Source organism: Amphiprion ocellaris, chromosome 16 (assembly GCF_022539595.1).
Source record: "Amphiprion ocellaris isolate individual 3 ecotype Okinawa chromosome 16, ASM2253959v1, whole genome shotgun sequence".
NCBI lineage: Eukaryota > Metazoa > Chordata > Actinopteri > Pomacentridae > Amphiprion > Amphiprion ocellaris.
In genome coordinates this window covers 19,660,235-19,790,943 of record NC_072781.1, presented here as the reverse complement: position 1 = coordinate 19,790,943, position 130,709 = coordinate 19,660,235, and the positions used below count along the sequence as shown (strand labels likewise).

General features: G+C 40.3%; 2 protein-coding genes and 1 long non-coding RNA gene across 13 annotated transcripts in view; all 3 read left to right on the top strand.

The window, feature by feature from the left end:
- Nucleotides 1–30,249: 30,249 nt before the first annotated feature.
- fgf8a (fibroblast growth factor 8a) lies at nt 30,250–37,824 on the top strand. The gene is given in 6 exon segments (XM_023276285.3): nt 30,250–31,124; nt 31,217–31,253; nt 32,109–32,289; nt 34,669–34,775; nt 36,689–36,886; nt 36,888–37,824. Coding segments are annotated over 6 exon segments (681 nt in total). The 5' UTR covers nt 30,250–31,101; the 3' UTR covers nt 37,023–37,824.
- Nucleotides 37,825–58,369: 20,545 nt separating this feature from the next.
- fbxw4 (F-box and WD repeat domain containing 4) lies at nt 58,370–114,939 on the top strand. Of its 10 annotated transcripts, none has more exons than XM_055018794.1 (10): nt 58,370–58,695; nt 60,861–60,956; nt 62,616–62,801; nt 64,326–64,458; nt 64,696–64,781; nt 96,578–96,643; nt 105,890–106,030; nt 106,896–106,976; nt 113,433–113,538; nt 113,987–114,939. In XM_055018794.1, exons 1-10 carry the CDS (start codon nt 58,511–58,513, stop codon nt 114,119–114,121), a joined length of 1,215 nt encoding a protein of 404 aa, XP_054874769.1. In that variant the 5' UTR covers nt 58,370–58,510; the 3' UTR covers nt 114,122–114,939. The 10 variants fall into 10 exon arrangements, with proteins under 10 accessions (XP_054874769.1, XP_035806882.1, XP_054874771.1 ...); XM_035950989.2 differs by having other exon boundaries at nt 58,371–58,695; nt 113,433–113,577; XM_055018796.1 differs by lacking the exon at nt 106,896–106,976 and having other exon boundaries at nt 58,371–58,695; nt 113,436–113,538.
- A 15,677-nt stretch (nt 114,940–130,616) lies between these two features.
- Nucleotides 130,617–130,709, top strand: part of LOC129350797 (uncharacterized) — a 2,655-nt gene continuing 2,562 nt past the window's right edge. For both annotated transcript variants that reach the window (XR_008604316.1, XR_008604315.1), the window contains exon 1: nt 130,617–130,709. This exon is cut by the window's right edge and continues 597 nt beyond it. This is a non-coding gene — a long non-coding RNA (uncharacterized LOC129350797).

The window sequence follows — 130,709 nt, the reverse complement described above, 5'->3', positions numbered from 1 at the left end:
AAGTTGTGAACTTTAACAATTAACCCTTTAACCACAGGCTGCTACTATGGACACGTCAAACAGAGATCATTTCAATTTTAATTTAATTTTAGCTGCAATATGTCTCAGGGGTGTGTGTGTGTTTTAAATTATATTCTTTTTTCCTTCTGTTTTATTGAATTCCTAGAGAAAGCCCCCTCCTTTTGCCTGCACTATGGTTGGATGTACACCTAAATGACAATAAAGTTTGATTTGATTTGATTTGGATTGTTGTTGCAAGTGTTGGAGCTGTTAAATATTGTTTAAAACTTTCTAATCTTGGCAGCGTGGAAAAGCGTTGACCCAACATTTAGCGCATAACAGATAGATTAATACTCTCCATATCATGAACAATTAGACTAGTGAAGATCAGGTTTGAGCTTGTTAGGTGTGTTTTAGCAAAGGCTAAATAGTATTATTACTGACAGACTGTCTATTGCACATATCAGTGTTGAGTACATTTGTCTTGCAAAAGTAAGGTAGGCTTGTACATACACTCAATCTGCAATTTCTGATTCCTCTGAATGTAAAACACCTTAAGAGTCCTTGAAGAACAACCTGTGACAATATTTTTGCTACAGTTGTACTTGATTTTACTTGCAAAGAATACCTTGGAAAGTTGACACATGATTCTATGTGTTTCATGAGAAATAAACCTAAAAAGATGCTCTTAAAAACATTTTTCTCTCCTGCAATATGGTTCTGCCTCTGCAGTGCACAGAGAAGCTTCTGATTCTGGCACCAGCAGGAACGATGGTCACAGATTTGTTGAAAATTCAGCTCACTGCATTGTATGTCTTCTTTTATGTTTGCAAGTTAGCTATCTCCCATCTTTCTCTCATAGTGTTTTTCAGGTCAGTTCAATTCAGTTTTATTTTTATAGCATGAATTCACAACATATGTCGTCTCATAGCACTTAACATATTAGGGTAAAGACCTTACGAATTTTGAACAGAGCAGAGAACTGTGATGTATCTATAAAGGTTAGCTATTTTTTATTTAATTCAATTTAATATTTGACCTTTATGTTACTAGGTAAATGTATTTGAGAACCAGTTCTCATTTGCAGACATGACCTGGCCAAGAGTTACCAGTAGGAACAAACACACATGTAAACCACAGACACAAATAGACATATAATCATAACATAGAATAAAAGTTAACAGGTCAACAAGAAACAAGCATGGGAGCATAAGCATGTGAGTTAAAAAAATTTTCCTGAAGTGTAGGAAAGTGTGTGTATATATAAGTATGCGTGTAAGTAAAGTCTGAAGTGATCAGTAGAACAACAGTCAACTACAATCTGTTGGAGTTTAAGCTTGATGAATGAAGTCAAAGTTGCACGTTTGAGGGTGTTTTGTAAGGTGTTCCAGTCGTTAGCTGCTGCAAAGCGAAAGGAATTACGGCCAAAAATAGTAGAAGCTTTGGGGATGATGAGCTTGATGTATTCACTAGACCTAATGAGATATGAATTATGGGCGAGGTAAATGGTAAATGGTCTGTATTTATATAGCGCTTCACTATACCGGAAATAATACCCAAAGCGCTTTACATTATACATCACATTCACCCATTTACTAGGGTTGCCACCTTTCAGAAATAAAAATAAAGGACGCCCATCACGGCTCCTCTGGGCCACAGTTCAGTAAAGTTTGAAAGATATTCACAGATTGAGATTTCCGGCATCAATAACTCGTTAGAAATAGGTTATCAAAACATAACAATAACATAACAAAACATTGGTGTCAACAGGAGCCAGTTGAATGCTGCAGTGATTTTGGTGACACTACAGTACAAAAGAGTGAAGTTATTGAATATGTGTGTCTCTCTTTGCTGTTGCAGTGGTTTTGCAGTTTGCAGACCGTACCTGTTCATTCCATAGACACCAATGTTATTCCTGCAGCTTGAAAGACAGCTACTTTTGATAATACTGGCCTTGTAGCACATTGTTTACCTTAAAACGATGGGAAAGAGGCATCGGTTACGTTTTGATAACCTATATCTAATAAGTTATTGATGCTGGAAGTCTGAATCTGTGAATATCTTTCCAACTTTACTGAACTCGGGACCACTACCACCCAAGGAGTGATATGTTTAATTTGGGAAAAAGCATTTAGCCATACGTAATGCTTTAAGTGCTTTATTAAGATGGAACTAAGAGTTTTGTATTGTTTTATGATCACAGGTTCTGTCCGAAAAGAAGTAGCATCATTTTAAACAGTGAAACCAAACTAATGAAATGTCATGACCAACCAGTGTGCAATAGAATTAGAATTAGAATGGTTTTATTGTCATCATACATGGCATGACAAAAATATAAATAGCTTCCACTGGACGGTGCACAACAACAAGCAATAATTAATAAAATATCAACATTAAATAAAAAAATCAAATGTACATATATAACAAAACAATATTAAAAATGCCAACATGTGCAAAGGAGGCCAGATATTTACAATATGGGAGGTAGATGAAATGGAATAAGAACCAATACTGGATTCTGAAAAACATAAACAACTGAATGGAGAATACTGGACAAAGAAATTTCCTACAGACATTATTTTAAATCTAAATCTATATCTTATCTTAACACAATTAATGTATTAACTTATTTATGTGTGTGCATGTATTTACTGATTTATTTAGTGCTGTTAGCATATCAGAGTTCTGAGTTTTTCTTCAGATAGGCAAAGGCCATTTATTGATTACATATAGGATATTAAATAAATGTTTATTAAAAACTAAAAAGCATAAAAAAAAATAAACAATTTAGGCATTTATTGAGTCACTAAAATACTGTAGAGTCTGTGACCACATCAGCATGATTATAAGCATCCTCTGGTAAATTCACAACCAGATACTGATGTCCCTTACCATAAGGACTTCAGGAGATGATTAGATGATGATAAACTGTGACCTGCTGGTTGGGTTCTCTCTGTTGTCATGGTTCTTATATGTTGATGCTGTCTTACTTCATGCCAGTCCATTAGCAACAGAAAACACAGTTTGTACCCACTGCCAGGGGTTCCAGTCTTCTCACTCATGTCTGTACATTTGCAGATGTTTTTGCTTCTTTGTACGTGGTGGAGTTTCGCTTGCAGACATTTTTAAATGCGTGGGAGCAACAGCGTCTGTAACCAGGCAATCAGAGACAGGACCGTAGGACCGGGTAGGACCGGGTAGGACCGGGTAGGACTGGGCACGCAGAGAAGGTCTATCCTCTGGACCTCGTATCGGGTCCTCGCTACATAGACATGAATAAGGAATGAATAGGTCCTACGAAGATGAAATTGGCTGCCCTTAATATTTGCTGTGTTTTATTTTGTTCATTACAGTTTGGATGAGTGTGTGACAGACTTGTCTGGGACATTTATGAAAATACGGAACAATTTGCATCCCATAGTCATTCACTACGGGACGCAACAATTAATTGTCAAATAAAGGACGATTCCGTATTTTAAGGGACGGGTGGCAACCCTACCATTCACACACACATTCACACACTGATGGTGGAAGCTGCCATGCAAGGCGCTAACCACAACCCATCAGGAGCAGTTAGGGGTTCGGTGTCTTGCTCAGGGACACCTTGACATGAGCTCACCAGGCGAGGACCAAACCGGCAACCTTCCAGTTACAAGACGGCCACTCTATCCACTGAGCCATGCCGCCCCAATAGGTGAAGAGGTGAAGAAGAGAAGACAGGTAGGGAGGTGTCTTGCCCAGAATTGACTTACAAACAAAATGAAACCAGTGGTGAAGCTGTCGGGTATGAAGGGAGGGCCACCTCACCAATTTATAGAGATCGCAATGGTGAGTGTGGAAGGCTGCGTTAGTGGCAAAGCGGATAGCTGAGTGATAAAGAGCGTCCGATAATTTGAGCACGGTACTTGCTCTTCTTAACCCAGTCACTCACTAAGACATCTGCTCTACTCTATGTTCTCCTCACAGCGCAAGTCAATTTCTCGCCAATGGCCATTATTTCTTCACATCTTAATCTGTTGCTGATGACACCCAGCAGGCTCGTAATTATTAAGTTGTGGTCCATCATATGTGGGATAACATACATTTTTGACCTCTTTAATGTCAAAGCTACTGTTAGGGTCCTTATTGTTAAATTGGACCTAGCTTGACTATTGGCTCGCTTTTGTGATGTCGTAACTAGGTTGTGTATTTTAAGGCAGGCAAAAAATTACTTGAGATGTTGTTGTAGAAAATGTAAGTGTATTTTTTTCAAAATGGTTTGAAAATATTTTCGAATGGTGGTTTGTTTTATCCTTTCTATTTCCTTACACTTTAGTTTCCTGGAGTTGCCAACCAGCACACTGCTCTTCAACGGACAAATACAGTCACACTGTGTTTCCAGAGCCAACAGTGGATACAAGTAAAAGCCACAGGTACAGTTACAGTAAAGTTTTTCATTACTGATGTGCTACAATTGTTAGATTGTCCATTTATGTTCCAAATCAGAGACAAAGAAATAGTTTAGTGCAAATGCATATTTGCACTAAGCACTGCACACTTGTGTCAAAAACGCACTTCATTGTCAAAATCTGAACTTTGTTTTCAAAATTAAGACACACAAAGCAAAACTAGGACATTGCACTGCTAAATACAAAACACTCTTCTCTCACTGTGTTTTCACATGAAGTGTAAAAAATGATACAGCCCTCAAAAATGGCAACTTAAACACAAATGCATCCTATAAATGAATCAGAGAGGACCATTGCAGTGCCTGACTGTACATTTCAAAATAAAAATAATGTTAGACAAAAAATACAGCACTGTATTGTACACAGTACAGTATGCAAATATTTACACCATGTCTGCATCAATTCTTTCAGCCTGGTCAGGCCATAGGACCTCATCAACATCTCAAGCTATGTTTTCTCTGGAAAGAAAGACCTAGTGTGTCTGATCCAGCCTGACATGCATCAGCAGAAGCATCACCACATGCCAAGACCATTGATTGCAAGAGATTCTCCCAAAGTATGACTGCTGCTCATATACCTTCCACCTCCATGTACAGAAGAATTCTTCTATAGGATTCAGAAAGGGAGAATGTGGTGGCAGAAAAACCACAATAACTTCAGGGTTCATACTGAAATATTCCCGAATAAATAGTCCTCTATGAAAACTAACATTGTCCCAAACAACAATAAAAACCATGTCTTCTTGCCAAACGCCCTGCTGCACCCGTGTCAGTAGGCCCTCACCAAGTCCATCTAGGAAAGTCAACAAATGCTGGGTGTTGTATGGGTCCAGAACTGCATGATGGTGAATTACTCCAAGATTGCTTATTGCAGCACAGAGGGTTATGTTGCCTCCATGCTGACCTGGGACGTTGACTATAGCCCTTTGTCCAATGATGTTTCTCCCTCTTCTCCTCCTCTTGACCAGGCTGAAACCAGCCTCATCCACATAGATGTATTCATGTATTCAGAATCCAACTGAAAATCTCTCTGGAGCAAATGCACACCAAACACAGAAAAAGTCAGTCATCTACACTTTCTGTAATTTTACTAGCGCTTGTGAACCAGAATTATGTATTAGATTTTTTTTTTACAGTATTCTCAGAACATTTCTGACTGCTTGTATTGTTACAATATAAAGTGGTCCAGAATCAGGGCAGGTCCAGGTTCTGGTTCTGGTTCTGGCTGTGGTCTGGGTCGTCCACATCCTCTTCTTCCAACATGACCCCTTGCTCCTCTGACATTCATTCTGAAGAGCTAATTCTGCTTCCCAGCAGGTTTTATAGTGTGCAATTCATTGGCAAATGTGTTTTCAGTTTTGACCTGTTGTGTCTTAATTATGACAGCAGTGTTGGAACAGTGTCCCAATTCTACTTCCTAGTGTTCACTTTTTGAAAAATGTGTGCTATGAGTGAACAGGTTTGTTCAAATCAGCAAAAAACGTGTTCAGTCTTTTGCAAAAAGAGTGCAAGAGTTTTGGAAACTGTGTGCAAACCATGAATCGTGTTCAAAATTTTGACAGCTGAGTCCTTTTTTTGAGAAATGTGTGCAGTCAGTTGGTGGCTGTGTGCAGTGAATGGAATTTAGTATCTTATCAATTGAGAAAAACTGTAAGAGAGGACTAATAAACTTTTTTTTCCTTTGTGCTCGGTATCTCAGGTGTCTCTCGTCATATTTGTTGTTAAGATAAAATAGTTTCTCACCACTGCAACATGGCTTTATTGCATTTCCACACAGTGTGGGCAGAAGTTGCCTGAAGCTAAAAACAAGAGGACACAATTATGGCAGGCACAGAGGGACGCTGTCCCATCCCACAGTCATTTGCATCATTCTCCATGTTGGGAACAGAGAGAGAGCTGACAGCTGTGTAGATAACAGGTCCCTGGTTGCTGTGGTAGGGGATTTGATTGGCAGCTAGGGGGAGGGTTGATTGATCAGGACTCCCCTGCTATTTCTGTGACAGCTCCTGTCAGAGAGTCAGCTCGTCTCACATCAGATGTATCAACTGATACAGGCAGCTTCCCACCCCCAACATGCACAAACAGACACACACAAGGAGAGAGAGAGAGAGAGAGAGAGAGAGAGAGAGGGAGAGAGGAGAGAGAGGGAGAGAGAAAACAGAACATTTAGTTACCCAACCCCTTACTCCTGCCGATAACTTCAATGTCAAAATTCATACACTACTGTTCAAAAGTTTGGGGTCATGAAGACAATTTCATGTTTTCCATGAAAACTCACACTTTGATTCATGTGCTAACATAATTGCTCAAGAGTTTTCTAATCATCAGTTAGCCTTTCAACACCATTAGCTAACACAATGTAGCATTAGAACACAGGAATGATGATTGCTGGAAATGTTCCTCTGTACTCCTATGTAGATATTCCATTAAAAATCAGCCGTTTCCAGCTAGAATAGTCATTTACCACATTACCAAAGTCTAGACTGTATTTCTCATTCATTTAATGTTGTCTTTATTGAAAATAACAGTTTTCTTTCAAAAATTTTGACATTTCTAAGTGACCCCAAACTTTTGAAAGGTAGTATATCCGTTAATGAACAACATAGTAGACTAAGGACTGTAGCTACTTTTCTGCTTCAACAAACAAATGTACGCATGGACATCAATAATGCAATGCTGTTAAGATGATCGTTCACCAATTCATGAATTATAATCTGCAGTGACTGTTCTATAAAGCTGAAACTGAACTGGGGCATAACTTGTTTTTCCTTTTTGCAATCCATCAAACTGTCTAAATGTTGGGGGGTATTGTTAAGCTCATCTTGTTGGTCTTGTATGTATGAAATTTCTTCTCCGGTATTGATCTTACTGATATTTCCTTGAAAAATAAAGCTTACTGTAACATATTTAGTTTAATTCGGCTGTTCAATAGCAGGTGACCCGCTGAGAAAAGCTCTGATGCACAGTTAAATTAAGATGTGAAAATGTGCATCAGATGATTTGTTTGCTGAAGTGAATTTAGCACAAGGACTTAGTTTAGTCATATAGTGGTGCATGATACTGACTAATACCCAACTAAAATCCTAACATCCAGCAGTCCAGTTTCTCAGTCTCCAGTCTACACTAACTGCTTAGTCAGACAGCCAAGGCGTCAGACTGAGCTCCTAGTAACTATTTCAGTTTGCTGATAAGCACGAGCACATTCAGTGAGTCCTTCAGTATGTTATAGGAAGGTGATGAAGGTTCACTATCCAAATTAGAACAAATGAGCTGAGTGCAAACCGACTCAAGCACTGTTCATCATTCTAAATCAAGTTAGAATCTTTCTGTTGGCCCTCTGTTTAACTATGAAGATCAATACGAGAAATATCTTCATGTATCCAATACAGAGATTTGACCAGTATATGTTTATTTTAACTTAGTAAAACTTAGCAAGACAAATAAATATTTTTGAAAATACTGTTCTTTTGCTTGTGGAAGCATCACTATAAAATTTCAATAAAGCATATAAAATTCCGTGGCATTGTGCTAGTGATCGTGGACACACAGCCACCTGTATTATAATTTATGCTCCAAGTGAAAGTCTAGATAAAAGTTGTTTTTGGGGTTTTTTTTGTTTAATGGAGCTTGTAGGATATTATGTGACTGTTTCAATGTGTTAATATCGAACATGCACTTTGGTTTTTAATAGAAACTGTAGAATATTTAATCAAAATGTCAGGTTCTGGCTACACAAATTATGTTTCTCTGGTTGCAAAATTTAACGAGTTGATTTCTTGTACATAATTATGACCAAACAATGTGCAACATCATTCCTGTACCAGCTTGAGATGAAACGCGTAACATACCCTCAATTGCATCTCTCCACCAACAGGGGCACACAGAAAGTCATCAAGATATCATACCAGTTGTACCAGACTCAGAATGGAATCATACAAGTCTTCAGTCATGCAAGCGTCTGTACAAGGCTGGACTTGAACACAGCCTCACATGGAATAAATTCTCTCTCTCTAAAGTCGAGTAGCATAAGTAAATGTTGGTGTGGTTTGAATGAGAGAGTGCCATCATCTATGGTCAGCCACAGCTCTAGTAGCCTCCGCACTTCCAGTTCCTGTGATCTCTTTGATGTCATCAAGCCAACTTCCTGCAGGTCTAAATCTCTTTCTCTTTCCATTAACCATCTCTTGAATGGTTGTTTTCTCAGGCAGTGATGTCTGGTAACATGACCAAAGTAGCCAGATTTCCTTGCGATGATGCTAGCCCGCAGTGTTTTTTTGACTCCTAGCTCCTTGAGTACGGATGCATTTGTTCTCATGTCTGTCCATGGTATCCTCAGGGTCCTGCGGTAGCACCACATTTCAAAAGAATCCAATCTCATTTTATCTGCTGACTTCATCGTCCAGGATTTGGAGCCATATGATGCCACTGCAAAGGCTATTGATCTCAGTAGTCTGACCCTGAGGGATGAAGGAAGTTTACTTTTCCATAGTTTGGTCATGTTTTGCACTATGCTTCAGGCCATTGCTAGTCTTCTCCTGATCTCTTGGGTGCAGTTTCCTTTTGCGTTGATGACCGAACCCAGGAACTCAAAGCTTGCCATGTCTTCTATGACATCATCGTCCAGAGAAAAGATTCTATCTGTATCACTGTGGCTATCGTCAGCAACCATAATTTTGGTCTTTTTCGTGTTCATCAACAATCCCCTTTCTTCGCTTGCGGTTTTCACTGCTCTCAGCAGGTCCATCAGTTCCTTGCTACTATTCCAGACCAGGGTGGTGTCGTCAGCATAAAATAAATTGTATGCTGGGATTCATTTTGGTATTAAATCTTGTTAATGCCCACAAGGAAACATCACACTCAAATCAGCTGGGACCTACAACCCTCCACCCCAGAGGGTAGTTAGGTGCTGTGGTGAAAGTGGAGCTTTTGAAATCTGCCAGCAGCAGTAGCAATAAACAGCAGCATAGCTTTTGTGTCAGTGATGTGGAAGTAGGCATGAGACAGACAAATGAGTTGAGTTCTAATGACCTAAGTACATTTAGGTTGATTTTAAAGGGTGTGTTTAATATGTATTCTAGTGAAAGGAGTGTGTCAAATGAGTGTATGCGTAGCTGTGTTTACCTACCTGATCTAGCCCTAGTCTAGTTCACTGGTACACTGAGCCATTTGCTAATGATCACAAGACACAAAATAGGCTGATGGGACTTTCATTAGTTTTACAGGAATTATGTCATTAACCAATGTACTGATTAAACTGAACTTTTGACCGGATGATGGATGAAAAGCCAGAGGATCATCAGAGTTTTTGCAGTTAATTTTGAGGGAAACATACATATATGTACCAAAATACATAGCATAGATAATCTAAATAAATACGACTTGACAAATACACACTCAACGTCAATTCAAAACAAATGTTATTTCAGTAAACCAAACCGTTAATGCTCCATTGCATCCAAATCCTCTGGGGACAGTTTATCAGCCTGAACTGTGAATTTCAAGTGACTGCAGATTTTTTAAAGCACACTGTGGCACACTTAGCCCCCTCTTCACTCAGCACATTTTAAAACATACACTCAGTCTGGCAGAGCAGTAGTTTTTCAGTCCCTCTGTCATCAGCAGGCAGCCTTTCAGCGTGCTATACATCTACAGTTCACCCAGAATGCCATGCTGGAGCTGCTCGTTTAGCCCAATCCTTCGTACAGTCCGCTCCCGGCAGCTCCAGTCCTGCAGGTACTGTGCAGCACTGTGCTCCATCTCTAACCCCTAGAGCAGCGTATGGTAAAGCCATCAGAGCTACAGTCCCTTTGAAGAGTGGAACCGAAAGAAACACAACAGCTCTGAACACGATGCCGTGTCTCTCTTTTCCACCAGCCCCCTTTTTTTTCTTTTCCTCTTTGAAAAAATTCCTGCAAGACCCTAGTAATATCTGCTTTTTCAATTTATTTCCCCTTTTGGACACTGCCTGATCTCTCCCTACTGCTCTGTCATTCAAGTTAACAGTAACCTCTCTCTTGATTTTGTTTTCAGTTTCGGTTATAGAAAACTGCAACACTGACACTAAAAAAAAAAAAAAAAAAAAAAACGGATTCTGAATCTTGTGTTTTAACACAATCACTTTTAATGTAAACAGACAAAGAACATTTTACAATTGGCCACTTTTCCCTGTTTCTGCTTGTTACCAGGACATAAATGAGAATTTAGCTGAAGCAGGCATTACTTCCTGTTTTCTACCATAACTAAAATATCCAATTGAAGCTGCTGTTATTTCAAAATACAAACACATTTCAAATAATTTGACAAGCAGACATTCATGGCTTGTCATATCATAGGCTTACATGGATACATCACAGGTTTTGGAGTCGTGAACTGGACTGGTTATGAACTTTTAAACATTTCACTTAAGGTTTTCAGAAAAGTCACATCAGTACTGTGGGACTGCTCAGATGAATTCTATCTTAGGACCACAATGTGGGTCCCAATGCCGGGGCATGGAGGAACAGATTTAGACAATCACTGAACAGGAAAACAGAATACAGTTTTTCTCAATTGATACAGTTTTTCTCTATTGATAAGACACTGTTCCTGAAAAATACCACACACTTCCCAACACACTGCACACTATTTTTTTTATTTGAACACAATTCACAAAGGACTGCACACTTGTGTCAAAAGCACACTTTATTGTCAAAATTTGAACTTTTTTTTCAAAATTAAGACACACAAAGCAAAAGTAGGACAATGCACTGCTAAATACAAAGCACTCCTCTCTCACTTTGTTTTCACATGAAGTGTAAAAAAATGATACAGCCCTCAAAAATGACAACTTAAACACAAATGCATCCTATAAATGAATAAGAGGGGGCCGTTGCAGTGCCTGACTGTACATTTCAAAATAAAAGTAATGTTAGACAAAAAAATACAGCATTGTATTGTACACAGAACAGTATGCAAATATTTACGCCACGCCTGCATCAATTCTTTCATCCTGGACAGGCCACAGGACCTCATCAACATCACAGGCTATGTTTTATCTCCATGTAGAGAAGAATTATTCTATAAGATTCAGAAAGGGAGAATATCGCAGCAAAAAAACACAATAATTTGAGGGTTCATACTGAACCATTCCCAAATCAATAGTCCTCTATGAAAACTAGCATTGTCCCAGACAACAACAAAAAGCGTGTATTCTTGCCAAACGCCCTGCTGCACCCGTGTCAGTAGGCCCTCACCAAGTCCATCTAGGAAAGTCAACAAATGCTGGGTGTTTTCTGGGTCCAGAACTGCATGACGGTGAATTACTCCAAGATTTCTTATTGCAGCACAGAAGGTTACGTTGCCCCACGCTGACCTGGGATGTGGGCTATAGCCCGTTGGTCCAATGATGTTTCTCCCTCTTCTCCTCCTCTTGACCAGGCTGAAACCAGCCTCATCCACATAGATGTATTCATGTGTACCATCAGAATCCAACTGAAAAACTCTCTGGAACAAATGCACATGAAACAGAGAAAAAGTCAGTTACGTACACTTTCTGTAATTTTACTAGCACTTGTGAACCAGAATTATGCATTAGATTTTTATAGTATTCTCAGAACATTTCTGACTGCTTGTGTTGTAACAGTATAGACATGTCACTGAAGTGACACACAACATTTACATACAATGTAAAGTGGTCCAGGACCAGGTGCATGGGCAGGTCCAGGTTCTGGTTCTGGTTCTGGCCGTGGTCTAGGTCGTCCATGTCCTCTTCTTCCAACATGACCTCTTGCTCCTCTGATATCAATTGAGAAAAACTGTAAACTCTTGTACTCTTTTTGCAAAAGACTCAACACGTTTTTTGCTGATTTGAACACACTTTTTTATTCATAGCACACATTTTTCAAAAAGTGAACACAAGGAAGCAGAATTGGGACACTGTTCCAACACTGCTGTCATAATTAAGACACAACAGGTCAAAACTGAAAACACTTGTGCCAACGAACTGCACACTATAAAACCTGCTGGGAAGCAGAATTAGCTCTTCAGAATGGATGTCAGAGGAGCAAGAGGTCATGTTGGAAGAAGAGGACGTGGACCATGGTCAGAACCAGAACCTGGTCCTGGACCACTTTAAATGGTATGTAAATGTTGTTTGTCACTTCAATGACATGTCTATACTGTAACAATACAAGCAGTCAGAAATGTTCTGAGAATACTGTAAAAATCTAATGCATAATTCTGGTTCACAAGTGCTAGTAAAATTACAGAAAGTGTACGTGACTGACTTTTTCTCTGTTTTGTGTGTGTTTGTTCCAGAGAGTTTTTCAGTTGGATTCTGATGATACACATGAATACATCTATGTGGATGAGGCTGGTTTCAACCTGGCCAAGAGGGGGAGACAAGGGAGAAACATCATTGGACAACGGGCTAAAGTCAAGCATCTTGGAATAATTCGCCCTCATGCAGTTCTGGACCCATACAACACCCAGCATTTGTTGACTTTCCTAGATGGACTTGGTGAGGGCCTACTGCCCAGGGCATTGTGCAGCAGGGCGTTTGGCAAGAAGACACAGTTTTTGTTGTTGTCTGGGACAATGTTAGTTTTCATAGAGGACTATTGATTCAGGAGTAGTTCAATATGAACCCTCAAGTTATTGTGGTTTTTCTGCCGCCACATTCTGCCTTTCTGAATCCTATAGAAGAATTCTTCTCTACATGGAGGTGGAAGGTGACTCTGCAGCAGCCATACTTTGGGAAAATCTCTTGCAATCAGTGGTCTTGGCATGTGGTGATGTTTCTGTTGGTGCATGTCAGGGCTGGATCAGACATACCAGGTCTTTCTTTCCAGAGAAAACATAGCTTGTGATGTTGATGAGGTCCTGTGGCCTGACCAGGCTGAATGAACTGATGCAGACGTGGTGTAAATATGTGCATACTGTACTGTGTACAATACAGTGCTGTATTTTTTATCTAACATTATTTTTATTTTGAAATATACAGTCAGGCACTGCAATGGTCCTCTCTGATTCATTTATAGGATGCCTTTGTGTTTAAGTTGTCATTTTTGAGGACTGCATCATTTTTTTACACTTCATGTGAAAACACAGAGAGAGAGGAGTGTTTTGTATTTAGCAGTGCAGTGTCCTACTTTTGCTTCGTGTGTCTTAATTTCGAAAACAAAGTTCAAATTTTGACAATAAAGTGTGCTTTTGACACAAGTGTGCAGTGCTTTGTGAATTGTGTTCAAATAAAGAAAATAGTGTGCAGCGTGTTGGGAAATGTGTGCTATTTTTCAGGAACAGTGTCTTATCAATTGAGAAAAACTGTAATACAAGTTGAGAGTCAAGCCAACTTAAAGAATGTGGTAAATATGTGTAAATGTGTACGTGTGTGTGTGTGTGTGTGTGTGTGTGTGTGTGTGTGTGTGTGTGTGTGTGTGTGTGTGTGTGTGTGTGTGTGTGTGCGTGTCGTGCATCTGTCAGAGATGTCACACATGCTGCTTCACTCAATATCAGGCCCATTTGGTGGTTGTCCTCTCAGGAATGCAAAGACTGCAGTCACCTGAGGTTGTTCTGTGTGTTCACTCTAATGTCATTGTCATGGCACGTTGCTGTAGTCAATTACACTTATTTCTCTCTCTAAGTAGAAAACAAGTTAAAAATGCTGCTGATTACTTGTAGTTTTCTGCTCATATTAAAATTGCTAAAGGGTCCGGCCCCCCAGGTGAGACATTTCATTGAAGCCAGAGCAGTAGATGATTACAAAAATACGGTTATGATGCATTTAAAGTTTGTTTTTTGTGAAATATCAGTTACTGAATGAGTGTAGATGTCTGACACAGGCCAGATAATACCTGCAAACAATGTTTTCTCTGTTAGCTCATAAAGAAATTGCTACTGCTCATCCAGACATTTATGTGTCAATATCTAGTTTGACCTTTATGTAGTAAAGTAAAGGTATTGAGCTTGGAGTGACAGATGGAGTAAGTAGTATATAGTACTTTCAGTCAAGCACAAGGTTGCCTCCCATCTACCTCAGATATTTCTTTCTTTGTTTTTTAACCAAACCTTTACAACCCTGGTGTTTCTAGCTATAGATTTTGTTGACAAAAGAAAAAAAATAGTGGCAATGATCATTAAAAGCACCAACTAGATGTACACTGCTGTTCAAAAATTTGAGGTCACTTAGAAATGTCCTTTTTTTTTGAAAGAAAAGCTTTTTTTTCAATGAAGATAACATTAAATTAATCCGAAATTCAATGTAGACATTGTTCATGTGGTAAATGACTATCCTAGCTGGAAACGACTGATTTTTAATGGAATATCTACATAGGGGTATAGAGGAACATTTCCTGAAACCATCATTGCTGTGTTCTAATGGCACATTGTGTTAGCTAATGGCGTTGAAAGGCTAATTGATGATTAGAAAACCTTTGTGCAATTTTATTAGCACATGAATAAAAGTGTGAGTTTTCATGGAAAACATGAAATCTTCTGGGTGACCCCAAACTTTTGAACGATAGTGTATATATCACATCATCAGACTAAATCAGGTGTAAAAATGTCCAATAGAGATTATATTTCATAGAATCATTAGATTAGTGCATGAATTTTCGTGAGGGAATGCAAGGCTGTTATTGGAGTACAATACTAACAACATATCACTATCCAATGTTCTCAAGGATGCCTGCCAAATGGAGTCCCCCAAATGTTGGTGAAACTTTTCAGTTTGTGCACCAGATGAACTCTCATTACAATGGATGTGCTACCAATTTTAGAGTGCATAATACATCAAGCTAAGATCTTTGTGCAAAACCACACAAAAAAAGCAAGAAAGTATAGCTCAATAAGACTGACCACTCCATGCTGGTTCACAGGTGTAGGACATCTTTGTGTCAGCTCTCAAATATTGAGTGTGCTGCACGTCTTTCTTTTAATGCCAGAGCCTTACACCATAACAGTGAACTTATGGATCAGTTTCAGTGTTAGCTTGTACTTTGTATGTATCATCTAGCTTATCATGCATGTATTCAATTGTGTGTTACATGTTCCTTGTTCTCTTGTTTCTACATCCAAACCATCAACATGTCTTTTAGATCCTATCCCAACTAGACTGTTCAAGGAGGCTTTACCTTTAATTAATTCCTCAATGTTAGATCTGATTAATCTCTCTCTAGTAACAGGTTATGTACCACAGGCTTTTAAGGTTGCTGTAATCAAACCTTTACTTAAAAAGCCCACTCTAGATCCAGATGTTTTAGCCAACTATAGACCAATTTCCAACCTCCCATTTCTCTCTAAAATTCTGGAAAGAACAGTTGCAAATCAATTATATGAACATTTACAAAGGAATAGCCTGTTTGAAGAGTTTCAGTCAGGCTTCAGAGTTCATCATAGCACAGAAACAGCTCTGGTGAAAGTTACTAATGACCTTCTCATAGCGTCAGATAATGGACTGGTCTCTATACTTATTCTGTTGGACCTTAGTGCAGCATTCGATACAATCGACCACAAACTTTTATTACAGCGACTAGAACATTCTATTGGCATTAAAGGGACAGCACTGGACTGGTTTAAATCCTACTTATCAGACAGGTTCCAGTTTGTGCATGTCAACAATGACTCTTCTGAGCATACTAGGGTTAATCATGGAGTTCCTCAGGGTTCTTTCTTAGGACCAATACTGTTCACATTATACATGCTTCCCTTAGGCAACATTATTAGGAAGCACTGTATTAATTTCCATTGTTATGCTGACGACACTCAATTGTATTTATCTATGAAGCCAAATGAAACTAATCAGCTAGCTAGACTGCAAGATTGTCTTAAGGACATAAAGACCTGGATGACCTATAATTTCTTACTACTAAATTCAGACAAGACTGAAGTCATTGTATTTGGCCCCAAACATCTTAGAGAATTGCTTTCAAAGCATATAGTTACTCTGGATGGCATTACATTGGCCTCCAGTACTACTGTGAGGAACCTCGGTGTTATCTTTGACCAGGACATGTCCTTTAACTCGCACATAAAACAAATCTGTAGGACTTCCTTTTTCCACCTGAGAAATATTGTGAAAATCAGGAACATCCTGTCTCAGAGTGATGCAGAAAAACTAGTCCATGCATTTGTTACTTCTAGGCTTGACTACTGTAATTCCTTATTATCAGGTTGTCCCAATAGCTCTCTGAAACATCTACAGCTGATCCAAAACGCTGCAGCCAGAGTACTGACGGGAGTTAGCAAGAGAGATCATATTTCTCCTATATTGGTTTCTCTTCATTGGCTCCCTGTTAAATCTAGAATAGAATTCAAAATCCTTCTTCTGACATATAAAGCTCTTAACAACCAATCTCCATCATATCTTAAAGATCTGATAGTACCATATTACCCTAGCAGAACTCTTCGCTCTCAGACTGCAGGCTTACTTGTTGTTCCTAGAATCTCTAAAAGTAGAATGGGAGGCAGAGCCTTCAGTTATCAGGCACCTCTCCTGTGGAACCAGCTCCCAGTTTGGGTTCGGGAGGCGGACACCCTCTCTATTTTTAAGACCAGGCTTAAAACCTTCCTTTTCGACAAAGCTTATAGTTAGGGCTGACTGGGTGACCCTGACGGGGTGAGCTGGTGTTTTCATTTGCACAACTGACTTCCCCTCTTGACGTCCCTTTAGTTTGCCCCTAGTTATGCTGCTATAGGCCTAGGCTGCTGGGGAACCTCTCTGGATGCACTGAGCCCTTCTCTAACTACCTATGTATTTACTATATATACCATTATTGCATTACATTCACTCTGTTTCTTTCTGTGTCCTTTCTCCGAGTGTCCCTGGTCCCAGAGCTGGATGCTGGATGCTTCAGATGTGTGGCTGTGTTTTATGGTCCTTGTGTCCCACCCCCCCACCTCTCTATCTCTACCCCTCTATCTGTATCCCTCTATCTCTATCTCTACCCCTCTATCTCTACCTCTCTACCTCTTCTGTCCCTCTCAACCCGCCCGGCCAGCAGGCAGATGGGTCCCCCCACATTAGAGCCGGGTTCTGCTCGAGGTTTTTTTCCCTGTTAAAAGGGTGTTTTCCTTGCCACTGTCGCCTTTTGGCTTGCTCTGGGGGTCAGGCATATGGGTTCTGTAAAGCGTCTCGAGACAATTTGACTGTAATTGGCGCTATATAAATAAAATTGAATTGAATTGAATTGAATTGAATTGAATTGAATTCTCTACCCTCCTCTTCTCCCATTTCTACCATTCCCCCTCCATCCCCCTTCCCTCTCCCCCTCTACCTCTCTACCTCTGTACCTCTTCTGTCCCTCTCAACCCGCCAGCCAGCAGGCAAATAGGAGCCGGGTTCTGCTCAAGTTTTCTTCCCATTTTAAGGGAGTTGTTTCTTGCCACTGTCGCCTTAGGGCCTGCTCTGGGGGTTCAGGCATTCGGGTTCTGTAAAGCGTCTTGAGACATTTTGACCTGTAATTGGCACTATATAAATAAAATTGAATTGAATTGAATTGAATTGAATTGAATTGAATTGAATTGAATTGAATTGAATTGAATTGAATTGAATTGAATTAATCCACCTCGTCACTGATAAAATGTGTTCTCTAAGATTCTCAACGGTGGTCTCTGATGTTGTAAGTTAGAGTTCAAATGATAACTTTTGTCTGTGTTACTTTAGATGTGGTCAACTTTCACATATACACAGGGAGCCCACCACCATCTGTCAGTCCCATAATATGTCTGTCAGTGATGTCACAGACATACTGGTGTGTGTGTGTGTATTTTCTTAACGACATCACCCACCATGAAATGTTAACTCTCTGCTAGATACACTTTAATCTGATTTCATACACTGAAGACAAGCAGTGAGGTGTTGTAACCAACAAAATGAATCAGAAACAAAATGAACAATGTTCTCTTCCTACAAAGATTCACTGGATCAGTTGACTTACAGACATGTGTGCTGTAAAGAAGGACCGAGGCTAAGATATGTTTCTGATCGATACACATCTGTTAGTCAAAATGATCCAGTGAATCCAGTGGTTATACACATTTGTGTAGAGCTGGCAAATTTAGGACCAGTTGGAATTCAAATCAAATCTGCAGAAACCCCCCCCTTACACACACGCACGCACGCACGCACGCACGCACGCACACACACACACACACACACACACACACCATGAGCCCATCATCATGAACCAAGTAACTTCCGCCTTAAACCCACACCACTCCGCTCGCCAACTGTGGGAACAGTTTCCCACGCTGGTTTAGACTCATCTACCTCACTGCCTCGCCCACGCCTGCATGTGTGTCTGTGTGTGTATGTGTGGGTTTGCTTTGTACAACCTGTGTGTATTCAAGTTTTTTAGATATTTGTGTTGTTGTATTTCTATTAAACACATTGTGTGCAAACCTAATGGCTATTTCCTTTTTTTTGTGCATACAAATTGTTTTCAAAATGTGTATTTGGATTGGATGTTTTGTATTGGAGCTGGTGTACTTGAATTTGCTCTAACACATGTACATTTTTACTTGTATATGGTTGTGTGCATGAGTGTGCCAGACGCATGTGTGAGGGTGAATATGCCCACAGTCTGGCTGCTGCACTGTACTCAGACGTTCACTCACCAGAAGTTACTTCTCAGCAGCGGCAGTTTGCCAGCTATTTTTACTGCCTTACCTTTGTGCGTGTGTGTGTCATGAACGTGTTAGCAGAACATGAATGTGAAAAGCAGGCTAGCGATGTCCAGATGACTGACATAAAGGCAGATAACCTGGCAAAGCCTGGAGCAGATCCAGAAGTTGCCCGCTTACCCAGAGCTGTGACAAAGGGGTGCAAGGCCCTGCATGAACTTGGAAGTTTTATTCATACGAAGCACACGGCTCTTACATCAGAGACTGATAGATGATGATTTTGGTTAAATGTAAATAAATGCATTGCGTCTCAAGCCAGTATATACTTTACTATATTAAAAAAGGCCACAGTCTTTTCCTAACTTTCACCAAAATCTGTGATTCAGTGCAGGATAAAAAATTTAAAATTGATGCTGTATAGACGTCAATGTTCATGGATCACCTGTTTGAGCAACGGAGTGATTCCTATTCATGACGGTAATGTGTCATTCCCCTCTCCTCCCTTTTCAGTCACCAGTCACCTGTTCCTTAAATAAAAATTGGAAAATGCAACAAACATAATCTTAAAACAAAACAAATGGATACTGTGCTGCAAGACTGTTTTGGTCTTTGGACATTTTGGTGTAAAAAAATCCCATCCATCCATTATTTATATACCACTTAATCCTCATTAGAGTCGTGGGGGGTACTGGAGTCTATCCCAGCTGACGTAGGTTGAAGGCAGGGGCCACCCTGGACAGGTCACCAATCTATCACAGGGCTACATAAAGAGAAAAAAAAGCACATTCACAGCTATGGACAATTTAAAATCACCAATTAATCTCAGCATGTTTTTGGACTGTGGGAGGAAGCTGTAGCACAGGGAGAACATGCAAACTCCATGCAGAATGATCACAAGCCAGAATGCAAACCAGGGATCTTCTAGCTGCAAGGCGACAGTGCTAACCAAGCCACTGTGCAGACCGTGTAAAAATATAGTGTTGTAAATATCTTACTGATATGTTTAGTATAATAATACTTGCAACTTATCAAATATATAAATTAAAACCTTTAAACTGCATTGCAAATACTCAACAGAATTATTTACAGTAGCCACATTTCATCACTTTTATTTAGATCCATGTACTCCATCAATCCAGTTAATCAACTCTTAAAATGATGATGATCATTTTAATATCAAGTTGGGTAACTTTAAGGAGTTAATGTACTGTGTTACAGTCTGGTAAACAATCACTGAGATCATCTGCTACACTTGTGAACTCTCAGTAACAGCTCAATTCATGTAACACATGTGAAGTTCTTTGTAGAGACTATTCACTGACTTCTGCATCAACATGACCCTTCGTCACCAGGTCATAGTCACAGTCCAACTCTGTTAAACTATACGTGTGTGAAAGGACAGCACCCATTTGGGGCCAGTGTGCAGGTCTGTGTGTGCAATTAGATCAGTATGTGTGTCAAAGAGTCACTCAGGTGGTCTGTAGCCTTCCTGTCAAGAACTACATGACACCCATTGGCTGGAAGAGCACCACAAACACTTCAACATCCATTTTTCATTAATAAGTGGCCAGTTTCATGATTACTGTAGCAAATTTCGAATCAATGGAATAAATAAGTCATTAAGTCTTTGAGCTTTATTAGTTTCACTTTCAACTATTGCACTCGGCGGCTATCTTTTCTATCTTCCTTCCAAATATTTTTTGTCTCATATTGTTTGTACAGTTTCAATTTTATATTTTCATATGCATGTCTTCCTTTTTATATTATCTCTGCCATGGCTTGACATGTTTCATTTTGATTTCAGACTCAGACACATCTTTATTTATGACATTTTAACAAAATCTGTATTTTAAAAGAAAACTATATTTTACTATGCCAGACAACAAACAATGGAAATCATGATTTCCTTTTGTGTTGTTGTTTTCTTGACTGTAGCGTTGTGAATGTGTTGTTTTATGTGTAGGTATTTTTTAATTAACCTTGGCTATTAGGATCAAATCATTAGGCTGCATGTTTAATTTATAAAAAAATCTCTTGCTGATTTATACTTCATTTTTGAATGAATTAATTAGCGTACATTTATTTTAAATATGGCTGTCTAGTTGCATCAAGACCAATACATTCTATTAAATATATCACGTCACCTTTTTATCACCTTTGCTCATACTGTTATGTGCTACTATGCTATGCCCAGGTCTGAACCCTTAGGATGATGAAGATGCTTTGCAGAATCATCTCTTGAAGACATGAACAGAGGAAAATAGAAGCTGCTGCTGAAGCCTCTGTGCTAAGTGGGCATACAGAATGGGTATTACTAGCGTGTGTTCCTTAAACCCAGCGGGGTAATCAAAAACACCTTGGAACTATCTACAAGTTCATAGATGCCAGGCTTTCTCTCTGCCTCCCTCTCTCCATCCAGATAGATAAAAAGTTGAAGAAACATACATCTAATAATTGGGAGTTGAGAAAGTGACTGGAAAACCATGGAATTAGTTGAGACTTCTGCCTCAGCTCTGTCTGATAACGGGTTGTAATTATTGTTGGGGCAAAGTAGGCCAACAAAACATTCTTTAGCACAATTAACCAATGAAGTGAGCCGACAGCAACAGTGTATCCTTGTTGAAACACACTCACCTACAGAAATATACAAAAAGTTAGATGGCAACAATGCTGTTTTGACTAGATGGCCTGAAACTGATTCTGCAAGACTAGGTACTGCTGGGATACATTTGGACTGGATCAAAAGCTTATTTACCTTAGTAAATACTGTTTATTACATTTATTTTTTTGGTGTCACCATCAATAAAAGTGCAGAATATGACATGAATGTATTAATTTTTGCTTATACATATAAAAGATATAAAGATTCCTGCTTACTCTGATTTGTTATTAAAGAAGTACCTGAAATCCTCAGTAAACAGCACCTGTCAGAATCCTGAATTGTTCAAGAATTACTTAATAACTACTCAATTCGAAGCATCATGAGGGGACAAATAACTAAGGAACTAAGTCTCACAGATATATGATGCATGGATGAGCCACTGCTCATTGGTCCTTCCTTCCACTGTGTCATCTGTGTGTTACCATTTTCTTTTCTACATGAAAAAACAACAAACTCCAAGCAGCAACCTACTACACTAAAAAAACTCAAGTTTTTGCTGAGGATGTGGATTGGATATTAAGAGAGCCCTGTTTGCTTTTTGCAATGAATTATCAATTTTAATGCCCATGCTTGTCTCCCTCCATAGTATCTGCAATACAATACAATACAATAACTTTTTTAATCCCAGAAGGGAAATTCAATTGTCTTGGGTCTCATCTGTTTACTTTAGAATTAAATAGTGTAATTGTGAAAATGTGCCCCCAAAACAGTTCTACCCATCACTGTTATGAAGGAATACTGAAGCTACATCCTTCGCTTAGCCCCATCCATCCCAACCAATATGTTCTAGAGAATGGTATGGCAAAGTGGTAGTAATGTTTTAGTAATGGGTGGTCCTCATTTGTGCCCTTCAGTACCTTATTGTTCTCAGTAAGTAAAAACACACTCCCTGTAGACCCCCTGTGTTGGATGATTGCTTAAATTAGTTCTTTTCAACCCACATTCAGCCCTAAATAATGCCAGTGACACAACAAGACTAATAAAAGCAATGAGCATAGCAGAATTTTGAAAAAAAGGGAGCATCTTGGTGGAGATATAGATCCATATGTTTATCAAACCCAGTAAAAGTTCATAGTTCATGGATCCCCTATACCATTCATTTTAATCTTATTCAAATGATCAATTTGGTTAGTTCATTATAAACATACACATACTGTTCCAGACATGCTCTCTGTTCCATTACTCTGGTGGCAACTAAACAGGTTGGCTGCATGTCTAAACACACATCCTAGTTACTCGTTTGAAAAAGTCATGGTGGCAAGCTTACTAGGTCGGACGTAGTAACATTTCTGTATCACTTTCAACACGACACCAATCTGAACTGAGCCATTGCATTAACAGATAGACCCGCACAAGCAGCAATACTTTAAGTTGTGTGATGTGATTTAGGGAAGGATTTTTTCACATCTCAGCAATAATATTCATGCAAATACATCATATTGATGTTTAAAACAGTTTGTGTGCCAAATTTACAGCACACCTTTTTCATGCACTTTGCTCTACAATTTCAAATCTATTAGACAACGAAATTTCCATCCATCCATCCAATATCTATACACTGCTCAACCCTCATGAGGGTCGCAGGGGGTGCTGGAGTCTATCCCAGCTGACTTGGGGCGAAGGCAGGGGACACTCTGGACAGGTCGCCAGTCTGTCGCAGGGCTACATATACAGACAAACAATCACACTCACATTCACACCTATGGGCAATTTAGAATAATCAATTAACCTCAGCATATTTTTGGACTGTGGGAGGAAACCGGAGTACCCGGAGAAAATTCACGCATGCACAGGGAGAACATGCACACTCCATGCAGAAAGATTCCGGAAAGGCCAAGGACGTGAACCGGGGATCTTCTAGCTGCAAGGCCAAAGTGCTAACCACCACGCCACTGTACAAGGAAATGGCATGTCTATATTAATAAAATAAAACCTTGCTGTGGTGAAAACAGACACTAACTGTCATGCCCTCCACCTCCAGCTCTAGTTAGTTGGCAGCCTTTCCTTCCCCTTCCTTTCCTTCTTTCCTGCTGTGGGCGTGAGTGTGGCTGTGTGTGTGTGGAATGTGAACAGGTGCAGGCCATTGGTTGATTACGTGAGTGTGCACAACTGCGGTGGGGAGTGGTCAACCTATCAGCTCTTCACCCTTGCACCATTAAAGCTAGGCTCGACCACAACATGACGCTAGACCATTGAATAACTATCAGTTAGTTGAAACCCTTTGAATTTTGGTTTTGCTTTGTTTTTGCCTCTAACCATGATTCTCTTTGTCCAGTCTGTGACCACCTCTGCCTGCTCTGCTTTCCTTCTTTGCTTGCCAGACCTGCCGGCCTGCCAGCCACCTGGATCATTTACAAGTGTCACCCACCTTGGTTCTGCTAGAACACAATGCTTAAACCCACACCTGGCCTGCACCAGGTGATGATGTCATTCCAGCTGCGATGCCATGTTTGCCACTCCACACTTCATCCACATTCCCTCAGTAGCTCCCCCTCTTGTAGGTGGTCCTCGCTTGTATATTACGGTCTACGAGTAGATAAATTTACCCTCCATATTAATTTCACTGTTACTGCATTAGTTATTGTTCATGTCGATGCTCCATGTGCGATTGTCCCGTCTGGCTTGGAAGGTTTAGTCTGTCTGCTTGTGTATAGTATTGTTGGATTTCTGTGTATTCTGGTATCTTGTAATCTAGCATCCCACCAGTAGTCATCGTCTCAGTCAAGAACTGTCTATCTTTCCGCCCTCTAGTTATAATCCCTTCCCTTTGACCTGTAGTTATTCGCCTGTGTACATTTTGTAAATGTTATTCTGTAATGGGTTAGGGTGACTCAAAGAGAATCAAAGAGTCTTTTCTTTTAGCAGAGATTAGGTACACACAAAATCAGTCCACTAATCTGACAGAGCAGTACAAACACACAAGTTTAGGGCAGAGTGAAAAAATACAAGAAGCAAGGTCTAATTACCACAAGGAATGTATAAGTGGAAACGACTGGAATGTTAGACACAAAAGTCCTGAAATGAACCAGCACAACGAGACAAGAGCACAAAGACTGAATGTAGAAGAAAAGGAGGATGATTGGTTATATGTGGAACTGAATAAGGCAGGGCCGGTGATCATTTGACACACACAGGAAGGCAGAAAGTAACTGACAAGAGGGGTGTATATTCAAAACAAAAGCGTAAAAAAAAGACAAAGACCTTCAACCAAGAAGAACATAACCTTAATCAACAAACAAACAAGGATGTCACAGTACTATTGATGGAAGTCCTGAATGAGGTCAGGATCTATGATGTTGCACGTCAATACCTAAGACCTGTCATCAGGACCATAGCCCTTTCAGTCAGTACAGGTACCCATGGCTAGGCAGCAGACAACTGAGAACCATCTAACAGGGGATTGAAGGGGGAATTCTTCCTGACAGATTTTACTCAAGCCATATGAAAGGGTACAGTCCTTGGGTTTATCATCTTATGGGCAAGAAAGGGACACAATGGGTAAGGAGTCAACTTACAGGATTCCACGTGGACAATCACATTTTCCAATTGACACTGTAGCGTTTGAGAGGATTTACCGGCAATCTGCCATTTTCATGTGACTTGTTGAACTCCTGAGAAGCACCAGCGGCATACCAATTGAGGAGCAAGTGAATGTATAGCGACCACCTAGATGAGAGTGTTACCTTCAGGAAGTCAGGTTTTCTGAGACACCAGGTTGTTCTGTTTCAGTTGAGAGTAGGGCAGAACTAGGGCAGAAACTAAGAGTGGCACCAAGCAGAGGGTAGAAATCCCTTTAGAAATGGGAGAAAAACTGGGGTGTGTATGGTGGTGTTATCTTTGAATGGGAGCAGACCCATAGCAAAATTCAGTGTCTTACACAAAGACACTTCGGCATGCAGAGGAGCCAGGGATCGAACCGCCAACCTTGCGATTAGTGGAAATTCTACTCTGCTACTTGAGCCCAGGAAGAAAATAAAGATATCATCCAAGTAGAAGAATGCGAACTGGCTGAACATGGCATGGAGGATGATATTAATCAAGGCTTGAACGACAGCTTAAAGCATTTGTGAGTCCCAAGTAATAATGCTCACTAGGAGTGGTGTAAAAGCAGTTTTGGAATAAACCTCTGACAGGTGGAAATCACAGATCACTTTGCTGATTCAAAACTCTTTGTTTCATTTCAGTACAGAATTCATATTCACTGACTGACAAGAACAGATGTGAAACAAAGTCATTGACATTTATCAGTCTGAAAAGGGTGCCAAAGCCATTTCTGAGGCTTTGGGACTCCAGAGAACCACAATGAGAGACACTATCCACAAATGGAGAAACATGGAACAGTGGTGAACCTTCCCAGGAGTGGTCAGCCTACCAACATTTCTCCAAGAACACATCAACATCTCATCCAGAAGGTCACAAAAGAAACCAGACGAAGATTAGAAGAGCTGCAGGCCTCACTGGTCAGTGTACATGATTCCACACTAAGGAAGACACTGGGCAAAAATGGCATCCACAGGACAGTTGCAAGGCGCAAACCACGACTGACCAAAAAGAACATAAAGGTTGATCTGACATTTGCAAAAAAATATCTGACTGAGCCCTAAGACTTTTAGGATTACATTCTGTGGACTGATGAGTCAAAGGTGGAACTTTTTAAAAGACATAGATCCCGTTACATTTGGCATGAAGCTAATACCACAAGAAGAACATGATACCAACAGTGAAACATGGTGGTGGTTGAGTGATGGTTTGGTGCTGCCTTGCTTCCACAGGACCTGGACGACTTGTCACAATTGATGGAGTCATGAATTCTGCTATCTATCAGAAAATCCTCCTGGAGAATATAAACCCATCAGTGCATGACCTAAAGCTCAGTTACAAATAGTTTATGCAATATGACAATGACCCTAAGCACACAAGCAAGTCCACTTCTGAGTGGCTCAAAAAGAACGAAATTAAGGTTTTGGAGTAGCTGAGTCGAAGTCCAAACTTGAATCCAATTGAGATGCTGTAGCAAGACCTGAAAAGAGCAGTTCATGCTCAAAAACTATCTAATGTGGCTGAATTAAAACTATTCTGCAGAGAAGAGTGGGCTAAAATTCCTCCATGGTGATGTAAAAGATTGATCCCAAGTTATGTCAAATGTCTAACTGCAGCTGTTGCTGCCAAGTGTGGACCAACCACTTAGTAGGTTTAGGGGGACAATTACTTTTTCACAGGGGTGATAGAGGTTTAACTTAATCTTCAATAAATCATCATTAGAAACTGCATTTTATGTTTTGTAGTTTATCTCTGTCTAGTATCAAATGAATATACATATTACTTTCATTATCTGGAACATCTAAATCTGTGAAATATGCAAAAATTGCACTGTATAAGAGCGTCAAGGGGACTCAGTGGTTAGCACTGTTGCTTCACAGCGGAAGGTTAAGTGGTGATTCCAAATTGTGTGAATGTGAGTGCAAGCTTGGTTGTCTGTCTCTGTGTGGCCCTGCCAGAGACTGGCAACCGCTATGTATGTATGTATGTATGTATGTATGTATGTATGTATGTATGTATATATATATATATGTATGTATGTATGTATGTATGTATATATATATATATATATATATATATATATATATATATGTATAAAAATAAATAAATATACATACATACATACATACCGGTTGCCAGTCTCTGGCAGGGCCACACAGAGACAGACAACCAAGCTTGCACTCACATTCACACTGCATAGCAGTGCTGCAGCCAGTGGTGTGTGAAATGTGTGTAGAAAAGCTCTATATAATTGCGCAGCATTCTCCATTTACATACCCGCTTGAGCCCAAGTTTAGATACTCAGAAGGACTTATGCCAACTAACATTTCTGAGTTTTTTCTTATTGTCAATAATATGTTTTAAATATGCTACAGAACAGCATTGTTAGTTTATCCTTACTTCAACATTATTTAACCAAGCCAAATTATGCCCTAATTATTTTCAGTGGAATGCAATCACTTTACCTGTCTGTGGGCAGCATTCAACAATGAAGGTCAAAACACTCATGCCTTTTGTTTGTGCATTCATCTGTTTTCTTCTGCTTATCAGGGTCAGGTCGTGGAGGCAGCAGGTGAAGCAGGTTATTCCAGACTTCCATCTTCCCAGCAATGTTTATCCAATCTTCCCCAGGGGAGTCTAATTCCCAAGCTAGGTGAGATATGTAATCCCTTTTCCTCCCAGTTGGACAGGTCAGAAAAAACCTTGAAAGGAAGTCGCCCTGGAGGTATTTTAAGTGGGTGAACCACCTAACATGGTTCCTTTCAATGAGACGGTGCAGCAACTCTGCCTCTGGCAGTGTGAAGAAGCCAGGATGAGAGTCACTACCTCCAAGTTTGAAGCCATGGTCCCCCAACTCAGAGGGAGCCGCTACCCTAAGGAGGTAAAGTATCTCATGAACTTATTCTGAAGGAAACTGGAGAGTGAGATGGAGCAGCATTACTAGGATGTTGTACTGAATTTTTATGGGGAAGACACAATTTACCAGTTGATGCACAGTACATTTGTTTCTTTGGCCATTGCATCTCAACTACTAGACCTTGACTTCCACATCTGTGTATATGACAGAAGATATTCAGTGGGTGCTGCAGGCATCCAGTAAAAGACATCAAATGTCACAACAGTGCACAATTCAGATAGTATAAGTTTGATTAGAAGGACAAAGTTCCACTGCCAGAATTTCTGAAGTACAACCAAAAGGAGTGGTCAAAGGACGAAAAGTTGGCAAAAAGGAGAACCAAAGGACAGAAGATATCATGCACTTTAACATTATGGAGTTGAACTTAATAATTTATTCTCATTCTGCTCTACAGGGTGAATAATACTCTGTTGTCAGGGCATGGGGCACTGTCTTGTTCTTTCGACTTTTGCAAGGTTAGAAAGCCTTCAAGAAGAGATGGTCCTGAAGTTTACACTGCTGTCTTCATTTATTGGAGCAAAGCATTGAGACTAAAAGGACACACAGAGACAGGGAGTTGTTATAGAAAGATATTGTTATTGATATTTGTGCCAACAAATAAACATAAAAATATGAAGCTTTTTACATAAATACTGTCACTTCATTTATTTTCAGCGTAAAAATATGTCTTTCATTATACCACTGGTGGATCTGTGATCATCAGTGTAGAAACAGAGAAGCAAGAAGGAGAGTAGAAGCAGAGGGGGAAGGGTATTTGCCCCCTGCAGGGCTGCTGATGGATGCAGGGCTCCTGGGGTTAAGGGAAGGGCAGCCAGGCACTAAGCCAAGGTACTGAATGGCAGCTACCTACTGCTTATCATACACTCACACCCTTATAAGTTTCAGTACAGTTTTTAGTAAAGCACAAGCACTTTTACTGACAATGGTCTCACATTGAATGACCCATTTCATGTATAACATGTAGGTTACATGTTTAATTTGTATCCTCATACACTTCATCACACATATGCACACCCACAGAGCAGAGCATGCTAATGGGAGGGAGGGAAGGAAACAGAAAAACAAACCATCTGACAACATGAAGCCTGTCAGCGGAGCAGATAACAGGTGAAATGACTCCAGCATGTAATCTATTCAAAGCTCCACACTGTCATTATTACTGTCAAATAATGCCATCAAGGACACGTTGAGCAACTAGTTTTGCTAACATCTAATCATCTCCACTGGAGTGCCTACTGGTGGCTCAGGCCTGAATGACAGGCTTACATTGAAACCGCCCTATGGAAGTAGGGAGGCTGTGAGTTGTTGGAATATGGTGCCTCCAAAAGGACTTGACAAAATGTATCATAGTGAACATTAACATTGCTTCCACATTATTCTGGAGCCTTTCAAGTCAAATTAGTCATCATACAGCAGAAGGAACTTCTTTTACACAACAGAAAGTCACTTGAAATTGTGTGTACTAATCAGGCTGTGTTGAGTTTCTTGGCCATGGCTGTGACCCATACAGAAACATGTAATTAATGGTCAGATCAATAAAGTCTAATTAATGATGGTGGCTTTTGACTGTTGTTCTGTAATTAGGCTTAAAGGCCGCGGCTAGCTGACAATTAATCAGGCGCATCTTTAGTGTCAAAAACAGAATGAGACTATTTATTGTGACTGACCAGGCTGTGAGGTGTGAATATCTCATACCCTAACTCTGTCTGATCCGTCTTAATGAATCGCTGTTTCGCTCGGTCCTCAGCAGCTTTGCTCTCCAGAATTGCATGCAACCCCTTACTTCAGACTAGCCCATGAATAAATCTTTAAAAGCCTGTTTGTCTCTACAGTTAGGTTAAGCCTTTAAAGCAAGAAGAGGCCACTCTCCTTTCTCAAATGAAAGGAGGGGTGTTTTTAAAACGCTAATCGCCTGTAATCCTTTTAATATGTCTCACACTTTTCCTTGTCAATACACAAAGCTGAGCAGATCCAGCTTCATTGAGCCCAGAGCTGGAAGAGCAGAGTATTAGACACGAGACCAGAAGACAGATGAGCAGCAGGGTCTTAAAGTTGCTGCCTTTTCTTTGGACAGTCATTGAATGCAGATAAAACTGTCTTCTTAAAGAAAGCTGCTTATTTTGTCGCCTCTTACTGAGTTGTGGCGGTTTTTACGCACAGGCTCCTCCTTGTCCATTTCTCCCAATAACGTGCGTGGATCGCTCCTCAGGTAAAGTGTTCTTTTTTTTTTTTTTTAATCAAGGGGGGAGGCGAGACTGGGGCTGGGGGTCCGCTTTTGTTCTGTAAAAAAGGGGGCTTGTTCTTAGCCGATCAGCCTGCCATTTTAACACGGGGTGTGTGAGCGCCGGCCGAGAGGTTTGACAGAGGAGCGGTGTGGGATGGGAGCGGAGAGAGGAGAGACAGAGCGTCCAGCGTGAAGTCCGTCCACAGCCGAGCGGAGCCGCAGCATCGACACACTGTGCGAGAAGCCGGTCGGTCGGCAGGGTTTACACACACCTGAAGGCCGCAGACCCAGAGGATTACAACCCAGGAGGAATAACCTGACAAGTTTGTCTCTTTCAAAAAAAAAAGAGGGAGAGAGGACGCGCGTAAAAATTGGACACAGGTTAGTTTCTGCAAGTGCACTTAGATTTTGTCTGACAGAAGCGGATAGTTTTACTTTAATGTTAGCCTAAACTATCACCAAGAGCCGCATTTTCGGCCGAGCAGGGCTTTCTTTGACTGTGCGGACCCTGAATTGATGAAGAATGTATTGGCTGTGCGCGTACGAGCCTCTCTGTCAGCACCTCTGACCTTTTTTGTGGATTCCGGAGAAATCTTTGGACTTGGCGGCTTGATTTAAAGACCACCGAAGTCAGCTGGGGAATTTTTTTGCAGGTCTGAGCGCGGATCCTGATCAGGAATTACTGAAAGATCTTTTCACCTTCATCCAACATGCGATCCATCCCGTCCAGACTGTAAGTACTCTCCTCCTTCCCTTTCACCTTTTACTCACCGTTAATGCTTCTGAATGAAATCCATTAACGCGTGTTACTTTTGGTCTTTGCAGGTTTCTCCACCTAGTTGCACTTTGCTACTATGCTCAGGTAGGTCACTGCTTTGATTTCTTTTCAAATATATCTATTTTAATATTTACATATATTTATATACATTGACCGTTTAAATGAGGATTGGCTTCAACAGCCTTAAAACATATGGCAGTAGAAAGCTTGCGACGGACAGCGCAATAACAGCGAGGGGAGGAAAGGTGAGGGATCATCGTAACGTTATGTGATACAACAGTATCGGATGGCTCCTACCGTGCGCCGTGCAGCGGGACGCGCGGCCTGCTGGCAGGTTGCTGATGAACATACCGGCCCTGGCACAGGACGGTCGGGCACAGACGGATCATCGGGGCAGGAGAACTGCTTGCGAGTCTTGTGAAAATGTCGGGGGTTTAACATAGCCGAGGTCCAACGTTTTCCTTTCATTCCATCACAGCGGAGCGCGGCGGATCTAGAAAGCGAAGTAAACGAAAAATACAAATTTAGATTTAAAAAAAAAAAAATTTAATTGTTTACACCGTGAAGAAGCAGAACATTTGTCTCGTTCATGCGTTTTTTTTCTGTGCACTGTGGCGCACATCCTCCTGTACGCACAACCAGTAATCACACCGTGCGTCTTTTTGGAAGCTGTTAATTTGATTTGGCAGCAGCTCTCCTGGAACTTGTTACACTCGTCTCAAGAGGACAAAACAACAACAAGCTGTTCTTGCTTTAGAGTATATTTTCCCTAAGTTAGAAAGCGCTTTACCGAAGCGCACAACTGACTGCATTTTCTGCAGCAATATTATTCCTCTCCTTTGCGCGGGGTTGTCAGGTTAGATTTTACAGCTACAATAAATAAGTCAATAAATTAATAACACGCTCTGATGATTGTGATGCCATCTTAATTTCTGACAGGTAACCAATCAGTCCCCGCCTAATTTCACGCAGCATGTAAGCGAGCAGAGCAAAGTGACGGACCGAGTGAGCCGCAGGTTGATCCGGACCTACCAGCTGTACAGTCGGACCAGCGGCAAGCACGTTCAGGTCCTGCCCAACCAGAAGATCAACGCCATGGCCGAGGATGGAGACGTGCACGGTAAGAAGCCCAGCAATAATTACATCGACTCCTGTAGTAACAACTCCCAGATTTCGCCTAAAACCCGCCGATCTGCCTCTGGAAAAATGTCTTAGTTTGATTTATTTTTTTTAATCTATTTTGTAGATTTTTTTTTACATTTCTCTTTCTTTCGTTCAGCAAATTAACATTTCCAGTCGGTCGATTTAAAATTAAATTTACATTTCACTCTGCAGATGAAAAACCTGGCCTTTTCGGTCTAGACCTGCAAATTTTATTCAGACAAATTCAGACATTTATTTAAAGAAGTTTTACTGTGAAGACGAACTTTCCATTCTAAATTATTTTTTTGTTTATGAAATTGTCAAACATCTTAATAACACGGCTCAAACCTAATATTCTAACGTCCTTTAAAATAATGCAATATATCGGAGATATGCAAATTAGGCCAACATTGAACCTACCTTAAAATATAATATTTGATTGATGTTCTTATTTTTTCACAATAAAGTTTAAATCAGCAAGTACAATGCGTGCAGGGTAGAATGCATGTCTAACCCTGCAAATCCACATGTACAATTTGTTAAATTAAATCCCACTCAGTCAAACATTTGCAAATTTCTGTCGTTTTTCATGACTGTTAAACTTCCAAACCAAAGTGAACCCTTATTTGCTGAAGGGTTTACCTCATAACCAAGCATTTAACTGGTGGATGTGGTCATTCTTTGCACCATTTGTGAATCCCAGTCTGTGCTTTTGGAAGGGAAGAGGTTTAGATCTCAGAGAAACTGTCTTGTGGGTTGTAGATGGTGCCAGAGGTGATCCTCCAGAGATCTTGCAGTTCTGGAGGATCCATTAAAAATCATTCTACTTCCGTCTCTCGAACATTTTCTGCATTCTCCTGCCCACCCAATCCCCTGCCCCCACCTTCAAACCCAATCCATCCAGCCTCAGAACCAAATGGGCCTAATTGAGCTTTGCAGCAACTCTTTGGTGTATTTTAAGTATTGAATTCTATAAAAAAAAAAAACATCTATTCATGATGAGTAAGTCAGTGGGTAATAATGCGCTCACTGCTGCTGTCTGTACAGATGTCTCAGATGTACGGTAGTTGCTGTTGTATGTGGATGTGTGCATTTATCTGTGGCCTCAAAAGGAGTCTGCAAGCTATTCAGGTCACCTGAAATATTTTACTACAAAATGAGAGAAAAATGTGTGAGCAAAAATGTCTGTGTGTGTGTGTTTCCCACATTATTCTTTGGCTCAGCCTCTGTCCATTACTCAGTTCAGCTGCAACTGCAGGTTCGAACCACAACTGTAACTCTCTAATATGTTGAGGTTTGTTTGACCCCAGTAACCTTTGGCCAATGCCATGTAGCTACTTTTATGAGACAATGCAGATTTAAAAAATGTCTACACTACCGTTCAAAAGTTTGAGGTCACTTAGAAATGTCTTTATTTTTGAAAGAAAAGTATTTTTTTCAATGAAGCTTACATTAAATTATTAAATGGCTAATTTTTAATGAAATATCTACATAGAGGTACAGAGGAACATTTCCAGCAACCATCACTCCTGTGTTCTAATGCTACATTGTGTTAGCTAATGGTGTTGAAAGGCTAATTGCTGATTAGAAAACCCTTGTACAGTTATGTTAGCACATAAATAAAAGTGTGAGTTTTCATGGAAAACATGAAATCTTCTGGATGACTCCAAACTTTTGAACCGCATTGTATACATTAAGGTCATTAAGAAAGTTAGAAAATGACAGAATTCATGGACACTGTTTTATTGTCATTGTTGAAAAGCAACATTAAAAAATGCATCAAGTTCCATAAACTTATGCTCTGGACATTGTCCGTATTTCCAATGTCTTTCAGTACTTCTCAGGATATAGAGATAAATGTGGAGTTTTATACGTGAGGTCATTGCAGATTTATTTGAAAAGGAATTCTTCATGGGCCTGTCAGGATCGCCCCTTTAGCTTTTAAAGAATCAAGAGACACGTGGTTTTATCATTTAACAAGAATTTCAGCCTGGGAATGGTCCCATAGGTTCTGTCTCTCTCTTTCATTCTCTCTTTCTTTCTCTCTTTCTTTCTCTCTCTTTCTCTCTCTCTCCCTCTTTCTGTGTGTGTGTGTGTGTGTGTGTGTGTGTGTGTGTGTGTGTGTGTGTGTGTGTGTGTGTGTGTCCGTGAGTGTGCATGCTTGGAAACACACTTAAGCATATCAGCGTGTATTGTTTATGCTTTTTGGTCCATACACATATGTGGACTGTTAAGTCATTCATAAAGTTTGAAAGAATTTTTCAGACAGGCAAAGAAAAAGATGTTTCACTAAAATCATGGAAATCTGCTGTGTTGTAGATCCTAACAGAATTCCTTTTGTTTGATTTTTTCTTAGCTAAACTCATTGTGGAAACTGACACATTTGGGAGCCGAGTGCGCATCAAAGGAGCTGAGACAGGCTTCTACATCTGCATGAACAAGAGGGGGAAACTCATCGGCAAGGTTAGGACAAAAGCTGATCTTAACCGGCTGAAGCAGAGTCAAAAGGCTGACTACCTTGTTGTAGCTAAGGTCAAAATGTCAACGGTTGTAGCAGCACAGCTCAAGGACTTAGAGGAGGATGTAGTGTTTGTCTCATTGACTTACGGGGAGTAAAGAAAAGCTTCAGGGCAAATTGTTCAGAGGCCAAAGTTAAATTGTTCAAACAAAAGAAATCAAAATTATCCATCAATCTTTGGTGAGTTGTTAATCTAAAGATCTTAAACTATATTTTATATGACATGAAAAGATCAGACATTGTAGGTGGTCTTCTCTCCTTGTGGCCATGTGACTCAAAATAGGTAGATGATAAGAGGCTGTGTACAGATATCAGTGCAAACAAAGCATGATTTTTCACCACTAAAAGTATAAATAACAACCATCTATACTGGACTTTTGTATGTTTGATACTTTATAAAAGATAAAGTTTATAATATTCTGTATATTTTAGTGTCAGGAAATCCCCTTCAAAAACCAAAAGCAACGATGTATTGATCCTACTAGCAAGTGTAGCCAAACTCTGATTTAGCTGATTCTTTTTACCAATTGTTTATTAGTCCATGGATGAAAAGTATTCCACAATAAATGCTCTTGCTCTTCTTCCTCCTGTTTAAACAACATTTTTCTTCTTCTTCAAAAAAAGAAAAAATCCTTGCAAGTTGTTTCTATTTTCAGTAAGAACCAATATCCTTGAAGGTAGGGAGTAGGGAAGTCAGAAAGCATTAGGAGACAAACTTGTGACATGCGATGAGCTACATTGTGTATGATGTTTATTTCCTACGGTGTTTAGAAGCTAATATTAGGTACATGAGCAAACGTGAGCTACAGTTTTTAAGTGACACTATATGAGGCTTCAGGTTAGGGTGCAATTATGTGTCTGAAATGTGTTAGAGGCTGAGGCTATGTCAGTGCCCCACTCTCACTGTGATGTGAACAGAGCACCCCACCACCACACACACACACACACACACACACACACACACACACACACACACACACACACACACACACACCTCCACCACCCAGTCCCCTGCTTAGAAGACCATCTGCCTCAAGCTACTGGTCCAGTCACAGCCTACCTCGGCCCCAGTGTGTGTGTGTGTGTGTGTGTGTGTGTGTGTGTGTGTGTGTGTGTGTGTGTGTGTGTGTGTGTGTGTGTGTGTGTGTGTGTGTGTGTGTGTGTGTGTGTGTGTGTGTGTGTGTGTGCGTGTTTTGAAAAGAAAAAGAATGAACAGACCTTCTTTTGGATGCATGTGTGCATCATGACTATTTTTAACACGCTCTTTTGTCCAAAAACGTGGGAGCTAGTTACAGTAGGCCAGCACTGTGTGCTCAGTTATTGCTGCTTCAGATGACCTTACTGTACGTTTTAGAAATTGTAGAATGGTTGTTTTCTCACCGTGTCACTTCCTATCTGCAATGTTACCGACAACCTCATCCAAAGGTAGTTAAACTAAAAATGGCAGACAACACTGGATGAATGATTGTTAATCTATTTAAGCAGACACATTGGGTAAAGTTAACTGTAAACACAGCAGGAGATCTAACATGAAAGGAGAACAACACATAAGAGCTGTTCAAGGTTAAATGGCAAGAGGCTGTAGAAAGTTTACTAGAGAAGGAGAAGACTCATTGCTTACTGTCATGCCCTTTCTCTGATCTGTAATGACTGGAGCATATGCTGTAGGTGTGTGGGGAGGGCTGTGTGTGTGTGTGTGTGTGTGTGTGTGTGCGTGCGTGCGTGCGTGCGTGTGCGTGTGCGTGTGTGTGTGACAGGCTGCACAGGGAAGTCTTTATACATCTGATATTTCCCATCTGCAAGGAGACTTCTCTCAACATTTTCTACTGACTGTTTTCATGTGTGTGTCTTTCTGCAGAAAAATGGACAAGGTCGGGACTGTATCTTCACTGAAATTGTTCTGGAGAACAACTACACGGCATTGAGGAACGCCCGTTACGAAGGCTGGTACATGGCTTTCACCCGCCGTGGGCGACCCCGGAAAGGTTCACGGACACGCCAGCACCAGCGTGAAGTTCATTTCATGAAGAGGCTACCTAAGGGGCAGCAGATTACCCACACAAGCCACCACCGACCTTTTGACTTCATCCAATACCCTTTCAGTCAAAGGACTAAACGTACTCGATACTCCTTACAGCGCTGAGGAGCAGCAGGAAAATAGAAAAGACAGAGAGAGAAAGAGGAGGAACTGAGAGATCGGCTGAATCACCAGCAGCCAACACAGAGACTTTTTTATGCTGAGCATTGTTGTATCTTAATAAGTAGTTTGTTCTCTATTTTTCTTGAAGTTAAAAAAAACTGTACATAGATTGCAAAAACAAAACGTGAGAAATCTATTTTTGTACTCTAGACTTTTAGTTGTGACTTGTATAAAAAAACTAAAAAGAAAAAATATTAGATGCACCTGACTCATTGTCTGACTTACCTGGACATCTTAGTAGAGTGTGTTGTGTTGTTTAATGTATGTCATTTTAACCAGTAGAGTCATTTTTTGGACTCTTGCCTGCTGCTCAAGGAGACTTGAAGGGCCCTGATTGACCGCACTGCCAAGGAATGCTACATTCAGAGCCACAAATTGTCACACACTGCGTTGTAGAGTGCAGGACCACGTGGTGTTAACACACTGCAATGTTTAAGCAATTTGCTAGACACTGCATCCAGATTGGAATCATCCAGCATCTTTCTCACACAGTTCAAACAAACAGAGCATAAACAGCATCTGATGGAACAATGTGGCAGCTATATTTGAGAATCACAGTTTTCCTGTTCTGACTGACTGATGTATAGAAAATGCATTGATGTGTAAGGAATCCCTTGACACACCCACTGACCCTCACCCTTTGTGTTCCTGGTACCCTCTGAATGTCTGTTTTTATACATATATAAATATATTTTTTATTTGATGATGTGTAAAATAATTTTAAGGATGGAATATTTATTTAAAATGTATAATAAATGTACATTAGAATACTGATATTAAACTCTTGTTTGGTACATACTTGCTTGGGACCCATCTGTGAAACACTGAAAAGTCACATAAAAGCTTGCTAACTCGCCCTATTCTCTATACTTATGTACTTAGCTGTGTATACATACATATGAGCTTAGTGTTAGTCTCACAGCAGCTGTGTCAAACCCGTAAGATGTCCTCAGACCTCTGTATTTGCTGGTCTAGTTGCTGATGTTTTTCAGTATATTCATTTTAATTAAAAATTTCTGAAGCAGTGACTTGAGTTAGGAAATTACCAATGACAATGGAAAGCGCATTTTATTGTAGTTATTTTACACCTTAAGGATTTTTTGACCATTGCTTGATGACCAACAACTATCCAGACATCAATTTAATGTCACCAGCAGCACTGGTTGCCAGATGTTTGGTTTCTGTTTAGGACCAAGTCTGAAAAGTCGGTGTGATGTCAGTGACAAGATGGTCCTTGCACTCTGCTGTTGTTAGACAAATAAAACAGTTCCAGCCAGTATCTCCCCTTATAACCACATATTGTGAATTTTACATCTCTGTGTATGTACAGATTAATTAAACAAGATACTACATATTAATTAAGTGAGGTAGGTGCATTTTTCAACAATATGCAGACAACATACAGACATGAGATCGACTTTCTTTCTTATCTTATTCTTTATAAGAAACAAAAATGTGATTTCCAAAATGTTGAACTATTGCCGTCAATAAATTATGGCATGGGATGGGTAAAGACAAACTACAAGGGGTGTATTAGATACTAACTAAAATTATTTTATTATGCAGTCAAGACAATTGTAAAATCAAAGTACAACATCATTAGTCAGTAATTCTGTTTAAATGAATAGATATTGTGAGACCGTTTAGCATTTGCCAGTTTCTAGATGCCCTCCCGAAATACCAAAAAGATGTGTTACATGTGGTTTATACCCAAATGTAGACAACATGAAAAATGCTGTGCCATCAACAGTTTGTTTCAAAATACCATCTTGAACATTTTTGCCTCCTAAAGGTCTCAAGACATTTGTGTACAGGTGAATACTAAGCTAATAATTATGCTGGCTATGCTCCCCTCAGCCACTAAATAATCGCCGCTGTGCTCCAGTTGTTTGTTAAACTTTTTCTTTTTGTCTGCTTATTTTTAAAGAACTGTGTCTGATCAGCTATCCATTACTGACTTTTTGTCATTCCTGCAGAAGTGACAGTCGACAGCAGCACGAGCAGTTTATGGAAAAAATAAAAGGTCTTTCAAGGATCTCTAATAGGATGGAAGAGTAAGTGTTATAATGCATCATTAATCCACAAGGTGGCCACAAACTGTGAGTGGAGAAACAGATTCAACGGTAGGTGCAGAGTATTGGTTTTAGCTGTTTCCTTGCTTTGCGTGCAGATTTTACTTGGACTTCCAATGGGTATGTGTACACTGTACCTCAGTGCATTTAAGTGTAGAGAGTAAGGAAGTCGAGACAGCCAACAGAAATACAAACCAAACATGAACATACCAGCAACCAGCTAGTGGGCCAAAGCCCTTCCTCCAATCAGACTGAAGCCTGATGCAACATCCATCCACCCATCCATACACCACTGTATCCTCTGTAGGCTTGCAGGAGGGCTGGAGCCTGTCCTAGCTGATCTAGGGCATTGGCAGTCAGTGACAAACCATGTCTCCTATAAATTAACAAAATTTCAGCTGCAGATATGTTTTGAAGAAAAGATAATTTACTTCTTAAATCAATTGATTCAATACATTTTCTATGCATGAGGACATGTTAGCCAAAGGTCAGCTTCATTACCTATATGGAGTTCACATTCTGGGACAAAGATACAACGCTCAAGACAATGACTGTTGGATAGGTTTAATGAGTGTGGTTTTGGGGCTGGCATGTGCTGCCATGTGCTGTTTGGTGGCTTCTCCTCACAGCACTGGGTGAAAACCCTGGTGAGGCCTACAAGACTGAAAATAGCAGTTCTGGTACCATGACTAAGTGACTGGACTTAATTTATAACTGAATGACTGTAGAAGTGGGTATGTGGCATTGTTTTAAGAATATATAAATTTAAAAGTTTGAGATGACTCACATCTCTTTCATCATCTTAGGTGTTCAAGCCAAAAGAGTCCCCATGGACTGGCACATGTTCATAAAGGTTCCGGAAGGAACCAAGTACAGGTGAGGAGAGGGTGAGTAGTAATCTCTTCAGGTAATAAATACATTGCTTGATGAGGATGTCGGTAATTGTTTTTAAGAAATAGTTACTCAGTTGTAATGTTTGTTATTATAGTTAAAATTAAAGATATATTGTATTTTTGCAAATTTCTTGTGTTTTATTATTTTTGGTTAACCCTTATGTGGGTAGGCCTGAGGGGCTGATTTGGGGCTGGCCTATAAAGGGCTGGCAGGAGGTGCCCCTATAGCTCAATGGGTTAAGCGGGTGACCCATGTACAGGGGCTGGTCCCAGATGCAGCGTTCTGGGTTCGATTCCTGCTTGCGGCCCTCTGCTGCATGTCTTCTTCCTCTTTTCCTGTCCGTCTCCACTACACCTATCAAATAAAGTCGTAAAAGGCCGAAAATAACTTTAAAAAAAAAAAGGCTGGCAGTTAAGTGAGAGTGAGGACAGAGGAAAGAGGTGACACAACCAGAGGTGGGTAGTGAGTTACATTTACTTGAGTAACTTGTCAAAACAAAATGTTCTTCTGAGAGTAGTTTTACTCTGCCATACTTTTTACTTTTACTTGAGTACATCTGTGAAGAAGAAACGCTACTCTTACTCCGTTACACTGGGCTACAATCGACTCCTTACTTTTTTATTTACCACATTAGATATGCTTTATTTTGCCGGAGAGATGCCCCCAGTGGATCTAGCACATGACTGTGTTTCACCAATCAGACGAAGCAATAATAATCATGTGACTCCGTTTCACCAGACATCGCCCTGCAGTCACATGACCACATACGAACTGTAGGCGGCATAGCGGCACAAACTCTTCACACATAGAAGACAAGGAATGAAAAGAACGGGCATTTTCGAGAAATTTGATGTTGCTTCGGAGTCCAACAACATTAGCATAGCATTAGCTAAAAAAAAAAAAAAAGCATAGCATTAGCATGGATATCGCTGTCTTCGACTTTTGTTAGAAGACAAAAGCCAAAGACGGCTGCTAACATGTGCGAAGTGAAGTGTGACGTCAGGCTGGTAGGTCCACGTGATACAGCGGGGGGGTGGGGGCACAACCACTGAATATTCGGAAATTGGGGTCCAGCCCAAGTTGTCTATCTACTGAGCCTGTGCCATTTGGAGGGAAGTGAAATACAGTATATTTTGCCACTGGAAGTAGTTTGCACTGTACAAGCATACAAACGTTACCTTACTTCAGGTATTTCTTTCAAAAGCTTTATGTTGTGAAACATTGACATTTGGAAATTTGTGTTTCTTGTGCCTTAACTTGTCATTTTGTAAAGATGTTATTTATGTTGGCTATTTTTTATTTTATTATTTGGAAATACCAGAATTTGCACATTATTTTTCATTTTTGTCTGTCTGATCACATCATTTCTTAAAAAAAAAACAAAAAAAACATAAATAAATCAGACAGTACAAACAAACAGTTACTCAGTACTTGAGTAGTCTTTTCACCAAATACTTTTTTACTTTTACTTGAGTAATTTTTTGGATGGCTACTTTTTACTTCTACTTGAGTGATATTATTTTGAAATAACGTTACTCTTACTTGAGTACAAATTTTGGATACTCTACCCACCTCTGGACACAACACACCAGTTAACTGCCTTTGCGGTTTTGTGTGCTTTCATTGTGAATGTTGGTGAATAAATGCCAGGTTGTTTTGCTCCTTATCTCACCTCAAGCCTCCTGCTTTATCCAACCACAAAACGGTCATCCTAACAATGTTGATACCAAATATCAGTAAAATTCTTACATAAAAACATATTTTCTGACAAAATATACTGCAGCATAATATCCACGTATAATAACTACATCATTTTTAAGCTTATTTATGGTTTTCTTTAGACACTATCTAATACAGGAAAGCCCATGGTGACCAGACACCCAGTGTTTATTGACATTAAACCAAAAACACAATTTTCCCCCAAACCTTACCCAAATGACTTTTGTTGCCCAGCTGTAGTGAGTCTGAATGTGACAGCCAAGTGCTCTGTAAACACAGTAATGAGTTGATGTTCAACACTTGTTCATCTGCTTTTTCCCTTGCACAACCTTCCGTCTGTCTTCACCAGGTTAAGGCATAGCTTCTGTCTTTTGGTGTGGCAGTTTCCATGCAGATTATGGATTTTTATTTGTTTAGTAAAGGTAATTTGTAGTGCTTACAGGAGCGATGTGTGACAAAAATGTATAAAATGTAATCCATTTAATCTATCCATCAGAGAATTAAAGCAAGATAAGTATTATGCTTCCTTTAATAGGGAAGACAAACTACACTGAACAAACATACATACGCAGCATGTATTATTTTCTAAAACTCTGTTCATTCTTTTTAACAGAAGTGTTTGCTGTTCAGACACACAGCATCTTCACACCAATGGCTGTCATGAAACAACCAAGTGTGACAATATTAGAAATTATGAATGGCAGATGCTGAGTGAGATCATACACCAGAAATTACAAGTAAGTAACTAGTTACACATCTGGCAGGGAAATAATGAGGTTGTTGATGTTGCTTGTGGTATGTTGTCCCACTCCTCCTGAAGGCCATGGCAAAGTTAGCAGACATTTTGGGAAGCAGCATCATGTAATGTCACATTCATAAAGATATCAACCCAGAGCATCTTTTGCCAGGTTGTCTGCGGTACCAGTACCATGGAGGTTGAAACAATTTATCAGATGACAAATGGTGGAGGTGGATGTCCATGTATCTGGGTATGACTCTAGTGAACATTCGAGCATTCAGCATATCAACAGCCCATTCTCATCTTTCTTTTGTCATCTGAAGGATTGTGTCACTTTAATAAAGATACATCTTGAGGTGGCCTTTTATGATCACTGGTCAAACCAGTGTCTGTCTACTGGTCATACTATTTGATCATTGTCCATTAAAGTCACACCTGCAGCTCAAATAATTTTTGTGCACAATTGACTAAACTGAACCTTTTTCTAAACAGAACAATAGAAATTAGATTTTCTCTATGTCAGAAAAGAAGGCCGTCTGCATGCTGCATTTACATTTATGTTCAGTATAGTTGCAGAGTGAAATATCTGGGGTACACAGTGTGTAGTTTACATTAAAAACTTGGTCTTAATTGATACTTTCTGTACATTTGCTCTACAGTTGAACAAATGTCTGTGTTTTAAAACAGTGGCATTTATATATTTACTTATGTCTGTGAGAACACAAAAAACTATGAGAAAGTCTGCAGTGAACTTGTCCACAAATGTTTATTGAAGCAGAAGCTCAGTAGCCAGCAAAACTGACAGTGGGCCAAATGAAAATGGAAATTTGTTGTAATTAGCCTCAAGGTGGAATAGATGCCACTAAAGTCAGACTTCATATCTCAAGCAAAACTTTGCACTTTTAATTGGACCATTGTTAATGTTCCTTTTTAAAGCTGTATTTTCTTATGGTGGTTTCTTGGAAAATGTATACTAACCAAACAAACAAACAAACAAACAAACAAACAAACAAACAAACAAACACACACACACACACACATACACATATACACACATACATACATATTTTTTTCTGTAGTGTTGGTATGAACCTTTCCTCACCAGCACCTGCCTTAGCTGAACAGAAAGGAAACACTGTACCCTTTGGTTTCTCCCCACATGAAACCTGACCAGGGAAAGCCAATGGAGCGGGTATTCTTAATCTGATCCCAACAGGAATAACAAGGTCATTTGAAGTCCCTGCCAACCCCCACCCACCTACTACCACCACCATCTCCACCTTTTTAGCAGATAGTAGTATGTCAGTGTCAAAGTGGGGATGACAATGTGTTTGTTTTTAAGGCTTTGGTCTCGTTTATGTTCTGTAACTCTCAGCATGTCTGCTGTTATCATGTAATCTGATTGGACAATCCCAGCATGCAGTAGTGTATGATTTGGCAGATATATGTGTGAAAGAAAGTTAGATGACTACATTGATTTGACAGTGTATGGGTATGATATTATCAGACTTTGACATGATGGTTTATTGCTCATTTTGTGTGATTGATCAAACTGTTTTAATATACTTTAGCTTAAAATAAACAACAGCCAGTCAAAGAAACACTAGTCCTGTTGAGGACTTCTGCTAAGTCCTGGTGTGACATATAAGTTGTTTAGTCTTTCTGTGTGTGTGTTTGCTTGCCAGCAGGAGAGCGAATAGTTGCATCACTGCTGACTGGAACTGGCAACAAAAGAGGACATTTGTGTCATTCACTCTTCTTTCTTACACTGTCTTTGCATCTCTTTGCAGTTTGCATGTTCTCCCTGTGCATGCATGGGCTTCTTCCTCTCACAGTCCAAAAACATGCTCACATTAATTGGTGATTCTAAATTGTCCGTAGGTGTGAATGTGAGAGTGCTTGTTTGTCTGTATGTCTAGCCCTGTGATAGACTGGTGACCTGTCTAGAGTGTCCCCTGCCTTCAGCCTAAGTCAGTCTGGGATAGACTCCAGCCCCCCACGACCCTAATGAGGATTAAGCGGTGTATAGGTATTGGATGGATGGATTTATTTTTGAGTATTTTCCAAAGAGCTAGCACTGTTGCCTCACAGCTAAAAGGTCCTGGGTTTGAATCTTGGCCTGGGTCTTTCTGTGTGGAATTTGTATGCTCTCCCTTTTCAAACACATGCTGAGGTTAATTGGCGATTCTAAATTGTTCATAGGTGTGAATGTGAGTGTGTTTGGTTTTCTGTCTCTCTGTGTGGCCCCGTGATAGACTAGTGCCGTGAGAAAGAGAAAATGGATGGATGGATGGATGGATGGATGGATGGATGGATTTCCCACAGAACTCAATTATACCAGAATCATCAATTGAAGCTGGTGCTTTGTGACAATTATGTAACCTTACAGCAAAAGAAAATTACTGATAAAATACAATTTGATGGCTTTAAAGAGTGAATGTGGTTTTGCAGGGCAATCAATGGGTTTATGATGTTGTTTTGGAAATTCAACAATTTCAGACTTCCTGGAAGACAAGTAGACTATAATAAAACTGATTGAATTAGGTCCCTTCTCTGTCACAACCATTAAAGCCTCTACTACTGCCTCTAGTGTGTGTAATGTTAGAGTGGACCTCAGAGAAGGACTGGATTGTGGGAAAAATCACACCTTCTATAATGCTGCCATGCAAATGTGGAGCAATCCAGTGCAAAAAAACGGGGGTAAGATGGCTTTCATCCTTTCTTAAGCATCATCCTTAACCCCAGATAAACAAACAAAGCTACCTTTTTCCTTTGCGTAGGGAGCAATTTAACCCCTGCCTTGACCTCCCCTGTGGAGACCGTAGAGTAGTAGAGGTAACCAGAGAGCCACAACACTATCTTCCTAAGCAGCCTTGAATGCCACAAACCTTCACAGAAGTTGTCACTGTCAAAAACAGGCTGTAATGATTCCAATATTAACAGAAACTGAACATGTAGTTGTTGTATATGATTACTAACAAATACTTATTCTTCAAATTAAAATACAATTCAGCATAATTTCTCTTTTATGAATTGTACAACAGACAGAACAAAGCCTAAGGGCAGAGGAGATTCTTTGCTGATCCCAGATTTTTAAAAGTAAAATTTTGGTGTATATCAATCTAATTTCTTAAATTTTGTGACATGAATATGTTTTGAAAATTGAGTAAGCTTTTATCTGAATTTGTGAAAAAAAATCTAAATTAAAAATCACAGTGAGTAGTTTAATCCAAATGAATCCAAAGAAATGCCTCTAAGTTAAATATTAGATTTTTATGAGCTTAGTAGTATGCCTACCACAGTTTGGGTTTTTATATGCATTGGATGCACTTTGCATTCTGGCATTTACTGTTTTACTGCTTATTGTATACATTTTGTGTGTCAGAATTAAAGATTTCTCTATGTGTTCATTTCTCGCAATATTTACTTTGCATGTAAATTGCTTGATCTTAACAAAAAAAAAGTCACGTGTACTCTCAGATGTATTCAGAGGTTTCTCGTGCAGTACAGTGGATGTGCAGTGTTCCCATTAGCAGCCAAAAAGCCAAATAGAATAGAATAGAATAGAATAGAATAGAATTGAATTGAATAGACTAGAATAGCCATTTTATTGTCAATCAAACATACATTAGTTGGTGCACGTATGAATTACATTTCAGTGCATTTGCAATTCATGGTTTCCGCATCCATGTGCGCAGGTCAACGGATGGACTGATGTGGCTCCAGGTTGTGTTTTCCCTCCACACGGACTGTCCACACTACAAGCATCCAGCTGCAAATGTTCCAGAAAAACAAATGGTGCTTAAAACAAACAGCCGGTATGAATGGAGACTGTACAATGAGATTCTTGGTCATCATCACTTTTATAATTCATCATTAAAAAAAGAGAAAGTAGTTGCTGCTGGACTTCAGAGGAGGTTTGTTTGTATATGCTTTCATCGACGGAGCTCAAACACAGTATGCAGTCCTCATTTCTCCAGAAATCCTATGCCATGTTCACACACTGTGTCCTGCACACCTCAGGAATAATCACTGAAACGGTGCTACAGCCTAATCTGTAAGCAGCTGCTGTTTCCTCATGTCCAATATGGGGACAGCTACCACGGAGCATGTGTCCCACAGTGCCCACATCCCAGGACTGCTTACTGGCATGCGGACACAGACACAAAAAACATGAATTAGCCTTAAATGTATTTTTTATTCATTTTTTGTCACAATAGTTGAGTTTCAGTACAATAGCCTCCGATACCTTTGTTCAAAAACAAAAACATTAAAGTTATTTCTTCTACGTCTTTCTTTAGAATTTCATGGCTTAGCAACCTGAGGGGATTTTACAATTGCACATGAATTACAAAAACGGTTTTTGACTGAAAATATAAGATAAAGGGAAGCAGTCTAGAAAAGGTTTTGAAAGTATAACTAGGGTATTATTTGTAATATTACTACTCAGCAGACTAATCACAGCTGTTGTAGCTAGATTTCTGGGGAGAAGCACATGAGGCTGCTTTGTGGGCTATGCTGTTCATTACTGAAGTAATCAACCTTAAATAATAAATCAGATACCTAGCCCTAGTGTTTAGAAGCAACAGTTGCCAGAAATTATGCAGATATATTGTTCATGAAGGATAGTCTTTGAGGTTTATGATCAAGATCAAAATCACACATATATTTCTAAGACAGTGCAATTAAATTATAATACTGTTTACTCCGCAATGATTAAACAAATTTCAACCAACATTTAAACTGGAAAATGAAGAGAATAAATCAGATTTTCAAATACTTTAACAGTGGATTTTCAAAATGACACTTTGTATTTATTATTAGGTCATTCCAGGGTCACAGAGAAATTTTATACAGTTTTATATCTGAAATGTAATGAAATTTTGTATCAGATAAGTATTACATGCGTTAATGTCTGATTAACTATTGTCTGTGAAAAATCAGAAGTACTGAAGACAGAAGCAGCAAGATGGATGGATTCTCTATCAAAAATGACCCCTTATATACAAGGCCCCATTCAGTAGTGTTAACAAAACCCACCAGTTAGACCAAACTGAATAATTGAAACGCAAACAACTGATCAAACTGAAGCTCCAGATCGACAGTTTCATTGTTTATGTACGGGTCTTAGCCAAGACCTGTTGACTTCTCCAATTGGGGCTAGAAACTTTTGTTTGTCCATGCATTTCCAAGACTGATTGTCAGTCTGATCTGAACAATTATCAGCTAAATGTGTTTGCCAGCTCAAGCACAGCCCCCCTCCCTCTTTGCTGCCCTAAAAAGATCAAAAGGGAAGGACCCCCCGCACCCCCCGTAGCCCCCTTGAAACACCCCCTCCGGAACCCCCAAACACTCCCCTTATTCCTCCTCCCAACCTCTTCATTTCCTTTTAGGCATGACAGTACAGCTGGATAGCCAACCATAAATGATTTTTTTCGACGGCCCAGTGTTTGGGACATGGCCTTTAGAGTGCACAGCTTTCAGCAAGGGGACGCATCTTTTACAAGAAAAAAGAAAGAAAGAAAAACGATCTGCATATTTTAATCATGTGCTGTTTTGCTCAGCTGATCAAAGAGCCTGAGGGATGCCACTTGTAGCTGAAGGCTTGAGGGCCCTCATGATGTGAATGAGCACAAATTGATGCTACTGATGCTAAACGGTTAAGCGTCTCACAAAATGTCATAAGGTCAATAAACTTTTGGTAGTCATTTGACCGTGACACAACCCTATCAGTTTTAGTGGCTAAACAGGCCTCAGTGCTCTGCTGCACAATGTCTGTAAAAATCACCATTTCAGATGTGGAAGGAAAACTGATGTTTGCTGATAAAGACATTTTGATTAATGAGCTATTTTTGATTAAAATTAACCTACTAGTCCAATCTCAAAAAGATTTATTATGCACTGTAAAACATACCAAATTTTAGGTTTGGGGTTGAAAAATGTAATTGTTTTAATTGCTGTATAGAGACAAGGTTTAATGTTGATTTATGGAGAGTCCATTTGTAACTTCAGCACATATGAATTTGATCATTTAAAGGTCTGTCTATTCCTGCAGCTTTCAACCACAACTCATGGCCCTCTCAGAGGATGCAGTTTTGAGATACAATTAACAGATATTGAAGTTGTTGGTTGATTGTTGTTGAATGCCTACTACTACTATCTACTACTATGACACCATAAAAATAATACTATTAATGTCACAGCTGATGTTTGAACCCAGTGTGAAAACTGCAGCAGGCAGACACAAGCAGGTTACTCAAACAAAGGTTTATTTAACAAGAAAGTACACACAAACCAATTCAGAATGGGGAAACTAAGCTGATGTTAAAACAGAACAGGAGCAAACCAAACTGAATTGAAATAAAGGATCAAAACTACAAAAACCCAGGAAAAGTGTAACAACAGAGGAGGCATCAAATGAATACAAATCTGGATAAACCAAAGCTACACTAGCAAAACGGGGATACTCATGGGATGAGGGAACTAAACTAAAGGGCAGGCAGCCTTGGGGAATCCAGGATCTGGTAAGATGAGCTGGACCTGGTGAAGGCTGGGGAAATGTTGGAGTGGTGCCAGCAGCAGGCACAGGCTGGCTGTGGGCAGGATCAGGGCGATCAGTGTGTCACCAATGCAGGGCAGTCAGGTGGCAGTGGTTTGAGGAAGACTGGCAAGAGACAGGTCGAGGATTGGCAGGAATACAACATCTCTGGTCTGGCAGGGGTGGTGGATTGAGATTTGCATACTGACTGGGAAGATATATACAGAGAGAGTGAAGGTAAGCAAGGCTGAGTTAGAGGGAAAGAGAGAGGGAGAAAAGAGAGGGAGAGAAGGGCATAGAGAAAGGGGGAAGCCAAGCAGGGGCTGAGGTTGAGGCTGGAGAAGGGGTCCTGACAGTACCCCATACATATTGCATATTCCATGGACAGGCGGGCCGCTCCAGAGAATGACTGGAGGATGGTTGGACAGGTGGGGCTATACAGGACAACAACAAAGATGGAGTCCTTCAAAGTGTCAGGTAGGAGGCAGATGGCAGCAGAGAACAAATCCCTTCGGAGTCAGGACTGGAGGCTGGCGATGGAGGGGGTGGAACCCCTCAGATGGCTGGGCTGGAGACCGGGCTGGCGGTCAGGCACACAGAATGCGGAACTTCTTGGGAGGCCAGTGACAGAGGAGGCTGAGCCCCTCTGGAGGCCAGGCTGTGAGCCAGTGAAAGCAAAACCTCTGTGAAGCAATGGAGGCCATTGCAGGTAGAGACTCAGGAGCAGTCTTTTTGCCAGTCAAATCATCAGCTGACTCTGTAGGGTCCTCAGACTGGTGGGGACAGGAAGTGGAGATGTCAACTCTCTTGGGAACAGGTGAGGCAGTGTTAACCCCCTTGGAGATGGCCAGGATGCAGGACTTCGGCGAAGGGACCTGCAAGGCGCGGTGAGGTCTGGGCACTGGGGAGTGGTGAGGTCTGGCATCGTCGGTAGCCATGTCTCCTTCTGAATAGGCATCCAGAAGGGGGCTTCTCTGACTCTTGGAGAGCAGATTCAGGCAGGAAACTGGTCAGATTACTGTGGGGATCGTGTAGTCCAAGGGCTCTATCCAGCAGAAACAATGACAGAGTGCTAGAGGATATGGAGATGAGAGGTGACTGTGAGCCTCCTCTAAGTCTGGGAGCCTCCTTTATGTCTGGAAACCTCCTCTATGTCGAAGACCTCACTGTCCACCAGAGGTTGACTTGATGGCTAGGTACAACCCCCAGAAAGGAGACTCCCAGCATCAGCAATGGTATCTGGGAGAGGCAGGATCTGAGGAGTTATTGGGTGGTGGCGGATGCTAAGGTGGAGGTTAACAAACACAGAGGATGAAAGTCCTTGATGGCTAACCAGCTGGACAGCTTCACTGCATGCCACAGACAGATATGACTCCCTAAATGTAGAGTGTTTGGCCCCTTTCCACAGTCCATAGAATTTAATGAGGAAATACAAATACTTATAAGAATTACTGTCCTCAAAAAGGTCTATAAGGGAAACAACATGACCTGGGTCTGGCCCTAGGGGAGGTTGTTAGGAATGTCTTGGAGGTAAAAAGAGTGTCAGATAGAGTAATGAGTCTGAGGCCAGAAATTCAATGAGTGATGTTCAGTGTTGTTAGTTGTTATGCCAGGTAGGATGTGAGCTAGAAGAGAAGGAGAAATTCTGGAGGGAGTTTGGTGAAGTGATGCAGAGTATCCCCACAAGTGAGAGAGTCATGATTGGTGCAGACTTCAGTGGACATGTTGGTACAGGCAACAGAGCTGATGAGGAAGTGATGGGCAGGTCTGGTATCCAGGATAGGAATGCAGAAGGACAGCTGGTGGTAGACTTTGCAATAAGGATGGAGATGGCTGTAGTGAATAGGTTCCTCCAGAAGAGGCAGAAACATAAGGTGACTAATAAGAGCGGAGGTAGGAGCACACAGGTAGACTACATCTTGTATAGATGATGTAATCTGAAGGAGATTAGTATATGAAAAGTAATGGTAGGTGAAAGTGGAGCTAGACAGCATAGGATGGTGGTGTGTAGAATGACTCTGGTGGTGAGGAAGATGAAAAGAACAAATGCAGAGCAGTGGACGAAATGGTGGAAGCTGGAAAAGGAAGAGTGTTGCGTTGTTTTCAGGGAAGAGTTGAGACAGTTCTTGGTGATCAGGAGGTGCTTCCAGATGACTGGTCAACTACAGCTAATGTGATCATGGAGACAAGTAGGAGAGTACTTGGTCTGTCATCTGGAAGGAAAATAGATAAGGAGACTTGGTGGTGGAATGCGAAAGTGCAGGCATGTATATACAGAGAAAGAGGTTAGCTAAGAAAAGTGGGACACTGAGAGGACTGAAATGAGTAGACAGGAGTACAAGGAAACACAGCATAAGGTGAAAGTGGAGGTGGTAAATTTAAAAAAATGACTTGTATGCTAGGTTGGACAGTAAGGATGGAGAGACTGATTTATACAGGTTGTCCCCTCTGATGCAAATCCAATGATTGCTGTATCATCTGAGAACTTCTGGAGGGGACAGTTCACACTGTGTGTGAAGTCTGATGTGTACAGGGTGAAGAAAAAGGGAGTGAGTACTGTCCACTGTGGAGCCCCTGTGCTGCAGACCACTTCAGCAGACACACAGCTGTGGGGCCTCACATACCACTGGTCTGTTGGTGAGGTAGCCAATGGTCCACACAGCCAGGTGGCAGTCCATGACTGCTCCCTCCAGCTTCCCCCTGAGCAGTGATGGTTGAATTGTGTTAAATGCACTGGCAAAGTCAAAAAACATGATCCTCACAGTGCTCTCTCTGCTCTCCCAGTGTGAGAAAGATCTACCCCAGTACCAGGCATATCCCAATTAAAGTGGGTCAGAGGTGGTTCAGTATAATCCTCTTCAAGGTCTTCATGAGGTGTGAAGTCAAGGCGATAGGTCTGAAGTGGTTGGGCTTCCTGAAATGTGCAGTGTTTGGAACTGAAACCACAAGGAAAGTTCTCCACAGGACCGGGACTCTCTGAAGGCTGAGTTTGAAGATGTGTAGAAACACCTCAGAGAGTTGATCTGCAAAGTGCTTCAACAGTCTGGAGCTGATACCATCGGGTCTGGTGGCTTTCCTGACCTTGATCTTTCTTAACTCCCTCCTTACCTAGTTGGCTGTTATTGAGAGACTGAGGGGAAAGGTAGGTGGCATCTGAAAGGGAGAGGCAGAGGGAGAAGAATACTGAGATCAGTGGGGGGTGAGATGTAGTGATGTTGGAAGGGTGCGGCGTTGATAGGGGAGGGAGTGAAGCCTGATTCTGTTGAAAAACAGATTCAGGTCGTTTACCCATTGCTGGTCTCCAGATTCAGGCCTCCTCCCCCCACTGTTGGTGTGGTCCGACATCGTTTTGGGTTAGGTGATGTTCCAGTTTCCTCTTGTAGCTGTCTCTCTTCTTGAGCTTCCTCTGGATCCTCCTTATCTCCTCTCTGTCTCCAGATCCAAAGGCACTCTTCTTCTTATGAGTAGATCCATCAGCTCAGAGGTCGCCCATGGTTGGTCACTGGAAAAACACTGTACCTTCTTGGTAGGCACAGTGTTCTCCATATAGAAGTTAATATAGTCCTTTATACAGTGGGTCAGGCCATCGATGTCCTCCCCATGAGGTCTACACAATGTTTCCCAGCCTGTTAATTCAAAACAGTCCCTCAGTCTCTTACTGGTCTCCTCATACCATTTCCACATACTCTGAATGGTAGGGGGCTGTTTATTCACCATAAGTGTGGTCTGAGCGACCAAGCAGAGGGAGGGGTGAAGAGATGTACGCATCCTGAGAATTTGCATACATCAGAGCCAGCGTTTTATTGTCCTTCGATTCTAAATTATCCTTTAGTGAGCATGGAGGGCGGACCAGGACTGGACAGCAGATCACTGTGTAGGTCTACATGTCTTCACATCAGACAGGTGAGCCGTCACAGACCGAATGACAGTTTGACTATTTCTTCATAGTGTATTACAAACTTGCAGCCTCAGACAGGAGTAGGATCAACAACTGTCTCAAAAGAGAGAGAGCTGTGCACATTTACACACAGAGCAATGGTACTAACATTATTATTTGGGTTTCACTGTAAAGTGTCCAGACATAAAGAAAGGGCCGATCAGGATCTACAAGCAAGTCACACTGTGAACTTACTCAGACAGGTGAGCTGTCACACAGAGTCCCAGTTTATCAGCTGAACTCCTGAACCTTATTATTATTATTATTATTATTATTATTATTATTATTATTATTATTATTATTATTATTATTATTATTATTTATTTGCTTTATTTTGCATCATACATCACTTGGTGTATTGGCTAGTCTTGAATGAATGACAAATATTGGATGCGTACCAAAGTGCTCTATGGAACTGTGTGTGCTAGGTGTGAATGCAGCTGTGAGGAAAATTAACAGAAGAGTGACCTCTGCTTGAAAAGTATTGAATGATGGAACATTATCATTTTATAATAGATTGATAAACTCAAAAATGTTCCATGTCTGAAAGGGCTTAAGTCAGCATCGCTCCTCCGGTTCATCCCAAAATGATGCTGCCAAACTTGTAAAGGAACTGAATGAAAACTCTTTGTACATCTAGTTTTATTGCAAGTCAATTTTTAACTTTGGTCAGAAAAGTTCTATAGAAATTGTTTTTATTAGGATTATTAGATAGGCTAAATTCACATGCACATGTGAAAGCTAATAAAATGGTCCATGTATTTATCTGGCAATTGGATTTTCCGTTCTCAAACTGGTATTGAAAAACAAAAAACGAGTGGTTATTTGATTTCCATTTTAAAATACAAAAATTTTAATTAAAATACAAGGCATTTTTCCTTTTCAAAAAGGATATATGGAATTTTAAAAATGCTTTGATTTTCATTTTATATTTAGAATAACAAGAAAATAAAATCAGTAAGAGACAGAAATGAAAAAAGGTCTGTTTTTTCATTTTCCTAGCCCAGATGTGGTCATCAGCAAGTGTGGAGCCAAACAGAGTACACTGCATAGACTGTAAATAAATTTTTTTTCATTAATTTTCATGGTCAAAATGAGAGATCAGGAGGCCAATCAATATTGACTTTTTTTTTAATAGAGTGTTAAAGTTTTGCAAAGCCAGGGGGCGTGGTTACTTGATTGACAGTCTGGTCTGGAATGATTGACAGGTCCTATGGCGGAGGCAACCCAGACTCTGCTCTCCTCCTTTGGATTAACTCTGATATAATAACTGTTGGTTTATTTATCGGTGGAGCAGCAGAACATTTTCCACAGACAGTTTTTCTGCCTGTTGGCTTGTTTTGACCAGTTTTCTACTTTCAGCTGATCCTACTAGCAGACACTGAAAGGACTGATAGTTAGGTAAGGTAATGTGGTACATTTAGTTTACAAAACTGTCAGTGGAGATGCTGGTTCACATTAATGGAACGTTTAGAAAACCTAAATGTGATTAAAACACTAAGGTTAAGGTTTTGTGTTGTCAGTAGGACTACTGTCTGCTGAGTCTCTGAAGTTAAACTGGAGAAATCAGTAAATCTACTCTCTAGTCGTTAACATTGTTTAATGACTGATTCACATTTTGTAGTACACATTCCTGCGGTGTAGATTGGAAAAATAAACTCCTAGAATATGACCAAAGTAATGATGAACACTACAGTTATTACATTTAAATTACAGCACAGATAAGCTGAAGAATAAAATCCTCTCCCCTAAAGCTAAAGTGACTACAGGCATTTCTGTCTTTTAGTGCTTGGAAAACTATATATGACAGGGGAAATCTATCCAGGGATGCTTTAAAATGAACCTCTGCTGTTGATGCTGATACTGTGACGTCTGTCTTCATCTCAGGTGTCTCGTGTTCCCTGTGAGGATATTCTGAATGAAGGCAACAGAAGGAAAACCTCATTTGGTTGTGAAGAAGGAGACCGAATGGACGACATCCTCAGTGAACCACTTCCTGTTTAGCTTTCACTTACAGAAGGACAGATCAACTGTTTCAGCAGTTTATTATTCTCTGTTCTTAGTATTCACAGGTTCCATTTATCACCTTTAACTTCATCTCTGCTGTTGTAGCACAATGATAATACAGAGTACATGTTGCCATTATTTAGAGCAGATATGTTGTATTAAAACATCAACACATTCAGAGCAGAAGCTTCAGTATTTCCTTTATTGCACATTTAAAAACTACATTGTTTAACTATTGTGAACTGTAAAGATGTGCAAATACACGAAATAAATGGATGAAATAAACAATGTGTTGCTAACAGTGAAGTATAAAAACTGAACAGTCTCAAGACAAGTTGTATTCTGAAGAGAAGAGCTGAATCTGCAGCATTATTGTTATTACTGAAAGGATGAGGAGGACATCAGTGCTGCTCTTCCTCACAGTGATGAAGGAGAGAAGACTCTTCAGACAACCACAGCTGGATGTTCATGTTCTCTGGAGCTCTCGGTCCATCAGACCAGATGTTCCCAATGATCCAGACCAAGGCTGGAAGGAAAAGACACTAACAGTGAGGAAAAGATCTCCAAGGTTCTTTCATTCCAACTGCTGGGACATTAAATATCAGAGTGAACACATGAGGATATGAATGGAACACAATAGAGTGCTCTGTTTTTGTTCTATTTTTTAATCATATGGAAATGTTTCTTTTCCTGGTTGAGGATAAAGACCATTTTACTGCCTTAGATGGACAATAAAGTTTATTCTAATGTATCATTAGCATTAACATGAGCTCCACATTTATCTGACCGTACACTGTTGTAGAGAAAAAAAACTGAAGCAAAGAACAGAGATATTAACTCAGAACTGTACTGAGAGATTAACATTCATCAGTAACAGTTCTGTGGAGGAGCATAAACGTAGATTTATTTATATCTGCTGATCATTAAAACAGCAGTTATCGATCCATTATGATTGATCAGCTGTGACCTGCAGGACACTTAGCTACAGCTTACAGTTAACTAGTTTATGACACTGACCTGATTTAGCATCAGCGTTAACACTAAATCAGGAAACGTAACCTCAGATTTACAGAACAACTTTAAAACACAATGTTAGAACATGTTTATATCAGAGGTTACAGTCTGATGTTAACTTACAGTAACTTCACTGCTTTATATGTGATGTTGTCCTGATGTAGAGAAGAGTACATCTAGTTACAAAAATGACTTACCTGTAGAGTTTAGCTTCACTTTTGGACGCTAACGTTGTTAGCAGCAGCATCGGTGAACAGCAGAAGCCGGTAAATGAGGGCGGGACAGAGGCCATTTCTCAATTCTAAGTACGCAAGTCCGTACTCGCATACTTGGCAAGAATGGACTTGCGAGTCGTTCTCGCCAAGTACAGACTTGCAAGAATGCGAGGACGCATCGAGGCTAAAGTGCATTTGGAATACCAGCGTACTTGATGACATCACCGCCTCGGTTCATCTGCTCCGGTTATTTTTACTGTGAAAAACAACGAAATGGAACAGATATAATAACACAGCCTTGCATGTTCATGTTTTAATATTAAAACAGTTACTGTGTAGATATATTCAGGTTTGTGAGATTGTTACAAATCTTTTCTTTAAATTTTTTAGAGCCGCTGATTTATTGACAGCTGTAGTTTGTGATGAACTGAACCGTCTCAATCTCAGTTCTATCAGTGGATCCACAAAAACTTTTCAGAAACTGATTGCTGAAAAAATATTAAACCTTCACGAGGACACCTCATAAACAGGGTTGGATGGTTAACAATTTTATTATTAACAGTACTAAAATACATGAGTCTACATTCTACATCCAGAGCTGCTGTTTGTCCTCCAACATCCAGAGGTTTATAGTCTGACAGATACACAAACATCACTACACTTTAATGTGATCACCAGGACTTCTGTATGCTGAACATCATCACTGATTAATGAGAGAATATTTCATGTCAACTACTTTACTCAGAACCTGAATACTAGGTGTGCTCCTACAGGTGAGCTCTTCTTCTGCCTGTCAGTTAATAAAACAGAAACATTTTCAAACATCAGCAGCATCTGATCAAACAGTTCTGATGTTAGAGCAACATTTACTTCTGGCTTCAACAATTCAATTCATTTTTGAACACAATTGAAAATATTTGATGCAAAATGCTTAAATACATTCAAGCATTTTCTATCCTTCAGTTTCCACGAACAGCATCATGCTGATTCAGATGCTGAGAGTCCTCGACTCAGTCAGTCTGACCAATCACTGCTCTCTGGCTCCGCCCTCTGAGAATCTTGTTGTGGTCATCGGCACAGCCGCAGTACTCTGTTTTGGCTCCACATTTGCTGATGACCACATCCGGTCTTAGAAAATGAAAAAATGGACCTTTTTTCATTTCTGTCTCTTACTGATTTTATTTTTTGTTATTCTAAATATAAAATGAAAATCAAAGCATTTTAAAAATTTCGTATATCCCTTTTTGATCATGAAAAGGAAAAACGTCTTGTATTTCAATTCAAATTTTTGTATTTTAAAATGAAAATCAAATAACCACTCGTTTGTTGTTTTTCAATACCCGTTTGAGAACGGAAAATCCAATTGCCAGATAAATACACAGACCTAAAATGCAACACAACAGTTCTTCCATGAATTCTTCATTCATGAAGCTTCAACATTTTTAGCTCTTATTGTTGTTGTTCAAAAAGATCATAAGTCTACGTTATTTTCATTATCAAGGGGGGACACTGAACTGCACTGGATGGACACACTATCAGGAATGTTGCAATGTGTTGGTTATAATATTTAACCTCCTAGGACCTGGCGTCCACATATGTGGACATCTTTTTTTTCAGAAAGAGCATATTGTTAATATTACTACTACTACTACTACTACTACTACTACTAATAATAATAATAATAAGAAGAAGAAGAAGAAGATATCAATAATAATTATAAGAATAAAAATGTTATATTTATTGGTTACCCCTCATCCAAAATAACTAGAAGTAATCTAAAATGCAAACCCAATCAAAGCTCGGGTCTTAAGATGTTAAGAAGGAATTAGACACATTTCCAACTTCTCAGCAGTTATTTTGGAATTACTATTTCAAAGCTAGCTGCATGTATTAATGTCTTCCTAATAGGAACATATTAGGATTGTTGCAATTTGTTGGTTATCATACGATCTCTAAGAATGAGTTTGATATTACAATTGCTATGTGATTTTATTAAAGATAGCTTTGCGGCACTAACCCCAGTTAACTGTGGGTTGATAATAGGAAACCAAGTCATCAAGGCAAAATGTCAACGTCATAAAAATGAGATTTATACTCCTCTTTTCCGCGCATGTTCAAACAGGAAACCACACGCAGCAAAAACGCAACATCCGTACGTCATGACGTCCAGAACGTGCCCTAGTCGTCATCAGCCGTCAGACCATTGCTTGAATGACTTCCTGTTTACTTTGTGCCGCTGCTCTGAAAGATGGAGTACTGTTCACTCTGTTTCACATTCGCTTCTACAAACTGCCGCCGTGTGTAGACCAACACACCGTCGACAGCCGAACTCAGAAGAGCTCACGATGCTGTTTTCCCAGCTGCCAGAGGACGTCCTCTATCATGTCGTGTCTTTTTTGGACCACAGATCTCTCTGTCGGCTTTCTCAAGTTTGTAAAAGCATGCACCGCTTTGTAAACCGAGATGCGGTTTGGAGGAAGATTGCCAAAGAGTTTTTAAACACCGGAATTACTCGGGATGGGACAGACATGTAAGACAACAGTCGCTCGCCGATGCTTCAGCGTGTTTTAAGCTTTGCACTAGATTGAGCTGTGGACTGTGCTTGACAGTCATTCATGAACACTGCTGACACGTTGTGTCATCAGCAGTTCATGGGCTAGTGGGCTGGCACTCATATGAAAATCCTCAGCTTATTGGAAGAGTCTCTAGCTACGTTTTTACTTTAACTCTCATAGATTGTTCTACGTTTATTGAACACTGCTGCACATTAGGGCTGTGGAACATCAAACTAAATACATTTAAACATGTTACTGAAGAAGTGCATTTAAATCTAACACTGTCCCATTATGAAGTTTACACCGATCAGCTACAAAATTTTGACCACTGACAGGTGAAGTGAATAACATTGATCATCTTGTTATAATGCAACGTTCTGCTGGGAAACCTTGAGTCCTGATATTCATGTGGATGTTTGACATGTATCACCCACCTAAACATTGCTGGTTAAGCAACCCTCCATCCCCATAGCGACAGCAGTCCTTGATGCCAGTTGCCACCCTCAACAGGAAAATGGACCCTGACACCCCGCAAAAACTGCTCTCCCAGGTTCCACACTTCCCAGATCCAAATCTTACTGAGCATCCATGGGATGTTCCAGAACAAGCCTGATCTAGGTAGGTCCCACCCTGCGACCCACAGGACCCACAGAGTTCACTGCCACCATCCTCACAGGTCTCGTGTCCATACCCCACTGGGTCAGAGGAGTTTTAGCAGCATAAAGGGGGAAAAACACAATATTAGGCAGGTGGTCATAATGTTATGCCTGATCGGTGTATGTGTGGTAATCACTCTAGTATTTGGCCAGTTCAAGGTGAAATAAAGTTAATGACTGAATATGGATAGCCGCTGACACCACATTTGTGCAATTTTTGGTATTGGATTCCTTTATAGTCCACTTGAAGGCCACTGGGAGGACTTTCCCTACATACACCGTACCTTCAGCATCTATTTTTTCTGGACATGAACCCTGAGCTGAGCATGAGCAGTCCTGCCTTTGTATAGGGGCAGCACACAGACATCAGCCAAGGGGTCCGCATGGCCTCTTCCAGACTTAGGCAGATGTTGAACTTTACATTACGTGGGTGCTGGCAGACATGTTCACAGACACGGAAAGTATAACAGTCTAGGGTCTGACAAGCCAGTCATCATCAATGTTAGAACATCCACATGAATTGTCCCTAGCTTCTGTCTCTCGTACAATACTTTTTCTACATTAGATAATTTGAATCTATAAGTACATTTCAGGCACAGAATATCATTTCCCCCCCAAAAATGAATAAGCTTTTGTAAATATATATGCTGTGTCCTTAAACAACCATGTGTTCTTCCAGTACAGCAGATTCTGTCAGATGCACTGAAATAATATTTTGACCTTGTTCACTGAAACAGTACCGGAAAATGACAGCTGCCATCTTTTAATTACCGTTGTTTGGCCAGAAAGTACAGAAAGGGGTGAAGAGTCATGCAGATAGATTGCAGTGAAGGTGAATCACGTTTTTTTGTGCGTACAGCAGTTAGAAGTTTTGTTTTTGTCTTTCTCTTATATATTTTTGTAACTCCTGATTGATAGTAAATGAAAATATGACCAGTGATGTTTTTTTGTTACCAACATATGATGAGGAATCAGAATTGCTCCAAAATTGGATGCAAGTAATTAGAATAGACATCAAACATTAAAGTGAGGTGTAAATAAAACATTATTTGCTGTGCCAGACATGCTTATTGTATATCACGTATTTGATGGAATAACAGGTTTCTAAACTTTTTGCTGTTTTATGGCCTTGAACCCAAAAAAGTAACATTAATGCAAAAAATCTGTGTGTGTTGATTTAGGAGACTACAAATCCAGGTGCACCACTGGAGAAATGTCACTACACTCACCAGATTTAAAACTCTGACATGCAAAATGCAAACAGATTTACCTGCATCTGATTATCTCAATTAGCATTGTGTGAACTTCTTTTACAAGGGCTTGAGTGTAATGGACATATGTAAAACTCCTGCACTCCAGCTGAATAGGGATGGTTTAAAAGAATCAAATAATTGTTTTCATCATAACAAGCAAATTAACATTCAGCCCTTCAAAATCTCCACTGGTCAAAGCGTGGTAGTAATAAACTATCACTGTCATTGCAGATATCCTCACATCCCACTGAAGGACAGAGTGAAGACAGCTCAAAACTGGTTCAATGGGGTCTGCAAAAGGGCGAGTCCTCTCAAATGGAAAACCAAGTTAGTGAGTCATTTGCCTATGCTCTGTTAAAAAAAAAGCTCTTATTTTGCTCCATATAACCTAAGCAATATGCCATCTAAGATGAGAAATGGAATTTATACAGTTGAAACCAGAAGTTTACATACACTGTATAAAAAGACACATAACCTTTTTTTCTCACTGTCTGACATTAAATCAATTCAATTCAAAGTTTATTTATAAAGTCCTTTACAACAGCCCAAAGGGTGACCAAAGTGCTTTACAGTATAAACTAGAAAAGCACTCAGAGAGCGCAGTACTCCGCCAAGGCTCCTCAGTCGTATCATTTCCAATGTCAGAAATCTTTTTTAAAAATCGTGGATCCATACTACAAGCAGCATCACTACCAAAATCTTATCACTTGATCCTTGTGTCATTTCTGACCTTCCCTGAAAATTTCATCCAAATCTGTTAGTCCGTTTTTGAGTAATGTTGCTAACAGACAGACAAACCAATGCCGATCATCACATAACTCTGCCGAGGTTCCGCCTCCTTGGCAGAGTAACAATAGAATATCTTTAAAACAATACAGTAACTTAGCTAGCTTAAATCAGACTAAATTTTTCCTGTTTTATGTCGGATAGGACTACCAAAATTATTTCTCTTTGCTAAATGCCAGAAAAATGAGAGAATTTTTTAGAGAATTTTTTATTACTTCCTTCAAATTCAGAAGTTTACATACACTAACATTACTATACTGTAGTCTTTCCCTGGTGTTAATTACATACTTGCAGCATTAGACGGCAGAGGGATCCATGTGAGCATCTCCTAAATAAGACAGTTATACACATTTACACAGCACTAATTGCTCATAATTATATGTTATTCCCAACACAGAGACAGGATTGATCAAGACCTAACAGGATGGCATACTGTTCTTTTTTCACCTTAGACAGGTGAGCTGTCACACATAGCAGGACAATTTTTAAGCTGCCGGTAAATAATTTGTCACTTAGCGACCTTTTTCAGGTTGAGTCCTGAGCTCTGCATCCTGTTAGCTCCATGAACGGCATCGGGATATTTTTCGTTTTACTGTTGGTAGAGTAGTACTTACATTATCTTCACACATTGACAGAATTTTTAGTGTTCATTAAATCGTAAATTAAGTGGGCTATCAGTAATTTGGACAGTTTGATAAGCATGCTATTAGTATAGATTTACTTCTGTATATTTGTGCCTTATTATGTGTCACACATCACTTGATGTACAGTATTTTCCAATCTTGTGTGAATGACAAATATGTGCACCGTAACTCTCTCCGTCACTGTGTTGGGAATTTGAAAAGCTGTGATCAACAATAACAGAAACGAAACCTATGTCCGAATGACAGAATATCATCATTAATCATGAAGCCAGTAATGTTACTTAGAGTTATCTGTAGTTTAACTTAGTACTCGCGAGTACCCGACACAGTGCAAGACTGCTGTGAAGGTGGAGACATGCGGCGGTGGTGTATTTGCGACGATTAAAATTTTTTTAAAAATTTAAAGGAGCAGCCTGCCGCTGCTGAATGAATGTAGAGGAAACCCTGTATTCTTCATTAAGCTGCATATGTTTGTGGAATTTGTGATGGTGACTTTATTTAACTCTACTGTATTCATTTTTAATCACTTACATGTCATCATGTATCTTTTTGTCAGACTCTTGCCATGGTTGCAGCTGGACGGGGATACACTGTTTCTGTCTCAGGCTGCTAATATTGGAGCATACCATCTGCATCAAGGCACCAGGAGGCTCCTGCGTAACCCATTTCAAATCTACTCTGGCCATCAGGGTGATGTCTGTCGCTTTGCTGTCACAGACTCTAACCTGATCAGTGGTGGAAGGTAGTTCACACACTGTTTGTACTCCTGGTGACTTCATTTGACATGCATTAATTATTATGTAATGGCCAGCAGTAATAACACAGTGATAATTATCTTAGCTTTAAGAACCGTTACGTGACTTTGTTAAAATTCTTATTGACCTATAGAGATTTTAAGATTTTTTTTTCACATTTTCTCTGTTTTAATTGCACCTCAAAGTTCCAAAAAACAAAAAATCGTGTGACCTATGTCAAATATTGTGCAGCAGCAAAAGCTCTGGATAATTAGTTTAAGCAGGACTATGCTTTGAACAAATGTTGGCAAACATGCTTATTGCTGTTCACAATAGCCCACTGAAAGGCATGGTTGACAACTGTCCAGTCATAAGAAGGGCAAAACATCTTTTCTTCTCTAAGCAGTTCATGATGTCCCCAGCTGTTGACATAGAAAGTGAAAAAAGTAGTTATGTTAGGAATCAGCAGAGAACATCCAACTATTTTACAGCTTCTCACAACTGGCCAGTTAAACAGTAGATTGACAAAGTGAACTTAACTCAAGGTCTGCTTAAGAAATTTCTGTGGTAGTTTGTTTCGACCTCATCAAACTGAGATCATTTGCACTGTAAATTGAGCTTCTTCACTTGTCAGAAAGTCCATTCACTTGTCATCTACAAAGTAGGGAACTTAAGTCATGTAACAACATTTACTTCATTATGAAATATCTTTAAAATATCTGGAGCAGGCTGGTATGTGGACCATGAATTGGATTATTTTAGCAAATTTTTAGAGAAGTGTACTGAATTAGTCTCAACCTTTGCCATGGTGGGTTCCAGCAAATAATAACTTCTTTTTATTATATACACCGATTAGCCTCAACATTTACAGCTGAAGTGAATAAAATTCATTAACTCATTACACTGGCAACTGCCAACAGGTGGGATGTATTAGGTAGCCGGTGACTAGTCAGTTCTTGACGATGATGTGTTGGAGGAAGGAAAATCTGGCTAGCGTAAAGATCAGATTGACTTTAACAAGGACCAGATTGTGATGGTTAGATAACTACATTTAGAGAATGCTTCCTTAGCAGGATATGCCCTGCCACATTGTAAAAATGTTCAGATTGACAAAAACTACAAGGTGTAGACTTGGCCTCCAAATTCCGCTGACCTCAATCCAATCAACATCTGTCGGATGTACTGGAATAACGAGTCCAATCCAATTTCAACAACTTAAAGAATCAGCTGTTAACATCAAGGTGCCTGATACCACAAGACACCTTCAAAGGTCTGTAGAGCACAGACCTCGACAGCTTAGAGCAGGTTTGGTGGCATGACAGGAATCTAAAGTTCATTCAGCAGGTGGTTTTATTGGATTTATAGGTGGTTGTAGATGGTCAGTGTAGTTCACTAAGCAAGACATTGATAATTGTGAATTACAAAATAAGTTGTACATATTTTTTTAATTGAAGGCTTATGTATTTCCAATATATTGGCCAGATATGATATCAGGCAAAAAAGTTTGATAATGAATTCCCTGTCTTTGCCAGCGATGGCAAGATCCTGGTCCACAACAGAAGAAACCATGTGTCCCTGGAGTTATCAGGTCATAACCAGGAGGTCAACTGCATAGACTCTAAAGATGGACTCATTATCAGTGGATCCAGAGACCGAACAGTTCGGGTCAGAACATTTCTGATTTATTATTGTTATGCTTACAGTCTATGTTTGTTTCACAAATAATAAGATTGAACCTAATTTCTTTGTAATTTTTATTCTTCAGAACAAGAAAAAGTTACACTTCACTTCATTTTTAATTCATCTTAAATTTTATTGTTGCTGCAAATGCATATTACATGTATAAATAAAAGACAATGTCACAATATAAAATATACTTACTGGTTGCTTTTGTTTTTCTAGATTTGGACTTTGACTTCCAGCTCTCCCAGAGATACAATTCCCATGTATGACAGAGTGTGGTCTGTTGCTATTAGTCCCACATTGAGGTAAGGATTTGCTCAGAATCATTTACAAGCATTTGGTTAACAGTTGCCACAAAGATTCTGATGAATGTGGTTGTGATGCGTCCCTCAATCAAATGGATTCCTCAATCACTGATATGGTTGGAACAGACTACTGACACAAAGGAATAGTTGCATGTCAAATTTAACTTTAACTCAATACAGATTATATTGATTTACATCCAGATCGTGATTGTCAAACTAATGTGAGCCTGATGTTGCCTCAGTCCTCTGTGGATTGAGGCAGATGCTTCATCAGATCATCCCAGTGTGGGGAGTCTGAATGCTGGCTCAATGCTTTGGGCACTTTGTCATGTTTCTTGTGTTGCTCCTGAGCAATTTTTATAGTGTAGCTGCATGGGCACATTGTCCTGCTGTGACCTTCCAGGAGTATTATTGCCATGTGGGGGCAAGCTTGGTCTGCAACAACGTTTAGGTTGGTGGAACAGGTCAAACTATCATCCACATGAATGCCAAGAGCCAAGGCACCCCTGCTTTTTTTCAGAAGGTACCCTTCATTATAACTTTCTAAGCCTTTAGTGCATGGGTCTCAAACTCGCGGCGCGCAGGCCAATTGCGGCCCGCGAGACGATATTTTGTGGCCCTCTACTTGACATCATAGTTTGACGTTAGTGCGGCCAGCCCGCCCGCCCGCCCGCCCGCCCGCTTTTCTCATACGCTTCTGCGTAATTGATCAGACAGCACTGAGAGAGTGGTGAAGGACCGCGGCAAAGTGCCACGAGCTGGATTCGAACTCATGACCGCTGTATCGGGGTCAGCCGCTCAACCTGTTGAGCTACCGGGGAGAGCGGCGGACTGGCCTTTCTGCAGAGTTCTTCCGCATGCCGCGCTTGCCTTGGGCTTTTACATTATATACAGTGGTCCTTCCTCTGTGCCGGGGGTTAGGTTCCAGAATCCCCAGTAACTTTATAATCATTTTATTATGTATATATAGGAAAGGAGGGCAGGGAGCAACACTATGCGCAGCGATCAGACATCTATGTGAAATGGACAAAGCGAGATGCTGAGCTGCTAAACACGAGAGACGAGGAGACTCATGCCATGGTCGCTGAGCCAATCAGAGCCCAGCGCTGTATTTATTTTGATTTAATATTCTTTTAATATATTTTAATTATTAGTTTTTATATTTTGTATATTGTTTTCAATTTGTTTGGCTAGAAAATGTTTATTTTACTGCAAAAATAATTTAAATAATAAATATAGAAAAAGACAGAAAGCCTGCAGAAAGCTCAGGCTCATGACAGGTTCCAGTGGCGTTCGCGGTCAAGTTAGCCAACGTGAAGTAGCAACAGTAGTCACTTGCTTGAAACGTGATTCCGGAGTGACACCAAGTGGAAGCAATGTAAGGAAGGAAAATATATCCAGCCTCAGTCATGTCCTTCTCAAAACCTGCCGTCAAGAGAAAGGTTGGTGACGAGCACAGACAATTTCAGGACAAGTGGGAGACGGAATATTTTTTTGTTGAGCACCGGGGCAGACCGACGTGTCTCATATACACAGAGAAAGTGGCGGTACACAAGGAATCAGATGTCATTACACAACTAGACATGCTGAGGAGTATGCAAAATACCAAGGAGATGAGAGAGAGAACCAGGTCATCAGTCTTAAAACATGTCTACTAAGGCAACAAGATTTCTTCAAGAAAGCAGGCAAACAATGATGCAGCAGTCGAAGCTAGCTACGTGGTGAGTGAGATGATTGCTAAGGTGGGAAAGCCATTCAAAGATGGTGAGTTCATCAAAAAGTGCATGTTACAGGCTGCAAGTATAGTCTGTCCAGAAAAGAAGTGTTAGTTCAGCAGACAGAAAGCGTCGGGAGAAGAGTGGGGGAAAGACATGCAGTAAATGGCCATGGGTCGAACTGGTAGTATAGCCCTTGTACATGGGTTGCCCGCTCAACCTGTTGAGCTACAGGGGTGCCTAATATTCGCATTTCTATCTGTCAGAGATCGGTAAATGGCCTGACGGTCTTCTACCACCTTCTGGTATTTGATCTTTTTAGAAACGTGACGTATTGCAAGCGTACACGCGACAACACAAACTAGCAGCAATTATCCAGTGAATGAATAAGCAGCTTCCAGAAACATCGTACAACAAGTCAAGCACACAGAAGGACACAGCGGTCCTTAAAACACACAGCAAAACACGTTAACTATTTAGTCTCTGCCTACACAAAAGCTCTCTTACTTTAAGTAGCCAATAGCGTGAGATCCGTTATTGATCCATTGATCTGAATGCATGCTGGCCGCTGTGGCTACTTTGGAAGTAGTGCAAACATTTGATTCAATTGCTCCCTTTCAGTAACTTCCTGCACGCAGCCGGGAACTCTTTCCAACAATTTGTCACAACAACACTTGTCAACAACTTGTCTCCTCGCATTCCCAATGCGAGGAGGTGACGCCAACCAATGGCAGTTAAAGGTTTGGTGACGTCATGGTCGCATCTCGGGGTTCCCCCGCTGTGTCTGGGAGTCCCATCCAATGGTCCGGTGAGGGGCCAGGGCTCTGACTCAAACTAGGTCGCAATCAGGTGTTACTTTGAATGGCCTGGCAGCATTTCTTTGTCTCTTTGTCCCTTTGTTCTTTATCAGGCTTTTACTTTTCCATGTAGGCCTTTCTCTTTGTTCAGAGAGAGATGGTAAGGCCCAACAGACATAGGCACGCAAACCAAGGAGATCCATGAAAATGTCTTATAAGGGAAAAACTTAAGCTGTCAATAAGCAACATGTCCCTCCTCCTTTACTTTTGAATTTCGCTTAACAAAAGTGAAGCTTTTCAATGTCACTGTCTTTATTGTATGGATTTCAACCTCCTTTAAGTGAAATTTTGCAAACTTGTTTTGGCTATAGAACTTTTACTTTAAAAAAGAACTTTCATCTGTGGGATGCTGCTGCTGACCTTCATCCAGCCCACTGCTTCCAGCTGCCCATTTCCACCAATCTACTCTGCATTGCCCTTACTATACTTGATTTGCTCATATACATATTTTTGAATTTACCACCAGCTATATATGTAGTATATTTAATGCCAGAGCCGTACACCATAGCAGTAAACTATAATTAGTTTCCATGTTAGTTGTACTTTGCATGTATCATCTCTCTTATCATGCATGTATTAAACTGTGTGTTTTATGGTCCTTGTGTCCCCCCCTACCTCTCTATCTCTATCCCTCTACCTCTATCCCTCTACCTCCTTTCCTTGCCGCTGTTGCCTTTTGGCTTGCTCTGGGGGTCAGGCATATGGGTTCTGTAAAGCGTCTTGAGACAATTTGACTGTAATTGGCGCTATATAAATAAAATTTAATTGAAAAAATTTAATTGAATTTACCTGAGCTGGGGAACAAGAGTGGACTACCTCCACTCCCAGAGTGAACTCTGAGGATTATTCCACTCCAGTGTCAAGGATTAGTCTCTGGAATACAATGGCAGTTTATCTGGAGGTTGTCTGTTTTCTATGAGGTAACCTGCAGGTGCATCCCTTGGTGAAGGCTGTGTGGGTCTTGGTCTGGAAAAAGGGATGGCAGGGGTGTAGCAAGTGAGCAGGTGTACTATAAGTCTGCTTGGGACAATGTATTTCCCATCTTTATCAAAATTAGCATAGATGGCCCATACACCGACTCACAAAGGGTATTAGGTGGATTTTAGATTTTCAAAAGCATTTGTCCATCCATTTTCTTCCTTCTATCCAGAATTGGATTGTGATGGCAGCTGGCTAATCAAGGTATTTCCAATGTCCTTTACCCCAGTGATTTTTTCAGTTTTTCCAGGGGGTTCCAGATGCATTCGCAGGCCAGAAGAGATATGTAATCTACAGTGTGGTCCCAGAAAACCTCCAACAGAAGAAATGCTCCCTCATGATAATGGTTTTCTGGTTGCACATACTGTCCTGTGTAATCACAGACCAAAAATGTTCCCTCGTGATTATGTTTTTACGTTTGCGGATACCATTGTGTGAGCGTGTATCATGTGCATGCTTGTGCACTTTCTGTAAGACAAACTACCCCCTCCTCACTGTATCTCAAAAGCTGAGCCTAGCCATTAATTTAATCTGCTTGTATCTGCAGTCTGTTTCTTTTGGTCATTACGCAGATGCTGGTGATCATAAGGGAGGGTTGGAACTTAGACTGAGTGGTAAATCGAAAGCTTTACCTTCTGGGTCAGCTCCGTCTTTATCACAGTTGTCTGGCATACTGCTGACATTGCTATTGACATTGCATCAGTCTGTCTGTCCATCTCATGCTCCATTTTACAGTCAATGATGAACATGATCCTGAGATTACTTCTTACAAAAGAGCTCCTTCACTACCTCAGCAACCTCTGCCAGGGATACAGGTGAGGTCTTGTTGGTCACTTTCAGGGGCTTTTAAAACTGCTCTTTTCCCTATCTGACAATATCCCCAGTCCAGCAGTTCTCCTCCCTGGCTGAACAAAGCCTAAACCAAACCGTGCTTTCTTCTCACAGTACATGTCTCCTGCTTGAGAAGACTACTAAGCCACCCTGGTGTGAAAGGCTGCCTTCTTCATCTTGACAGTTTTCTTCACCCCTGGTATGCTCCAGTGGGTTCTTAGTTTGCTGCCACAACAGGCACCAATGACCTTCTGACCACAACTCTAACCAGCCACCCTGCAATGGATGCTTTAAACATAGTCCTTTTGGATTCCATGTTCCTAAATGATATGACCAATCATCATCTATCATCTATTTTTTTGCCTAATATGCTTTGGTACCATTACACTTATAAACCAGCAATTATGCTTGGGATGTTGCACCAGGCTTTCTATGCTGGACACACACCTCCAAAAACAAAATATTACTCTGGTCCTAACTAGGCAGGTTGTTCTTCCCAAACACCTTCCTCAGTGTTTCTCCATCATTGCCTATGTGAGCACTGAAACCTCCCCAGCGGAACTATGGTGTCCCCAGACGAAATTCCTTCCAGGTTGCTACCCAGAGACTCCAAAAAGGGCAGAAATGCTGCCCTGTGTATGAGCACACACAACAGTTGGTCTTCTCCCCAGTGACTTACAGTTGCACAGAACCAACCTTTACTCCCTGGGGACAACTACAACTCAGCACTGCACATTCGGCCCAGCACCTCTCACTCTGGCCAACTCTAAAAAAGGACAGTCCAGTCCCTCTCTAAAACTTTGGTTCTAGAACCCTTGCTATGCTAATGGGGGAGCCCAACTATATTCGTTTGGTATCACTCCACTTCCTGCACCAGCTTCAGATCCTTCCCTGGAAGAGGTGGTGGGATTTTTTATGGCCTTATACAATATCTTGTAAACACTATTTAAAAGTTTCCAGTGGTCATAAAACCTTGTCATACATCAAAAACAACGTGTTTGTGTATATACCTGCTCATTTGCAATCCTTTGAGCTTGCAGATCCAGTATTTGACATATATCATGTTGTCCCAAGCAGGCAAGCTTGGCATGACCTAAATATGTGACTTTGTATAGCACTTGCACCCAGTCTTTGGTAAACTCACATCAAACTTGCTATCAGTGCTTACAGTCATGCATTTTACATAATTAGATCAAGTTCACATGGTGACTGAATTTCTTAACTGCTTAGGCACTTTTTCATTGTTGCTTGCAGCTTTACACCAATCAGCCACAACATTATGACTACTGACAGGTGAAGTGAATAGCATCAATCATCTAGTTATAATGCAATCTTCTGCTGGGAAACCTTGAGTCCTTGGGAACCTTGTTTGACATGTACCACCCACCTAAACATTGCAGGTCAAGCAACTCCCGCTCCCCCACCCCGCATGCCAGTTGCCACCCTCAGCAGGACAGTGCACCCCGACACACCACAAAAACTGCTCAGGAGAGGCCCGGGTATCACAGCAGAACTAAGGTGTTCACCCAGGTTTCACACTCCCCAGGTCTAAATCTTATTGAGCATCCACGGGATGTGCCAGCATAAGCCTGATCTAGGTAGGTCCCCGCCCTGCCACCCACACGACCCACAGAATTCATTGCCACCATCCCGGTGCCACAGGACATCCCCAACGGACCTGTATCCATGCCCCACTGGGTCAGAGGAGTTTTAGCAGCATAAAGGGTCCAACACGATATTAGGCAAGTGGTCATAATGTTATGCCTGATTGGTGTATATATAGTTTTTGTTGTTTACTCTGGTTTCTAACAGAGCACGTTTGTAGCAACACCCGTGAAGGATAAAGCATTCTAAAAAAAAAAGAACAGAGTACAGATAATAAATAAGGCTTCCCGCACAGTGTTAACATATAACCAGCTTGAGATGTGAAATATCTGTAAAGGTACGGACTGAAATAAGCATCAGAAAGTAATATCCAATTCTTTGTAGTGGTTATTTAGAAGTGCCTTTGATTTTTCAGCCATGTTTACACCCAGACACATAAGTAACATTCACTGGGACACACTGAATCACAGCATTGGTAACATGCAGGCAGACAGGTGCAGAACACTGTAACAGTATCTACTTCATTACCTGCTACTTCAGCAGAGAGGCAGGTGATTATCCATCTGGCTGCAGAGTGGAAGCTCACAAAAAATCACAGGTTTGGATGGTTTCCAATGTCTCTAAATAATTACCTGCTTGGTAATTACAGCCTTAGGATTAATTAAAACAAAGTCCAGTAGTTAATGTTAGCTCCTGTGGTTTCCATATAACAGGACTCAGCCTTTGTTATATTGTTTAATTTTTTCCTTTTTAATGCAGCTTATAAGATTACAACCTGTTACAGAGAATGGTCTCAGCAGACATTCTGTTGAGTTAGTCTAAAACTAGTGTCTTGTAAGGACACTGTTTTTAGAGAAATTCTCATGTAGTTCAATATTTTAATTAGTTTGTGTTGGGTGTAATTTTGCAGCATGTATGTCTCATCTTGGTCATCACAAATCTCTGATCTGGCAAGTCTGCACTTTATCTTTGTCACTTTTTTGATGGAATTTTTTTTTAAATAGATGTTTTTGCAAAACCACAGATTTCATTGACCAATGATTTTTTTTTTTTACCATTTAAAGTGAATATTTTATAAAGAATTTCTTGCCTTGAAGCTGTATTCAACAGAAATCTGAAAAAGGAAGAAAAAAAACACAGGGATTTTTTTTGAATTGATAGTCCTCTTCCTGCAGTTCTCCCCTCCCCTTCCTGTTCAAAGCTCCTCCCACCAGAACAGCATGTACTTCAAACACACAGAGATAGTCAAGCGGATGTCAACATTCATTTGTGATTTCAGATATGATTCAAGTGCCACTAACCCAAGTGAAAGTTTTCTGGCTAACCTTTTGCAGATCCTGTTCTTACCAATGAATTTGTCCCTACTTATACAATCACACGTGACCTGTGTGTAAAAAAATGTATTTTTCTAAAGCCAGAAAATGAAGGCAAGAGGCAGTGCAGAAGTGCAGTTTCCTCTCGGACCACTCAGAATTATAATACTCTGAGAGGTTAGCATAGAATTTTTAGTGAATAGTGTCAGAAATATTGGCAACCTCAGCTTTAATATCTGTCACTAGCACCTATTGATTTGTTAAGTGTACCCTTTGGATTATACAGGAGGTCCTCGGTTTATGATGTCCTTGCCTTTACGTCAGAACTAATTACATATCGGTCCTCGGTTTAATGTACGACGTTTCGTCGTTACATTGAAACTGGTTCAGTGGAACTAGTTGCCGAGCGGATTGGACGAATATGTCGTCACGCAGCGAACAGAGTGGATGAATACTGTATGTACAGTAGTCACATGGCACTATAAGTCGGCTTTGTTTACATTTGCCGCCACATTGGATTATGCTGCATTTGCTAACTTCATTATGGCTCCCAAGTAGAAGTCAGACTTACAGTTTACATTTTTGCCGATATTTTCCTACTGAGTTGTGTTTCAGTGTGAGCTAATGACTGTTACTATAGTTGTACAAATATGTAAAGTGATTGATATCGTGATTCACGTAACAGCTTTGTTTACATTTTCACTGGAGTTCCAACTCACAGCGAAAATAGACTTACGTCACACCGTAGTAACAGAACTCCGACGTAAGTCTAGGACCCCCTGTACTTCTAAACAAACAAGCGTTCATTTTTACATACGTACATTGTGCTCACATAATGTGCCCTCGAGCTGTGACATGTCAAGACTATTTTATCCCCATTTAACAGAGGCAAAACTGCCTTTTAAATTACTTTAATGAAGCATTGGATTTTTTTAGATGCCAAGCATATGCATTCTAAAACTGCAATGTACCTATTGCAGTCAAAAAAAAACACAGATTCAGGCTTCCAGAGTTATATGTGTAACACACCTAAGGAAGAAATCCTGTCCACTTACATCCTTCCTTAGAACTGTTTTTTGGTTTTATCATGCTTTCCTGAATTCCCCGAGTATTACAACTTGCAGATGTGTAACATGGTGTAATTTTTGAAATGTTTGAATGTTCGGTGAGTAGGCAGCTCAAGCTGTAGCAACTGAGGAGAGGTGTCTGGAGATAGACGTTGACTTCACAGAGAAAGCAAAAATCCCAAAAATTACAGTCCTAAACAGCTAAACTACATTCTCAGTTGGTTTTTCAGAGAACTGTTTTTTTCTGCTACATTAAGTTAGTTTGCGATTATTACAAATATGCTTCAATCAACATATCCTTGCAATTAATTTTTTGCTACCTTTCAAACAACCAACTATTAAATTGATAAATTAAGAAACAATATATTAGATGGACCGGACTCATCAACCTGGTAACCCAGAACATATAGGAGAAACATCAAACATGTTGTGAAAGAGTTATATTGTAACACAAACCATGTTAATTTCCTAAACCTTACCAAACAACGAGTGAAAACAAAACTTGTGTTGGAGAGGATCTTTAAGTTAAGGGAACAATTGTGATAACAACAAATAAGTTAATGATTGAGGTATGATTGGGGCAACTAAAACACTTGTTCCTAAAATTTACACCACTGTGTAATAAGTGAAAATGTATCATAGATTACATGTAATGCCCATGGCAAGATACAAAAGGTGATTATTCTGATAATTTTCCAGTTAAAAAATCCTGTTGACAGTGAATACTAGGATAAACCAGAACATCTGATAGTTGTTGAATTTATGACAGGATGCAAATTCTGGTTGCCTACAAAAGCCAGATGCACGACACACCCATCTACCAGCCCGGCCTCCAAACCTATACTGTATCTCTGTGGGACACAATGCATCATGCATTGACACTGAATGTATGCAGCTAAAGCATCAGACAGAATGTGTATGATTCTATTCTCTCCATCTTTCATTTATAAATCCCTTCCACTGAAATTAGCTCTAAGTCTGATTTAATTCTTAAAACCCAATCTTAGTCCAGTTATACCTTCGTACCAGACCCTGTAAATAAGTGAGGACCATATAATGTCTTAATTTTCAGCCTAGAATTGTAGCTCTTTCAAACAAGCTAGTGAGAAATCCACTGTATCAGCATGGATGTATGGTGGGCCTGGTCTGTCTGGTCCTGGCCTCAAAGTGTTCCTCAGATCTGAGAGCAACAGACAGATTATCCACATCATTAATTCTCCAATTTGCTGGCTGAAATAGCAGACAGTGTTTCAGCCCACTGCCTCTTCATAATAGAAACCTGCTCCCTACCTCTTACTGACCAGCAGCCTGGGTAATTAAAACTCTTTGGGAAACCAGGTGTCAACTAGCTGATAAACCTATTAAACCCACTTTGGCCCTGCACACCAAGTAACTTATGCCTCCTGCTGGTTCCTGAAAGGAAAATTTACTTTTTTCACCTCAGTTGTTTAATCATAAGCCAAGCTAAAAGCCACAAAGTATACGAAAGTACAAACCATACTAAATCAAACAGTTGAAAAAGTTACCTGGCTGTATAACCAGGGGTTAAATCAATGTCTAGTGTCTGCAAAAGAATATTAGGACTGAAAACAATAGGGTATAACTCTGCTAGTGTATCGGATAGTTACTTTTCTACGATATAGTGTAGTTCTCTGTTATGATGCAGTGAGAGTATTTATGTGTCTTACAGAATTAATCAATACTCACTGTACACTAATTGTGAATGCTCTTTAAATGTAATGAGAATTTCATTCGTGAATTTGTCTCTGCAATCCCTGTATAAGTTTGATATGAACAGCTCTGATCAACAGCATGTATGTGCATTAGCCACAGTTGAATGCACATAGCTAGTTCAAGTTAAGGTCTAAATATACTGAAGGGATAAGAAATTGTATGTTCCATAAGGATGATGTGGTTTGTCTCTGTCATGGAACATAGAAGAAATTTGGTAAACAGCGAATTTACCCTGCTTATTCCATAGCCACTTGCTAACTCAAAGCAAAATATAGTATAATTAAACTTGAAATTTACACAGACAACAGTTTCTTACCTTTTTTTCTGAAAAAAAATAAAACCTAGTTTCAGAATTCATTTACATTGCTAATTAACGTTTCACTCAGAAAGAATTGGCAATACTTGACTTTATGAATCTGATAAGTTTTAAAATATAGAAAGAGAATTTTTTCGAAAAGCATGGCAAGCGCATTTGCATAGCACAATTCATACTCAAGATGCTTTACAATGACAAAGAAATGCATTCAGCACAGAGCTTTAAAATTAATTATAAAAATGATTTAAAGGTAGACATACATTAAAATCATAGAAATAAAATATAATTAAAAGTGCATTAAAAGTCAAGAAAATAGATTGAGCATCCAAGAGAAAGCTGCTGAGCAGATCTCAGGTGTTCAGGAAGTTTGTTCCACAGGTGAGGAGCATAATAGCTGAATGCTGCATCACTATTTTTAGTTTTGGTTCTGGGAAGACACAGTAAACCTGTCCCTGATGAACTGAGGGCTCTGGATGCTTCATATAGAGCTAATAAGTCCAGGATGTATTTTGGTCCAAGACCATTCAGAGCTTTGTAGACCAGGAGTTTGAACTCTATATTTTGACTAACAGGAAGTAAGTGTAGTGATTTGAGGACTGGTATAATATGGTCCAGTTTCCTGGTGTTAGTTAGGACTCTGGCAGCAGCGTTCTGGATCAACTGCAGCTGCTTGATTGATTTCTTATTAGGACCTGTAAAGACACCATTACAATAATCTAACCTACTGAAAATAAATGCATGAACAAGTTTCTCTGTGTCTTCTCTAAACAGGAAACCCTTGATTGTAGAAGATTCTAGATATTATAAATGTTAATCTATACACGAATGCATTCTGCTACAGGATATTATTAAAACTATGTATCTATGCATTCTTTCTTCCTCTCCAGCCTTCTGTCACAGACTCACTACCTCTTTCTCACTTACTTACTCTTACTTCTGGCTAATCTACATCTTCTTATTGTTTGTACAGGTTTGGGCACATTTCGTCTCCAGTCCTTCTACTACTCCTGTCCCTCAGACTAACAGCGTCACTGAAGCTAATGAGTTAGGTCCGCTGTTTAACTCCAAGTTTATATTCTTGCCCCTAGCAGATCAGACTTCCAAAGTCATCCAAATATGAGATTTAAAATAACTTGATAGCTCTCACATAGAAGCTATTTGTCCCTTTTTTCTGTTCTTATTACACAAATAAAGCTGTCTTACAGTTTAATGCTGGTTCAGTAATAGAAGCAGTAGAAGGGCAAGGCAAACAAACATTGGTATAACTGCTGTTTACACTGTATAAAGTAACACAAGGTAAGAATAATTTAGTCAATATAGATTTAATTTAGTCTGTATATTGACATGAAAATAGTTTATTTAAAAAAAAAATTGTGGAACTGTGATGACCACTATCACTACGATTATTTTTCTTTGATAGGATTTCTTTCAGAGCCACAGAAGACATAATTCACAGGCCGAATTATACGTAAACAACTGGTGGACTACACCTTTAAAGATGAAACACACAAGGTGCTTTGCAGCTGTGCTCATTTTTATTTGTAAGCCCAGACACTGATGATCAAATTGAGTTACCTCCTCAGTGTTTGTTAGAATAAGGGTGCACTCTGCTTCTTATGGTTCTGTTTTCTTGCATCTCCAGAAAAGCAGCATCATATCACTCTGCAAATTAGCTCCTTTTGTCTGTACAATGAATCCAGTGTGTGTGTGTGTAGGTGGCAATTGATGAGCTTCAAATGGCGCTGATTACATACAATACATTGTCGAACAGCTTGGGGGATATGAATTTGTGTAAAACTGATTATCTACAGACTTAGCACTCCTCCATCTGCCACACAGATCTCATTCCACCTCTATTTCCATCCTTGTGTTTATGTTGTTCCACTGGATATCATCTGAAAGTCTGTGAGTGGGAATTATTGTGGCTAAGATGAAATGTCAAGGCTAGGACAGCAGCCCCCCTTATTTTCTCTCTGCTGCTTCATCAGTGGCTATAGACCTTGGCTTTTTTTCCTCTTTTAGATTGCTTTTCTTACTCATGCTCTTTTTTCCATACCACACTGTGTGCTCCCACTGCTTACCCACTGATGGAGCTCATATTGGATAGGGTCAGTGAAATATGACAAGGCACTACAGGTGAAATAGGGTCACAGAAATTTAGCTCAGAGTTGTCTGTGTTTCTTTTGCCTGTTTTTGTCCCTCTATGGGTAAATCTCTGTTGTTTGTGGTTTATAACTGACCCCAAACCACATTATTAAAAGGCTCTAACAATGCATGCAACTACTTCTTTTGTATTTCTAATTTTACAGTGGGAGGTGAATACTTGTTTTTTTTTTTTTTTTTTTTTTTTTTTTTTTACCCTGATTAGTTTCAGATATCCATCCATCCATTATCTATACACCGCTTAATCCTCACTAGGGTCGCGGGGGGGGCTGGAGCCTATCCCAGCTGACTCGGGCGAAGGCAGGGGACACCCTAGACAGGTCGCCAGTCTGTCGCAGGGCCACACACAAAGACAAACAAGCACTCTCACATTCACACCTACGGGCAATTTAGAATAATCAATTAACCTCAGCATATTTTTGGACTGTGGGAGGAAGCCGGAGTACCCGGAGAGAACCCACGCATGCACAGGGAGAACATGCAAACTCCATGCAGAAAGATCCCGGGAAAGCCGGGACGCGAACCAGGGACCTTCTTGCTGCAAGGCGAAAGTGCTAACCACTACGCCACTGTGCAGCCAGTTTCAGATATATTTTTCAGAAAAATTGACAAAAGCTAGTTTTTGATGTTCTGTGTTGTTAGTGGTTTTGCCCCACAGGTAGGATGTGAGCTAGAGGAGAAGGAGAAATTCTGGAGGGAGTTTGATGAAGTGAAGCAGATTATCCCCAGAAGTGAAAGAGAGTCGTGACTGGTGCAGACTTCAGTGGATGTGTTGGTGCAGGAAACAGAGGTGATGAGGAAATGATGGGCAGGTGTGGTATCCAGGGTAGGAACGCAGAAAGACGTCAAGGATCAGCACTGAACCAATCATGATCGCTGTGGTGATGGACAGGCTGACAGCTGAGGTTGGACAGGAATCTGCATGGACTATGATGTTTGCAGATGACATTGTGATCTGTAGTGAGAGCTGGGAGCAGGTGGAGGAAAGTCTAGAGAAGTGGAGGTATGCCCTTGGAAGGAGAGGAATGAATACATGCGTGTGAATGAGAGGGACCCAAGTGGAAGGGTGAGGTTACAGGAAGTAGAGATAAAGACGGTGGAGGCGTTAAAGTACTTAGAGTCAACAGTCCAGAGCAATGGAGAGTGTGGAAAAGAGGTGAAGAAGTATGTGCAAGCAGGTTGGAACAGGTGGAGAAAAGTGTCAGGTGTGATAAAAGAGTATCAGCAAGAATAAAAGGAAAGGTGTAGAAAATGGTGGTGAGACCAGCGATGTTGTCTGGTTTAGAGACAGTGACAGATGCAGAGGATAGGGTTAGATGGAGGCAGATGATTCGCTGTGGTGATCCCTGAATGGAAAAGCCGAAAAAAAAGAAGTCTGAAAGCTAATTTTAAGTTTACCACAATGAATATAACTAAAACAATTACAGTGTGATACATTTTGATTGCCAGGCAGATTGGTAGTGAAATCAGATATTAGACAACTGTTGATATAAATATCATTCAGGTTTTGGTTAGAGAACCCCTGACTTTATTGTGTCATCAGGTCTTCTATTTATTTTCCATTTATTATTTATTTATTCCTTGTGTGGACTAAACTGAAGAAAATTATTAAATCTATGCATTGCAGTCAATTATTCATCACGTCCGATGTAATATATGTTTGCAATGTATGTTTTGTTATTTGGTTGAATGCTTGTTTTTGTGATTTATCTAAAACAGTAATTATCTTGGGAAGCAAGAGAAATCTAGGAAAGAAATTTGTCCATCCATCCATTATCTAAACACCGCTTAATCCTCATTAGGGTTGCGGGAGGCTGGAGTCTATCCCAGCTGACTTGGGGTGAAGGCAGATGACACCCTGGACAGGTCACCAGTCCATCACATGGCGACACATAGAGACAACCAATCACATTCGCATTCACACCTGCGGACAATTTAGTATTATCAATTAACCTCAGCATATTTTTGGACTGTGGGAGGAAGCTGGAGCACCTGGAGAAAACCCACGGGTGCACAGGGAGAACTTGCAAACTCCACACAGAAAGACCCCAGACCCAGGCCGACATGCGAACCAAAGATCTTCTAGGTGTGAGGTGACAGTTGACCACTTGTATCGATTTTCTCTGGCTCTGATTGTTTCTGCAGTGGCCTTCAGGACTAGATAGATAGATAGATAGATAGATAGATAGATAGATAGATAGATAGATAGATAGATAGATAGATAGATAGATAGATAGAGGGAATGCAGCATCGCCCAAGAAGACGTGTGGTACATTCACCGTGGAACCAGGAGGGTTGGCAGGGGGTGGTAGGTCCAAGTTCCCATGAAGCAGATTCCTCCCAAAACTGCACTCCTGAAAAATGCCACCATCGCTCTCCCTTCCATAAGCTCCTATGTCCACCATGGTGAATTTATAGGCCGCATCGCATACTGCCATCAGGACAATGGAATGCATTCCTTTGTAATTGAAGTAGTCACTCCCTGCCCTCGGTGGTGCTTTTATGATGACATGCTTTCCATCAATGGAACCCAAACAATTTGGGAAATTCCATACACACCCGAATTCCTTGGCGATTTCCGTCCACTTTTCAGTGTTTGGTGGTGCAAGAAACTCACTGCACAACGCCACCCAAACTGCCTCGCAGACCTCCGTCATGAGTGAAACCATAGTTGGTCCCATCATATAACTCTGTGCCACACTTTGCTGGTTATTTCCAAAGGCAAGGACACAAAGGGTTACAGCAAGTCTCTCCTGTGGCGTAATAGGGCAACTGTGCATACCTGAATGTCTGATGTATGGTCGAATACGATGCAGCAAGTCATCGAATCTGGAGGAGGACATCCGAAATTATTTAAAATGTACCTCTTCGTCCATCCCACGCATCGGCCTCACTAGTACATTGTACTCGCCCTCATCTTGCCTCCTCCTATTCAAAGGTCGAGTCGACCACCTTCTCTTTCTTTTCAGTCTCAGCAACAAATAAATGCAACAAAGTTCCTCTTCTTCAAGAAGTAGACGCGCATGTGTCACAATGTTGGAAATCGTATAAACAATGGTAAACTTCCTTCCACTCTAATTTGGTACCGTGGTAGACGTGTGTTTTCAATACACTGCCCCCTGCAGTTTGGGAGCAGACGCCGCACGGAGTATAAATGCGCACACGTTCTCTCGCACGGATTTCCGTGCGGCTCGTTTGTGCGGAAAGTATATCCCAGCCTTAATAGACAGCAGGGTACCTTGTTAGGTACTGCTTGTTGAAGGGCTTCCACTGCTCACCATTTCATCCCAGTCCTCACCTCAGTTCCAACTTTAACCACCTTTGGAACAAAAAAATCAAGGTCTTGTCAACTTGAATTCTTCTGCTGAGATTCCTCAGCATTGTTCTCAGCTAATTATTTGGAGCCGAGCACTTATTTTCCTGTCCTATTCCTTAACTGACACTGGTGGCACCTATACACCAAGAGTACATGCTGGTACAGCCATGCTTTTTAACTTTAAAGCTGACTGTGTCATCCAGCCATCTCTACACATCAATACAGGTGGATCAGTTTAATGATGTATCCCTCAGGGTGCTTTCACAAACCTTGCCGATGGTCTTCACTATTTTTTCTGAGATGGTAGCAAGTGTAAAATGAAAGCAGAAACTCATAGCAGCCAAGTGGTGCGTGAGATATGAGACTTTTTTTCACTAATGGAATTAGTACTGTAGACATGTACATTATGCCAAATTTACCATGTTAGCACCAGATTAGTACACCTCTGTCCCAGTTTAACTTTGATTTCATTACTCCACCAAGGAAACGCAGAGTTATGTGGTAATCAGTGTATATTTGTCTGTCTGTCTGTCTGTCTGTTTGTCTGTTAGTAACATTACTCAAAAACGGACAAACGGATTTGGATGATGGTCAGAAATGACACAAGGACCACCTCATTAGATTTTGGCAGTGATGCGGCTTATAGTCTGGATCCATGGATCTGCGAAAGATTTCTGTATCATTGTGAGATAGCGTCACGGCGTCATTGTAACTATGACAACAAGTGAACATTACGTCAGTTGCCCGCTGACGATCACATGATTGTGGACTTATTGGGATTTAACGTCAGAAATGGTACAAGGAACAATTGATTGAATTGTGGGAGTGTTTCCAAGTCCCATCAATTCCTGCCGCCAGCTACATATTTAGGTCACGTTATTGGGTATCCGTACATAACTTAATACAGGCATAACACATGCTTGGGCGCAGCACAACGTAATTTTCTTTGTGGGTACATCTATATTAAATTGTGATTAAATGGCCGCATTCTATAGTGCCGTGATTACCGGCACAAATTTTTTCAAGATTTCAGCTCTTGGAAATGATACAACAACTGAGCAGACTTGGCAGAGTACTACGCTCTCTGAATGCATTTCTTGTTTGTGCCTACTATTATTTGAGATTCAACCATTACCACAAAAGAAGTAGGGCGAAGCATAAGCTTATTTACTCCTATCCCTTTTCCATCTCGACCATCAGTCACTCAGTACCCCACTCCCATAGTAATTTATTTACATACTTACAAATAAAAAAGAAAATAAATAACATGAATAAATACTAAATGATACCCATGTCAAAGGCCCTCCTCCTCCCTGTACCTCATGAAAACCATATTTTTGTACTGCTTTTTAAACTGGGTCGTGCCTGGACATTGCTTGAGCCCTACCTTCCATCTGTTCCACAACCTCACTACACATATTGAAAGACAAAATTACTTTAGTGTTGTGTGAAATCTGCCATGTTTGAATTTTACATCTTCAATCCAGTTATAACACCCATCTCTGTAAAGAAACAACTTTTGAATATTTACGGGAGGTTGGTTGTTTATTGCTTTGTACATTATTTGTGCTGTTTGAAAATGAACCAGGTCAGTGAATTTAAGTATTTTGGATTTTCAAAAGAGTGAATTTGTGTGATCTCTATGACCTCTAAAGTTCTAAGTTTCGCTGCAGATCAGACTAGTAATAAGTTAATCAACTATATTCACCACATTTATGAGTGGTCATAGTTTTTTGCATCATTGGTGTATTTAACTGAACCCTTGATGCAGCTCACTTTTTCAGATAACATGCAACAATTGTGTTTTTTCGTCAATGTCAAGCTATATCGAATATACACCACTGTTCAAAAGTTTGGGGTCACCCAGACAATTTCATGTTTTCCATGAAAACTCACACTTTTATTCATGTGCTAACATAATTGCACAAGGGTTTTCTAATCAATTAGCATTTCAGCACCATTATCTAACGGAATGTAGCATTAGAACACAGGAGTGATGGTTGCTGGAAATGTTCCTCTGTACCCCTATGTATATATTCCATTAAAAATCAGCTGTTTCCAGCTAAAATAGTCATTTACCACATTAACAATGTCTAGACTGTATTTCTGATTAATTTAATGTTATCTACGTTGAAAAAAATTATTTTCTTTCAAAAATAATGACATTTCTAAGTGACCCCAAACTTTTGAACGGTAATGTATATGAATAAAAAATAAGAAGCCATCAATTTAAGAGAGATGAAGCCAGCAGTATCACAGCTTCTATGTCCAGCGAGCATATTCGTTGTGGAAAAATATTTTTTTGCAATTCGACTCACGTGACAAAAGAATCACTGAAACCCTTCTTTCAATAAGAAAGCAGAGATCTTCCTGTTAATTTCACATTGTCATTCATGCCTGGAAGCAACAGACAGTAAACTCTTCGTATACTGTATCCCAGTGCCAAAGTCCTGCCAGAGGTGGGTGTCCTGACATGGAGTTGGGGTGATTATTCGCATCAGGGGTACGTGGACCACTAGTGTAGAGCAAAGGGGTGCGCAGAAGCCAATGACAGGAGAAGCTGCCCTTAAGAGAGGTGAGAGCAGGCAGGGGGACTAGAATTGTTTTGTGTAAAATTACTCAAGCACAACTACAAAGATGTTGCAGGGGCCAAAAGCGCCTTTGAAAGATTTTAAAAGGAGAAAATGATTGTTGGATAAACCGTCCCCACTTTGCCACTTTCTCACCACCACCAAAGAGGAAGACCTTTGACCTCCAGTAAGTACAGGGTGACGCCACAGCAGCCACCCAGCCAGGCTGAGCCGGCCCTGTCTGACAGCTCCCCCACCAGCAATGCTGCCACCACCCAGCCTCACACACTCCAGTTTCACCCCCGCTGCTCTGCCCCACTCAACCACAAGAAAAAGCCAGAAATTCATGTCTTTCTCTTTGGTCTCTCCCAAGCTGTTCCTGTGGCTCAGGAGTCAAGAATTCAATTAGTTAAAAAAAGAGAAGAAAAGAGCGAGGCTGCAACAATGCAGCGATAAGGGGGCAGAATGTGCGTTCCCACACGCTAAATACAGAGCGCTTTCCTTGGGGCCCACAGAGCCAGAGGACCCGCACCGCAGGAGGCGAGAATAATCACAGCTCCCTCTGAACCCCCTCATTACACATACACTCTCCCACACACACATACACACACACACGCACATGCACACGCACGCAAACACACCCACACACACACACACACACACACACACACACACACACACACACACACACACACACACATACACACACACACACACCTTGCATTCCTTTCACATACAAATAGCTTCATGCAGACAGGCATTACAGGAAGACATTCCCCTGAAGAGAGACACACCTTGCAGATGCCCCACACTTACTACACACATAAACACAGACTGAAAGAAATGTCTACCGCACACAAAGACACCCTCGCAGCCCATAAAGACCTTTCATTACATGTGGGGTTCATACAGGTGTTCTCAAGCCTTTTTTTTTTAACCAAGGAAGAGTGTTTTTGTGTATTCATTTTGTAAGACACATTTCATGCTTGAGATGATACAAACTTAAAAGCAGACAAGCAACTGTCCAAGTCAAATATATGAACAGCTGATACTTGCATTGTGTTATTAGACATACACTACCATTCAAAGGTTTGGGGTCACCCAGACAATTTCATGTTTTTCATGAAAACTCACACTTTTTTTCATATGCTAATATGATTGCGCAAGGGTTTTCTAATCATCAACTAGCCTTTCAGCACCATTATCTAACACAATGTACCATTAGAACACAGGAGTGATGGTTGTTGGAAATTGGCCTCTGTACGCCTATGTAGATATTCCATTAAAAATCAGCCGTTTCCAGCTAGAATAGTCATTTACCACATTAACAATGTCTAGACTGTATTTCTGATTAATTTAATGTTATCTTCATTGAAAAAAATGCTTTTCTTTCTAAGTGACCCCAAACTTTTGAACGGTAATGTATGAATACACAGAAAAATAGATACAAGCTCAAAGCATGTTACAGAACATACAGACAGCGTGCTTTCTTTTTTTTCAAACAGCAAGGGTTCCACCTTGTTAAACTTGAGACCTGCATGACTAGCACATACTGTAGTGAGTGAAAACCCTGAAGAGTGTACAAATGTGTTGGTAAATTTTAATGTTTCTGATTCTTTTTTTCTGTCAATCAGTGGTGATAATATGTAAATTAATGTCACTTTTACAGATTAAAGGAAATATTGATTAGTCATTAGTCAAAAAGAAAATATCCTGCCATTGTAAACCATTACATCATTAAGGATCTGGCCTCACAATTTTTTCTTGTATTCTTATCACTATAAATTAATATCTTTGTGCTTTTGATGGATGATTGCACAAGATGCCATGTTGACTTCTCACACTTTGTGGGTGGGTGCTTTGACTTTGTTTTGAACTACATGGTTAATTGATGAATCATAAAAATAATGCATAATGAACTGAGGTTTAAACAGTCTTTAGTTACAACACTAATCACAAAATAACAATATTTAAATATCATGATGCCAAAAACAATATGGTAACAGTATTTCAAATTTTAGATATAAAATTCGCAAATATTCAGTGCAACAAGCTGTTGCTCCACTGTTATTAAATATATGGGACAAAACTCTTCAATGTACACTACCGTTCAAAAGTTTGGGGTCACTTAGAAATGTCCTTACTTTTGAAAGAAAAACATTTTTGTCAATGAAGATAACATTAAATTGATCAGAAATACAGTCTAGACATTAATAGACATGTTAATGTGGTAAATTTCTACTCTAGCTGGAAACAGCTGATTTTTAATGGAATATCTACATAGGGGTACAGAGGAACATTTCCAGCAACCATCACTCCTGTGTTCTAATGCTACATTGTGTTAGCTAATGGTGCTGAATTCTAAATGATGATTAGAAAACCCTTGTGCAATTATGTTAGCACATGAATAAAATTGTGAGTTTTCATAAAAAACATGAAATTGTCTGGGTGACCCCAAACTTTTGAATGGCAGTGTATGTAAACAGAAACATCACGAAAAGACTTTTAAGAAGTTTCAAGCTGCTCTAAATAGTTATAAATGTATTTGTTAACAACTACCACTCCTCTTGTCTACATCCATAAGTGAATGCTGCTGTGTAAACAGATAATGAATGAAAATATTGAAAAAAAAAAAAGAAGTCGTAACTGGTCACAATTACTGTACAAACACATAAAATGACATTCCAGCTGCTTTAAACTGTATTGTACTGTTGTCACATTTAGCTCCCAGTCACAGGTCACGTTTTTCTTACTTCCTATTTTAGTTTGACATTTCCTGTTGTGTATTGTACTCAGCCTTGTCTCATTGCAGTTGTCTTTACACCTGCCTCACCCTAATGTGCTCCACCTGTGTGTGATTGTCTCCCCAGCCCCAGAGTATATATACTCACCCTTTTCCTCATGTTTCTTGCTAGTTAGTTTTCTGCCCTCGTGCCAGACTCCCAGCTGTTTTCTCTTTGTAATTTTTTGAGTGTTACCTGTGTGCTTTGGTGACCGAGCCTGCTTTTGATTAACATGCTCAGTTTTGTGATTTGAATATCTCTGGATTTTTTGTGAGCCTCCAGAGTTGTGCATTGTGAGTCCATTTTCTATTTGTAAATTTGCAATAACTGTATACAGCAGAAAGTAAAGTTTATTTCCAGTGTATATTTAGGCAAAGTTTAAGTTGACCAAAGTGCCATCCAAAAAAGACATTATAATGTGAAAAAGACAAAAATAAATAAATAACAGGAACAAGTACAATAAACACCTGAATTAAACTCAGTGAACTGGGTAACAGATTTTGTAAAATAAAAAAAAATGTATCATGTTATTATTGCAGTTTTTTAGAGCACATTGTTAAATCTTCTCATTTGTTCATTCAGAGTCCCAAACACAGTCCTCTATTTACAGAGATAGAGGACAGAGACAAGCAGGAAATCAGATGGCATTGTAACCAGTGAATGTTTTGGTGTTTTCACATAAAATGACCCAAATAATAGCTGAATTGTCAATTTTTTGGAAATCAAAAAAATAACTGTGTCCTTGTGAGCTTTTTTTCAGAAATTGTTGTTTAGTGCAAGTAGGTTTGTGGGCTTCTACAAATTCAGTGTTGTTTTAAGATCTGAGCTTATTTATAGATCTCTTCCATTTGGTTACTATGTATATTTAATTTAGCCAGCTATATATTTCTAATTATTAAGAAAAATATCTCTACCCTAAGTGTTTAAGTGTGGCACCGTGGAACACAGTGTTATTCCTACAACACATTATCCTTCTTAGTGTCAGTCCCGCCACGTTTTGAGCAAGAGAAAGCTCTGTGATCACTGAAGCTTTGCCTCTGGAGGATCCCAATTTAAAACTTGTCAGTCGCGCTCCTCGCTGACCCTGGTCATTCAAATGCTTGTCACAAAGTCCTTCTTTAACTGTCTGACACTGGAAAATCTCACCAAATTATTGTGGTTGTTTGTGACTTTGTCATTTGTTTTAAAAGAACTTAGAATTCTGCAGCCTCTATCCACTGAATTATATATTTTTAAAAAGTCCAAATGGTTTTACGCTGATCTGGTCTTGAAAGTGAAGCAGCTCCACGCAGTGTATTATTCTAATGCAGGCCATGACATACCTTGTTTAATTAGTGTGTGTGATAGATGTGAAGACATAAGATTATGATTTTTGTATTTTTTTGATAAAGATGGATTGATTGCCATTTCATGTAATCAAGTAAAACCATAAAACAAGTGTGCATTACATGCTAAAAAGCATACTAAATACAATTTTCATATCTGAATGTTTTTGCTATCCACGATATTGTACAACATTTTTATAAGCCACTATTCTGATATCATCAAGACATTTTACAAGGATAGATATCTTTGATTCATTCATGACTCATCACAGAAATGTAGCTAAGATATTTGTAATTCTGACTGGGAAGCATAGAACTCTTTTTTAAATGTATGTGTAACCTCTAAAGATATCTACAGTTCTGTTTTTATTTTAACAATGTCATTTCAGGCTGAATTAAATAAGAGTGATAAGAAGAAGATGTTTCCAATTTACCTCTGAGATATCTTAAATTAAAATTTTTAAAAATGAATCCGTATCTTAATATCAGTATGTGATGCTGTGAGACTGATCAGACTTGACAAGGATCAAAATGTACTTCTGAATTAGTCGAGAGTGTCGTTTAATTTGACTGTTCTCAGATGATCTAAAATCACAGTTTTAAGACTTTTAAAAGTTTAAAAGTGTAAATTAACTCAATTCCATCAACATATGACAGTTGCATAGTCTGTCATGTTGTTCTTAGATAACTAGTCTATTTATTTTACACTGCTCATATTCAAGGGCTGATCTCATAGTGATGTTCGTGACATTTTTGATCAATGTTTGGTAACACTATGTAGTTCAGTACTTCTGTTTGTTTCAACAGCATTTTTTAAAACATGAATACAGTTTTTGATAACTATCTACGTATCAGATTTAAGTCTTCATTATAGATTCTTCATAGAATCTAATATGGATAGAGAGGTTAGATCAGATGGCTTTAGCCAACTCAATCTGAATTTCAGCAGCTGGCATCTGGGTCAGTAATCTCACCAGCTAAGGTGCCTTTCCACTGCTGCTGCAACTGGACTTGGTCTAATATCATCAGGAGTTAATAATGGCTGACTTCGAATAAATATTGATGTTCAACTGACATTACTGTGTCAGTCTAAAGGCTTTCTAACTTTTCTGTACTTGTGCTACCGCTACAGTGTTCCACTATTTTAGCAGCATTTACTTTATTACAGTGGCTAAGTCTGTGTACTAGCAGTGGCATGTTCTTGCTTCAACAGAGTGATACATCACTTACAGGGACTTAATTACATTTTATGTTTCCATTCATTGTGGACTTATTATGTGTCAACGTGGACACAGTCTTTCCTTCATCTTAATCTAGAGCAGGGGTGTCAAACTCATTTTAGTTCAGGGACCATATACAGCCCAATTTGATCTCAAGTGGGCTGAACCAGTAAAATCACAGCATAACAACCTATAAATAAAGACAAATTCCAAATATTAACCTTTGTTTTAGCGCAAAAAAGTGCATTCAGAAATTGTTTGCAGTTAATGAACTGTCTTTTTTGCAAAACATTTTCAACAAACCGAAATTTATTGAGAAAAATAAGTTCAATTTCAACAATGTTATGCCTCAGTCTATCATTTACACATTACAGCTTCCAGATCACAGAGTATCTGCAAATGCACAAAACATTTAGCCACAGTTATCTAGAACTGAACAACGCAGTATTTTACAGTATAATCAAAACAGCTTGCCAAGATCTAGAAATTATTTAAAATTTGCATTCATTGTAGTAATCCTGAGCACCACATCAAACAAACTAAAGTGAGAACTATAAAGAAAGAAGATTAAGTTATGCCCCTGCCTTGTAAATATATTAATTTATACATAAAAAATACATAAAAGTTGTGGCAATACAGTGGACAAATTTAAAAAGACAGTTACTTTTACTGAAAAATTGCAGTTAATGTCGTCTCTGTAATTTTTACACTTTGCAAAGTTGTTCCACTGGTTGGCTTGGACCCTCTGGTGGGCCAGTTTTGCGCCGCCCCCCCCCCCCCCCCCCCCCCCCCCCCCCCCGATCTAGGGCTTCCAGGATCTAAACAAAACTAAACTACATTTAGTAGTTCAGTAGAAAACCAGTCTGTTGTTAGAACTGATGTTTTTCTTTAGCAACTTGACAAATAATTAAAGTAATGACATTTCTTATTGTGCTCATTCAACAAGTAATCCGATCAGAATTACTTTTCTTCTTATATGTATTTCCTGTTGCAATTTATTTGTATATCAACATTTTGGGGACTGGGTTGTGCAGGCAGTGTTTGTATCTGGTATGGATGGCTGTGTTGGGTCCCAGTCTGTTCCAGCCGGCTGAACAGAGCCGAGGGGCCGGCTGAGGAATGTCCTGGTGACCCTACACACAGGAGACACAAACAGAAGCCAAAAGGGCCACAGGGGGTGGGGATGGGAGAGCAGGGTCCAGGCATGTGTGTGTGTGTGAGTGTGTGTCCATGCATAACAGTGTGAATTTGTGAGAGAGAGAAAGTGCATGTTTGTGTGCATGCAAATGTTTGCCCATGCATATCGGTGTGTAAAGGGCTAGAAGGAATACGGGAGAGGAGGCTGGGAGTGAGAAAGACAGAGGCAATGTGTATGGGGGTGTGGGGGTCAGCACTTGCACCCTTTGCCATTGTGTCCCTCTCTGACCAATATAAAAGCATCATAACCCTTTGAGCCCAGACATATTTAGAGACCAGATAAAAGCACTTTTTACAAACTAGATACACGTCAGGCACAAAGCCCGGGGTCAAGCGCAACAAATTAACAACCTTCTTTCTGATGGAAGGTGGGGGGGCGGGGGTGGGGGGTGATGGGCAAAGCTAAACCGCCCCTGGAGTCCAGAGCCAAATGCCTCCACATTCCCAGAGCGAGGATGTGGGCTGTGCTCTTGCATTCATGTGTAATTGGTCCAAAGGGCAAAGGCTGAGATAAATACTGACTTACTTTTTTGTTTGTATTATGTTCTCCTAATAGAAGACTTGTCTACCCTAACTCTAACAAAACAGTCATTATGAGGACAGCAATTTAATTCATTTGTCAGTCACTGTCAAAAGCCCCATCACAGCCTGGTTACACACACTGAAACTTCATCCTTTTAAAAATTTTGAGCTCTTTGGCAGGCTTTAACAATTAGTAAATATGTGTCATACAGTTATAAAAAAAAGATGTGATTGGGGCACAAGGGCAGTTGTACAGTTGTTCTGGCTCAAAACTGGAATTCATGATCAAGAAATGACGTCTACGACTATGTCCACAGGATAAAACGATAGAATGAATAGGCTCTTTGTTGTTTTTTTTTTGTTTTTTTTCTTTTCTCTTTCTCAGTTTGTTGGCACAGTTAGCTGGTTTAATTAAGTAGTCACAAAATCAATGTAAAAATATGTTTTAATTCATTGTCATTTATTATGTATCAAGCAAAAATGCATTAACGTTTTATTCCTCTCTAATGTTAAAGATTTGTTGCTTTTTACATTACGTTAAATCTTCTTGGGTTTTGGACTCGATCACAAAAATCAAGGAATTCGCTGCTTTGGACTTTGCAAATTCATGAACAAAATAAACCTGATTTCAGTAGTTTTATAAAGAAATCAAGAATTATGTAAATAATCAGTAGTTAAAGTCTTATCCAATTTCCCATCTTTTTCTTTAACTTTTCAATGTCTTATTTCAGTTGAGCCTTAGCTGAGCTTGGTTTTATTTAGCCAGATTTTATATGAAACATTTGAGGTGAATTTCATTTGTGCATCAAAACACTGAGAATTTTAAACTGACAACTTAAACAGCATTGAGTCTCTCCAGAAAGTGCCCTTGTCACAAATTTATTTGTTCTGTTTTGTCCTAAGAAGTGTTTTCATATTATTTTTTTGTTTTGTGCACAACGAAAGTCGTGGTCACAAATGTTGCAGTTGGCAAGAGCTAAAATTTCTCAATCTGAGTACAGTAAACACAAAAACATGAAACAAACTTGGCCAGTATTACCCAGGCTTGCATATTCAGTTCACATGTTCAATCGACCAGCATTTGGTGGGAAAAACAAAGTTTGATGGCATACACAACAGAAAGGTAATTCTTGGCTTTCACTACCTGTTGCTGTATATGAATTTAAGTTGCAGTTTTGTAATACTGTACTATGGATTTGTATTTTCTTTAAATTAACTCTGCTAAATCTCTTAATGTACCTGATCCTTCATTCAGCTCCTACTCCAGTATAATACAATACTGTTTACATCATTTTGTTGAATGGTCAGAGATCCTTGGGAATTTCTGTGTGCAGATTGAAAATTGTCCCCTTGTCTTGATGGGTTTCTTGTTTTTCTGCTCTCTGTACAAAGACATGCAGGTTAGATTAACTGGCAACTGTAAAATGACTGTTTCAGGCTGTCTAAGTCATCTCTACCATAGAGTGGCAATCACTCTCAAGATAGATGATTGTTGCACATCCTCTCACATAGCTTAAGGTATTTTTGCATGACTGTATCCCTTATAATAGCGTGACTCTTTAAGATTATTTATTAAAACTTACCAACAAATAATAACATTGATCATCTTGATATTATACAGCCTTCTGCTGGTAAACCATTGACCTTCATGTAGATGTTACTTTGACATGTACCACCTACGTAACTGTTCAAAAATCAGACTTAAGATGTAAGGTGTTATTTTTACTCTGTGGCGGTGCAGAGCTGCTGGATTGCAGTGAAACTACATGCAAGCAATTGATGTATAATTTCTCATCTTTCAATGTAATATGTACTGATGAAAATCATTAATAATGGTTTACCCTAGAACTGGCAAGCAATATTTAGCGGTACAGTTCTAATTCAGGTAGAGCCCTAGCAGTTATATTCTGTATCATGAGAATTTTGAAAGTCACCTTACAGTTCAATTTCCAGATTAATATTTTAAAAGCTGCTTAAACTCCTCCAATGGGTATAAAAATAAAAGCATGTGGAGTTTGTGGGTCGTATGTTGGTGGTGGTCTTGGGAAAGTATGGTGCCCAGTGTGTGGTCAGCGTGTTGATTTAATGCTAACAATGTTCTTACTGTTGAACTCAAGTCCTACCAGAGATGCAAAATCTTTGCATTTTGTGTGTGTGCTGTCGATGCTCATGTCTTTGCTTTAGCTAGCATGAATGAGTGTGTGTTTGCACGCATGAGAGAGTGTTGTGAATGTGCATGGATGTGTTTATTCATACCAGCAAAGTGCGCGCGTGTGTTCTGTTGGGAAGCTGGGTTCCCACTCAGTTAGCTTGTGTGACCCTGCCACACAGGCCTTTAGATAATACAGCCAGCTGATGAGGTTACCCAAACGGCAGCAGAGGCCCAGCATGCGGCTAATGATGAGAGGTGGAGTGAGGGGCAGAGAGGGTAACTCTATTTAGTGAGAGATATGACTCTCCTTGTATGTGTGTATGTGTGTGTGTGTGTGTGTGTGCGTGCGTGCGTGCGTGCGTGCGTGCGTGCGTGCGTGCGTGCGTGCGTGCGTGCGTGCGTGCGTGTGTGTGCGTGCGTGTGTGTGTGTGTGTAAGTGTGTGTCTGTCTGCGTGTGTCTGTGTGTGTTTAGGGGGGACACCTGCCCCACATTAGGCGAGAGAGGCTCTGACCTTAGCAGCTATAATATCACTGCAAGCTCTGACCCCAGATCAGGCCTGGTTGGCACTTCATTGAGGTGACGGGGGAGTCGTTCTTTTATTGTAAGGACGGTGCCTCCACCCTTCCTCTGGCAGTGCTACGGCCCAGTGAGGGGTGAGTAATGTGAGTAATGGAGAGTAATAGGGTCCAGATAGTGAGTGTGACCGTAACCCTATTGTATCGTGTGTCAGCAAGGTCAGAGGTCATTCACTGTGCATACTGGGCCCGGCCCCGCCCGACCCATTTGGACCATAAATGAGTTTACCCAACAGTAATTACTGGGGGCCTTCCAATGAACCACGTTACCTAACAATTCTGATAGCTGCCTTACGTGTCCTCACCTCCTGTCACTACAACCCTGAGCACATTTTCTTCCTCGGTTTCACGAAGTCTTATCAGTTCCTGGTGTCATAGAGGTTTAAGGTGCTGACCATGATCCACAACTTCCATGTACCTGCTAGGGATCTTTATTGGTTGTCATTATCACTGTCTCTCCTGTCAGTTCTGTCCATGTCATCAATTTAATGGAGGCCCACGAAACTCGTTTACCAGAGTGCAGCAGCTTGTATGGAGTCAAACCCACCTCAAACAACAATAATATCTCCAAAAAGGTATAGGCAGAGAGCACAGAGGAAAAACGCAAACATGAGAGAGAAAATACAAAATTAATGACATGCAATGGTGGTGTATACACTGATCAGCCACAACTTTTAAACCACCTGCCTAACATTGTTTAGATGTCCCTCGTAACAATTAAACACCTCTGACCTGGTCGAGCATGGACACAGGACCTCTCAAGATGTCCCATATGGTGTCTGCCAGGATGTTGACAGTGGATCCTTTGGATCCTGTGGGTTGCAAAATGGGGCCTTTGTTGATTGGCTTTGTTAAAACAGATCCCATAGATGCTTGGATTTGGATCTGAGGAGGGGTTTGGTTGGACATCCTGAGTAAGGCTCAAATAGAGTCGTTCATTCTCAGCAAAAGTAGCCAGTTGAGGTGGTTCAAGAATCTGATTAGAATGCCTCCTGGGCAAAGTCTTTATGGTGTTTTCCCAGCACATCCAACTGGCAGGACACCCCTGGGCCGACACAGAACTTGCTGGAGGGAATATATAACTCACCTGGCCTGGGAATGCCTTTTGGTCCCCCAGCAGGAATAGGAAAGCTTTTCTGGGGAGAGGGATGTCTGAAATTACTTGGCCTGCTCCCTCTTCAACCCAACCCCGGATAAGCAGAAGGAAATGGATGGATGGATGGATGGATGGATAGATCAGAACTCCATCTCAAACTTAAGAGAATCATTGTTTTTGAATATTACGTTTACATGTACTTTATTTTTATTATGTCCCAAAATTTTCTGTGAAATGTTTTCTCAGTGGTTCAGTGGATTGTGGCACAGTGTCCATACACAGAAAAAGGAGGACAGCTGTCAGAAAAGATACCGTGTGACAGCAACAGCAGTTGTCTTCTTTAAGTAGTCAAATGAAACTGCAGTCCTGACAGGGTTCTTACCCCATGCTCTACCACAGCTGGAGCTAATAGCTCCTTTCTCTGCCTATAGTTTACAGGTGGTGAGTTAATCTTGGATCAGCATAAATGTGGCTTCTGGTTTCAGTACATACAGTTAGTCCCTGAAACAATCTCTGTAATTTTCTCTGTGTAGATTTTGTACCCCACACATCTACAGCAGGACTGTATGCTTTGCAGGCTACAAATGAGTTGTCAGTGTTGTCAGTTTACCTTTTATACCCTTAAAAATAAAATGAGCAATTCTTTAAAGTTTCAGGTCTATATACAATAGGTTTTACACAGACATGGCCACTGTCTTGATAGGCCAATGAAATAGTGATTACATTTGGATTTCCAATACCTCAAAATATCTTTGTATTAAAATACATCATAAACAAGTATGTGCCTGAGAAAACTTTCTGTTTTTCCTTCTGCCCATGGTTAGACCAACTTTTGCATACTAGTGTTGAAACTGTCATTATTTTTGGCTAATGACAATCATTTTTCGAATTGTGTCAAGTAAAAATATTATATTTGGGGATCTTATTCTCTTATATTCAACCATTTGTTGCTTTTATGAACTTTTCAGGACTTTTCACTGGATTAGATTTGGGGATTTTGCCTCTCTTTGCAATATATCAGGGTTTCTGGAAAGAAGTAATTGGTTTTAGGTCAATTTATGGTAAAACTGTAAATGTAATCAGGTTGATTCATGGGGAAAAAATTGGTGCAGCTGTGTGTTTCTTATGCAGTGTGAAATGCACTGGTAAAGAAAGTGTTTTTTATTTGTCTCTGCATCTGTACTACCACCTATAGTATCCTCATCTGTGCAACAGCATTTGTCACTAACTACCTCTCTATGTGTAAAAGGTGGGCCCTCCCTCCTGTCTGTCAACCCTGTAGGAGGGCACTAAGCCCTGAGACCCAGGTCCAGCCCCACAGAAGCCCCCCTACCACCAGCAGTCCTTCGTCCCCACCCCACCTTCTATATTGCTTGTAACACCCAAACACACCCCACTAGACCTCTCCCATAGCGCTCCTCCCCTCTCCTTTCACTGCTCCCCCACCTCTCCACATGCAAGGTATTCATTGTGCATACCTAGGCTGCTAATTCCAACCTGCCACTCCAATCAAAGGATCACGAATGTTGTAGTTTCCTTCTTTTTCTTCTGCTGGGAAACAATGTGTGGTGAATGGAGCCAGGGACAAGCATGTGCGCGAGAATGTGTGTGTTTGTATGTGTTGCTATGTAACAAAGAGGAAAATCTGGTTATTTGGTTTTATCTTAATGGACAATTTATCTGACAAGGAAAGACTGTCCTCATCTTCTTCCACCATCTTCTAATTCATTTTTGTAAAGCTGGCAATGGAATGGCATCTTTTGCCCTGAGTGTTAGACAAGTCCTACATGCCATTGTGTACATTGTCTCATCAAACATACATGTGCCTCTACAGGCATTGTACACATTTGTTGTGGTTTCATCCTTGTCCTTTCATGGGAAGAATAGACAGCACAGACAGCTGTGTCTAAAGTTGGGAAGATTTTTTTTCAAAATATTAAGTGATAGGTTTATCACTTAATATTATAAAGATTATCTGTACACTATTGGTAAATTATGTCAGTAAAGTAAATGCAAAGTAGGCCTTGAAAAGAGAAAAAAAATAGGGTAAACTGTCTGTTTTGTCATTCTTTCAAATCATTTCAGATCTACTATGTGAATCAAACATTTCTATTTCATATCGTATTCAACTGATTATTTGAGGTTTCTCAAACCACGTCTCTGTTTGTCTCTGTTTCCCTGACTACTGTTTTGCCTATATGACTATATCACATCTGATTTTGTTTGGTACACACTGTGAAATTTGGAGGCAGGTTACTTGCATACTTATTGATATCAGCCAATACACATCTAAGTGACATCCTTACAGTCACTTTCAGCTGACTGATATATGAATAATAAGTTTCAGACAATGACTGTACGCCATTCTCCTGCTTTAGGTTCATTCAACTGATTTAAATGCATTTGTGAGACATTTAATGCTTTTCCTGTCTTTCTCTCCTTCTGTTCCTCTGTTTGCAGTTCCTTTGCAACAGGCACAGCATGCTGTGAGAACTTCTCCCCTCTTCTCATCTGGAATGTGGAACGGTAAGTAAGACCATGCTTTATACTCTGACACAGATTTTTTAAATTGCTAGCTGTACAGCAGATGTTTTTTCATATCAGGTGCTTCTGCAAGTCTTCTGCTCGTGTTTCATTTCATAGTTTATATGTCATCAGTTTTTAAAGATCGCTTGTGTAACAAGGAACAGTCAGGATTTGAGAGGATCACCAAATGCAGCTACTCTGTGCCTTGTGCCACTATTTGTTTTACCTACCAGCAAGAGGACTTTGGCATGGGAGATCGATGGTTCAAATCCCAGTCAGGGCACAGTTGTCCAGTGACCCTTGGGCAAGGTCCTTGGTGTTGCCCTGCCTACTTACCTTGTATCTACTCTCAGATGTACATCGCTTTGGATAAAAGTGTCTGCTACATGAAACTGTAAAATTGTAAATTGTAAACAGTGATGCAACTTCACCCCTTCGCTGTCCACATACTAGCATTGTAATCCAAAACTGCATTAGTGCAAGATGTTAACTGCATGAGAATTAATTGAATATGATTGAAGATTACATACATTTAATCCCTCTCATGTCTATCTAGCTGTTAATACCTAGTAGGTGGAACTGTATTTCTGTGCACCAAGACAAAATCATACATTCCAAATAGTACAGTAGAAAGTTCAGTTTAGTCATTCAGTCTTTTTAAGTGTTGTGTAACTCCACAAACAGTTCAAATGATGCAGTTCTGAAATTAACAATATGAGCAAATGTTCTGTATTATTTGTATAACAGCAAACAGAGCTGAAACATCATGCAGTCTCATGATTATCCTTGTTCAAATAATCAGAACGCAGTTTAGAGTGGCATTTATTTTACAACTTAACCATCTGAAACCAGCCAATATTGGTGCTCATGAATATTCTAGTGTTTCTAAAAACATCTTATCTGATCTTAAAGAAGAAACTATTCCATCTGTGCTAGATTACAAGAGTGAGCGAAGCACAGTCTCAAAGATAAACACAAAGCAGCAGGTTGTTCAAGGTTGTTTCAGACAGCAGTTGCAATAAAGTTGCAATAAAGTGTGATAAATAAAAGGAGTGTGGCAGTCTCGTATTGCTCATCTCACAGGTTTGAACAGCTGCACCAATCCCAGTTCAGTATTTCCCACTTTCATGCTGCTTTAGATTGTAGACTAGCAAGTAAACAGAAATTAGTCTGGTGCATTATGGGTTAAACATATTATGTTTACAAATTCTGGACACGTTCCACCACCAATCAACATCATCTTCTATACATAATGTACCAGATTTATGTTACTATATGACTTTTGTTGTTGTAAATTGTAAAATATAACTGTCAGACTCGTGCCAATGACCGCTGTGTCGGGGACTATAGCTCCTGTTTATGGGTCACCCGCTCAACCAGTTGAGCTACAGGGGTGCCCCATTTCTTCCCATTTAAACAGAAAACCAGGATAAACCAACACAGATCCAAAGTACCCCAACTGTTGTCCACATACTTTTAGTAAAATAGTGTACATGTCACTGTGGGCCAGAAAGGTAAAGACTGAGGTAATGCAAAGTAAGTAATAATATGCTAATGTGTGATGATAGTAATTCTAACAAGGGTTTTGAATGAATTTCTTGATGGGCCTAATATCCTTTCTTTTGAAACTAATAGCCTTTATTTGAATGCCTCGTTAGAAATACTGTAACTTTCACACAGTAACTTCATTAACTTTCACACAGTAACTTCATTAACTTGAACACAGTGGCAATTCACCTGCAGTTCAATGAACACCTTCAGACACCTTCTGCTATTGGACACACCAACACCACCACCATCAGCCCCAACACATCCCCCAGCCATACAGATCCACATCAGCCTAAAACCCTGTGCATTAGCACAATCACATGTCCCTTTGATTCAAGATCCATCAGAGCTAAAGCATTATAAACAAAACACTATTACATGTGCAGAATCCAGCAGCAGCCAGCAAGACAATGGCTGCCACAGTGATATCACAGAAAAAGACTGTAAGCTTCATGGAGGGAATCCAGCAGTTTACTTCCTGTGTCTGTGGAAATGAGTGGTGGCACAATGAGAGATGTTTGAAGCTTCAAGAACAGTCTTACCTGCTTTGTCATATCAGATACAACAAGAAATGAACAAACTGCTTCACAAGTTATAGTCAGGACCCACTGTTAAAGTAATGACAAGACCCATTGTTATGTTAGATGATCAATAATAGATTCCAAGTAAAGCAGTAAATATGTGTTCTGAGTTTGTCACATTGCAGAAAACATTTATTTACCACCCTTACTTGAATGATTAAACAATCAGCAATATATTTGGTATGAATGCAAAATTTAATTTCAGCATCTTGAAAATGTGAGCAGTATTCTATCTCTGAAGTGCTGGTGATGTGTCAGCTTACATCAGCCATGAACTGTGCTCACCATGTAAACAGGCCTTCACAATTCAGCAGGACATAGTTTAGTCTTTTCCTATATTTTTAGTTTTTATTTTCTGACATGTATGCACATTAAGAGACAATTCTTGGAATTTCCTTTACACAGGTTTAACTTGAAATTTTGTTTCAAGGAGTGCAACTTTCAAATCAGAATTATATTAACTGTAATGTCTTAACAAGCTGTAGTAAGTTTACTGGAAATTTAGAAAATCATCTGCTTCATTGGCTGTAAGATGAACTTTAATCGGATTCACCTGTTAATTCTCTTTTCTTCAACCAGCTGATTTGTGAACAGCATGCAGAAATAATTGTTTTTCATGTAGAACTAAGTGTGATAATGCTTAGTGCAAACTGATAGTCTCTAATACTATGTAGACAACTACTACAGGTCTGCATTTAATAAAAATTGGGATAACAATTAGTCTGAAAAAGTGTAAGTTGTTGTCCCTCAGTATACCGTTAACTTTTAACTTACAAACACATTTGACACCAATAGGCTAACAAAAGATTGTATGGTTAAGAAGGACAGGGGGTCAAAAGGCCCAGGCTCCCATTGAGTTCTTGGGGCTTTGATTTTAATTTCATTTAACACCTTCACCTTTTCCCTCCATTTCAATTAATTTGTCTTTTTTCCATCTCAGCGGGACAATGTCTTATGATCACCCATATAGAGGGGGATCCACCATCCACACACAAACCCAACTTTTCACTCTGTCTTCGCTCATGGCTAAACACAGAGGGGGGAAAAGCATCAAAGAGAAAGTACCCTCACCATCACTTCTGACATTCCCCTCTGTTCCTTCAAAAAGGCAGCCCGCCTTCTTACAATTAAATGGTTGGGCTAGGATTCCTCACATTCCTTGCTCTGAAAAGAGTGGGAGTGAATGTCTGCATTGGCCTGGACGCTGTGTAATACAAATTGCTTCAGTATTGTCTTTTCACTGCACACGTGTATGTGACATTTTGAAGGTGGTCATTCATTGTTGATGTGTCCCAGAAGCCAGCACCCCTCCCATCCAGCGTCTCTGCTTGGAAAGCTCAAATTCCTTCTACAATTGTGCTGCTGCAAGCTCAAAAGCACAGGGTAAATGGAGTGGACATGCAGCAGGTTGCACGGCTCCTCTCTGTTTTAGTGAGTAAAAACCTCAGCAGTACTTCTTTTTCTCTACCTGTCGATGGCTTTTCACAAGAGAGGCTGTTTCCCATTTGCATCTCCAGGCTGTTGTTTTAAAGTTAAGACTTAACTTTACAAGAGCCTCCAATCACTTGAGTCACAAAAACAGACACACAGGCTGCCTTTCTTTAGCTATCCTCTCTCTAAAGGATAATGTCCTTATCTTAATGTTTTTTCAACACTGTCAATTCATTAATGATTCCTTTCACACAGCTTGTGTGTGTGTGGCCCCTAAAGCCAACCTGACTCCTGCAGTGAAGCCAGACAGGCTTAAATCAGGACTTAGACCCTGGGTGTCACAGCCAGTAGCCCCTTCATAACAGTAACTAAGTCTTTGCCCACCGAGGCCACCAAGCTGCCCATCGCACAAAGTAGCTGACATACTGCAGCTCACACTGCTTCATTCTCTGGCAACAGAATTATATCTGTCAAAAGTAATGATTTCCATGTTATTCTTTGCCATTTTAATGGCAAAATCTGCATGAAGTTATTAGGATCTAAGAAAATGAAGATGAACAAAGCCACAACAGAGTCTTAGTATCACAATCAACAAACCAACATTTTAACCTTAAGACCTAATCCACTTCATCTGGAAGTCAAACTGAAAGTGAGCACACTTATATATAACAAATAATCCATCCTTGCACAGAAAAGGTGTGTGCATAACTGCAGTAAGTATGTGACATTTTATGTTGTCGGCATAGCAGTTCCATGTGTATTTACAGTACTGTTCATAAGTTTGGGGTCACTGAGAAATGTCATTTTTGAAAGAAAAGCAAATTTTTTCAATGAAGATAACATTAAATTAAACAGTAATACAGTCTAGACATTATTAATGTGGTAAATGACTATTCTAGCTGGAAACGACTGATTTTTAATGGAATATCTACATAGGGGTACAGAGGAACATTTCCAGCAACCATCACTCCTGTGTTCTAATGCCACGTTGTCTTAGCTAATGGTGTTGAAAGGCTAATTGATGACTAGAAAACCCTTGTGCAATTATGTTAGCACATGAATAAAAATGTGAGTTTTCATGGAGAACATGAAATTGTGTGGGTTACCCCAAACTTTTGAACAGTAGTGTATATTTATTTCCTCGCTGTAGTCATTCAGAATAGTGGGTCGAGAATGTTTTCTGTGATTCTGGCAGCTTTAGTTATACATTGGTTGAAGTGACATTGCATGCATACTCATCCTTGCGCTTCCCTCCACTCCTCTAGTCTGCACTGCTTGTGTGATGTCTTTGGGAGGTTTGAGGCATGCCTTGAGGCCCTTTCTTGTCTGTCTGGGATCTTTGAACCTCCCAGTTATCCAAATGTTGCCTCAATCTGAACAGCATGCCGTGTCAGTAAACCATTCTCAGAAAAACTATAGCAAGTCTTGCATCAGAATGTGCATTGTATTCATTGCTCTAAATACAGTATACATCCCAAACTGGTGTGTGTAGGACATTTGGATCCATTAGTTAATTTCTGAGATTCATAAAACATATCAATTAACCACACTGGTGCACTGAGGGACATGTTCCCAATGGACACACTGTAGTTTATTTTGGCTTGCTTGCACATACAACAAATGCTAGAAACTGAGCACAGAATGTAAAACAAGAAAAGCGCTCAGTGGGTGCAGTACTCCGCCAAGGCTGCTAAGTCGTATCATTTCCATTGGATGAAATCTTCAACAAAAAATTACCTTGATCGCAGGTGTGTTATGCATGCGTACGTTACGTACAGATACCGAATCACGTGACCTAAATATGTAGCACGCAGCGGGATTTGATGGGTCTCGGAGACACCCCCACAATTTAATCAATTGTTCCTTGTATGATTTCCGACGGATAAGTCTGATAAGCCTGCAGTGGTGGATTTGTAGTAGGATCGCAATCATGTGATCGTCAGGAGTCAGCTGACATAGTGTTCACTTGTCATAGTGACACCGTGACGCTATCTCGCAGTGATAGAGAAATCTTTAACAAATCGGTGGGTCCAGACTATACGCTGCATCACTGCCAAAATCTAATCACTTGGTCCTTGTGTCATTTCTGACCTTTCCTGAAAATTTCATCCAAATCTGCTAGTCCGTTTTTGAGTAATGTTGCAGATAGACAGACAGACAGACAGACAAACCAATCGTCCGCATTCCTTGCTGGAGTAATAATATGCAACTGAAAATATTCCCCCAGTTTTGAGCAGTTCAAAACTACAATGCCCAGCTGCTTTAGGATAGAGTGCATCTCTACTGCTTTACTTGATTTCATTACAAACTGGCTACAAGTTCATCTTAACACACAGTGTTTATCTACTTCATATCTATGTATTGACTTATTTCCTTATTGACAACATGCTAATGTTTGTTGTAAATCAAATTAGAATAATGTCATCCTTTTTTTTAAAATCTTGATTTCAAACATACCAGGTTAGGTTTAGTGGACAACACCCCTACTTATAATGTAATCCACATGCAGTATGACATTACTACATTTCCAGGGATCTTAGGTTGATGACGCTAACAGTACAAGCCTGTGACTTTTACATCTTACGGAGTATGATTTTCCGTGTTCTCCTTGGTACATCTCCGTGTTTTCTCCGTGTTCTCCTTGGTACATGACTATCCCATGTTACACTTAAACATATTATCAGTTATTTTACGCCAGAGAGCAATTGAAAGGATAGTCAGATCAGAACATTGTGCCGCTTTTCACTAACAGATACAGTCATTTTGACAATTTATATGCTGATGTATCCATCCTGTAATCAGTCACAGCCCGTAAAAGACGGTGACCTACCAATTTGAGACTCCCTACTGTTTTGGACCATACACCAGCTCATTGCATGGTGCTATTACTGCCTATAAGATCCCTGCACAGATGTCAGGTCAATTTTATGGAAACCTAGCTTTTATTTTTCTCTCTTGTTTGAGCTTTTGTCATTGTTTTTGACAGTTGTTTTTTTTTTTTCCAGAGCACAGGTTTGGGCTATGAATTGATGTTCTCTTTTTCCTTAGGGTGGTAGTGTTGTGATGGAGACATCATTATTTACTTATAAATGAACAGGCTCCTGTCCCTTTGGTTTGAATGAGTTTCTTTTCGTGTGGGATATGTTAAGCTCCTTGGTGTTATTGGTAAGGGGGAAATGAGGGGTCACTACCCCAGAACTACCCCACACAGACACAAATACAGCCTCATCACAGACTCCCCATCAACCCTGGCTTAGTCATGAGACCCTGGCAATGAGAAAGCTCTCACCCAATAAGGCACACTGGGGGGAAAGCCCTGGCAAAATAACAAGGCACCCTGGGGTAAGGCTAGGGGATTACCAGCCCAAGCCTGCGGATTGAGCTCCAAGGCGAGGGAGGGGGGCACGAGTCGAAGCATTGGGCTGCTTGGTCGCCAAGGCCAGCAGCCTCCTTTAAATGGTTGCTACGAGGCAGGTATCAAACATGCAAGAGCTGCACACAGTCATGGTCATGGAGGGTATTAAATGGCAACAAAGAGACAGTTATTCTGCAATAATCTGTCCTGCTGAGTGCAAGTTATTCTCCAATAATCAAGAGCTGAGCAGCAAGCGGGACAGAGCTGTGATCACAAGAGCATGGTGCTGCATGGAGCAGGACTAACTGGACACACACACAGGTCACACAACGTCAGCCCAGGCACACAGAGTTCATTTATCACTTGTACATGCACACAATTTATGAATGTTCTCAGTCTCGCACTTTAATACAGACACAGTGACAACGGTGATTACATATTGTTAGAAAAGAAAAATATAATAAAATAAAAACATATTTTAATTAGTAACAGTCATAACAACAATAATGAGATAAAGTTGTACTTTTTAGGCTCTCTTTCTAGGTTAGGGGAGTGTCTGGTTTCTCTGAGTTGCTTCCTTGCTCTTTGCAATTTGCAGTCAAGTCCGAATCCAGGATCCTGTGTCCAAAAATCGGGAAATATTTGTAAAGGAATTCGAGTATCTCAATTTTTTGTTCATAGTTGAAGATAAAACAGAATTAGAGGTTGACAACTGGAGGTGTGGCATCAGCAGTAATGTGAACATTCTCAACTTATTTTGGTGAAGACAATAGCTGACCCTCAAGGCAAATTTCAGACCATTCTAGCCAATCAGTGTTCCAGAAGACTGACCAGTAACAGTTTCTGTCAGAGGGAGAGTGTCAGTCTTACTGGCTGTTCTATGAATGCAGATTTACATGCACATCTGTTCCAATGGCAAAACGCCTGATTACATAGCAGAAAATCCTGCAGGAGGATATGTTATTCCAGCATCTGCAATAACTGCCTACACCGCAAAGTAAGTAGGAAAAAAAGATAAAAAAGGGAATTAAAAGACAAGATAATCCTTTCTAAGATAATCCTTTATAAACATGTAAATATCAAAGAAGCATACTCATAGAACAAGTAACTGTCAAGTAAGTATATTCCAAGCTTGCTATTCTTCTCCTGGACAAGTAAGCTGTTAATTTAATTTCCCTCTATTATGTAAGTGTGATGTAGTAGTTGGTGAGGTTGTGTAAACAGATTTAACTCCAAGCAGGTGGGTAGCAGGAAAACCAAACTAAAGACAAACTAAGTGTGTAAGTGTCCACACTACTAATATGCATCTACAAATGTCACTACCAACAATCTGAGGAAACAAACAACATGAACTGTGGGTATAATCTAAAACAAAACCTGCCTTAGCTTTGATGACATTGCATATGCAATGTGAATATTATATGAAAATGGTCACGTGTAGCCACAAAAAGCATCATTAGTTAAACATTAATGTTTTAGCTTGAAGATACACCGCTCGGGCATAACATTATGACCACCTGCCTAATATTGCATTGGTCCCCTTTTTAAACTCCTATGATCCAGTGGTTCATGGACACAGGACCTCTGGGGATGTCCTGTGGCACCGGGATGGTGGCAGTGAATTCTGTGGGTCCTGTGGGTTGTAGGGTGGGACCGACCTAGATCAGGCTTATCCTGGCCCATCCCGCAGATGCTCAATAAGATTTGGATCTGGGTAGTGTGGAACTCAGGTGAACACCTTAGCTTTGTCTATGTTAAACATCCACATGAATGTCAGGACTCAAGGTTTCCCAACAGAACGTTGCATTATAACAAGATGATCGATATTATTCACTTCACCTGTCAGTGGTCATAATGTCGTGGCTGATTGATATATTCAACAGCTGGGGGCAAATAGATATTCAAGGCTCATTACTTGGCAAACAAATGTCTTCATGCACTTTCATATATGCCCATAATGAAATAAGAATAGCATCATTCACATTAGGAGAAAAACATTGCAATTAAACTTTAAAAATAAAAAACATTCTAATTTACTGAATACCCATGTGGGAATTACATACACTGATCAGTCACATTAAATTCTAGAGTGATGGCAGTGAATCATTTGGGTCTTGTGGGTTACAGCAGTGGTTCCCAACCTGTTTGGCTTGGAGCCCCCCTATAAGCTGCACCCCAGCCCCAGTATTGCCTATGTGAACTCACATAGGCATTTATGTTTTGTTTTTTTTTAGTATATATTAAACATGATTAATGATATTCTACATCAAAACATATTTCACGTATTTTCCTCCCTTTGCAATCTTCTTCTATCCCTCTCTCATTGACCAGGTCAGCGTGTGTGTGCAGTCTGGGCTCAGAGTTTCGTCGTGGTGCTGGTGTTTTGGATATAATATTTGAGTCTCCATTTCAGCTCTTCACCTGTGGCTATGACACTTTCATTCGATTGTGGGACCTCCGACTCAGTCCACGGTATGTCACTATTTCTTTTATTTTCTGGGTCAGCTTAAACATTTGATCTACGGCTCAGTGCTTATTAGGATTTTTTCTTGAGATCATAAGTACAAATGACATTTTGGACATAACAGGATCATTCTAAACCTGCCATTTTATTTCAAGCACTGGGAGCAGCCCTCTGGGGTGTCAGCATGAATGCAGTAGCCCTCACTGCAAAACATGTTCGGGACTAGAGGCCCAACATGTTTTGTGAGGGAAGCATTTATTTAAACGGCAGGGGTCTAAGGGGCTTTAGGCTGTGTTCCTTGGGAATCAGTCAAGTAAGACAAATCAGATCTGATTGGCAGATTGCTCTGGGGACTTTAAAAGGCATTGGGCTGAGGGAGAAGGTTGACAGAGGGGGGGCCCTTTTTAGATATCAATAATTTATGTGAGCAAATTTAAGCTTTCTTAAAAGACACTCAGGGTCACCCAGGACATCAGGATTTTACCAACAAAAAAAATTCATTTTGATAGGCAAAAACCAAACACAGATCCTGCACAGTCACATGATGCGCAATAGATTTGGTAAATGACTGTGAACTCTAGCCATCCCTATATCTTCAAAATGAACAAATAAACAGGTGGAGTGGTTGATGGATGATAAAAAACATAGAATTTGTAAAGCCACTATATTGTAACTCCTATGTAATTCCTACACTGCTAGAACACAGGTGTCAATGTACACAGTTGAGCTATTTTGCCACAATATGTTAGAGTCGAGAAGGTGAGGCCTTTGACCCCAAAAACACCAAACCTACCATCAAGCATCACAGCAATAATATTATGTTCTGGGGTTGTTTAGTGCCAAAATAAAGAGAATTATCTCCACACTCTTCAGGAAAACCGAAAAATCGGCAGCCAGAAGGTTGGGTCTTCGACGCAATCGGGTGTTCCAACAAGTCCTCACACATCAAAAGTGGTAAAGAAATGGTTAAATCAGGGTAGGATAAAGGCTTTAGACTTGTCTTCCCAAAGTACTGTCTTAAACCTCATTGAGAACCTGTGGACTGTGCTAAAGAAACAGATGCATGTCAGAAAACCAAAAAATTTAGTTGTCAAGCGGAGTGGTCAAAGATGCAATCACAAGCTGGTGGAAGCCTTTATTTTGTCTTTGTTGTTGGTTTTTACTACATTTCCCATTTCTTTTGTTGCATTTTTGCCTCCCAGCTGGTTTTTGTTATCCACTTTGTTCTTAAGTTTTATTCCAGTAACCTTTTAAACTGTTCCTCGAGCCTGTTTCCCGTGTGTTTCAGTCCTCCTTCATCAACACACAAAAGTCTCAGGTGGCTGCGTTCCAAACTTTTTGTTATTACTTTCATATACTATATTCGTGTACTATACCCTTCCTTGCATTGTACATACTTTTGTAGGCAAGATTATTCAGTGCTGTTACTCCATTATAAAATTTCACTTTAAGCTTTGACTGCCTTACTCTTATGTTCTTCACAGTCCGTGGTTTTAAAATGAGCTGTCATCTGTCTCTTTTCATGTAATCCCAGACTCATCCAGTGATGTCGAGATTAGGGCTCCGTGGAGCCAGACTATCAGCTGAAGGACTTCCTGTTCTTCTTGTGGCTGAAGATAATACTTTGACTCTGGACAGATGTGTGGGCTCATTGTCCTGCTGCAGAATAAATTTCAGATGATCAGAGGCCTCCAAGATGGTATTACTAGTGTTACTACTCTGGCTCGATGAGAAGTAACAAAGAGGGGAGACCACACGAAATCAAAGGTTTAACAAAATGTTTATTTAAATAATAGCACGTGAAAAGTGTGGATCAGTATGTGTGCAAGTGTTGTGGTGCATGTGGTGTGTGGATATGTAGATTAATCAAACTAAACTAGAATAAAGAAAGAACAAAAGGGCAGCATGATGGCCAGGGCGCAGGAGCAGAGAGAGCCAGGTGTACTGCATCAGTTTAAATGGCCCAGGAGGAGAGGAGGGGCCAGGCAGCTCCAGGTAGCCCTGCCCACCCTCAGGAAGGGAGGAGGGAGAGGAGCAGCAGCAGGCACAGCCAAAGGCTGAGACTGTCACACTAGACAGATAAGAATACAAACATTAAAAATATTGACAAACATACATTTCATATTATTGGAATATTGTGGGAAAGGTTTGATATTTTTCAGAAGACACTGCTCAAAGTGAAAATTGTATATGTTCTGGACTCAATACACATAAAGTGAAATATACACTATATTGCCAAAAAGTATTCGCTCACCTGCCTTGACTCGCATATGAACGTAAGTGACATCCCATTCCTAATCCATAGGATTCAATATGACGTCGGTCCACCCTTTGCAGCTATAACAGCTTCAACTCTTCTGGGAAGGCTGTCCACAAGGTTTAGGAGTGTGTTTATGGGAATTTTTCACCATTCTTCCAGAAGCACATTTGTGAGGTCACACACTGATGTTGGACCAGAAGGCCTGGTTCTCAGTCTCCACTCTAATTCATCCCAGAGGTGTTCTGTCGGGTTGAGGTCAGGACTCTGTGGAGGCCAGTCAAGTTCATCCACACCAGACTTTGTCATCCATGTCTTTATGGACCTTGCTTTGTGCACTGGTGCACAGTCATGTTGGAAGAGGAAGGGGCCAGCTCCAAACTGTTCCCACAAAGTTGGGAGTATGGAATTGTCCAAAATGTCTTGGTATGCTGAGCATTCAGAGTTCCTTTCACTGAAACTAAGGGGCCAAGCCCAGCTCCTGAAAAACAACCCCACACCATAATCCCCCCTCCACCAAAATTTACACCTGGCACAATGCAGTCCGACAAGTATTGTTCTCCTGGCAACCGCCAAATCCAGACTCGTCCATCAGATTGCCAGATGGAGAAGTGCGATTCGTCACTCCAGAGAACGTGTCTCCACTGCTCTAGAGTCCACTGGTGGCGTGCTTTACACCACTGCATCCGACGCTTTGCATTGCACTTGGTGATGTATGGCTTGGATGCAGCTGCTCGGCCATGGAAACCCATTCCATGAAGCTCTCTGCTGAAGCACTGTTCTTGAGCTAATCTGAAGGCCACATGAAGTTTGAAGGTCTGTAGCGATTGACTCTGCAGAAAGTTGGCGACCTCTTTGCACTATGCGCCTCAGCATCTGCTGACCCCACTCCATCAGTTTATGTGGCCTACCACTTGGTGGCTGAGTTGCTGTTGTTCCCACACACTTCCACTTTCTTATAATACAGCTGACAGTTGACTGTGGAATATTTAGGAGCGAGGAAATGTCACGACCGGATTTGTTGTGTAGGTGGCATCCTATCACAGTTCCACGCTGGAATTCACTGAGCTCCTGAGAGCGACCCATTCTTTCACAAATGTTTGTAAAAGCAGTCTGCATGCCTAGGTGTTTGATTTTATACACCTGTGGCCATGGAAGTGATTGGAACACCTGATTCTAATTATTTAGATGGGTGAGCGAATATTTTTGGCAATATAGTGTATGTCAAACCTTTATTAGCTTTAACTTTGATGATAACAGCTTACCAATCGTGAAACTCCCCCAAAATCAATCTCTAAATATTAGAATATTTCACCAAGGGTTATAGAGATGTCAATCAAGGACCCCTAGACACTCCCACACAGTCCTAAAATTCTAATCAGCTTATGAACTCAAAACATCTGCAAAGAGCCTTTAAATTCTCAGAATTGTTGAGTATATATAACCACAATCATGAAGAAGACTGCTGACTTGACAGTTGTTAAGAAGACAATCATCATCACAGTCCATGATGATTTGAGGTGTCATGACATCTGGTGGTGTTTGTAAACTGTGTATAATCAAGTCTAAAATCAACAGCAGATTTTGATGCTCTACATGCTTCCGTCTGCTGAAGAGCTTTTTGGAGATGCAGATTTTGTCTTGCAGCAGGACCTGGCATCTCCCCACACTGCCAGAACCACTCAGAAATAGTTCACTGACTATGGCATTACAGTGCTAGATTGGTTAGCCAACTCACCAGATCTAAAACTCATAGAAATTTTGTAGTGTCTTGTCAAGAGAAGAATGGGACGAACAAAACCCAACAATGAAGAGCTGAAGGTTGCTATCAAGGCAACCTTGACATCCATTACCCCTCAGCAGTCCCCCAGACTGATTGCCTCCATGTCATGCTGCATTGTTACAGTAATTCCAGCAAAGGGAGCACCTGTTTGATAGATGATAGACTTTGCTCTTTTTGCAGGACATAGCAGCTGCTTACAGACTGGGCTAAAGCACTGTCAATGATTATTCCTGTTGTGTGCTGAACACTGCTTGAGTTTGTTGTATTCCCATCCCAAACTCAGTGAACACATATAAAATAGGATTTCTAAGGAATTTGGTATTTTCCTCTGTCTTTGGGCATGGAAAGCATGTAGAAATCAAAGTAGAGTTTAAAAAAAAGTGTGATAACAGTGAACATCCTCTCCTCCTAACCTAAAACCTTAAAGTTTTAATCCTCCAGAAGCACTCTGAACCACCTTGACAGGAGTTACCCATGAGTCCCCACTAGGAAAAAAAACAACACACTTTAGTGACTGTACTGTTTGTGTCTTTATCACTTTCAAGATGTAGTGTGTGACCTCCCCCACATAGGTTAGCTAAAATTAGGCTGTGTGTGCGTGCGTGCGTGCGTGCGTGCGTGCGTGCGTGCGTGCGTGCGTGCGTGCGTGCGTGCGTGCGTGTGTGTGTAGTGTCTCTGCATCACTTATTAATGAGGCTGCACTAATGGAAGATTGATGTCTATTGACAGAATATACTTATCCCCAAGACACATCCCCTTTCATTACCAGAGCCACCGCCCTGCTTTGCTGCTCAGTCATCCAATCATGGCCATAATATTGAACCAAGTCTTCCTACTGAAATGTAATAATCTCTGTTACAGGAATTTTTGTGTCCAAAAAGAAGTACACAGACATGCACATTCACTTTCTTGTAGTGTTATCAGTATAGGTGTATAATGTTAAAGGTGTGTGTATATTCCTGTAAATAACAAATGATGTTTCAGCATTGTCCGTATGGACAAACTTTCATGACATACTCGCAGACAAGGAATCTCATGGCTCTTGTTGCACTTTTCAACTTTACCTAAACTTATTTTCTCAGATTGGATTGAGTGTTACTTTTTTAGTCATCTAAGCTGATGTGAAAATATTATTATTATTGGCAGCTTTATCAATCAATGACCCAGATGCTGACCTTTGTTTGGTCATTTGGAATGATGGCGTTCTGGAGGTATGTTAGGAAATTACTAATACCTTGTATCACTTTCTTTTATGGATCTAACTTTTCCTGTGATTTCCTAAAGTAAATGTAAACTGAGAGGAATGTAATTTGATACCTATTATGCAGAAAATGACAGCAATGTTCAGTAGTTTATACTGCAACAAGACTTCTGTCCATACTATGGTGTCACAGACTTAAGCCTTAAGATTGTGAAAGATTTTGAATATATTGTTATATTGTTATTATTACTCCGCCAGGGAATGCGGCAGAGTTATGTGACCATTGGCGTATATTTGTTCTTTTGTGAATCTGTGAATCTGTCTGTCTGTCCTTGCACAACATTACTCAAAAATGGAATAATGGATTTGGATGAAATTTTCAGGGAAGGTCAGAAATGATGCAAGGAACAAGTGATTAGATTGCGGGAAAAACACTAGGCTAGTAGATTAAACTAGACTAAACTAGACTATGTGGGAACCTGAGCTGACCCTGCCGACAACATTTGGGGTCAGCTGAACAGGACTGAATAAATGACAGGTAATCGGAAAAACTAACACAAAAGGTCAGAAAACAGAAGCAGGCTAAGCTAACAACGGAAAATACTGGCAACATAGAGGGCTAACAACTTAGCTTAGGGGGTCAAGTTCTCGTGAAAGCAGTCAGAATCCATGAGGCATAGAAGGTGTCAAGTGGAGGTCAGTGGAGGCTAGGATGGCAGGCAGGTGATCTGACTGGCATTTCCAGTGAGGGAAAAGCTAAGTTGAGGCTCAAGGGCTAGTGTGGTCAGAAGGAATCCAAGAGTGACAAAAGGAAGATGAGGCAGGAGACCATTTGGGAATACTCGAAACGGCAAACACGTCTTACTACAGAGCTTTAACAAACAGATTGTGCACGCAGCCTGGGCCGACGAGGTTACTGATTCAACTGTCTGGCAGAGAATGAAGGTCTGAGCCAGCTTTATAGAGAAGGGAGATGATTGGTGACAGGTGAACCATCTCCTGGCACCTTTAACTCACTGTAGAATTTCATAATGGAGGAAATTTAATGAATTGTTGAATTGTTGATCCCAGATCCGTCACCATCATACCAGTGCCCAAAAAAATCCACCATCACCTGCCTCAACAACTACCGCCCTGTGGCACTTACACCCATCATGATGAAGTGCTTTGAGAGGCTGGTAAAGGACCACATCATCACCACACCGCCCCCTGGACTCGACCCGTATCAGTTTGCTTACCAGCCAAACCGCTGCACAGAAGATGCCATCTCCTCTGCTCTCCATCTGAGCCTGGCACATCTGGAGGACAAAAACACCTATGTGCGAATGCTGCTGGCTGACTTCAGTTCAGCATTTAACACAATCATCCCCTAGCAGCTGGTAAGCAAACTGAGTCCACTGGGTATCAACACCCCAGTGTGCAATTGGCTGCTAGACTTCCTCAATAACAGGCCACAGTCAGTGAGAGTGGGAAACACCATCTCCAGCTCCATCTCTGTCTCCATCGGATCCCCACAGGAATGTGTGCTGAGCCCACTACTGTTCACGCTGCTGACGCATGACTGCTGCTCTGCATCCGGCTCGAACCACATCATTAAGTACACAGACACAACAGTAATGGGTCTCATTCGTGCACCAACTAGTGTATGTTCTGGTTGACAATAAAGTGGCTATTCTATTCTATTCTTCCATTCTGTTCAGATGATACACATGCCAACATTTGGATAACGAGCACTTCTACATGAAGCACTGTTAAAGAAGAAAAATAGAAGAAACATCCGGAGTAAAAACAGAGAGGAGATGTGTTGACACAAACAAGAACAACATGCACACATGACACTGAGGAAGACAGAACATTTACTGTTTTAATAATCATGGTCTGTAAGATATACAATTTACAAAGTATAGTCTGACCAGAGGTGAAAAATACTTAATAAATAATTGGTTCTGATGAAAAGATAAGAAAAACTGTTAAACTGCAGACTCTGAAGTGGCTCTTCACTGTGTATGACAAGACTCGTTAAGGGAACAGCCATCTGAAGCCCAGCTGATTTTGTTTTATTATTTTCACATATCTCTTTAGAATATTCTCAGGTTCACTCCCACATGCAAAACAAATGTGCATTTTGTTTTACCTCAACACCTGTGTAAAGTCTCCCATACTTCCCAGCAGGTCATGTGTGATGGAGTGGGAGGAGCCTCATGACAGCACTTTGTACTGCATCCAGACAGATGGAAATCACATGATAGCCAGCGGTTCTTCATATTATGGTGTTGTACGTATTTGGGATAAACGGCAGACTAAATGCTTACAGGTACATACAGTATAATGTAGCACATGTCTATGATATACACCGATCAGCCACAACATTATGACCACTGACAGGTGACGTGAATAACATCGGTCATCTTGTTATAAAGCAACGTTCTGCTGGGAAGCCTTCAGTCTTGACATCTGTGTGGATGTTTGACATGTACCACCCACCTAAACATTGCAGGTCAAGCATCCCCAGAGGTCCCATGTCCATGCCCCGCTGGGTCAGAGGAGTTTCAGCAGCATAAAAGGGTCCACAATATTAGGAAGGTGGTCATAATGTTTTGCCTAATCGGTGTAGTAACGCTCATGCTTGAAAGACACGTATGGAATAGCTGAATGCCAGATATTTAACAATAAACTTACTGCCATTGTAATGTCATGTATCTTATGTTTTGTTTGCTGTGTAGTTCTTCCAACTGAGCTCTGACCCTGTGAGCAGCCCCGTGTACTGCCTGAGGTTCAGCAGTTCTCACCTGTATGCAGCGCTGGCCACTGCCTTGCACTCACTGGACTTCAAGCAGAGCCCCATCTACATCAGATGATACCCACACTAACAGTTTTTAAATACACCGGTTCCATAAAGACATCTGTTTTCACAGTAAATGTTTTCACAGTATCAGTTGGACTTTGTCAGTACTGTGTTATGCTTTCGAGTTTGGAAGAATTTCCACGTCAGTCTATGAATTAAAAAAAACAACTCCATGGATATGTTATTACATAAAGTTATGGGCTCAAAAAAGACAAGAATGGTTGAAATCTAAGCAGCAGAAGGTGAGAAATCGTGGCTTTTAGTCTCCTATATGATTTAAGCTCCAAGAGCACTAGTTCCTACATTTCAGAGAATGCAACTGGACATTATGTTTCATTTTGTGAATGCCCAAGCTTTACACTCCAAATTTGTTAGACAGGCCCAAGCTGTGATAATCTTTATGAATTAACAATGACATCAGAGTTCTTCAATCAGGCCTTTTAAAATGAATGTATGGTAATAAGTTAAGGGTAGTCATTTTTGTACAGACTGTGATGGCCCCACCGTAGAAGTCTATATGATTTGGTCTGTTTCCTCAGATCCCTAAACTGCTGGAGACTGAGTGGGCTGTTCTACTTGCTTGGTGCACTTAGGCCCAGTGCTGCACTGAACAACACTTCACCACATCACACCAGTGCATCCACATCTACGCCACTGATTCACCAACCTTACTTCATTATTATCATTAGTATTGGTTAATTTAAAAAAAAAAAACACTTTTGCTGTGTTGTCTGCTATTTTTTGTCACAGCATATTTGCCAGGTTATGAAAGGACTGATTCAAAGATTTCAAGGGCTCAGATAAAATAAACAGCATTTTAAAAGAAAAAAAGTTGTGCTCTTTTTCCAGAAGACATTTTGACTTCAATCACATTTAAAGGAGAGATGTTATTAATAACATTCAAAATGTTCTATTTGAGTGTCCAAAGGTCAGTCGGCATGTTTACCTGCACTTTAGTAACCAGTGAAAAGTTGGTTTTCTACTGTAAGCTGATTTCTTAAACATCATCCATCCATTATCTATACACAAAGGCAGGGTCACCAGTCTATCGAAGGGCTACACAGAGAGACAAACAAGCACAGTTTCATTCACACCTACGGACAATTTAGAATGTTCAGCACTTTTTTGGACTGGCGGAGGAGGCTGGAGTACCTACTGCAATCCCAGGCTCAGGTCAGGATGCAAACCGGGGATCTTGTAGCTGCTAACCACTGAGGCTCTGTGCAGCCCTTAAACAGCATGTAAATAATAAATCAGAATTCTGTAGTGCAGGAATATGGCAGATATGATTTCTTGACACCAAAGAGGAAAAAAAGAAGATTGTACCACATAACTTAAATCACCCCCTGAATATTCACCAGTTGTGTTTACAGTGTTTGGCCATATCTCTGGCAAAGGTCACTGAAGTTGTCAAGAAGCTTCTTAGAGAGTGGCAAGGCACCACATATGGACGACAGTCACCCTGAGATGGCTCTCTTCAGTGTCTAGTTGGGACCAGTACCCATAAAGTGGCAGACCAGGGCTCTAGTTCCCATTTTCAAAAAAGGGCCACTGGAGAACATGCTCAGAAAATTGGGGTATCACACTGAAAGTTGATTCGAGGATGATGGAAGGGAGGCTACGACCAACCGTTAAACCTGTGATTCAGGAGAGGCAGTGCAGATTCCATCCTGGCTGCGCAGCAGGGGACCAGCTCTTTACTGCAAAGTTGCTGAGGGGGTCATAGGGGTTTGACCATCCACTCCACATGTGTTTTGTTAGTATTGAAGTAGTATAAGGTACAGCAGCCATATTAGCCACCCAGTCGTTGTGTAACTGCAGTCAGAGCTGTGTTTACATTTTTGGCACAAGCTCCGACATCGTGGTTGGACTCCACGAGGGTCTCCACTTGTCTCCAGTCCTGTTTGTGATATTCATGGACAGGATCTCAAGGTGCAGCCAGGCAAAGAAGGGTGTTCAGGCACTGGGGCACTTTGCAGCAGTGTTAATCAGCTGGAACAAGAGTTAGCACATCCAAGTATGAGGACATGGTTCTCTGCAGGAATCCAAGGACAGGTTGATGCCCCAAGTGATGAAGATTAAATATCTCAGGATCTTGTTTACGAGTGACGAAAATTGAGCATGAGATGGACAGACGGATTGGTGCGGCGTCAGTAGTAATGTGGGCATTATACCTAACTTTTGTGGTGAATATTGAGCCAAGCTGGAAGGCAAAGCTCTTCACTTACCAGTTGATCTATGTTCCTTCTGAACCCATTGTCCTGTGACAAAATAATGTCCTTATGGATACTAGCAGCCAAAATGAGTTCAACTCTTGAGTTATCTCAGGAACACCTAAAGAGAATGGCTCTATGGCATATACAGTAACTTGGATGATAAACTGATTTTGAAAGTTTGACCCCACAAAACACATTTTTGCTATAACTCAAGATTTCATCAAATTATGACACAATTTCACATAAATGTCTGATAGGATTAAACAATGAAGCAATTAAATTTTATATCCGAGACATCAAATGTCAATTTCACCGTGACATGTTTATGTTCTACAAAAACACAATTCTGGCCATTATTCAACATTATTATTGTGACGGGAAATTCAAAGACCCAGGCACAAACAGAGAGGACACAGCATACAGAAAAAAAGTTAATGCAATTCACACAAATTCAGTACAGAGAATATCAGAAATGCCATAATGGTGATGACTGCAGGAATGACAGAACTACGCTGAAATGAGACCACAGACAAGGAAAACAATGAAAGCCCAGAAGTGACATTGGAATGGAATGTGAACTACAGAAAACTGTTCAGACTAAATTGTGAGAAGCTAAACTTTGTCAAGGCAGGGAAATTAACCAGAACCGAGTAACATAGGGCTAGGAATACAAAAAACAACAATGCGCAAACAGCAAGATACATGGAAAGCCAGATTACAAGACAGAATGCGCACAGAAAAGAAAACCACGTCACCACAAGTGACAGCAAAAGAAACACTACTCTGAAAGGATACACAATGAGTTTAGGCACATGAGCCCACCAACACTATTAACACACAACTATCTAATAGGATACAATGTGTTTAAAATGTGTGAGGCAACCACATGATCAAATTTTTCACTTCTTTGCAGCAAAATCTGCACATATTTGAAGCTTCATATATTATCAGGGTGACAACTTTGTGTTCTATAAGGATGAGCTTTATTGGCCAAGTATGCAAACACATACAAGGTATTTGAATTTGGGTTTTGTTGGCACATTTTAAAGTCTTCAGTTCATACATTTTAATAAGTCTAGTCAGACATAGATGTAGACTTCTACTTGACTGATTGGAACTGCATATAACTGCAAGACACAAATTCTAGTTATTATGTTATTACAATATCAGTGGTATTTTCTGTAAAGTTTTCATGTGAGATGCTAATGACCATGAGCACAGAGAAAATACCGCATAACATCATGTGAAGGTAAAACAAAATGATTTTTTTTTTTTTTTTTTTTAAAGAAACAGCCAGAAGTAACTCATTGGCTTGACACATTGGTTTGACATGAAAAGGTGCAGGGGCCTGCTGGTAAAGGGCTAATCCATTAGCTTCAGGCAAGTTGAGCACAAACATTCAACACTTGAAAATCATAAGAACACAGGCTGTGGAGCCTTGAATGAGTCGCAGTGGGGAAAAAACAGCTCGGTCTCTTCTCCCCAGCACTTCGGAATGGCTGCTCAGATCCAAAGAGATCCCTTTGAAGGGATTAAGGCATGTTAGCCTCTTGACAAATCCATTTCATCACTGTGGAAATGCACTGTTTGGGTTTACATACATTGGACCCTTGTACCTGAGATCACACACTAGCAGGGATTGGAGCTACAGATGCACCTGGGGTCCGTTTCACAAAGCAGGTTTAGTGAAAACTCTGAGTCTGTTAACCCTGAAATGAGGGAAACTCTGAGTTTTCCGTTTCACAAAGGGAGGTAACGCTAGTCTGTTTCACAGAGAGAGGTAACTTAAGCTCTCAGTAAGTTACTGTAGTAACAGACTCTATGACTCTACCCTGGTCGGGACCATGTTTATCTCAGTAAACCTTGAGTTTCTCTCTGTCTCCACCCTCTTTCAGTCACACACGCTATTTGATTTCCTCATTCATTCATTCAGTCAGCTGGCGAGTTTTGGCAAAGCCTAGTTCTGCCATCTGTCAAAATGGCATGTCCTTTTATTAACAATCCAGTGGATGAAGGAGCAGCGTTACTGCACAGAGAATTAAATAATTAAATATCAGACCGCGCATAGATGTTCTCGCATTTCCGGACAATTATCTTTTAGAGCGGTACCGTTTCACGTCACGGTCCATAATCTACATACACAACCTAATACGTCCTTACATTTACAGCATTACCAACCGCAGTCATGCTCTCACATCCCAGCAGATATTGTGTGTTGTGCTGCGGTTCTTTGCAAATGGAGGTTTTTTATATAATGTCGGAGATGCAGAGCACCTCAGTAAGGCCACTGTATGCAGAGCTGTCAGAAAAGTGTGCCTGGCCCTGAAACGACTTTTACCGATCTTTGTCATTTTTCCTGGACACAAACCTGTCAGAGCCATCAAGGAGGAGTTCCACAGGATTGCAGGTGAATGATGTAGAGATCTGTTAAATTAATTTTAAATCATATTCGGTTAATGACATTGTGCTGCAAGTTCAGACTGGGGTTAGCAATTTTAATTTCTTTTAGGATTTCTCAGTGTGATTGGCTGCATAGATGGCACACACATCCCCATCACAGCTCCCAAACATATTGAAGCTGATTATGTGAATAGGAAGTCCATTCACAGTATAAATGTGCAGGTAGGCTACAGGTAGATTGACTATGGTTCAAAATGTTAAAGACTGCATCATAGTTCAACATCTGTCATTCTCTGCACTGCATCATATGTGATGTTGCATGCATCATTTCTAATGTAGTGGCCTGGGTCTGTTCATGACTCGAGGATTTTTCGAGAGTCTAACCTGAGCAACAGACTGCAACGTGATAAGCAGCCTAAAGATTTTCACAATATAATTCACTTGTCTCCCTCCTTTAATATACTCTAATGTATCCACTATACATTACAGGAGAGTTTGATGGCCTTTTGCTGGGTGACAGGGGTTACCATGCCAACCCAGGCTGATGACCTCATACCCTGACCCTGAACCAGGCCCCCAACAGAACTTCAACCGGGCTCACTGCAAGACAAGAGCCCGGGTGGAGATGACCATAGGCCTGCTGAAAGCCTGTTTCCAGTGCCTACATCACCTCAGGGTGACCCCTGAGAGGGCCTTTGATATTATTAAAGTAGTAGTAGCTAGTTTAGTTAATGTTCCAATAGTTAACATAATTCACTTGTGACCATGCACCCACCTCTAACTTGTGCACCACTATTTCAATTTCCAGATCTGCCCTCCTAATCTGGCAGTTCAAGTACTGCATTTCTTTATCTGTTTTCTGGATTTTTTTCAGTAAGTGCATTTTGTAAATCTGTTTTACTGATAACTGGGAATACATAGAGGACATTAAATTATACAGTTGCACATGAATTCCACGGAATGAACCTCTGGTGTTGACTGAACATCCATCTCACTGTGTCAATCTGTGCAGTAGAAGTTGAGGGACCGTCCTGCTGCTGCCCAACAATGCTCTGTTAAAAAGGATGAGAATGTATACTGAATGAATACTTCAGTGTAGGCTAAATGTCACATTCTATATTCCACCAGAATGTTTGGAAGTGTGAATAGGAAGAGATCTATCAGTAACATACCTCTGTATGCCTTTCTGGATCCTCCTCTGTAAAGGCAGCAGACACACTTTCATCCTCTACATCCTAGATGAGTGATATGTTTCAGTATACTTAAACTACCATTCGGCAAAATCTTTGGAGTATTGCCTACTTACAGTTGCAAGGTCTGTTGTGCACCATCAGAATCTGTTGGGCCAAAAGAAAAAAAAAGACACAAAAGAGAAATATTTGTATGAATATGCTTTAAAAAAATTCATATATACATACATATGAATATATATATATGAATATATATATATATTTTATTTATATATATATATATATTTTTATATATATATATATTTTTATATATATATATATATATTTTATATATATATATATATATATATATATATATATATATATATATATATATATATATATATATATATATATATATATACACACATATACACTATATTGCCAAAAGTATTCGCTCACCTGCCTTGACTCGCATATGAATGTAAGTGACATCCGATTCCTAATCCATAGGGTTCAATATGACGTCGGTCCACCCTTTGCAGCTATAACAGCTTCAACTCTTCTGGAAAGGCTGTCCACAAGGTTTAGGAGTGTGTTTATGGGAATTTTTCACCATTCTTCCAGTAGCGCATTTGCGAGGTCACACACTGATGTTGGATGAGAAGGTCTGGCTCTCAGTCTCCGCTCTAATTCATCCCAAAGGTGCTCTATCGGGTTGAGGTCAGGACTCTGTGCAGGCCAGTCAAGTTCATCCACACCAGACTCTGTCATCCATGTCTTTATGGACCTTGCTTTGTGCACTGGTGCACAGTCATGTTGGAAGAGGAAGGGGCCAGCTCCAAACTGTTCCCACAAAATTGGGAGCATGGAATTGTCCAAAATGTCTTGGTATGCTGAAGCATTCAGAGTTCCTTTCACTGGACCTAAGGGGCCAAGCCCAGCTCCTGAAAAACAACCCCACACCATAATCCCCCCTCCACCAAACTTTACACTTGGCACAATGCAGTCCAACAAGTATCGTTCTCCTGGCAACCACCAAACCAGGCTCATCCATCAGATTGCCAGATGGAGAAGCGCGACTCGTCACTCCAGAGAACATGTCTCCACTGCTCTAGAGTCCAGTGGCGGCGTGCTTTACACCACTGCATCCCACGCTTTGCATTGCACTTGGTGATGTATGGCTGGATGCAGCTGCTCGGCCATGGAAACCCATTCCATGAAGCTCTCTGCTGAAGCACTGTTCTTGAGCTAATCTGAAGGCCACATGAAGTTTGAAGGTCTGTAGCGATTGACTCTGCAGAAAGTTGGCGACCTCTTTGCACTATGCGCCTCAGCATCTGCTGACCCCACTCCATCAGTTTATGTGGCACTTGGTGGCTGAGTTGCTGTTGTTCCCACACACTTCCACTTTCTTATAATACAGCTGATAGTTGACTGTGGAATATTTAGGAGCGAGGAAATGTCACGACTGGATTTGTTGCACAGGTGGCATCCTATCACAGTTCCACGCTGGAATTCACTGAGCTCCTGAGAGCGACACATTCTTTCACAAATGTTTGTAAAAGCAGTCTGCATGCCTAGGTGTTTGATTTTATACACCTGTGGCCATGGAAGTAATTGGAACACCTGATTCTGATTATTTGGATGGGTGAGCGAATACTTTTGGCAATATAGTGTATATATATATATATATATATATATATATATATGTGTGTGTGTGTGTGTGTGTGTGTGTGTGTGTGTGTGTGTGTGTGTGTGTGTGTATTGGCTGATATATGTTGGCTGTGTAGAAGTCTGTGTTTGTTTAAATAGGCTTAATTATTTAACAGAACATGATATGGATGCAGACATATGTGTGGGATAAAACCACTACACAGTCAAACAGCCACTTAATATTTAGGCTACTTCCAATGTAAAACATGATTAAAATGAAGTGCCTCCATGAGATTATGCCGAGGTCTTACCTGTTTAAACAATGGTTTTATAATTCATCTTTAGCTGTTGCCACATGCGCTTCTCCCCTGCAGGATTGCACCTCAATGAAATAATTTAATAGGCTACCATTCAAACAGTTTTCCCCTGTAATATTATAGTGATTGCAAAGGACTACATTTAAACTTACGCATTGACCCGGGCAGCAATGTTCTCCCAGACCATTTTCCTCTCTTTTGCAGCTGCAGCAGTGTTGCACTTCTTTCTGAACACGTGTTCAAACTCGCCATATGAGCGCATTAAGATTTCCAGTTCAAGTGGTGTAAACGTAGCCCTCTGCTTCCCCGTTGCCGTGGTGACTCATCGATTCGATGAGCCGCTCCGTTTGTTCAGGTGTAGGTGCTTTATGTTTCCCCAATTCTGTGTAAATGGTCTGATCAGCCAGTATATACAACCCCTGCCCTTCAGTGTTTTGAGATCTGCTAAGACCTTGTTTAATCAGTGTAGTTGGTTTGCGCTGTTATTTTGTTGCATAGACTAAGTTAAGTTGTTATTTTGACATCTTTTATGGACAATTTAGCATCGTTTTTTGTAACTTTATTTGTTATTTTTTTGGTGAAATAAAAACCCTGTTTTTATTTTATTATTCACCTGAGTCCTCATGCTTTGCAGCTCGGCCCTTCGCATGTGGTGCCAATGGTGGGATTAGCTGGTTCAGGACACAGGGCTCTTTTTGTTTATTTGTTTTGTTCAGGGCAGAGATTAGAGAAACCCAGGAAAAGGTTGATTATGAGGAGGACATGAAGGCCAGAGCTTCTAGTAGAGCAGCAGACACTGAGGGTGAAGATGTTAGTCAGCCACTACAGAAAGACCTAGCTGGTATTTTACAGGTCTTTATGGGTCATCAGGAAATAAGGGAAGTAAAACTGAAGGACGAGGCTACACGGAAGGAACAGTGGTTTAATGTGTTACAACATCAGTTTCAGCTTTTGAAGCTGAAAGTGAAGGCCCACACATCCCCTGCACCTGAGCCCACTTCAACAGATCTGGACAAATTGGAGACTTATGATTTGGGCCACCACCATCCACAAGACCAAGCTACAACATAAGGTGGAAACCACACTACAGCCAACATTCCCTCAGGTCTGTCTCGATACTTTCTTGAGTCTAGAATGGAAAAATTAACCGGTGATGATGATGGTCGTCTTCCACCTCATTCTCTTGTTGACTGGTAAGGCTAGAGGTGTCTATGTACACATGGATAATGATGATTCACTTGAATATGACAAAGTCAAGGCTGCAATATTGCAAAAATATGACATGAACCCAGAGACTTACAGGCAGAGATTTCCCTCTCTAGATGCTGATCCTGGTGAGAGCCCTAAGGAACTCTATGTGAGGCTGAAATTGCTGTATGAGAAGTGGATTCAACCAAAAGATTAAACGATACAAGAAATTTGCGAAAATATAGTTATCAAACAGTTCTTGAGTATGTTTGCCCCTGAGTTTCAGGTTTGGAGAAACGAGCATAGTCCTAAATCAGCTGCTGAAGCTGTTACTCTGGCTAATGTGTTTGTGGTCTCATGGAAGAGGGGGCAGCCATGGAGGGCTGGTCCGCAGGTCACCACATTCTCAGTACCACCAGAGGACAGCAACAGGCTTTGGTAAGCCCACTACAAGGGAAAATCAACAATCAAATGCATCATCCAAGTCAGCTAACAAAACACCCACCTGTTACCTTTGTGGGCAGGAACGTCATAGTAAGCCCATGTGTCCTAAAAACCCAGCTATGCTAAACCAAACTAGTTTTATCCCTTGCACAAAAGGTTGGCTTTAAATCCGTGAGCAATCAGTCAATGTAAGTTATCACAGTAAAGACTGCTGCAAGGGAAATCAGATCTCTAATACATACAGGCAGAACCCAGACCCTTGAGCACAGGCAATATGCGGCAAACAGAAATCCTCTGCATGTCTGAAATTATCCCAATCTACTGTGTACGTACAAGTGTAAGGGCAGCCCTATCTCCTAAATGTTGGGGTTGTTGACAGTCTTCCCTTTCCATTAGTCTTGGGTAATAATCAGCCAGTTCTCTATTATTTGTTAGCACCAGTGAAAAACTGTAATGTGACAATGGCCCCAGCTAAGCATTCAGTTGAAGATTCTCCAACACTAGGTGCCCTGCCTTTCTATGATGCTGAACTCGAGACAAAACATGGGAAGTTTAGAAAATCACCCAGTCAGAGAAGGCAGGAGAAATTTAAACACACAGTGGCAAAACCGGTAATTAAAGCTGCTCCAGAGAGTCCTATGGGATTTCAGATCCCTACAAGCATCACTCAGTGCAGCAGGATTACCCCATTTTGTCAGGTTTTGTGTTGAGAGCTAGAGACTGAATGTGAGGTGGAGCCTGAAACCAGGACAGAGAAGTACTTCCTACAAACTGGCATCCTTTACCATCAGCATGGCCAGGTTAAGCAAGTAGTGGTCCCACGAACAGTCCATACTTCCCTTAGAGCATTCCATTCTTCTAGGGAAGTTCAAAAACCATTAAAACACTACTCCCAAACTTGAAATGTTTCTGAACCGTACTGAGTTTATTTGATTTGACTGTCAGTTATTGATTGCATGCAGACACCAATAAAACTACTGGGTTACATCAACATCCATCCATCCATCCATTATCTATACACCGCTTAATCCTCACTAGGGTCGCGGGGGGGGCTGGAGCCTATCCCAGCTGACTCGGGCGAAGGCAGGGGACACCCGAGACAGGTCACCAGTCTGTCGCAGGGCTACATATATAGACAAACACGCACTCACACATTCACACCTACGGGCAATTTAGAGTAATCAATTAACCTCAGCATGTTTTTGGACTGTGGGAGGAAGCCGGAGTACCCGGAGAAAACCCACGCATGCACAGGGAGAACATGCAAACTCCATGCAGAAAGATCCCGGGAAAGCCGGGACGTGAACCAGGGATCTTCTAGCTGCAAGGCGAAAGTGCTAACCACTACGCCACTGTGTAGCCCCGGTTACATCAATATATATCACACTAATTCAAGTTAGACATTATGATATTCCGGACCTTTGCTTTAATACATTTTCTCTGACTGGACCTCTTTGAATTTTACTTGAATACCCCTGCTCTATACTGGATTGCAATTTTTTCCAACTTGTCAACAAGTTTGTATAGATCTCTAATAGGGCTGGGACATTAACGCGTTAATTTCGATTAAATATTACAGTCAAAATAACGCGTTAAACCTTGTAACATGATTAATTCCACCCTCCTCAGTTCCCTTATTTCTGGCACACCGGTAACTCTGATGAACACTCCAGCCCAGTAGGTGGCGGTAATGAACCTAAAGTCTGTTTGTAGCCATGAAGAAGAAGCACAGAAAGCACTGAGTGAAGTCAGGCACTGGTGAACAGTGCAGGAAGACGAGATTGAGCTTGTAGGGCAGAAGGTTTGCTTTTAAAAATCTTCCTGATGGCAGCTTGGATAAAAGCTTGGTTGTGTGCAAATTGTACAACAAAGAGTTTTCTGATCACTGCGTCACTTCAAGCCGACGGTATCACCTCAATGTAAAACATGTTGCTGTAAGCACCAGACCTAACGTTAGCTACGAGTCATGCTAACGGCTAACGGTGTAGCCATCCCATAATAGACCACTTTTCTAGACAGTGCTTGAGTTTACAGAAAGTCTTAAAATGTTGAATAAAATTGCTATAATTGCACTTAGTTTGCAGTAATCTCTGAATGTAGCAGACAGATGAAAAATGCAGATAAATAGAAATGAAGCATTTTTGTGGTTTAAGTTTTTACTCCGTCGAGGCTCTGCCTCCTTGGAGGAGGAATAACCTAAACAACAAAAATATCTCTTTTAATGACTTAATTATAAACTTTTTGTTTATGAAAAAATTACATAAATAAAAATTGATATTCCTATAAAAAGAACCATCAAAATGACACCATTTATCAGACCCAGAAAAGATGAGAACAGAATGAATCTCTGGATTTTCAACTTTCTGAAGCTCCTTGAACTACTTATGCTGATTTTATGTGCCATACAGTGGAATAAACAACTAAATTCAGGCTTTAAGTCATCAAAATCACTTTTTTCTATATGTCCCATTTTCCTTTTTTAAAATAAATTTTAAATTATAAACACGTATATGTCTATTCATTGATTCAACTGTCAACCACAATTTTATTTGAATTGAAAAACTTCATTTATTGTGTCAAATATTGGTATTTGACAAAACTGCAATTATTACGATTAATTAATTACAAAGCCTTTAATTAAGCAGATTATTTTTTTTAATCGCGTCCCACCACTAATCTCTAAAGATGTTTTGGAATTTTTGCTCTGAAAATCTGACCTTTCTGTCAGTTTTTATTCTTGCATTCAAAAATTAGTGCTTGATTCAGTCAAACGATAATGTTGTGGGCCGAATTGGGCCAAAAATGCCAGGGCTGATTTTTTGCCCAAGTCCACCCCTGCACTCAGATGTGGCACAATTTTGTAGGAGTTGCCTTCGGTGTCAGAGGATATCAGTTAGAGGCCCCACCAGAGCTCCTCTCCAACTTCTCCTAATCATTACTGCTCCTTTTGACCATCTTGGAATGGACATTGTAGATCCTAAGGAAAAAAAGTAATAATGGAAACAGCTAAATGTTGGTTATCACAGACTCTTCCATTAAATATCTTGAAGTTTTTCCTTAGAGAACTGTAAAAGAAAGGGCTGTTGCTTTCTCCTGGATTTTTTTTTTCCAAGTGTTGGTTTTCCTCAGGAGATTCGGACTGACCAAGACACTAACTTTATGCCTTGTTAAAACAGGTTTACAAACTGTTGGGCATCAGGACTGTGTGAACCACTCCATACCATCCTCAGACAGATGGGTTGACCAAGTTTTCAATCAGACCATCAAACAAATGTTCCGTACGTATGTGAACAAAACCGGATCTGACTGGGAACAGTGGCTCTCCTACCACCTCTTTTCATAGAAGGATGTACCTCAGGCCTCTACTGGTTTCTCCCCCTTTGAGCTGTTCTATGGTCATGAGGTTAGGGGCCCTTTGGTCTTGTTACAGGACACTTGGGAGGTAAATCAGGAGAGGGAGGCGCCTGTTAGTGTAATTTCCTATATTATCCAAATTAGCAAACTAACTACGGAAATGAGTGAACTGGCACAGCAGCACCAAAATACCTGGTACGATCCGTCCTTTAGACAGAGCAGTTTTGACCCTGGTTAGAAGGTCTTAGTTACATTGCCAAATTGCCCATTGTCAAAATGATAGGGACCTTTTGACGTGCAGAGGAAACTGGGGCCTAATACTTCAGATCTCTACCCCAGGGCTTCAGTGATCCAGTAGAGTGCTTCATGTCAACCTTCTGGGTGTGGGTTCCACAAGCCGATAACAGAGCAAAGGTGTCAGTTATCCATGCAGTATAGGAGGAGGTGGAAGAGGATGACCATACTTGCTTGTACCGGCATCCTCTGACTTGGATCTGAGTCATCTCACTGAAGAAGAGCAAGTGCACTTAAAACCTTTGATTAATCCATACATATTTCAAGAATACCAAGGGTGCACAGGTCTGGTGGAGCAGAGTATTCTGTTGAAAGATGGTGCAGTTGTGAGATGCATAAGTTACAGGATACCAGAGTGCCTCCTGGTGGCACTGAAGAGGGGAATTTCCTGCACTGGATGTTGCAATGTTTCTTAGTATCATTCCACACTTACAGCTATCCCAACCATGAATGTCAGTAACCCCAGTAATCATTTTGTTTAAATTGAAACACTTTACATTCATATTGCACATACGAAAGCACATCAATAAAAACACAGAATTTATCATTTCAAACAACACATTTATTTAGCCTTTTTTCGAAGAACTAAAGTTCTATTTATAGTCACGATGACAAAAGACATATGAATATTGTAAACCTGCAATTATTGTTAAACAGTTACTTATTTCCATATCCAACAGTTACAGAAGAACTTGATCACTGATTTGAAGCTGTGTCGGTGTCGACCTGATGAATCTCAGTTGATTATAACCTTGTTTTGAAAGTTTTTGTTTTTACTCGCTTCATTAAATCCCTTATATTGGTTAAAAGCCAAACACAAATCTGATAAATAAATAAAGAAGGGCATGATTTTTAACAGTATGCAACAGTTCCTCAAAATTTTAGACAGGCTTTTGTCAATGAGAATACAGTATAAAGGTTCATTATCAAGCCCTTCTGAAAATATAGTTATTTAGAAATTTAGAAAGAATGTTTCAATTCCTAAAATGCAACTTGAAGACAGAGTGTCGAGGATCAAGAAGACTGCTGTAGGAGCAATAAACAAGGATGAACAGGTGTAGTGACGATGTGTCCTCACTGAAGTCATTACTCACCATTGATAATTAAAAGCTGGAATATACACACCATGTCAGTAGCAGGAATGATCTTTACTTGTACAGTAGTATTTTGTGTAGCATGACTTTTTTAAACTTTGTTGCGCAAATAGAAAATAAAAATGTATGATACTGTATGTTATCATGAATACTGTTCACCTGACAGAGATCATAAAATACAGTGGTAGGTTATAACAAAACAGTGGACTGGGCCATACATCATACTTTATTGGCATTAATTTAAACTGACGTCTCTGAGGCAAGGATGCCTCATTTTGTTAAATACATGTTGCTTCAACCCCTCTCCTGTTGTTTTTTTCCTCATTTCTGGTGGGAGGAACAAAGACACAAGGAGGGAAGTCGAGGGAAGTGAATTGACATAAGGGACGTGTTTCTCCCTCTTTCTTCATCAGTTCATATGTTCACCTGTCAGTCCTGTGATTTCCTGTGTGCTCCTTATCCTTTACTTAAGTATTTGGATACTTTTCCCCTGTTTAGGTGAAGGTAAGTGAATGTGTGAGTACTACAGCTTAAGCAGGAGAGACATACAGAAGAACTATGATAAAGTGGTGTGTGGGTTGTCCTTGTGTGTTGCTCTTGCAGTAACACATGCACCAAGGTGTCCACTCAAGAGTCTGGGTCATTAATGGCATATATTAGATCATATGCCATCCATTAGCTAATATGCTAGGACCATAAAAGGAATGGTCAGGATGCGTACGGACATTGCACACCCATGCAGGAGATGTGACCTCCAGGGACTCTTGACAGTTGAATTAATTATAGAAGCTGGGAATGGGTTCAGTCTCCAGAATGACACATCTTTCCTGAGTGTTCTAAAGACAATAGTTAGTTCTTTTATCAGGGCTAGAATTCTGCAGATATATATTCAGTGGGAAAAAAGTGCCCCCTATTTGAGTCCAACCTATAGCCCACTTTCCAGTAAAGGTTAGGGTTATGATGCAAAAAAAAAAGAGAGAAATGGTCTAGACAGTGTAGTATCTGAACAGCTAAGATGTAATGTAGGTAGTTGTATATTTAAATACTTATGGTAACAGCAGAGAACAAAGAGGACTGTATGGTCTATCCAGTTGGATACCAGGGAGTGCAGCTACAAAGCTGAAAACCTGGACTTTACAGAACAATTTTTCTGGACAAAACGAGAATTTCCTGCAATGCCATATCAGTAAATTTTGTTGTGTATTTTGTGTAATTTTCGTCAGTATTATTGTTAAACTTAATGGAAACTAGAGTATGGATAGTAGACACCAGGAACAATTTCTCAGTTTCTCATGCAGAATGAGAGATTGTATTAGTTACAGTAGCTAGCGGAGCAGATGCTAGCCTGGATGTGCTGAACCAGACAAAGTTTGTGCAACACTTATCTAGCATAGGGCCAAGAATGGGAAATATGCAGTACACTTAACAGTACCCGATATATATGAGGGTCCATGTTGGGCATTTATATAGAGTTGAATATGCACATTTATATTCGCTTAAAGATCCAGACACACACAGTGGATTCACAGAATTATGAGAATGACATTTGCCATCCCACACACAGATCACACAATTTAACAATTTTCAAAGCAGAGAAGTTGCAAACAGCCATTGCGGTAGTATAGGACACTCAAATTTTTTGCCAGCTGCTGGAGAGAAATACTTTTGTTTAGAAAAACAAATGAATTGTGCTATAGACTAAGATGTCCTCTCTGAAATAAGTATTAGTTAGACTTAAGCTGGTACTGGATGACAGTTGCTGGCTGATAGCAGTGGTCAGTGGATTAATGGGCCTGGGAGTGAGCGATGTGTTGTCTTGCCTGGACATGTTGCACCTCTCTGAGATCACTCCGAGAAAAAACTTTGGAGATATTGGTAGATGCATATTTACAGTTTTTCTCAATTGATAAGACACTGTTCCTGAAAAATAGCACACATTTCCCTACACGCTGCACTGTTTTTTTTTTTTATTTGAACACAATTCACAAAGCACTGCACACTTGTGTCAAAAGCGCACTTTATTGTCAAAATCTGAACTTTGATTTCAAAATTAAGACATGAAGCAAAACTAGGACACTGCACTGCTAAATACAAAACACTCCTCTCTCACATGAAGTGTAAAAAAATGTACAGTCCTCAAAAATGACAACTTAAACACAAATGCATCCTATAAATGAATCAGAAGGGGCCATTGCAGTGTTTGACTGTACATTATAAAATAAAAATAATGTTAGACAAAAAATACAGAACTGTATTGTACACAGTACAGTATGCAGATATTTACACCACGTCTGCATCAATTCTTTCAGCCTGGTCAGACCACAGGACCTCATCAACATCACAAGCTATGTTTTCTCTGGAAAGAAAGACCTGGGGTCCGTTTCACGAAGCAGGTTTAGTGAAAACTCTGAGTTTGTTAACCCTGAAATGAGGGAAACTCAGAGTTTTCCGTTTCACAAAGGGAGGTAA

Coding starts and splice junctions, on each gene's coding strand:
- fbxw4 (XM_035950989.2), top strand. CDS start 58,511: ATGCTGTTTTCCCAGCTGCCAGAGGACGTCCTCTATCATGTCGTGTCT. Junction 58,696..60,860: donor ACTCGGGATGGGACAGACAT/GTAAGACAACAG, acceptor CTGTCATTGCAG/ATATCCTCACATCCCACTGA. Junction 106,031..106,895: donor GACCTCCGACTCAGTCCACG/GTATGTCACTAT, acceptor CACACTCTTCAG/GAAAACCGAAAAATCGGCAG.